This window comes from Melanotaenia boesemani, chromosome 1 (genome assembly GCF_017639745.1).
Source record: "Melanotaenia boesemani isolate fMelBoe1 chromosome 1, fMelBoe1.pri, whole genome shotgun sequence".
NCBI lineage: Eukaryota > Metazoa > Chordata > Actinopteri > Atheriniformes > Melanotaeniidae > Melanotaenia > Melanotaenia boesemani.
This window is the reverse complement of record NC_055682.1, coordinates 31229102-31373280: the sequence shown is the minus strand read 5'-3', so window position 1 is coordinate 31373280 and position 144179 is coordinate 31229102. Positions and strand designations below refer to the sequence as shown.

The following is a 144179-nucleotide window of genomic DNA, read 5'->3' as shown; positions in this document are numbered from 1 at the left end:
AGGCCTTTATACGTTCTTGTCCATTTTATATGAAGAACCATGAGCCAACCATTCAGAGCAAGCTAGGTTGACAGTCTGGTTACAGGAAGCATCTGAACAGCCAAAACACTGGCCACATCATGTGAGCGTCGGCTCTACTCTTGTCCACAGATAGTGCAGTCAGCGGCAGACAACACAAATATAAACACATTAGGTTTAATGAGATTGTGACCAGTACTCTGACTCCATCAAATCTAATACATTTATCCAGATGGTTGCCATGGTGTTATTGCTCCTACAGGGAGTGGGGGGCTGGGACAAAGTGTGCTGCTGAGGAAACAGACTTATTTAACTGAAAAGCTGCATGCAAGTATATGGGTCTGTGTTGAGTGAGAGAACATGCCTGCATACAGGGTAACAGGGCTTTAATGTTGATTATGATGGTTGTTATTTCCAGGTGGTATAAGGAGAGGGAGTGTGTGTTTATGTTTACATGTCAACAGAGGAGTAGGGGGTTGCAGTGTGTATAAATTCATGCCACACACATTATGTCAGTGCAGCCATGTGTCACATCTAACATATGCTTCCCAGCCTTTGGAGGGAAGCTGAGCTGTGGTGCGCAATGTAACTCTCCATGAGATGATCCAGGAGGACAACATGAAGATTGGTCCTCTGGGCCTCAGGGAGCAGCTACAGCCTGGAGAGGGATGGAGATCTCATCCTGTTCTCACTGTCTCATCTTGTCTGCTCACTGTCTGTGTAGGCAGATGACCAGACATGAAGATGACCCTTTGCTCTAACTGTACCGTAGATAAAGATGCATCTAATAAGTTGTACATATTTTGCATTTGTATTCTGTACACTGAGATGTATGTTCGCTTGCCAACATAATCTACAGTTTTTACAATTTCAGAAGACAAAGAAAAAGCCTGTGTCCACATTGCAAATAGGCTGTTGGCTTTTTCATGATGTGCTATGTAATTCATAACAAGGGGCAAAACCATTGCCACCAGTCATAGGATTAAGATAAACCTCCTTAACTTTATTAAAGATACATTCTCCTTATCTGTAATTTTAAATGGAACGTTTACTAAATGTAAGCTGGCATTATTTCTAAATGATCTTACCTTGTGTTTCAATGTTGTCTGAGTTTTTAGCTTCCTCAGTTTCAGAGTGGCATGGTAGAAGCATTATTTCAGTGTTATTTATGCAATCATTTTGAAAAAAGACGTACTTCACAGAATAACAATGACCTGAGCATATTATTAACGTAACACTTAATAGATTTAGAGAAATATTTAAACATTTTTGAATAACCTTGTCAAAGCTCAAACCTTAAGTGGATTGAGAATCTGTGATATGATTTAAAGATTGTTGTACACCAGCAGATCCAGTCCAGCTGGAAACAAGGTTCCCGCGGGGTCTTAAAAAGTCTTAAAAGTCCTGAATTTGCAAATATGCATTTAATACCTTAAAAAGTCATAAATTAAACAGTTTTGTTCTTAAATTTTATAAGGTATGTCTTAAATTATGTCAACCTAAAACGCTGTATTGCATTAAAATGTGTTGGGGAAATGTACGAACTGCAAAGTGACAGAAGTGAAGTCATTTTCTCCGGTTCCAGCCCGACCTTTATATAGAAATTAGGAACCAGTTATCACTGGCTTTGCAGGGAGAAATGATTGGGGAACATTTAGCCCAACACACACGAAGCCTTGATTTTCACGAGAAAGAAAGTTGGCTGACAGTGACTTGAATTTTGTGGATTCGGTGAGTAAAATGGGAAAGAGCAAATGTAATATTACATGGCTGGACAAAGGGTCATTCTCAGCCTGGTTGAGAACCCATTCGAAGCTCGGTGAAAAAACATCATCAAACTGAGGATTGAGGCTTTGAAGTCACATGAGCCATCAGCATATCGCCGCCTTTAAGGCGAAATAGCAAACTCCCTCTGTGTTTATGTCTGGGCCGTCAGGTATATGTACCTCGCAGAAATCATGTCACAGTGTGACAAGTTCAGCAGCAACATCGACTAAAGTCGACCCCCGCACAACGTTTGGCTGTACCTTAACCCTGAGAGCCGAAGTGCTATGGACATTAAACACTGTTACCAAACACGTCGTACAAAACCAACGATGGAGTTGCAGAACACAGCCTAGTTTGGCTTAACAGTTCATAATAACACTGAATTAATTTCTCGAGTGAACAACGGACCCTTCATCCTGATGTTGGACAAGAGTTTGAACCCGACCATGAAAACCAGGCGGTTAGATCTCCACGTTCGTTTCTGGGATGAGGGACGGGCTTGTGGGACACTCATCAGCACAGGACCTGCTGACCAATATCAAAGAACTAAACTATTTTTATATTATTTACTCTCTTATTATAACTATTATTATTATTATTATTGATGTTGCTTAACAACATACAGGCTTAATAACCTGAATATAAATGTCAACAACCTTAAAATTAGTACTGCTGAATTATGTATTCTTGAACTCTGGAGCAGGTAACTTACCAATTACAGCATTACTGTGTTAATATGGCACATGTGGTGATGACTAAATCATTTATGAAAGCTTGCTGTGAAGTCACGCTGCAAATTCCAAACTTCATTGCTGAGAAATTTTCCATAAATGACTGAAATGCAGTGGCAAAAAACTCTCCGGACAGAAAAAAAGTTACTTGTTAAATGTCCTGATTAAACTGTTTTATTCATTCGCCACATGTTCTTAAAGTTCAGATCTAAGAAAACATGGTGACGCTAATAAGCCTGTAAAGAACAGTGAAGCCATTTTAAGCCGTAATATGACTTAGAAATGAAAACAATGACAGTAGATTCAGCCTGTTCAGCTGTGCGCATTCCCGTGATGTGCACGGCTTTATCAGCCTAACACCTCAGTGAAAGAAATACTCCCGTTGCTCCTCAATGGAGAGCGAGTGTTTCACCTCCTGGTAGAGTTAAAGAAAAAAAAAAAAACCTTTGTGTGTGATTTTCAGGTGGTAGATGACTGTATGCAGTGCTGGCAGAAGTCTGTTCACCTGTGTGTGCACACTGGTCTGTGTGCGGTCAACGGCCAAACTCCAAGAGCGTGATACAGAGAGCAGCTGACATACTTCAGACTGTTTTTTTTTAATAAAAGAACTCAGTATAAACCTTCTATCTAGATTGAGACTATAAATAAAACACTGTAGTTTTCAACATTGGCTCAGTCAAGTCCATTATTCCTGTAAATTATTAGTCAGTTGCTGCTTGTCGCTGCCTGAGTTCTATAGGCTGTGCTTGCATTGTAATAATCAGTCACTGCTGATGTAAATATATGCATTTTCTTAAATTCTAGGAGGCATTCATTTTTGCCAATGTGGCAGTGAGATGGGCATGAAATTCTGTGCCAAGTTGTCTTTAAAAAGTCTTAAATCTTAAGTTGTAAAAACCTGTAGGAACCCCGTGGAAAGAACAGTTTGAACTTGAATAATGGGCAAAGATTCCAGTGGCCAGATGTCTAGATTTCCCAGCCATGCAGCTGTAACTTGCAAAAATAACAACAACAACAAAAATGAGGACTCTGCAAAGTCCGCCCCCACAAGATCAGAGGTGTTGTTAGACACAGGGCTCTACTGAGGCACAGCCACCCCCCACCATTTTCTATCTACTTCCCTTTGCTAAGCATGTTGCCACCGCTGCTTACAAAGAACTGCTGAATCTGACACAAAATAATATAAATAAAAATTATAATATGATTAAAGAAATAAAGTTTGTGAAAAATATATAATCCTCCTTGTGTGTGCTGTTTTCTACCAAATGTGAAAAACACAAATTGATCATTTATCATCTCATTAGATGTATAAAATAATATAGACTCAAGTTTAAAAAGAATACTAGCATATGAGGTTGTTGTGGTAAATGCAGTCACATAATGTCCTTTTGATCTCACTCTCGCACCTGGATGTTGGGGCCTCTTTTGAAAAGCCAGCCCAATGAAAGCCAGATGTCCAGAGTCCACTCGTTTTTATTTTGATGTACAGAAGATCATAAGTGATTCTTGGAATTTTTTTCTAAGAAATATGTTAAAAAGAAATGGTGTTGGATTTTTTTCTCTGGTGATAACTTTCTGATAATAATTAATCTGTTGTCCCTACATGAACCCTAACATGCCTTCACTCTGAGACACCTGCTGCTGATACCAGCTCAATCTGTGCTAGTTCAGCTAGTTGAAGCAGCTGCTCCTTGTCTCTTTATTTATTTTTTTTTTCTTTATTCTTTTTATTTTTCTTTTCTTGGGAAAAAAGATTATTTTTTCCTTCCTCTTGTGCCTGTTCGATCAGGCACAGGAGGCAAATGCCCCAGTATAAGAGGTGTACTTGATGTATATTTTATTATAGGAGGCCCTCAAATGTTGCAAATGTAGCCTCAGCAGATCTCAGGCGAATAGACACAAAGCTTTTGCTGCTGTACTGTGCAAACATTACTGTTCGAGTTGTTCTGGTATTAGTCTGCACTAGTCTGCCTCTCAAAACTTGGAGAGCAACACCCAAATCTGTGTGCAGTTACACATCTCTAATCCTGTAATTACTGGTCCATCAGTGCCTAGTAAAACCATAATTGGAAACAGCTGTCTATTTGTTTTGTCTTTTCCACTCCCAATCTGCACCATGACCAATCTGACATTTGCAAATGCATTTCTGGACATCCAATATAGTTTATGTTTTAACAAGTGGGGACAAGCTTGGTCCAAATTACATTTGCCTGCAACTTCAAGCCAGGGAAAGGGGTGAGCACCATCAAGTACAGCAGCTTCATCTCAGATATCCCATGATTCCACAGAGCAGTGTTTGACTAAGTAGCAGTCAAACAATGGCTCCAACTGTGTAATGAGCCAAACAGGAGAAGTGGCTGAAAATAGATGGAATTGATGAGAACAACAAATAAACACATGGATGTGCTTAAATGGAAATATAAATTTGCCAAAAACAAACTGACAGGAAAGAAGGAAAAGGGCAGAGGGAGACCGGAGCTTCATTTATGCAAACATTTCCCAGCGGCAGCTGCATTCTAGGTAAAAATAAACACACTAGCACAAAGATGCTCTACTTTTTTACTGGTAATGTCAATGCTATGGAGCAGAAAAAGAAATTTAGCTTAGCTAGCTTTGACAGTAAATCAACCTTTTTACACACAACCACAACCACACAAAATGAAGGTTTTACTGCATACAGCCCAATACTCTTTTTCTCTAATACTAAAAGGTAGCTACTCTGTGGTTTTCTTGTATCACTACAAAAGTTAAGAGTGGTAATGCTTTTTGTACACAGACATGTCATCTCCTTTCATAAACTAGGCTTCCTCTTTTTTTAGCGAGACGTGCAAATAATTTGAATCACTTTTGGGTAAAAACACATGGAAATAACAAATAACCACTTATATTTTCGGACCTCATCCCCAGAGCAAGGGTAAGTGTTGACTACTCCAGATCGGATGCATCTCGCAGCTGAACCTTTATTTCCATTCTGTTTTTCTTGTGAAGGTCAATGTTTGTTTCCTTCCCTCCACCCCCTCTGTATACATTACATTTCAGAGTATTGCTTCATTCTCATCTAATGACTTGTTGGCTCCACTGTCTGATTTGCAAAAAATAAAAGCAGACATGACAGAGTAAATAACTTCCAATTCAGCTCAGGAGTAGAAAACACACAGCAGATAAATAACAAACAGAAAAGCAGGCAGTGCTATCAAGAGATGCAATCATGATGCAATAAAGCTGCACAACAACAGAAAACATGATTAAGGTTGTCTTACAATAAAAAAGATGCAGCTATTTTATTTATTTTTAAATTCTGTTTTCATAAAATTGCATTTTGTCGAGGGCTGCACATGATTATAAAAGTAATGTTATCCCCTACAAGTAGTACAGTGTTCTACTGGTGAATTACATTAAATAAGAAAGATGAAGCAGATTTGTTCTTGTGCTTTTCTTAATCATATACCTCTGTTCACTAATAAGTTTAACCCTAGTATAAATTTATGATAACTTAAATTTAATTTTAGCAAAATGGGACAAACAGGCTTGGTAATTAAAATAAATTTGAGGCAGATATTAGACATCTCAGTTGGTTTTCTCACTGTGAAATAATCCCACTATTAAGAGTGAGTTTGCAGTTGAATAAGGACTTTAAAAATAATTGGATAAATGCTTTGCCTTCCTTGGTAAGTCACGATTTTTAAATTATTGAGAAGAAGAAAAAGAAAATTCACCCTTTGAAGTTACATTTTTCAGCTCCTGACAAAGATAGATTTGTTTCCATGTGATGTACAGCATTGATGAGAGATGTCAATTGATGAGAGATATTGCTTATCTCGGATTCAATAAAGAGATCATGCTATAGAGTTTGCAAGCTTTCTTCACAGTCTTTGATACCTTTAGCCAGCGTTGCCTCTGGGCTCATATTTGAAATGCCACAAAAGCTGTAACAACACAGGATAATTTAATAGGTTTCTGACTGCCAATCCCCGGGAGCCATCACTAGACAGGAAAAAAAGGCAGCAATTCCAATGTGCGCTTGGCTCTCTTCCTTGACTAGACTGCAACTAGCACTGATAGGAATGATGGTTTTTATATGTATCTCTTTCTGAGTGGCGGCAGATGTTCGGCATTCTCCAGCAGCGTCCTGATCCGGGGGGAAATCAGGAAAAACTACGCACTATAAAATTAAACCACTGACACTTCACCGGCCCTGAAACCAAATAAGGCCCGCAGCATCAGCAAGCTGGAGCAAATCCATCATTTCTCATTTTTAGAGGGTTCCATCTGTGCTAACTTTCATTAACACCGGCTGTATCTGTGCTGAGTTGCTTTATAATAGATAAACACAGCACTATTTATTCACCAGGTCCCATTGTGTCTGATAACACACAGAAACAAAGCGGGTTCAGAAGGACATCATGTAAGCAGTTTAAAAATGAAAAAAATATTGGATTTCATTGTGCAATAATTATTTACACTGACATGTGCCACAATGAATTAGTCTCTGTCCTACCAAAGAAGCAACCATGTTCCAAATGAATGTTCCAGTTTAAATCAGATATTTCAGCCTCTGGATGAGACAGACGTCAGAGGCAATTTTCCGAATGACTCAACTAAGTTTTATTGAGAGCCCACTTCTCATGAATGATTTGTTGCATTGGCACTTTACCACATGCAGTTAGATGTGAAGGTTTTAGGCACTGATGAATAGGAATGTTTTGAAAAGTAAATACATGAATAATATTCAACATTTAACCCTAGACAAAGTGGAGTCATTTGGAGTTTTTGAGGATGCCTGACAGGTACATGTGGGCAGTTTTTCTTTTCCAGATCACACTTGTATCAATGTCCTCTGTTTTCCAGTCTTACAGTCTGGCAGGACACAACGCAAATCTCATGGGAACATGCGGTTTTCAGGTTGCATTGGGTGGGAATGGGCAGCTAAGAATCTCAATAATAGGTAATATTTTATTTTAATGATTTCATTAAAAAGGCTGATCCGTGGTGTCGTGGTTAGCACTGATAGCAAGAGGGTCCTTGGTTCATGCCTTGGCTGGGGAGGGATTCAAACAGCAGCCTTTTCTGTGTGGAGTTTGCATGTTCTGTCTGGCCCCACCCAACACCCAGGAGGGCCAGGTCGCCCCAGACACCCACCCGCTGCGCCCACCCCAATGTCCCGGCCAAGCACCCCGGAGACCATTATATCCCCCCAAGTCACCCTCCCACCCCTTGACCAAAGGCTGATGCCTTGCAACCAGTTACATGCAGGAAGCGACCGTCAGGGTAAAAAGTAGAAGTTGCTGTGCAACACAAACAGAATTACAGTGAGATGGAAAATTTGCAAACTAAAACTGTCATCACACAGGATCTTATACACTTTGTGAGCCCATTAGTGTTTTTACTGAAATGCAAAGTTAATAATGTATATGAAAATAAAATAAATGTTTTCAAATGCCACATTTTTTATACTGAACATAATTGAAGACTGTATTCAAAATATGAGGCCTAGCATACAATGGGATGTAATTCAGTTTGTTTACCACCAAAAGTTAAATCTTCTTCACAGGGCATGTGGAAGTATTACTTGGCTGAAAATTGGTGGCGACAACACCGGTGATGCACCTTAACACTACTAAGTGATTAAAACCTGTATGGGAGTTAAAAGGGCTGACTTCTTTTGCAGAGCTGAGCCAATGGTATGAATCACTTAAAAGACCTCCTATCACTTTACCTTATGCTCTTTAATATGGCAGAATGAACTCAAGTTCCAACAATGGAGGTGAGATTGTTTACATAAAAGGGAAAAGTGTCTTTTAATAGCAATATTTAGTAGAAAACACTACAAGGCTCACTTAGCTAACTGTTGCCTATGTGGAGAGGTGGAGCAGGGAAAGAACGATGCAGTCTCAAACCACATGTTCATCATTTATGCAGCTTCATTCATACATATAGAAGAAGTGCATGCAAAAGACTTGCTGAAAGCACTATACTTTTACAGATTAACACTTAATACTAATGCAAAAAAATAAAAAATAGATTATATTTCAAATATTGTAGCAATAAACATTAATACTGAAGAACCCAGGGTCAATTCTTCAAGGCCTTTACTATAGCAGGGAAACATATTTTCAGCATTTTTAATGCTATTGACATCATAAAATATTTGCAAACCCATGCAGCTACAGCCAGAAAAGAATAAATGTCCACTATCCTCTGTCCTCTGTCCTGAATTGTACATTTAATTTAATGATAACTGGGCTAATTCAACATTCTAATTATTCAATGTCTGTGCAGCATTTTCGGAATATCCCTTTAATTCTCCTACAGAAAACTTTCTACTCACATTCACTTAAGAATGCTGTCTATAAGAACAATGCGATTTTAAAAAATGTTGCATAGTGCTGCCCTAACTTTAGGGAAACAATTTGCCATGGTATGACCTTATGAAAACACTCTAAAGTTTTCTAAATGTTAATGCATTGTTCTTAACGATCTAACCCTAGGAGAAATGCTTCCTAATAAGCTTGTCACAGACATTAAATCCTCAGGAAATAAGTGTCAGTCTGTAAAAAGAAAAATATAACAAGCCTTTTTTGCAGAAGTGTAGGAAACTAATGGTCAATGCCACTAACATTTGTTAACTCGTGCTATGTCACACTTTTGGTGCTTTTCCATTGCATGGTGCCATACAGGATGCCAGATGCAGCTTGCTAATTTTTTTCTTTTTTGGCTTTCCATTGCAGGTAGTACCATTGAAGAAGTACTGTCCTTTATTATTTTGGCTGTGCCGAGCTGATACAGAAATACTGATATCATCTCCTGTTGACTTTAATTGCTGTATAGCTGCACACATCCCAGCACACTTCCTTATTCTAGGAAGTTTTGTAAAAGCATACAATTTACAATCTAATCATGGATATGTGAGCATGCAGATCGCATATTGTGAGCTAAACCAAGGCATACATAACCATGTTAATTGACAGCAGGTCTGGATTCACAGATACATTTTTGTTTCTGCACTGATGGGGCTGAGTTATGCACTGCTCAGTTGCTATGACCGCAGACATTCAAAGTCATTTGCAATAACCACTCTGTTTTCCTCACTTATGTCACTTTGGATAAAATCATCTGCTGAATTAACGTAATCTAATAAACATGCATCAAAGTTGTGCTATGCACACCCTGTGGTGAGAAAAGTCTGATCCTGCTCACAAAGAGACAGTATATTGAGTCATATCCTAAAGTACCATGTAATCGAAAAGCATTTTAGCAACCAAAGGTGCTTTGCTAGTAGCCAGTGACACCCAGCTGATCCTGGATAACAGGATCATGCCTCAGGCATTATAGGAAGAGTAAAGATCAAAAGAGAACCAGCAATGGTCAGAGTGTTCATGCAGGTAGGCTAGTGGAACAAAGACTTTTTAATTACCCTTTTAATTGCCCCATTTAACAGTACGAATTAGCATTTTAATGATGGGTATGTAATTAGGGTGGGAAAGGCTATGAGAGCTGTAGGCTGCTAATAATGGCTCTCAGCTCAGAGATCACAGCAACAGGAGACAAGAGCAGCTGCACCTGAGCGCTACTGCACACTGCACCACTCAACCAAGGATGAACAGATGCTGCATATACACATGCATACACAGTAGTTTCCTGCACACACACACACACACACACACACACACACACACACACACACACACACACACATACACACAAACATATCACAGTCACTGAGGTGAAGAATTGGTGGAGATCCAGAAGCAGAGATAACAGGGTGACAAACATTTTCTTACACACATAACATCCTGTCAACCCTCCAAAAGGCTGAACGAATCATTACAGTGATCATTAAAACCATTAAAGTGATTATATCATCAACCACCACTGCATACTGGAACCCCAAACCTATGATTTTCTTTGTATTACAGCTATGATGGGAACAATAGTGATGCTAGCTAATGTACAGCTTACAAGACTCAAGATGCACATCTAAATAGACAAGTATATGCACACATATTCCAAGCACACTGTCTATTAGTGAAGCCATCTCACAGAGGAGAGCTTTGACAACCTTGCAATTACACCATTTACTGTAGGATCCTGTAACAGCTCACATCCTGGGATTGAAAGATGGTAAAGGATGAGGGTAATTTGGCTGGAGGCTTTCAAGCTAATTAGAAAACTAACATACCGTAGCTTTAAAATGACTATTAGGACTCATTTGGCACTTATACAACACAAAAAGAGGCATGGATGTACATCGCATTATGATGGTTAGCCATCATATCATTATGATAATATGATGGTTAAGATAAAAATCATCTATGATCAGATGTGGTATTTGAGTGGGTCCTGCATTTGTTCTAACAAAAAGCTGTGCCTGTGTTTGCATGCTTAGAAAACTCTTCACCTACACAAGCAGTAGCAGTCATATAAAAGGACAGTAGGCAGTTGTGCAGTTTTGAGGTTTTATGTATCCTGACATAAATCATCAGCTCTTTACAAAGTTTTAAAAGTAGGTGAATAGCAAACTAAAATGAACATTACATGACGTATTACACTGTATCATTATTTGGTCCACTCTTTACAATCGTAGATTTATTTATGCAAAGCACTCCTGCCACAACCTTTTGATCAGGTTTTGTCATTTTTTGTTTTTTGGTTTTTTTTTTAACATTTAGTTTTAGATTTGGGATCATTGAATAGTTTGGTAGACATTGAAGTTTATTATTAAGATAGTCAGGTCATGTGGCTGCAAAAGAAGCCCAAATCATCACCTCTCTACCACCGTGTTGAAGTATTTGTGGTGATATGCTGAGTTTGGTTTTCACTGAACACGATAATGTGTAACCAGACATCTCCACTTTGGCCTGTCTGTTCAGAGGACATTGTTCCAGAAGTCTTGTGGTTTGTTTGAATGCAGTTTTGCAAACTTAAATCATGCTCATATGACTTTTTTTCTATCAAAGCTTCAAAACAAACCATATTTGTTTTGCCTTTCTAATTTCACAGTCATGAACTTTGACATTTAACATGCTAACTGAAGCTTGAAGAGTCTGAGATGTAGCTACTGGGATAATTGCCATTCCTGTTGCTTCTGTCTGACATTGGGTTGAACTTAAAGACATCCGCTCCTGGAAGGATTGGCAGCTGTCTTGAATTTGTCCACTTGTGAGTAAACTCTCTCACTGTAGAATGATGGACCACTTCATATGGTTTCGGAAATAGCTCTCTAACCCTTTTCAGACTGATGGGCGGAAGATGATTGCTGATGTCTTTCCTCCTCTGTTTTTTTTTTTTAACACATGCCTGAATGAAGATAATCATATTTACTGATTATCATCATTGCTGATTATTATCAATTAAGTGTGCTTGACTAGCAGTACTAGGCTAAAGCACTAAAATGGACCTTTTTTAAAACACATTTTCTTTTGGCTTAATGTTCGTTCTATAAATCATTGCACATTGTAATGAATCCTTTTAAAAATGATTGTATAAAATACTGTATCAAGTCAGTTCTCAACAGGAATATAGCTTTTTCGTGACTATTTAAATAGTTTAAATCTGACTAGAAGTTGCAGCACAGGCAGTGATTCTTATTATTTGGAACATAATGGACAATAACTGCAGCAAACATTATTGTTTTAGATATTATATATTATATAAGATATTTATATTATTTTTTAGATATTAACATTCTCCCTTTTTAAACTCTGCTTATTTTTTATAACATTTAGTATGTGGAGTACACTACAGTTTGTGTAGCATGTGGTATACTAATACCATGCTGACATTTTATGACCTGTAAACCAATCCAACCTGACATATTGCCTTTATTTCTGTGATAAACCTGAATCTACAATCTGCCATTCTTTTCATAATTTGTTGTTGCATTTCCATTTTACAGGCTGCAAACTGTTGTGTTCGGCACTGAGATTATTTATCCAAAGCCTGGACGATATATGAAGGCGGATCAAGAACAGAGGACTGTCTTTGTGCAGCGTTGCTGCTGGGAGGAACAGAGGGGGTTTTTCACTGAGCTCCGGACGCCCGTCCTAATTATTTTTCCCAGAGATGAGGTCACATTCCACAAAGCCTGACCATGGAGACTGTTATTAACAAACTGCAGACAAACAAACATGATGACTAAACAGCGTCCATTTAGCAGAGCCTCATTTTTTTTCTTTTCTTGTCACAGTGATCAAGTTCATACAAACAAATGTAGAAACTCAGAGGAAAACAAATAAAAGCTCAATTTTGTATCTTAACCATGAGAGTTTTAACTTTGGAACAACAGAGCAGATTTTTCTCTCTTCCCTTGAGGCATGCAGAACTGTCTCATGATGACACAGCAGGCAATAATGCTATTAGCAGACTATTAGTGTTATTTGATGTGCGTAAAGAAAGCCTTCAGCAGATGGTTTAGTGATGGGTATTAGCCCTGTTGTCATGGTGAACTCAACGATTCTAGCAAACTGTTGGTGAAAATTATTGTCATAATAAGCCTTTCTTGTCCTAATGGATTAGTTTCCAGTGATGATAAACACTGAACACTCCAAACTTAAAACAAGGCAGGGACACTCATATTTATTTTCATGGTGCGTGGAGTATGTGGAGCCAAATGCAGGCTGACAAGGCAAACCGGTGCAGAAGTTTATTTACATGAACTGAAGACCAACACGGATGAACCAGAGGATTCATGATGGTAACATGACAATAAACTGGCAGGTGATAAATGAAACCAAGCGGTATAATACACAGAGGTGAACTAACAGGGAGCAGGTGAAGTGAAGGAACTAAATCAAGCCAGGTGAACTAATGACACAAGCAGAAAGCAAAACAGATCACACCAGGGACAATGAGACAAGAAAAACCGAACTCAACATGACAAGACTAAAAAAAATAAACCAAAAACACACAGATCATGACATTTATCTGTATTTTGATATTGAGAACACATACAGCATATAAGATTCTTAAATCATTCCTTTTCTTTATCATCTATTTCATGAAGGCTGGAAATCATAACGGAAATATTCACTCGCTCACTATGTAACCCACTGTGAAGTTAATCAACCATTTTGTGACACTGTTTAAATCCTCCTTATTTTTTTATACTGCATTTGTTGGTTAATGGCAAACCTAATCTTATGGTGTGAGACCTTTAGCTGTCACTTGTCTGTGTTATTGAGCTGAGTCTAATATCACTGTAAAGAAATGTACTGTTGTCTAAAAGACTATTAGTTCTTTCTGTGTCCATGTCTGCGCACTGATTGGGTCGCACATTCGGTTCTATACGTACTATCTCTGGAGTTGGCTGTGCCAGCCTTGTCGCCCATAAACATGTAATCACATCGTGGAAGTGTGTAAACCTGCTTCATGTCCTTAAGGTTTGCATAGCAACAATTCTCCTGCAGAGTCTCTTCTACACAAAGATTTATGTTCTGCTTTTCTTCTTCTTTTCATCTCGTATGCTGTTTATCTGAATGGAGTTTGATCCAGGTGTTTAGTCCAAATATGACCAGGGTCAATTGAAGAATTCACTTACATAGTTTATGATTCACAGGAATTTTTTATGGTCACTATAATCCTTTATATATATATATATATATATATATATATATATATATATATATATATAAAGGGCCTTGCTCAGGGGGCCTCTAGTGGTTTACCTGTGGAACTGCACCCCAGTCATCCAGACCCAAGCCAACCTCTGTAACCACTAGGCCATCACTGCCGCCCCCAAAGACTGACTCTTTCATCTACATGAAAAAGGAACATGGCACTAACCCTAAGTCCAGCTGTTTAATTGCTTGTTTACACAAATCAGCCAATCACATGGCAGCAATTCAGTGCATTTTGTCATGTAGACATGCTCAGTACTATCTGCTGAAGTTCCAATCAAACTCCAGAAAAGGGAAATTTAAGGGGATTTAAGTGACTTGGTGAGTGGAAGTGGCATGGTTGTTGATGTCAGACGGGCTGGTCTGAGTTAAAAAATGCTGATCTACTGGGATTTTTAAACACAACCAGCTCCAGGGTTTAAGGAGAATGGTCTTTATTTTTTAACCTGTCCTGCCCAGCATCGTGACAGCAGGATGATGGTCTGGTTATTGTGCTGAACAAACTTACTTTGCCAAGAGGAGCCTTTCGGATATGGGGCTCCCCTTGAATTAAATCTTAAATGTTATTCTTCATTATTATTTTAAAATGTGTTTTTGCTCATAACCGCGGGATCGGACCAGAGAAACAGCAGAAGGAAAAAGATGGATGGAGGAGAAATAGGGATAGAAAGATAGCAAAAGGGAGAACTAAACAAAAGGTAGAAAACAAACCACAGCAACTGTGGACAAATCTAAACAGAGAAACTAAACAGCTGCTATTGTAAATAAACAGTAAACATCCTAAAGGCTTCTAAGAAAACACAACAGACAATCATCAGGGGCACCTGTGAGAAGAAAACTGTAAAAACCATGAACAGCAAACAACATAACAGCAACTAGTGTATGTGTGTGTATGTCTGCATGTATGAATGTGTCTGCATGCAGGGCTGTGGGTGTGTATGTGGGTGTGTGTACTAAACATTAGAAGTGAGTTGTGTTGAGTGATTATGCAAATGCAACCGCACCCCCTCCAAAAAAATGTCTCTGAACACACCTTGAAGCAGATGGGCTACAGCAGCAGAATTTGATGTAACCAACATGAAAATATGGATCCATCCTGCCTTGTGTCATCACTTCAGGCTGGTGGTCGAGGTGTCATGTTGTGGAGGATATTTCCTTATCCCATTTTGGGCCCCTTATTATCAAAATTACATCTTACTTGAACTTTGTAGCTGACCATGTTTTTTTTGTTTACATGACAATGAGTTTACTGTCCTCCAATAGCCTGCAGTCTCCAGATCTGACACCAACAGCGGGCCTCTCGGATGTGATGAAACAGGAGATTCTCATCATGGATGTCCAGTTGACAAATCTGCAGCAACTGTGTGATGCTATCTTGTCAAGATGGAGCAAAATCTCTGAAGACTATTTTCAACAATTTGTATTTTTCAAACCCCGTATGCCATGAAGAAGGAGGGCAGTTCTGTTTTATATGTAATTGAACATTTTTTTCTTCTTTTGTTTAGAATCAGGCTGGCTTCCTCCATCAGCAAAAACAAGGTCCATTGTAGAATATAGTGAGATCAGAAGGCTCAAATGGCAACTAAATACCTGTTTGACTTAAAAAAAACATTTGTCATTAAATTACTTTTTCAAATTTTTTAATTTGTTATTAATTCTTGTTTCATTCTCATTAAGAGACATAAATAGTGTGTGTACTACTTTAAAAACAGCAGTATTGTGTTTATTTTTGTCAAATTTGATGCAAACAGTGGAGAAAAAAAGGTCTGAATACAGCTGTTGTATGTAAATACTTAGAAGAAAATAAATAAAAACAAAATGCTTATTGTGTTCATAACTATCCAAGTAAGAATCATGGGTTGGTCTCTTTGTTTACTAAACAACTATAACTATTATCTGTCTCTTAGCAGCATCTCAACTTTTATTAAAAGAAACTTACCTGAGCATACGATGCTTTTGAAAGTCAGGGCTCCACTCATATCACAATCTACTAGAAAAGACTGAAATGAGCAATTTCTAACAATAACTGTCAGATCTTACCCTCCAGAGAGCCAAGCTTTAGTTTGACTTGCGTTATAGATCTTTTCTAGCTATTTGGGGATATGAGGAACCAAAAAATAGAATTTAATGATTTATTATTACACATATTTTATTAAAAATTATGTGGATATAAGTACAATTTTTAAATAGAAAAACAATCTCTCCTGACACCACCAAATGGCAGTGTAAGTGTAACAGGTTTTGGTTACACAGAATTTAGTATTAAGGTGCAGACAACTAAGAGTTCTTTGATTTGGTGGGAAGTCATCTCTCTGTCACCTCAAGCTAAAATATCCAACTCACTGAAATAAATCCAAAATCTATGTGGCGTTCTGCTTTATCTTGCATTCACAGGTTATTTGATGGTAAAAACAAAGCAACAACACCAACTCTGTGACACAATAGCAATCCAATCTGTGGAGATAACAGTCACATCTGACATACTGGCCATATAGTGTCCTCCATCACATATTCGCTTTCATACAGACTTTTTTCTTATCAAATTTGATATTTCACAGAGAACACTCATCCACGTTCACAATAGAGGAGTAGATTCTGCTGAAGGTCACCCCGACATCTGAGCTGAATGAATGACATTTAGAGTACAATTTCATATTTTTTACCATTTCCTTTTAAAGGTGTTACGCTACATGAACAGAGTGTGCACACACACGTGTTCATAGAAACAACCGTGTGGACGGATTTTGGCTGCCACTGAGCTCCTGTCAGTACTGACCCAGTCCCAGAATCACTTCCTACTCATTCTAAACACTTCCTGGAAATTAACTCTTTGAACGTGGATCTGTAATTTATAAAGGAATCATTAGTCACACACTCACACAGAATATTTGTTTTACTGAGAATGAAATTGCTTTGTAATAGATTAGGATTTATTTTAAGCCTCTGGGCATTCAATTACACAGCATCTAAATAAACAATTACTATTTAAAAATCAATGTGTATGTTTACTAAGTTTAGAAAATGTGATTAATACTTAATTATGGAAACACGTGATTCCAGTACATTAATATATAGATTTATAACACAAAAATTCTAACAGCATTTTGTAATTTTGTCTTAAGGAAATTCCTGCTTATATAAATTTCCATCAATTCACAGTTTGCACTTTTGCTTCTGTTATTAGAAGATATTTTTTCTTAACCATGTTGCAAAAGGACATGTCTCTTTGTGCTCCCATCCAGGATAATCAAGTCATCCTTGTCCTCATGCTGCTGCATATCTCTCCTCCAGCACCCTGACCTTTATCATCTGTTAAATCTTATTTGCCTTCAGGACTTTATAGGGTTTTCCACTCGTTCATAATCTATTTGCAGTGTCCTACAGACTTTTCATTGCTATGACATTTGACAAAAAAAGAAAAAAAAACTTAATGGTAAGATATCTCAGTCCACATATTCATTTGTGGTCGACTTTTAGTGAACCACTTTGGGTGAAATGGATTGTGAGTCGTTCTGCTCCAGGGATTTTTCCGTCATTGTACAAGGAGATTACATTTTTATGCATGTGCTTATTTAAGCATTTCCCAGAAATATTTGACAAATATATATAATAAATATGATCTTTGTGGGATAGCTATTGTTAACCACCCATAAAAGATGACGTCCTGATGAATCATTAACAGTCTCTTCTTTTGGACTTTTGTGTGTTTCCTTAGATTTATTTTTCACAAATTTAATTTATGATTTAATTATGATTTTATTGTGATTTTTGCTATTTTGCTGCCTTTTACTACTTTTTAATGTTTTCTTCGCACCATCTGTAATGCTTTTTATGTTTTATGTAAAGCACTTTGACTGGGCTTGTACATGAGATGTGCAGTACAAATAAACTTTCCTTGCCTAACAAAGGGAAAGACAGATGAAAGAATAACAAGTGTACTTTGAAATTCATCACAATCATGTGTCCTTAGTCTTATATATATATATATATATATATATATATATATATATATATACAGTTCAGTTTGCTCTGATTAGTCAACTCCACAGCTTTGGAGGCATTGCTAATCACTCCACATCATCTCTGATGGTGTTCATGTTAGAATTTATAGTTACAAGCAGGGACATATGAATTGAAGAACATATTTCATGTATTAAAACATCTAAACAACTGAATTAAATTTGATATGAACTTACAGATCTGTGAAAGAGTGTTGTTTCAAAATACTGGACCTTCCTTACTGAATCAAAGTGAACTGTTTTCATATCAAACGGGAGCTCAAACTTGCAGTTAAACGAGCTAAAGAATGGATGTTGGTGGCTTGAGTCCAACTGAACATCCACAGAAAATCCTAAACTTTATTTTCAAGATGACAACATATCACTTAAAATGTCCAAAATATTTCAATAAGAGCACGCAATTGATTGGACTAAGTTTAGGTGTGCTATAAAATGTGTTTTTTTTTTGCATCCATTCTGTTTGTGTTCCATTCCCAATAAGAGGCAGTGTGTCATTTCCACAAGATTGATTGGACTGTTTACCTCTCAGTTTCAACAGTACTGTAGAAAAATATTTTACAGCTAATGATATCACGTTTTAAACCTGTTAGGAAATGCAGATGTTGATAGATATCTGAGACCAAACCAGGTGATGACAAACACCATCTTCAACCACATGATGTACCAGAAGTCTCTCAGCAGGTGATGTGGCCCAATACGATTTTTATCTCTAACATCTTGGACTCAGACTTGGATGGAGATAGAAGATAAAATTCCAAGTTTCCTTTTTGTATCATCACATCCACAAACACATGTACAGATTTCAGAGCCCTTTGGCATTGACGATAATAATAATTTCATTCTGTTTTACACACCTAAACTACTGTTAATTAAATCCAGCTGTTAAGATGGTCTGAGAGACTTACCTGTTTCTCTTAATTTTCTGTCTTCTGGCTAAAGCTTATAATTAATCCTCTCCCGTTAAATTGTTCTATTCCCAGTATAAATAAAAACAAAACCACATCTAACATCTAAAGTGACCTAAAGATTTGGGATCAACTAAAATAAGTTCAAAGCAGGCAACTCATTGAGGGAGCCTTTGCTATTTTAGTTCAATCAGCTGTTTACAAAGCAGCAGAGAAGTGTTTAGCATCAGGTGGCCATGACAAGTTTTTAAGAAAATCTCTAAAACACACACACACAACAGACAGACATAAGTTCATAGAACCACAGTGTGAATTGGATGAGCTCTATAGCCTGGAGTTGTGAGGAGCAGTAGGAGGAAGAGGAGGAGGGAGCTGGGTGCTTGGGATCTATGACATTCTTCAAGGCCAGTGTAAGATTAAAGACCAGAGCTGTTGTGCCTCTGATCATATATTCACAAAAGATACCCTGTGAAGAATGCATCTTTAAAGAGAGTCTGGAAGAAAATAAGAACACTACTTGTGAATATTTGTGGCAAACCATTATACCTGTCATATCAATGGACCATTACTGTGTAAGAAGATTAAGCCTCAGATTTTTTTTTTTTTTTTTTTTTGAGCAGAGTCCTGTAAGCAGCTGCCTCCAGAGACACCAGTTTTTCCTCTGTGATGTTTTTAAGTGTGGAAAAGTCATTGATCCTAAACTTGGATTCAACAGGAAGTTCACTCGTCTTCTGGTTTAAAAAAAAAAAAAAACATCATTCCAAAAATTTGAGCATTTTAAGCTCAAAGAGCACAGATTTATAAATAAATAAATAAAAATGAACAGCCTTGGGCACAGAGTGCAACCAAGCGCATTTATGCAGAAATGAAAAATGTCAATAGAGCTTCCTTCCATAATATTGCCTATTTCACTGGCACACAACTCTGGTCTGTGACTCATGGACATAAATTTGGTGCACACACTATTCTAAACCAAATAATGATTAATAAAACCTTCATCTTGGTATCTGCTTCACTTGCTGTGGCCTTGGGTCCTTTAATAGTCATGGCACAGCAGAAAAAGGTAATTCTGCATGTCCTTCAAATAAAATGCCTCCATAATGGATTCTCATTGGGAAATATTTATAGATATATACATATACTGCATCATAAGCTTTGCCCTTTTTATATCTTTCACAAGAGACTTAATCAAAAACTGTAGATCAGGATTACAGCCCCCAGAAAGCAACATAAAATGGCCCCACTGCTGAGAAGTAATAATATAGCAATCTTACATTTCAGGTTGCTCTTAATTCAATTGTCTCTTAACATTTCTCAGCTCTGTCAATCAATGTGCCTGCTCTTGTCTTTAAAGCAACAGAGGAGTTATCAATCCCAGCACCATTAAAACATCAATGTCTCATTTCTGTTAAATTGCAGAGGTAAGATAATTGGCATGTATGCACGCATATTAATTAACTGATAATGAGACGATAAGGCCTCCCTCTTTACCTGCAGGTGTGGATCCACTAATCAATTGGCAGTAGAAATGGGGTAAAAATGCGCTTCTTTTATCCCACTACTGAAATTAAAAACCTATTTAGCACCACGTTTTTCAACAAAGTGCTTTTCATTTATCTTCTCCAGCACATTATTCAATCACACTTTCCATTTGTATAATGGTAATATTTTCATGTAATTTCCCACTGCCTCGGAGATGGGTATTTTTGATATGGCTGTGTAAAATGGCTATTCCATTCCAGCTCCATTCACTAGCTGGTAATAAACTTACAACCTATATTTTAGATTAAATGTCTTCAGCAAATGGAGCCGGTCTCAGATGTCTAACAACACAGTGGGAAGATCGCTTCTGCTCCCTGGTGGAGGCTGAAGGAAGTGTCCTGCTTTGTGCTTGTGCCCTCTGGTGGCGAAAACAGCAAACTACTGGAGCATCTTTACAACCCAGTTTATTTGCTTTGTAAAAGAATTGCTGTCTCTGACTGTCCTGATTACTTGCAGTATCCTGATTTGCAAAGTGTGTGTTTTAGCTCTAGTTAAAAGCAACAAGATACCTGCAGCTGAAATATAAGCTGACTATCTTAAAGGGTGGCTGCTTTAGCCTGCAGCACATTTGGAAGGGTTTGAAAGAGTGTGTTGCAACTATCAGTCCTGACCAGTGGTGTGTGAATGGCTGTGAGAGAAAAAAAAAAAAAGTCAACAAAAAAAAGGTGGAGATTCAAAGTATGCCGCAGGGATGTGTGCAAAAATCTGTAAGTACATAAAGGCAGCACCGGTACAAAATCAGCACAACTCATGATTTAAAGCAGCACATTTATCATTAAGTAGTTTCTGGAACATGAACATAAGAGATGGATTTCTTCAGAAGTGGTTGTACTGGAGTCTGTGGCTGGCTAAGATGACACAGAGGTTTGATGGACAGTAGTGCAGAATCGCCTCCTCCCGCTGACAGGCCCTCCTTCACCCTCGGACAGGCCAATCTGTACACACAGCGCCACAGACACAACAGAGCTCATCTCAGTCACCACTCTACCTATTTGTCATGTCAAACAGCCTGGGAGAAGCTTGGCAGTCAAGTTACAGAGGTGACTGTATCAAAGTGACCCCGTACAACGGTCATAAATTGCTTGCTTTATGGGGAGGCACAACATCCTCATTCATTGATAGAATCAAAAGGAAAATAAAAGGAAAATTTCAGATAAGTCAAGTGTGTAATACAGATTGTGTTTCATATTTAGGGTATTTTTCTTACTTGGAGAACAGATTTAAGTTGGTGGCACTGAGGTTGAGCTCTCTGCTTCTTCATCTTTTCCTGTTTCTGTTGTTCCATCCATTTCCTCGACAGACGCCTCCTTGGTGGCAGTGGTAGCGTTCGGCCTTTCCTTTGGTTTTTCAAACGGTTCCACCACAGTGTTGCCCCTGCTTGTGTTGCAACCCATTTGGCTAAATCTCTGCAGAGTGCTGTTCAGCTGATGGCAATCCTCAGACCTTCAGGTCCTCATCACCTTAAAATTTGTGTTGTGGGCTCAGGAGGCTTTGTTCTCTATGGCAACCTTGAGACTTTCTGTTGTGTTTATTTGACCGTGTGTTGGTTTTATGTTACAGGGCTTTGTCTGCTGAATCACACTGCCTTTTTTCAATTACCCCACCAGCAATAGTAGTAGAAAATTAACCCTGAAGCATGCCAGAGCATGGTTACTGATAAACACTGAAGAGAAGCAGGTGTTAGTGACAGCCATGGTTACCAATTTTCCCACAATGGACAGATCTGCTCTGTATAATTAGCTTTTCTAGGTGCATCACCATAGCAAGGATACAAAACTATATGTAAATCAGCTCCACAGAAGGTTTTATACAGTATAACAGGTCACCTGAACGTCATCCAAACAGATTTTGTTGGTAAAATCTGTCATACTGTTACCAAAACAAAGGTTCAGAGACCTAAAGACAAAACCAAAACCATGTAAAAAACATTTTTAACAGTTGACAAATGAAAATGAACTCAACTCAACTTTATTTATATATCACGTTGTCAAGCCCATAGGATAAACCCAAAGTGCTTTACAAAATAAAAGCTATAAAATAACAAAAAACAATAAAATAAAACAAGACAAAACTATAAGATTTGAGAAATGACTAGAATAAGAGCACATTACAATAACAAAGGATAGTAAAAGCAAAGATACATAAGATTATATATCAGATCTACCAGAGGAAAGCTTTCTCAAATACATACATTTTAAGTTTGACTTTAAAACTTGAGTTTCTGTGTCCCACACACAAACCAGCAGCTGGTTCCACAAAAGAGGGGCCCTAAACCCAGACTGGAATACTTCAAACAGGGCGTTATTCTTTAAATTAACAATTGTCTTAAAAACGTTTTTTCAAGGATTTTTGTGGTAAAAGGAAAGTTAGACATATAGTGCTCCTTAGATTTAGCTGACTGTTGCTTTCTTTTCAGTACAGAAATGTGTGATTATGTAGAAAGAAAAACATTTAAAGTTAACTTATATGAAATTTACAGAAAACGGCCGGGTCAAACAGAACCTAATATTATCTCATCATGGATAAGTGAGAAACAATCCATTAAAATAAACTGGCATAGGATCATCAGGGGAGGATTTTCTCTGGAATAGCTGACCTGTCTGCTTCTCTCTACAAAGGAACAATTTGAGAACATCTGGACCCCATTCCTTCTTTTTAATAACGCCATGATAGCTTCGACACATTATAAACATTATGTTTACCTGTAGACCTCCTGCCACTCACTTATATTTGTATTCATCTGTGCACATGTTGTTATGAACTCCATTATTTCTTCTTAGAAATTAAAATAACTTGTCATTAACTTATAACATTTATAAAGTATTACTTGAAATTATCTTTAAAGTCCCAGAATACATTTAGGATGAAAACACATGGAAATACTGCTTTAGTGTCCCACACTAATTAATTCAGAGGGAACATGACGTTGGTCTTTATTTACTCATTCATTCATTTTTGTCCTGCTTCAACCAGGAAACCTTTTATTTTCTTGGGGATCGTTTGTGTGAATATTATTATAATATCAAAGACACACATGAAATCAACACTTTGTTGCTACTTTCATAATATCAATGAATAAAGAAGGACTACAAATACAGAAAATATCTGTATTTATCTGTATCTATATCCTACATTTATCAAACATTTTAAATCCACAAAAAATTAAAATCAGGGTTTTAATGGTAGGTGGCAGGTATTATAACACTAGCAGATTTCCATGTGAAACCGATTAAAACCTGATGCAGCATATTTAGAAGATGCCTGTTTAAGGCTTTGAGAAAAAAAAAATGTGGATTCCTGGTATTTAAAATTCCATTTAAAACAAAATAAATTAAATGTGCTTTTGCTCGGACAGATTGCACAGATTGATTTAGGTCCAATAAGCAATTAAAGACAATTCTTTTGTCAGTGTAAATAAAGTCACACAGACCAGACTGCATTTATAAAAGTAGACCTGCTTGGTGGGAAAAAAAAGCCCCAAACAGGCTGTGAAGTATAGTGTTGTCTTATCTCGTAGATAAGAGTAGTAGTCATCAATTCAATTATTAATTCTGGCGCACAAAGTAATGCTGCAACACAGTGAGCCAAAAGAGAAGGTGGTGGGACCAGATGCTCTACTCCACCCTGTGGCTTGGAGTGAAAAAAGTTAGTCCTGGTTCCCTACTTTTGCTCGATCATTTACAACACTTTTCAGTCGCCTCTCCAAAGCGCACTGACCGTCCAAATGACGTCTTCTGGATGAAGGACTATCGTCCTCTTCATCCACGTTATCTAATAATAAAGCACAGCGTGCCCTTTTGTGTGAAACGCCTGCTTGAACTTTGCTGTTGATCTCATGTAGACACTATAAGAGCAGGAAGGAAATTTATTAACACTTTTTATGATAACTTGTTAAAATGGACTCATTTCTAATAAAATAATTTGCCTAGACTTTACAGAGTCACATCCACAGACCTCTGAGGTGCTTGAGCCGAAGTAGTAGCAGAGTCCAGGTGTACGGGTCGAGTTGCTTTCTGTTAAAAGTGAGACGGAGATGTTGTCACGCAGGCGGCGACTTACTTTCCGCAGTAGGGGGTATGGAGACTGAGGAGTGTCTCCCTGCAGAGGAAATCAATTGTTAGTGTATATTCTTCATCAGTTTGCTCCTGTCCTCTCTTGCTGGTCAAACTTCCATCAAGAATGGTTCACTTACCCCAAAGTTTGGGGCAAACTGCTGGACAAAGTGCTGCATCTTCTTTCTATATTCTCGGTGAAAATGAATGAGACTGTCTTTCATCTCAGCTCCTGATGGTGTGATGGGGGTCAGTGTAATACCTGTGTGGTCTCCCTCATCTGTAACCAACAATAGGGTGAATGATGCTTTTTTTTAAGTAATTGTACAACATAATTATGCTGGCATTTCTTAATACAGGTAATATGAGTGTGGATAAATTATTGTGCTAACAGCATCTCAAAAGGTGTATTTGAATCATAGCAAAGCACATTACATTACATTATATACATTATATATTACATGATATATTAAATTAGCAGCTATTTGCAACTTGCAATAATGGTTGTGTGAACTGCTAGAAAAATAAAGCAGTGCATTTCATTAACTGTATATATGCCGAGTTTTTTTTATAAACATCCACATGCAAATGAATGGATAAGCCTTACCATTTAATTCTGTGGGCATAGTTTCCATAGCTTGTAAGATTAGCATGTCTTCCCAGACCTGAGAAAACAACCTTATGTTGAGAAATACAGAGCTAATCATTACAACTTAATACAGCAGTACTTTAAGCTAAATGCTACTGCTAGCATGACGACACAGTTATTGAGCAGCTTTAATGGTTATGTTTGTTATTGCAGTGTAGCATGTTAGCATGTTAGCCTTTGCAGAAAAAAAGCAACAAAACAAATGCATTTATTTAAGGGTTAAAGCAAAGTATGATGCCAAATGTTGACCTGATTTTAACACAATTAACCTGTTTAACTTTTGAAATACTTTGCCTGAAGCAGACAGTTGATTGTTTAGTTTTATAGTACCACCCATAAAAGGCTATCGAGGAACAAAGATGGGCAGAGGATCTCCATTTATTTAAAAATATTAAGTTCTTTAAAAATAATGTTCCACAATAAAAGGAGGGGATTTTTCCCTCTTTACATAATATCAGGCAAGCCACAGGGAACATCACTGCATAATGGAAAAAAGGACAAGTGTCTGTTATCTCAGATCCCAGAGATGGCGCTTCATCAAGGACCATCACTGATCAATAGTTAAACCACAGGTGCAATGGGTAAACTTTGGGAAACCTTGTCAAGCAGTACAATACAGACTAACTTTCTCAACTGTCACTTAAAACGTTCCCGTGAAACCAAAAAGAAAAAAGTGTATGTTAATCTTGTCCAGGGATGGCAGTGACTTGTCAAGGCTCAGAGGCACCGGAGAAGGACCATCACAGAGTGAAAATGTTTATTATGGTCAGATCATTAAGTATTCAGTTTTCTTCTTTTATTTATTTATTTTTAGAAATGGGCACCATGTGGACCCTAAATCAATGAAGACAGCGACTTGTTACCAAATAACAGCATTGCGATGGTGATTGTACCAGAGCCCTTAGCCAAGCTCATTTGCACTGCTGTCATAGCAGTATTACTGTAGAAAACTACAGTTAGGAGCAACATATGCAGTCTTTAACATTTTCAACAAGACAAAACCACTGCAGACATGGCGGAAGAAGAAGAAGGAGCAGTACTGTACGGGTTTGCCTGCAGTCCTGACCTGTCCCCAACGGACAAGATGTGGAGATATTGGAAAGGAAAAATGCCATGACAATCCTGTTACTGCTGCCGATGTGAAGAATGGAATATAACAACTGAAAGTGCTTCATCACTAGTCATCCTCAATGCCAGAATGCCATTTAAATGTTATAAGGAAAAATACCTTCACTGTAAAGTGGTAAAAGCCTCAACTTGCAGGCCTGATATAGAAAAATGGATGTGTATTGATAAATGAAAGGAAAGTTGAGATAAAACATCTCTGAAATATCTCTGGTTTATATTGTCTGTAGTGAAATACCAGTAAAAGTAAATGTAGGGATCACGGCATTTACTTTTTGGGGTTGTATTTAAACATCTGAACATCTGAAGCAGATCACAAGATGAACACTGCCTCTAAGAATTATAACCATTATAACCATCATTTCTAGTGGGAACATATTTTGAAATGAAAAACAAACAAATAAATAAATCACACTTACAGTCTTACTGGCATATTGCTGAGACTTGTAGCAGTCCACTATGTCATTGAGGGTTAGATTGGTGTTGGTTATCTGTGAAAGCAGACAAAGTGCAATGACTTCACAAACGATAATGTGCTTGTGATGAGGACTCAGCAGTATGCTCACAATCCAAAATACGTCAAAATCTTCTGACTTTTTATTTATTATCAAAAACATATGAAAAAGACACTTGCAAAAAACATCCCTGCATATATAATAACTTGTAGAGTGCTGGGAGCTTTCTCAGATAAATCAAAGCACACCTTTGTCGTGTTGAAAATGGTGTACAAGAGCAGCTGGTCCAGGTGACTATCTACCATGAGGGAGCTGCAGTGGACAAGGGAATACTCAAAGCAGGTCCAGATGTTCCCCCTTAGCTCATCTGAGATGCTCAGTTTGGAGCACATCTCACTCAAGCGATATGCCATCAGTTTGTAAACCTGCAAAAAAAGAAATGAAAGCTGCACTAAACCTCTCCATTGAACAGCAAAGGTAACTTTAATTTGGATGAGCTCACCTTGCAAATAAACATGAGGATGATTTTCTGAGGTCTAGTTGTAGCTGAGCTGGAACACCGATGGTCCGCATCAGCAGGAATCTCCAAACTCGCAGGTGCTGTTGAAAATAGTTGATAATTTAAAGTGTAACTAGTTTTAATTCTTGGATTTTGTTAACAATGTAGTCTTATCGCTTTGCTTCACACCTTGTGGTTGGTCAGGTTCAGGTGGGACTGCTGCTCTCTTTAGATCTTCGAGCTGCGTTGCAGACATTACCTGTGTATGGAGCAAAGGGGCATCTTAAAAACTAGTCTGTGTGGGGATTTACTGCTGTCATGGTGTTTTTATTATATAAAAATCTACAGATAAGTAACAGCGTGTTTCAGGTGAAGAGTTTTTGTGTGTTGCTGCTGACCTCTTGGCAGGCAGGTAAACGGTTGTCATTGGTTTTAATTTCCTTCCACAGCAGTGAGTCACTGGTCCAGGCCAAGCGCTCCAAAATCTTTATTTCAACTTGGTGGAGGTGTTTGGCATTAACATATGAACGATCCTTCCAAGACCACATCACCAACCCAATCACCTATCAGACCACAGGGAAAAAAAAAAAAAAACCAATCTTAAAAGTTCAGGGGGCAAAGCACGCTACTAAATCCAGGCACCCCAGTAAATTTTGATTAAAAACACACCAGTGGGAAGTGGTATGCAGCCAGTTTGAAGATCTGAAGAAGCACAGTGAAGTCACATGGTAGTTGGTTTGATGTCACGGTAATGTCCAGACAGCAGGCCACCAGACAGCTCTGGACTAGCTCTTGATTTAAAATTATCTGTAAGCATGATATAAGAATAACTGCTTTACGTCAAAGAAAAAAGGCAAGACATCATAAGACACAATATGTGATATCTTTCACTTTCATGCATACGTCATCTTGTATCCCTAGAAACAACAAAACAAATCAACAGTTCCAGCTGTGGCCACAGGAGGGCAGCACACTCACTGAGATGTCAGCTCTCCACTTTGGTTCTTTGACAATGTCCTCCAAGATCTTGTAATAGCAGATCTCAGCTTCAATGCAACACTTTTCTACCAGTTCTGTAAAGAAAAAAGAAAATGCAGGACAAAAGCTTGACCTTTATTTAATCATTAAAAAAAACTAGTGATGATGGTGGCCACCTTAACATGAAACCCTCATACTGTTCCTGGTTTATTACATAAAAACAAACCAGTAAAAGTATTATTAAATAAACCAGTCACATACCTCTTTTCATCTCATTTTCTTCCTGGGTTTCACAGTGTTGCACGAACTCTTGCAGCATACGGCGCAGTCTGATTTTAATATCCTCTGTTGGATCTTTGGGGTAAGTCCTTAATTTCCGGAGTCATTAAATGACCGTGTAAAAATATGATCAGGAAAAGGAAAGCAAAGAACAATCTGCCCTTAAAAAAAACTAAATGGATTTGTTGGTTTGAGAATGTTTAACCACTGCATATGTCTTTTAGCCAGACACCATTACAACAAGAAAAAGATAGAGCTGATAATGTACAGTAATGTAGCAGAGAGACTGATGTCTAACAAAACAGATTAAATTCAGGTCTGCTGTGATTACTGAAGATATTAACTTACTATAACACAACAAAAACAGAGAACACAACACTGTGATTTCTCTTGACCCACAAATGGCTGCTGTGTGACTGAGTGATGATGTGCTAACCTGAAAGCTGTGATTAGAAAGTCACTGGGGCTCAGCCTCTGTGTTCCCATGTGGCTCTGAGGCGTAGTTGCCATGGCAACGTTCACTCACACAGGTGTCAGCACAGGAAATGAGTGGGCACCTAAAAAAATAAAAATAAAATGAACATCAGAAACTCACATTAAAGCTACATCATTGAATCAACCACAAAAAAAAGATAAACATTTAGTGTATTTTTAACATCTATTATCTCAGTGGGACAACAGTCTAACACTTTAGCATGAACCCCGTCATAAAGAAGCCCTCGCATCGTGTGTTTAATATAAAAACAAAGTGTTATACACAGTTAAGCTAGTTAGAAAATCAAACTGGCCATTTTTGTTGTGCCATAACTTTATCCAGACATTCATATTCCTCCAAGAAACGGATGATAAGTGCAGCGACTTGTAACATCTTCATATGTGACAAACCGCTCCACTGTGACTCCAAACACCACGTCAATCACTTGCAAATAACAGACATTCCCAGCAGCCTCCTCAGAGGCCGTGAGACAATGGTACCGCTCATAGGCACCGGTCTGGAAGTGGCAAACATACCCTTTCTCAGGCTGAGACAAGTGAGCTAGCTTCGGGGTTGGCTGAACTCTCCTCACAAGGTCTAGTTTTTCTGGAAAAGTCCACCTTGAAAGTGGATTTTTTTAGTATGTTGGAGACAGAGTCAAATTCTCCTCCTCCATCAGCCATTGTGGCCGTGAAAACTTCTAACTCAAAGGTATTGATATGTGCAATCACTACAAGACGTGTTTTGCTAGTCGACCTTGGCTGTAACGGTTTTGTTCCAACCAATCAGAAGACACACAAATGCTGACGTTATTGTGGGCCAGTTAGATGGCCCTGTAAAGCAAATCTGAAATCTGATTAGTTAAAGAAAAACTCCCATTGTTAATATAGTTTAAGCTACAAAGGCCAGCACCATGGATTCTGAAGGCCCTGGACAGATTAGAGTCACGTGGCAGCACATAGAGGCTGAAATCTGATTGTAGAAAAAGCTAACATCCACATACACGTAGTGGAAGCAGTGAATGAGAAATGACTGAATTATAATTAGAATAATTAGAATTTAGGTAGTAAATGCAGGTCAGGGCTTCTGATGGTGTTTAGGCCAGCAGAGAAGGCTTTGCTGGTCCTGACGCCCCACCACCGATTATATATATATATATATATATATATATATATATATATATATATATATATTACTGAACTCTGATCCAGACATTCTGGGGGATGCAGGCAGAGGAAATGCTTTAGCCTCTCGACCTCTCACGGCCCAGCTACTTGGTGGCATCAACAAACTCACTCACTCTTTGGTAAGCTTGCAACAAGCCGTTGAGTAAAATGCACAGTAGCTGTTTCATGTTTCACCACCGTGCCTAACAACTGCTTAAAAACAGAGAACGGTATAGAGTGAAAATGAGTGCAGCAGTGTGACCAGGAATTGTGGATAAAAGAGGAAAGATCACGTCACCAGTTTGGCAGTATTTTGGATATTTTAATGGTCCCATATTATACATTTTTCAAAAATTTCATATGGGTGTCAGAGATCCAACAACACTGTGTTCAAAGTGCATTACCCCCAATTCAGCCTTGGTCCTTCATTTCAGTCAATTCAAATGTGGCTCTAGTGAGTTCTACTGAGATCCGGCTGTTTCTGCGTCTGAACCTTTAAATGTTTATGAATAGTGCCTGTCCACACCCTTCTCTGGAAGAGGATCTGGTTTTCGCTTGTGCCCGCTCAGCGATTTTAGATGGCAGACTCAACCATCCAGGGGGTGGGTCAATGACAGTATCCACTACTGGGGGCAGTGGTTATTTCCCTTCGTGAGGTCACAAAGAAAAAGATCTCAGACTCACCCATTTGAGCACACATTTGCTAAAAAGTGGAGCAAGCGAGAGAGGTGGCAGAATTTTCTCATTTTTGGGCTTCATACACAGGCTATGAGGACACATATGACTGTTAGAAAACCTTTAGAAAGTGAATTTTGTATCATATGGGACATTTAAACAACTGGACACTGCTGGAGTGCTTCGGCCATCATTTGCACTCAGCAATCGGTGAGTAGCATTTTAATGTGGATTAATTTTAACTTAAGTAGTCAATATAAACTGACCTGATAAAAGTTTATAAATGTTTTTCTTGTTATCATTATAATTATTTTCACAGATATTATTATTGTTATTATTATTATTATGTACTTACTTTCTGGTGTGACTCAACCTCGATTTATATGTTAGCATTTATTTACACTGTATTTCTGCAGGTGTTGCAGGGAAGGATAAAAGAGTCAAAAAGGCTGTTGGTGTGTGTATGAAAATGGTCGTTGCCTTCTACTTGTGGAAGAAAAAGAGGGAGCTTATTGCTAGGCCTGTCGCGATATGCAATAAGTCAATTACGTCTTCTCTGAGCATTACCTGAGACCCAGCTCCACATTATAGGCTCTACCTCTCCATTTTGCAGAAGAGATGCCACTTGTCGGTTTTTTATGGATCAAGAGCGGTGGTTACTCAGTTCTGAACCATTTGGGTGGCTAGGTAAACACTACTCCTTGACCTCCAATCTAAACTCATGTTATTTTTCATGACTTACTTTAGCTTGCTCTGACTCATACTTGGCTCCTTATATGGTTCCCAAATTATTGGGTTATTTCTACTGACTCAGCAAAGATCCCGCTTGCCAGATCATGTCATGCATCTTTAATAACTGTACCTTTTAAGCGGAAAATGTCAAATAACTCTCACGTGACATATTAGCTGTTCAGAGGAACCTGACAGATTACATCATTATATAAATAATAATACAGTTCTAACTTTTCAGTGTCTGAACTGGTTAATGCGGATGGAGTCATGCTGATCCCACCCAAAGGGGGGGGGGGGGGGGGGGGGGTCTTTAAGTTTTTCCTGGAGTTATCTACCTGGTTTCGTCAGTGTGACCAAAACCTAAGCTAAAACCGGGGTAATGCAATTTACTGAATTCAAATAAAAAAACAACAGTTACACCCGCGGGATAAAAGTAAGATTTTAAGAAGGATTTGGAAAGCTAAACCGAATTGGCTTCACTTTTTAAACCAGAAGACTTCGGAACAGCGATATGACTCAAAGCAGTGTAAAGAGACTGTGTACACGTGCAGGACGCTGACCATTAGGTAAATATAAAAGGACTTACCAGATTCCCTCGATTCACAGACCAGACAAGTTCCTGCTCTGCTGGTCGAGGAGATTAAACCACCGCGTGCAAGCTTCCTGGGTACAGTGTCCACATGTTTGCGTTCATAAGCACTGGGAAAATATGGATTTTCAGTTTCCTCCCAAGAAAACGTTACAAGAATACTGATGCCGTGGTGAAAAACAGGTCTCATTTACTTTTGTAGTTTTAAGTCGAGTCCATTAAACGCAGCTCACACAGAAAACGTGAAATACTGTCATTCTTATACGAAGAAGACAATTAAAATAATTGCCTTAAAGGCATTTATGAAGTCACCTGTTTTTGTTTTTTTTAATGGTGAAATGAATTAATGAACTGTTGACGAGTGTTTATAGCTGAAAAGCAACAAAACTAAACTAAATAAAACTTTTTTACTGTGTGCGTCAAACGCACGTGGCTAGACTGTTGTTCTTTCCGAGGAATCCTGAACGCAGCACAGGAGGCAGTTTAAAAAAACTTTATTGGTTTATAGGTGCTCGTCATAAAATTATAATATCATGAAAAGTTCATTTATTTCAGTAATTCCATTCAAAAGATGAAACCTGTATAATGTACATTCGGTCCTCACAGACTGACATATTTCAAATGTTTATTTCTTTTAATTTTGATGATTATAACTGACAACTAATGAAAATCCCAAATTTAATATCCCAGAAAATTAGAATATTACTTAAGACCGATACAAAAGAAAGGATTTCTAGAAATGCTGTCCAACTGAAAGGTATGAACATGAAAAGTATGAGCATATGCAGCACTCAATACTTAGTTGGGGCTCCTTTTGCCTGAATTACTCCAGCAATGTGGCGTGGTATGGAGTCCATCAGTCTGTGGCACTGCTCAGGTGTTATGAGAGCCCAGGTTGCTCTGATAGTGGCTTTCAGATCTTCTGCATTGTTGGGTAATTTTCTGAGATACTCAATTTCGGGGTTTCATTAGTTGTCAGTTATAATCATCAAAATTAAAAGAAATAAACATTTGAAATATGTCCGTCTGGGAGGAATGAATGTCTACATTATACAAGTTTCACTGTTTGAATGGAATTACTGAAATAAATCAACTTTTTCATAATATTCTAATTTTATGACCGCACCTGTAACAAATGATAATTAACACTGAGTACAATAACAACAAATGATCAACAATGAAACAATAAATAAATAACCAAAAAATTTAAAACATTTAAAACATACATCCATACAACATCAGCTTTATTCACGAATATTTTCAGTAACAAAGAAGGACAAGAGAGGAAACAACTGAGTATGTGACAGAGAGGATATAATAAACATTATGAAGAGGAGAGTTTTAATGCATTAAAATTTAATAAAAGTTTAAAAGCCTGACATTTTTCTTATCATTAGTAATAAGTTTGAGAGCTTTAAAGAGTGAGTTTTTTCCGATTAAGAATATGGGAATTTTAAGTGGTTTAGATTCCTTTGTTTATGAATGAAGAATTTTGCAAGCAATTTGAAAAAGTTAATCACATGTTCAAAAGGCCTTATTTTTGGGATTTTCATAGTAAAAAATATATCTTTTTCTTTTAAGGAGCAGGCCAGGTTTAGGTGCTCAAAGTGGTGACTGGAAGAGTAAAGAATATTTTCATTTTCCATCCATCCACCCGTCTTCTGCCTCTTATCCGGAGTCGGGTCGCGGGGGCAGCTGCCTAAGCAGGGAAACCCAGACTGCCTTCTTTCTGGCCACATTCACCAGCTCATCCAGGGGCATCCCGAGGTGTTCCCAGGCCAGCCGAGAGATGTAGTCCCTCCAGCATGTTCTAGGTCTTCCCCGGGGTCTCCTCCCGGTGAGATGTGCCTTGAACACCTCACCAAGGAGGTGTCTAGGAGGCATCCTTACCAGATGCCGGAGCCCCCTCATCTGGCTCCTCTCGATTCAGAGGAGCAGCAACTCTACTCTGAACTTCTCCCAGATCACCAACATTCCTACCCTACCTCTGAGGGAGAGCCCGGCCATCCTGTGGAGAAAACTAATTTCTGCTGCTTGTATTTGCTCATGAACATAGGTGATAGGTAGGAAATGTTGTACAAGGGGGTCCGGCACTCCATACTCCCGGAGAACTGGCTGAGCAAACTCCCATGCCCCCTTCAAAACCCTGAAGAATGTGCAGAGCTGATCCAGTGTTCCACGACCGGGATGAAAACCACACTGCTTCTCCTCAATATGAGGTTCAACTATCCGATGGACCCTCCTCGCCAGGACCCCTGAATAGACCTTACCAGGGAGGAGTGTGATCCCCCTGTAGTTGGAGCACACCTTCCGGCCCCTCTTTTTGAAGAGGGGGACCACCACCCCAGTCTGCAAGTCCAGGGGAGCTGTCCGCGATGTCCAGGTGATGCTGCAGAGGCGTGTCAACAAAGACAGCCCTACAGCGTCCAGAGCCTTAAGTAGTCCTGCACCACATCATTAAATCTGCTGTAGAGAGTAACATTTCTTTCAAATTTTCCTTTCAAACCTTCCAACCTTTTCCTTGCTATGCGGTAATTGGCCTGCAGAGGATGATCACCTGTGATGCCAAATGATTCAAGTTCCCAGAATGCATCCAGTTGTTTGTCAAGCTGTGCACTTTCACTGAGCTGGATGTGCATGCAGGTTGTTTCAGACATACTGGAGATTGATACTGGACCAGGCCACATGACACCCATGAGGACGCGGAGCACATTCTAGTGATGTACCCCAAACATGTTTTAAACTAAACAAAGGAAAACTAAGGTATAGTAACAGGTTGGTGTTTGGAGATTGTCCTCCTTGTCCTCCTCATTCACTGTTAAAATATAATACAATATGAAAAAAAAGTTAGTTTTGGTCTTGCCATGGGCTTTAGTAGATCCAACCGACGTGACGTGATTTGTGGAATGTTCCAAATGAGTCAGACGAAGTGTTTATACAAGAAAAATTGGGATTGATGGAGGTATAATTAAAATCAAAGATATATTTGATAATGGATGCCTTGAAACATTTTTGAAAGAAAAATTGTTTCCTGTTAAAGACAAAGAATTTATTTCTGTCCGAAATGCCATTCCTAAACCTTCAACCTATAAACACTCAATTAAATGAATTAAAAGTTGGAAGATGTAACATTACTAGCTTTAAATGCACAAAGAAGCTTATTGGGAAACCAAAGTAAGATTATGCCCAAAGGAAAATCCTTCTGGAATTCACAATTCAGGAATATTGATTTAAAATCTGGCTGAATGCCTTTCAATTCTGTATCTCTAATAAGAGAAGCGCACTTCATAATTCTACACATTTACTCCTCTAATGCCAATATCTCCAAGATAATGAATATTAACTCTGCTTGTTTATTTTGCAATACTGACCCAGAAACTATTTTACACTTGTTTTGCCATTGCTCTCATTCTGTTTGGATGTCGAGAGATTTATTTTGAATAAAAGTGGCTACTCCGTATCAATCTCCCCCAAAGACATTATTTGCAGATATAATTGCAACGATAAACTTCTAAACCACATTGTCAACATATTAATATTGTTTGGGAAATTTCATATACGTAAGTCCAGATTTAGGAAATCCTCGCTAAACATACATCTTTCTCGTTAAGCTAAATGCTTATAAAAGCCACAACTAACACAAAAGGTGTATTTAGACTTTTAGCATTTAAGAATAAGCTATCTTTTGAAGTTGAGTGACTTGAACTTACCTTTTATGTCCAGTAATGCACTTTAACTGCCAACGTTTTGTCCTCTATTTATTATTTTATTCTTATACGATTATTTGTACACCTTTCCTCCTGACTTGCTGTCATCTCTGTTTACAATAAAATTTCGTAATAAAAAAAAAAAAAGAAATAGAGAAATGTCTTAGGGTAACAGGACTGAGTGAAAACCTAGGAACATAACTAAAATGTGTATTTAAAAATATTTTATAAATTTGTTTTTAAAAAATATGTGTAAAGCATAAATGGGATATTAATCACACAACAATGCATTCAAGGTAATTTTTGTTAGTCCTTCCAATTATATTTCTTAAATTTGCTTATAGATAATTTCCAGGACACTTTGCTTATTACAAAAATGTAGTTATTTTAATGCACATTTATACATATAATTTCCTGGGGATGGAAAAAGCCACTGTTCTTATAAACACAAATATTTAATTAAACCTGTATTGATTATTTATGTAGGACATGCAGTATTATAAAAGCTACACTAAGGCATGAAAGACATTTTAATGTTGAGTATTAACTAAAACTTTTTCCTTAAATGTTATTGAAAATAAGGTCAAGAAAAACTAATGAATGAATTTGTGATGATCAGCCACACTACATGTAGTTACGGGTCTATAAGGTTTCTATAATCTCAACTCAGAGAGGAGGATACTATTACCTTCCTCAGCTTCAGTCCGCCTGAGAACTGCCCCCCAAACAACTTTACTGTTATTTGACAAAGCAAAATGCAAAGGCACATGTAATTAATAGTCAGAAGAATATGTTTAATAAAAATAATTAAACCTCAATTTCCTCTATAGAACTTCATAGAAAGTAATCCAATAAATTACAAATGACTTTAAGACGCATTTTCCTGCACTAGATGAATTTTTTTTGACTATACAGACCACAACTTGCAAATATTACAACTGTCCAGTGGGGGGAGGGGGGGGGGGGACAAAAACAAAACAAAACAAAACAAAAAAAACAATCTGATCAAGGTGACATTTAGGATACCATCAAGCTTAAACTAAAGAATACAAAACTCATGTGCTAGTTTTGTCATCTTTGTGATTACATGTGTGAACAATGAAAGAAAACCTCCCTGTACAGCAGTAGTGTTTTGTATCTTGCCCCTTGCATATTGGTCTCTGATCATTTTGTGTCAACTCTGATTCAGCACTGTGTCTTTAAAGCCAACAGTGCTTCAGGAAGTTTTGTACAGTACAACCAAAAGGAAAGAAAGAAAAATAAACACAAAATGAAAAAGTCCCATTGTACGTTTCTTTTCTTCTCCGTTTGTGTCCTAATGAGCCTCGGCATAGTCATCAATCCATCGACCAATCGCAAAAAGTCAGTGGATCAATCGTCTACAACTGATGTAGCAGTGGCTGGGTGTTTGCATAAGGGCACTACAAGTTAAAAGAGAGCAGAGGTGCAGATATACAAAATGACAGTGGCATGTTTAAGTTCATTGCTCAGACATAGAAAAATACCGTACTGTTAGTAATAATTATAATAATAATAAAAAAGAAAAGCCATTGCATTGCAAGCAAACCCATGACGAGGTCTATATAGGACAGGCATACAAGAAAACCACTTTAAAGCAACATTAGAAAACACATCTTCAATCTTTGTGTTCAGACAAATTGCTCATGGTTAAACCCACCATAGAGAGATGCTACAGCTACATTTAGGAACAGTTTATTTAGCGGGCCCTTGGACCAAACATAAACCTCACCTTGGAAATAATTGTCAAACAGTCCACTGTGTAACAGCAGTCCAAGAGTGTGCACTGTTGTGTCAGAGAACGTTACAAAAAGGTACTTCGGCTCGAGTGAACTCCAGTGTTTGCATGTTACACCTGAAAAATGGACATGTGCAGGGATGCTAAAACAGACGGCAAGCAGAAATGTTAGTGGCTGAATGAGAGGGTGAGGTACAAATAAGGGCACTTCTACATCTAGTTTGTCAGCAGAACAGTCGCAGATGAAGTGAAATAAAATGAGATAATGCTGCAAAAATCCCAGCAAAACCAGCTGAATTGATCAAGTCCTCCCTGAAGCAAACCGGCACTAAGTTTAATACAAAGAGACAATGAAAGTTATTACAATCTTAGCCATGATTTGATCCAGTTTGTGCTTGTCGCACATATATTCTGTAAGAATACAAGGTTGTCATGCGTTGTGTAATTTCAAGAAGTTTCATTTCATCCAAATTTCTGAGACATGTCTGAATGTAAAGAACACTTGCAATGCGGCTTTTACAAGTCACGGCTTGTGAGGCCCCTTCAATACACAACATTCAGACCGGAAAGTTCTGGAAGCAGTAGATACCAGCCCAGAGAGAAAAACAACATGGTGGAAGCATTAAGAGGAGAGATTGGAGAGGGAGGAAAGAAGGCCTCTGACACAAAAACAGTCCAGTAGAAACAAGAGCATTCTGTACATGGACAGCAATAAAATACACCCGTGCACATTTGCATTTGAACAGTGAAGCCAATCAATTTGACAAAGTTCAGGTAAAGATGCAGTCGAAAATGCCAATGTAGTAATAATGTCTACACAACACTGTTAGGACCTCAAAGGGCTTTTTTTTGGCACACAGTAGAAGGTTGTTTTCTGTCACCACAGCTCAAAAAGTTTTTTATTTAGAGTCAGCAGATGTGCAAGTGAACAGGTATGCCTACTGTGGGCAGCTAAAGTGCGCCTCAAACATGCAGCGGCATGTTTGTAAGGTGACGGTGAAAATTCTGAGTTTCTAAAATCAGATGCGTGAATCATTTTAAGAAAAAATAAATAAAATAACAGCAGAGAAGTAAATCATGATCCACTCAAACGCTTAAGCTTTTTTTCCAACTGGAAAAACATTTGTACAGATTCCCCCTGACTTGACAATTTATAGGAACTTCAGGTCATCGAGTTTCCAAATTGAAGAAAAAAAAATCCAAATTAGAAGAAAAAAAAATGATGATGAATGACCTCCTGAACATGAAATGACAGTGAAAGGTTCGAGGCTGTGCGAGTTGTGCACTGGGGTGGAAACATGGCAGACAGAGAATCTACAGCTTCAGTGACATTCATAGCTGCCCAGGTTATTGCTGACATATCCAACGTACGGTCTGCAAAGTATAAGTGTCAACAAACCTGCAAAAGTACTGAATATTCACAAGTGAAACCAAAGTGTTGTCAGGTGTCAATACCCCATTAACCCCTGACAATCAAAATATATTAACAGTACAGCTCAACGAGCGTGTTGATGTGGTTTCACTTTTTTAATAAAATTAATCCCGACATAATTACAATAATGCCTTTTTCGTTGCAATTGTACATAATTGTGTGGTACAAGTTCACAGAATTCAGAAATCTACTAAAGTCTGACATGCAAAATGTCTCAAAACAAGACTGTACCTTGTGAACAAACATCTGTTTATTTCAGTTCCTTTTTAAGTCAGTTGTTACTTTTTTTATTTATTTTTTTGTTTTGTTTTTGTAGCATTTATTACACAACATCGTAGTTAGTTCTTATATTTACATGTAAAGAAATTGCAACATAAGTGCTGGAAAATCCATATATATGTGAATATATGTTTACATTTCTAGGCCATACATAAATAAATTTATAATTATATATTCATAGGATCAGTCCTCATCACTGGAGTCTGAATCGTCTGAGGATGAGCTCCCAGACTCTGATGAAGATGACTCAGCTTTCGCTGAACCTTCGTGACCACGGTTTTCCTTTTGCTCTGCAGATTCCTCCTCCTCCTCCTCCTCCTCTTCCTCTTCATCCAAAGCCTCTTCTAGTGCCTCGTTGTCCTCGTCTCCATCCTTCCCTGCCTGTGGGTACTCTGCCTCCTGTGGTGATGACTGGGAGGTGGCAGGCGGATGGGGAGGAGGGGCAGCAGGTTGAAGGGTGGAAGAGTCACTGTTTGAGCTCTGGGGCTGTGAGGCAGACACAGGAAGGTTAAGGCCTGGAGTGAGAAGCATCCCTGGGTAAAGCATACTGGAGAGTAACAAGGGGTTAAGAGACAGTGGGTGACTGGAGGCTGCAGAGGCAGCTGAAGCACTTTGTGTAGCAGTGGCAGAGGGAGCGGAGCTGGAAGTGGAGGAAGGAGTCATATTCGAGCCCTCTGTCCTTTCTCCTTTGGTGTCTGAGGTGTGAGAGGGGGCTGTAGAGGCAGATGGCTCTCCCGTTTCAGAGGTGCTGATTCCCTTTGTCTTCTCTTCAGAACCTCCAGCAGCTTCCTGAGCAGTCTTCCCCAGTAAGTTGCTCATCCCGAGGAGGTTTGGCAATCCAGCCATACCAGACAGCATCATGGGAAACATAGCAGCTAAGTTACTTGCAGCCAGGTTGCTGGCATCAGATGGCAGTCCCATCAGGCCTGCGGTGAGCTGAAGGGACTGTAAACTCTGAAGGTTTTGTTGAAAGGCCTGCAGACTGGTCAGGTCCATACCAGAGAGGAGGCCGTTAGCCAGCAGAGGGTTCAAACCCAGTGCAGAAGCTGCTGGGTTGGGGGCTGCTGCAGCTGCTGCTACCTTTGCCAGGGGATTCTTCGGTCGACGTCCTCGCCGGCTCACCTCTTCAGGAACGATGGGGCCTGTCAGGATCCGGTCAAACATGCTCTCTGGGAGGTAACCCTGAATGAAACACACAACATAAATGCAAAGTTTAACAGCAAAAGCAAAGATGGCTACTATTACAAATATCAGTGTTTCCACCCCATTTTGTTAGGGTGTAGTTCACTCATTACTAGTTCAGCTTGAAGCAGTGTGATATAAGAGCACTTCAACTAATCCTGGGATCATTAAAGGTTTCATGTTCAAGTTTGTTTCAACTATTCAGTGTTCTTTAAAAAAATAAATTGAAAAATAATTATAAACACATGGAAATGCAACACTAACACTTCTCAGTGGCACCAAAAAGAGCAGCCAACAGCATCCTAAATTAACATGGCCATCATGACCATCAAAAACCACTTCATCCTCCTTATATATGAAGATTTTGACAATTTTCCAGCCTTAAATGTAGAGGATGGCTGCAAGATGACCCATTAGATAAATACAATTAATCACTAAGTCGTGTGGCGGTGGGGGTCGCGAACTACAACGCATCTTATTTTTGGGGTCGTAGCTCAAAGAGTTTGAAAACCACTGCTTTAGATGACAGTTTCAGTTCATGAGCTTGTAACTTACCGATTGTTTTACTACATCAGCCCATTCAGGTGGGACTCCGTATTCTGGGTTTTCCTGAAGGAACCGGCACAAGTCTTTCAGAGGAGGAGCAAAGGCTCCACCAATCTACAGGAGAAAAACAGATGACATGAAACCAAGTGCACAACAAATTAAACAATTACTCAGTTCAAGCTGAGAGTTTATCACTTAACAAGCAGCTTTACTTACAGCAGAAAGTGTAAGTAAAAGAGTTTTATTTGTTTTATAGTAAGCAATAATCATCCAATAGAATAATTATTCTTTAGCCACAAAACAAAGCGCACCTTGCGTGCATTTCTCCTGTTGATGATCTGGACCCTCTCCTCTCCTGTCAGGCTGTTGACATCAATCTTGTTGGGGTTCCTGCAGCGGTGCCTTTTCTGCTTTGGCCGACCATCCTGGAAGTGGAACTGCATTTGCATCTTATTTACCCCCTGAAAAGAAAAGTGGAGGTGCTTGTTAAGAGAGTGTTTAACTGCAAGCTAAGTTCTGTAGCTGTGTTAAATGTCTACATACTTAACTGTATCTATGCATTTCAATAAATTTATCTTTTGGCATACAGAAATAACTTTTTTTTTAATAAGACAACAACATTAGCCTTTAGACAGAAATGATAAGAAAAAAAGAATAAATAAATAAACAACGCTCACTGGGATAAAGGCTCCGGTGTCTGCCACAAAGCCAGGGTGCTCTTTCAGCCATTGTTCTAGGTCTTTCCTCGTGGGAGCGTCATCTCCTGCGAGCCGGGTGCCATCTTTGAGGTTGATAACAGGGACCCTGCTTTCAGTGTCTGCAGAGACCTGAGTAGAGCTCTGGCTGCAGCTGGGCGCAGGGGCTGCAGCCAGACCCACCTGGCCAATACCCCCCCATCCCGGAGGAACCTGGAGACGGGAATCAGATGGCATTTACATTAAAGCTCATCGCAAACAAAAGATCTTATATGTGACACAAATTAAGCCTCACAGTTTGTAGATTTGTGGTTCTTTTTCTAATGACTTTGTACACAACTACTGGAATTCATGCAAATAAACATATTTTCACCTGATTGGGAACAGCAGGTACCCGATTGTTGTTTATGAAGAGCAGGTCCATTCCCTCCACGTTCTTCCTCCTCCCCCTTCGCTTCTTCACCACAGGCTGGCCGTCCAGTGCTCCATTTAGCCTCATCTGACCAGTAAGACCTGGAGTAACTAGAAGAGAAACAGCCTGTCAGTTTTCCATTACTGCATCGTGCATAAAAAAAAACAACATTTTTAGAAATATTTTACCTCTGGGAAATGTTAATAATTTTATGAACTGTTAAAAAAAATACAACAGGATAAACACAAACATTTTCTGTCTTAAATGTCTGTGTAAGCAAAGTGACAGAGCACACCAGAGGAAGATTGGTTTCCATGGTATCCTCTCCTTAGCTACCAAAACTATGCTCTGTTGCCATCTGGTGGTGGAAAAGGAACAGTATGGCCCCATTTCAGCACCCTGTGCGTACATAGATGAAGAGGTATTTGCTATATTTAAATCAACGCACCAGTCTGGAAGCTGGTCTGAGGCTTGGTGATGTCAGCCAGGCCCGTGTCCGAAGCACTCTGCAGCTCATGAAGCCGGGCCAGGTACTGCTGCTGGGCCTGGGGGCCTTCTTCAGAGTCTAGGGGCCTCTTCAGGGGTAGACCCTGTTTCTGGAAGGTCAACTTCAGACCTCCCTCCTGCTTTATACAGACACAACAGTGTGAGACAACTCAAGGAATATGACTGCAGGGAAAACATACAGAACTGTTCAAAAGGAGAAACATTTGGCTTAACTTTCTCTGAGACTTTAGTAATCACATTTGGAAACTTTTTCTTTGTCTTCTATTTAATTTAAGGATTACAAAAATGTCCCACATGGTCATTATAGCTACCTTGCTACATCTTTACAGATTTGCTGACTTGCAGGCTATGCAATGAAGTCGTGTCAAAAATAGGTTCATTGAATAACAATATTTTTTCTTGTTAGTATGACTGGGACACATGGACACACAATGGGTAGTGCTTAGCGGGACAGTGGGTAGAGTCTTCAGTTTGGGCTGTGCCTGAAAGCCATGCCAAAGAGATAGCTGTTGTCAGCATTCAGCGTCAAGTCCCAGTTTAGAGGTAACAAGCAGCAGGTGTTTGAGGATCTGAGGTGGCAAAAGCCATTAAATCTGGATCTTTATCAAAAGCATAAAAGCAAGAAATAAGTAGAAGCAAATTTGAAACCTGCCAAGTTAATAGCCATGTTGCCTAGAAGCACATTAAAGGAACACTCACAGCAGAGGTCTCCATTTCAATCAGATTACTAGAAAGACCCCTTCAGTCTAGAGAGGCTTCAAACTGAACCTTATTATATTCTCATGACTGAATGATTTGTACTCATGTAATCACAGTCTGAGAGCCCAATTCAAATTGAGTGTGTGGGAATAGAGAGAAATGCTGCTATTAAATTAATCTCTGCTCCTGCCAAGCAGTCAAAACCGCTAATCATCCCCAAAGGAAAGCAAGCCGGAGACCATATAAACATGCTGAATGTGGCAGCTAACACCGATCATGGCAGCGGAAGTGGTAGGGTCCTACGATTAGGGCGGAAGCAGAGAGAGGAAGGGAGGAAGGGAGAAATCAACATACATCGTTGAGTTTTACTGAGAACTCCTTGTTTTCTGCAACATGCTTGGTCACCTTTGACCCCTGTGGCGAGGCAGAGGGGTCCTCGCACAGGCTGTTGGCGTTGTCCAGTAGCTTGGTGGTGTAGAAGGAGGCCACAGCACCTCCAGGCTCGTAGACCCGACGTGGGCCTGGCCACTTGCCTTTGAGCACAGCCTGGCAGATGCTGTCCAGACGGTTGATGATGACACGATCCTTAAACACAGCAGCACAAAGTTTCAGCTGGATTTCTTTCCTGGTTGCAACTGTGCTACACAGTAACTCAATTGTTGGCATTATGAGAGCTAATCAAAAACATATTTATAATATTTGATGATCAAATACTTTATAGTTACCAAACCGGTTTTAGAGTTGATGCAAGACAAACTTTCCTTGTTCTGGCTTTTACAGGTGTACAGTCATTTACCTTTGGCCAGTAAGATGCAGCCAACATATACCCTCCTCCCTGGAAAGGATGAGAGATGTTGTTGGCGACGCCGTTCTCGGCCACATGGGTGTCCTGTGTTTCATCCTGTGTAGTGCTCAGCGATGCCACGCTGTCCTCGTCGAAGCCCTTTACACTAGTTGCTGCAGGCACTGAGAGCATCAGGGACAGATGTTAGAAACGCTCCTTAAACTTGAAAATTCACTAACAGAAGCACATACTCACCTTTCTTCTTCGCTTCTTCTCCCTCACTGTCACTGTCATCAGAAGAGGATGAGGAGGATGAAGAGGACGAAGAGGAGCCAGAGGAGCAAGATGATGAAGAGGAAGAGGAGCCGGAGCCGGAATGTGATGAGGAGGAAGAAGATGATGACGACGAAGAAGAGGAGCGTGATGAAGAGCTTGAGGATGAGCCATCTGAATCAGACTCTGAGCCACGCCTTGCCTCTCTGCGGCTCCTCTTGCTGGCCTTCTTGGGTTTCCTGTCTGAAGAGTTGGGCGTGAGCGGTTTGGTCCTTGCTGCCACCATCTGCCTCTCGCTGTCCCTTGCTGCTGAAACAGGCTTCTCTTCCAGCCCTGTGGGAGTGGCTGGTGCTTGTGGGGGGCTCCATCTTTGTCCCTGCCTCTCTTTATTCTCCTCCTCTGAAGCTGGTTCCACTTTGGGGACAATGCTACTGGGATCTGCGTCTCTCTGGGTAGGTGGGGGCAGTGGAGAGCTTGTCAACCCTGAGCTGGTCACCTGATACTGAGGGTGCAGGAGTGGGGTGGCTGTGCAATGCTGCTGCTGTGCAGCTTTCGTCTGGCTGTAGTTGCGCTGGGCAGCCATGAAGCTGAGCTCAGGGTCTCTCAGGATGTGGTAATCAGTGCGACTGACGCCGTGCTTTGCAGCACCAATTAGCAAGTCACGGTCATGAGTACCAGCCTCCCACCATACAGGCAAGTCAGAGCTCATCTGACACAGCGACAGGCGCTCGAAGAGCAGCGGATGCCGAAGGACTTGCTCTCTCACTTGGCGAAGTAACTCTACTCTGTAAAGGGTACGAGATGCTCGCTCCTCTGTGATGGGTTGGATGTTAAGTGATGTGTCCACTGCAGAGTCTGGAAAAAAAAAAAGAACACCCAGGTGTGAGGAAATAGAGCTTTCTCCACGTGTTCAACCCAAAGGCTTGTTTTTGCCTGGAGCTTTAACATCACACTGTTTATCTTTCTACTAATGATTAACCTTATCAGCCGTTTAGCCGAGTACTGCTGAGACAGCTTGTTTACCACGGTGCCACTGAACACTCTAAAAACAAACCCACACAGGCCAAATGAGTGTGGCACATGTTACACAAGAAAATGTTTTAATGCCTAAATAAATTTGGAGAAGCATCATTTGTAGATAATAAAAATAATAATAATAATAATAGTAATAATAATAATAGGTTTTACTTTATTAATCCTGATTGGGAACTTCAGCTCTGCGTTAACCCATCTCTAGATGTACTAGAAGCATTGGGCTGCCATGTTTCGGTGTCTGGGGGCAGTTTGGAGGTTAAATGGATGTAATACGTTTAGATGGTGTTGTTCATGCGGGCTTGTGCCTTGCCTCCCATTAAAGACTTTAGAAATGAGTGTGCACGTGTTTGTGTTTATGTGAATGAGCAAGTTGACTTCTGACCTCCCTCTTTGGATGGGAGGCGACACACCCGTCGACACATGGCGGTGAAGGCGCACAGATATTTTTGCAAACTCTCATCAGTTTTTTTGTGCAGTCGAGCCATGGCCCTGAACTTGGTCCAGTCAAAACGGCCAAGGGTTGGGTCAAAAACAACTCCAAAAGTGGAGACAACCCGGTAGAAGTCGGCCTCCTCCCGCCTGGTCCACCTGGAGAATTGGGAAATAAAAAAAATGAAAAATTATATATTTGTTTAGGCTATATTTGCATATATATATATATATATGTATATAGAGAGAGAGAGACAGAGATTTTGGACTTCTTGACTTGATTAGTTTGTATCTGTGCTCTGACCTTTGCTGGCGTTCAATCTTTGCAGCCATCTTGGGGTTTAGTGTATCGTTGAGTGTGGGGGGTAGCGGGCAGAGTGGAGCAGAAAGCATCATAGTCTGCTGGGACTGAGACTGAGACTGAGACTGAGACTGGTGGATGTGTAGAATCTGTCGGCTCTTGGTAAAGCGTTGGGACGCTGTGATGAGTCGCCTCAGTCTGGCGGTCAACACGGATGGGGAAGGCCAGTAGGAAGTCTGGCCTTCTGTCACTGGAGCTGCATCTGGGTTAAAGTTAACAAAGAATATTTAATTTCTTAAATATTTTGCAGCTTCAAACTTCAATTTTTTCCTGTAAGGGGGAAGCCTGTACCCTATAATCATAATATCATGATGATAATTCTACTGAGGATTAGACATCTAATACTCACCGCCGGCATTATCAGAGACAACCAAGTCTCCAGGAGAAGAGGCGTCGTCCTGCACGAGAGCGTAGTGTGATTTTTATGGAAATGCAACATAGAAGTAAAACCTGCACTAACATATATGTTAAACTGCAACAACATACCAAAGGCGTATTTCCTTTAAACAGTCTTCATTCGACAACAGTTCTGTTTGATTCTTGAGATCTTACCTCCATGTCGTCCTTCATAAGAGCTGGAGCAGGCTTGTACTCTGGATCATCGACATCCCTGCACACAAACACAAATGTAAGATTTTTTTCTGTTAATAGTTAAAACAATATTCAAACCAGACAGTCAGGGTAGAACAAAAGCAATATTTCTTTAAGGCTGCATTCTGTTGGTGTGTACCCACCCATCCATGAAATCGTTGCCTCTCTGCTCGGCGGCAATGGCCTTCTCATCCGGTCGTCCCACACGCTCTAAGAAGCACAGAGTAGGATCTGCACGAATTGTGTTGTACTTCTCGTAGCCTGGGTGTGTGCAGAGGGACAAGCAAACAAAGGGTAATGCATGGAAACTTGCAGATAAGGGACTAAGAAATATACACACACTGGTTTATTTCCCACGTAGTACTTGGAATTAGTGGAGACGTGCTTAAAAAAAAGTTAGATTTTACACTTAAAGTGGTCTGTAACTTAAAAATACTGGGATTGTTACCAAAAACTAAAAACAGTTTGGTTATATTTAATACCAGATCCTGGACTTTTGACAACAGATGCAGAAAAAATACAATAAATAAGTTTTCTTTCACTATAGTTACATTTTTATTTACATCTCATTTGTGGAAAACTAAGTTTCTCACCATGCTTGAAGACACCGAGCAACAGACACTTGTCAGAGATCGCATCCCACCACAGAGCCGGCAGCTCTGAATGGTCAGGATCTGGTACCCAGATCTTTATCTCACTGTGGACGAGGAGGAGGGGGAGATGCTTTGACATGATGGATAATTTGGAACAAGCGTTTATATATAATTAAATACTCCGTTTGCTAAATGCATTTTCTCATAATATATTAAACTTCTTTGTTTTGCATATAAGTTCTCTTTTAACAGAAACACTTAACAAGAAAAAAAGAAAGATTTAATTAAGACTCAATACAAAGAGAATTATTTTAAAAAATTCTCATTTGACTTTAGATGATGATTTCATTTTTAACTGGGATTTTGATTAATCGAATTCAGTAATGTTCTAAATATAGAAAACAAACAAGAAATTCATCTTTCTCCACCAGGTGGTGCTCTACATCCTTCTTATAAATTTGTTGAACATGTGTTTCTTTCCTTCAACAGGTTGATATCACATGCGAATGGACACACTCCAGCATAAAATCTGCTTTGTAAGGCTGCTATTCCACATCATTAAATAACTCCACCTTTAATCTAAGCTGCGTCACTAAATCTGCCTCATCTATCCAACTCTGTTCAGATCAAGCCTTCAACTGCAGTAACATTCAACAATCATGTGTAGAGATGCAAGTGTTATCTGGTGGTACATCTCACCGACAAAAGCTGTGATTCAGAAAATGCAGGGGGTTTGTTTGATTTAAAAAGTGTACTTCAAGTGCCTCGGAAAAAAGAAGTTGCAGAATGTGCTAATCCTTAGGGCGACATGATTTGAACAGCAAATGCAGACATCCTAATGTAGTGCCTGAGGTCAAAGCTGAGCTCACCTGGAGTCCACGCCGTCTAGCACCTTCTGGGCCTGGCTTCCTATCACCTCTTGTTTCAGGTAGTAGAGCATTCTGACCCTGAGCAGTACCCTGCACAGAGAAATGCAACTGGTCACAACAAAGCCCTGACCACACACAAACGCTGAGCGAGCAGAACCAACACACCCACCCACAGTGCACCCACACACACATACACACACACACACCTGTTAAACACAATGCAAATGAGCATACTGTGTGACAAATGAGCAATAATTTTTATATCAGACTGTACGGTTGCAGGCATAATTAAGAGTGACCCATCATTAAATCAAACACACCCTTTAATTTTTGGATGTTTTCTCAGATTTTCACCATGAACTATAAATGATTACGCCTTCTACAAAGCAGGACACGTTCATAATGCATAACACGCCATGTGCACCAAGTCTGATCAATTAACTTGGTGAATTATTGTCTCTTGGGCGGACATTATGGTATAGGCCTCACAGGGAGTCGTCACAGGGAGCTTTAAAACTGGACTCTGACGACTGAATGAACAGATGAGCGTCTCTCTCCAGCTTTCACGTGATTGCATGCTGGCAGGAGATGAAGGCTGGGATGTCGAGGCTGACAAGGTAGAGAGAGCATGACTCACAGGGGAGACATTAGCTCTGTGATGCATGATCGCACATCACAGACAGCAGCCTTTGAGCTGAGACACAGTAAAGTGGTGGGAACTGTGGTGTGCCAGGCTGCTGCTGCTGTGTGACTTGAGCATTTTCTCAAATGCAAATGCACTCTAGGCAATAACTTTTAAAAATGTAAATGGCATCTTAAATTCCTTTCTGATTTCTGCAGGGAAAATGTGCAGAGAAGATTTTCAGATAATGAACATCAACATTGACGCATCCAGCACGTTGACACATGCATTCCAGATATCCTCTGATGTAACTAAATAGTGTTAGAAATGAGCCTAAATTCCTCCTCTGAGTCACTGATAGGCCTTAGAACAACTGCTGGGCTCCGAGGTCTGTCTGTCTGTCTGTGGCATCCAGTCTGGACTTGTGGCTCTGTCAAATCAGAGCTGAACTTGCTTCCGCCTCCTCCTCCACCCTCTGTCCTCCTGTGCTGACTGGATCTGCCCAGAAGCAGCTGCTGCTGCTACTTCCTCAGCCTGTCAGCACAGCCCTTTATCACCCCCTCTTTCTAAGGCTTTGTTAGTGTGTGGTGCCTGTGAGAGGCTGCATGGGATCTCAGCTCAGTTGTATGCAGTCTTTCCAAAGCAAATAAGCCAAGTATGCCTGATATGGGTGGCATGCATAAAATCCCATGTGGTCTGCTCATCATATACTGGTGCATCAGAGAGGCACTGCTCACAGATATTACTGTCCTTCAAACAACACAAACAACATGCAAATTTTATGTATCTTTTCTAAATTGCAGGAAAAATGTAAAATGAATATTTTAAGAAATAATAGTTCAGTAAATTATTTGAGATGTATTTAATAAAACCACAAAACAAAACTGTAAAGGACTGACATGTTCACATGATCTCACATTTTAACCTGTTGCTCCTTTAGAGTTTTCCAAACTTTTTGGAAACCATCAGAGGAATTTACTACTACCCACAGTTTCCATTGCAAACCAAGAGCTGCATCCTACATTTGCAGCCCTGTTAAGGAAGCCACTGAACCCCTCCCTGCCACCCACCCCCATGCCACCAGTCACATTCCAGGTCTTCAGAGTGAAAATGCAGAAGTCAGCAAACTCTGCTTACTGCGCGTCCCCAATTGCCCGGCGTGTCACATATCAGACAATTCCTGGATTCAGCACTACTGGGCAAGGAAACAATGGAGAACTTTCTATGGAAGCTGCAGTGCTCTGCATCCACTGCCCAATGCACACAAGCCTCCCTTTTAAAAAGAAGCAGCCGTCTATTTAGCTTTATATCTCCACGGCAAATGTTTTGATAACAGCCATCTATCCCCTCCGTCTGAAAATAAGAGAGATCTATGACGGCCATTAGCTGGCCTGGAGTCTCATGAAGATTCTAATCAGCCAGCTAGTCTCGATGAGATGCACGTTCGTTAATCAATCAGCAGACTGTCAGCTTCAATAGATGTTTGAGTGCTTCTTAATTACTGTGGCTTGGCAGTGCCACAGTTAAAATTTAAGCCACGTGCAAATTGTACTTTCATTCACTTAGACTTCATTCTATTAAAAAATAAATAAATGGAGACAATCGCTGTTAAGAGAGAATAATGACCACCTGCCAGTCGCTATCACAGCTTAAAGGTTTAAACACAGACACAACGCTACATGCATTTTCAATCACAAGAGAAAAAACAATGCAGCAAACACAGTTAATCATCGTGTGCAAATACTATGTTGGTTATTACAAAACATTCAGACTCTTCAATTTACTATTTCAACTAAATCTTTAGCACTGCTGTTAACAAGAACACATGTTATCGTCTGTTTATGAAGACTGAGTTGGACAGTTAAATTATTAAAATGGTGTGTGTGTGTGTGTGTGTACGAGAACAACAACAACAACAAGCGGCATAAGGAAGCACCTACTTGTTGCAGTGGTGTTTTAAGTGCTTTTTGTAGCCGTCATCCTGAAGCATGTGCTCGGGGTTGTGTTTCCTAAGCCACTCAGCTTTGTGGATGTCAAAAGAGCTTGACTGGGTCTTCATCTTCTTACCCTTCCTGCCCCGAGGGACTGGGGCTGACAGGCCTGATTTAAAAAAACAAAACAAAAAAATAAATAAAAAAAAGGGAAAATGGAATTCAATGCTGCTAAACAGGAAACGTGATAAATTTCTAAATCCTGTTTCTCTAGGTGCCACTACTGTGGTATCAAGTTCAGTAAACACACCATAAATTCCTAAAAACTCACCCAGGTGATTCTGCAGCTCCTTCGTCTGTCCATCCTCAGCAGGGGCGATGAGATCCCACATGAAGCCCTTGATTTTGTCATCGCCACGGTAATGGACCAGGCAGTAAGCCAGCAGGGCCCTGCAGATCGACTCCACATCCCACTCAGTCAACTGCTTTTTGAAACGGCCATGGTTGAGAATATCTTTCCAACGACCCCATCTGGAACAGCAGAGAGGAGAGAAAAGATATTCTGAGACCGGAAGTAGACTTTGAACTAACTTGAAGAGCATCTGTGTGAAACAACATGTACATTGCTGATGAAACAAGCCAGATAACCTTTTTCACTGGATCCTTTTGCCAGTAAAATTTCTGTTAGGAAAATTATAATTAATGGTATTTATCTTACCCATATACAAGCAAGTTCTTCTCCACTCTGAAGCACTCTGTGCGACCGTAGCTGTTCGGACGATCATGGTTTCGTCTGAGTTTAGGTTTGGTGTCGTCACTGTCACTTTCACCTTCTGAAAGCTCTGCCAACTCGTCCTTGGTTGCGCTGAACGGTCTCGTCTGTTTTCTCACACGAGGCGTGTCGATCACCAAGCTGTTCTGTAGCGTAAGAGAAGAGGTTAAAATAAACTCATGAGAGTTTCAGGAAATTTCAGAGGCACTCACATAGATATAAAAAAAAGCTGCATTCCTACTAGATGCTCTTTAAGTCTCAAGTATCCCATTATTTGTGTGTAGAATCCACTGCAAGCACTGTGAGCACTACTTACTCTGCCATTTGCCATGTCCATATCAATGTCAGCCTTTTTGGCCCACTTGTCCCAGAAATTAGGGTCATCTAGTGCAATGTCTGTGCGGTTTCCAGATGCAACAAAACTGGCCTGAAAGCAGACATCAGAATTACATCAAGCTATAATCACATTTGCCATTCTGTCATCTGCTCCTAGTCGTAAATCAAAGAAGGCCTGTGGGTGATTAGAGGGTGTGAAACTAAGTATAAACACAACTAACAGATGAGTGATCTACTGGTTGTGACTTTTTTCCACTCATTTATTTCACCTTAGCAAAAGTGGATCCTCTGCCCTCAGACTCAATGGTAATGGTCTTTGTCCTACGCTGGAGGATCTGGTCGATGTCCTCCTCACAGAATTTGGCCCCTTCATCCTCTTCATCCATGATGGCCCCATAGGCGCCACGTCGCAGCAGATCCTCGATCTCTTTCTTAGATAACTGCTGCTGCACAGCCTGACAAGTAAAACACAACAGTTCATTTCAAAGAATATCCTAAAGTTAATGTACGACATCAAATTCCAGCATCAAGTGAAATGGTGTACTAAATGCAAACACACAGCCAGACACACATGTTGGATTATTTAAATCGTAACATCAGCAGGCCTGTATCTAACCCCAGCAGCTGTTTCGTATGCAAATATGTTCAGACCAGATGTAGAAGGCAGCTAATACTTCAACCTCCTTATAATTCAAATAATTCTCAAGGGGACTCAAAGTGCAGCTCAACATCCACCTACACACTTCTGACACACTCCCTCCCCAGCAGATTAGACTAAAAGGATCAGTTACACATCAAGAGGAAATTTTAAACAGTGACCATCATGATTTAGGGATGTTTTTTTTGGCTTGACATCTTATTGTTGTTCACTGTTCCACTGATGTAATTCAGTACTCAGAATCTGACTCACTTTTTAACAAACTGGAAAACTCAGCTGGAATAAGAACAAAAACCACCAGATTTATTACCTATTTTTCTCCAGATGAAAACACTCAAACTTCATTTGAGTGCAAAAAGTACTTTTTTTGAGCTGTGTTGTTTTAAGTGTACTCTTTTTTTAACTGCAATTTTTCACCTTCTAAGTTTTAAGTGAATTTTGTGCAACAACCTGTACTGGTGGTTCTGTCAAATCATAGCTAAAAATATTTTCTTTGCTCCTTCTCTCCATGTTAACTCAATGCTGTGAAAGAGTAATGTCTAGCCAAAGCTCAATCAAAAGGATATTTATCCCAAGAAAAGACATTATAAATATATAATAAATAACAATATTCCCATGATTAAATTATTTTATTCCCCATTTCTAATCCAGACCATCTTGGACAGTTCCAGACTCACCCCTCCCCCAGTGCTTCCTCCCAGACTGTTATCCCGGCCGCTCATGCTCTGCAACACGGCTTTGTCCAGACCCAGCTTGAGGCTGGCGCGATCGAACATTTCCCGCTCGTATGAGTTCCTGGTGATCAGTCGGTACACCTTCACTGCTTTGTTCTGACCGATCCGGTGGCAGCGAGCCTGGGCCTGTGAAGCACACACAAACTCAGCAACACATGCAAAACATAATTGCATTTGTTTCAACATCTGCACCTTGATACTAAGTCTTTCTAATGCCAACATATAAATGTCCAAACAGCTACTTTCATCTACTGTTACGTGAGGTTTTGAGTCCTACCTGCAGGTCGTTCTGTGGGTTCCAGTCAGAGTCAAAGATGATGCAGGTGTCTGCTGCCGTGAGGTTGATTCCCAGGCCGCCAGCTCTTGTGCACAGGAGGAAAACGAAGCGGTCCGAGTCGGGCTTACTGAAGCGGTCGATAGCAGCCTGTCGCAGGTTTCCACGAACACGTCCATCAATCCGCTCATACAAGTACCTGCAACATGACATACCATGGACAACACACATGAATAAAACAAGATCCATGAATATTACAATCATAACTTCAACTAAAACAAAGCAAAAATGGACTCAAAGCTCTCTCTTCTTCTTTTTTTTTACATTACATTCTCTTAACCTGAAAAACAAAACAAAACAAAACACAACAAAAAAACTCAAGGGAGTGGCTATGCTCTTTCACAATGTGTCCATTCTCATCACTTCCTACAATCCGACCTCCTGCCCTCCCTTAGGTAATCCACTTCCACTCGAGAGAAACCTCACAGAATCTCCAGCTTGTCTGATGTGGTGGAGCCCTGAGGGCTTCTGTAACCTGCCGCTGAACCCTGTCTGAGGTCTGTGCTGTACAGCTCCTCACATGGTTACAACAGTTTCAGGTTTGCTCCAGCTTCTGGCAGGAAGCCAGAGGAAAGAAAGACACTGAGACACGGGAGAAATGAAAGGGGGTAAAGAAAGAAAGACCCAAAAAGTAAGAAAGTGAAGAGGAAAAACAGAGGAGGAAGACTTGGACAGAAACATGCTAAGAGACAAGACGAGAACTTGTGATTCTTTGATAAAGCAGCTTTATGGTCATTATCAGCTGCTCCTGCGCTCGGTGGGAGGGGGAACAGCACAGCAACAGGGAAAAGGCAGATTCTGTCTTCAAAGGAAAATAAGGGATACGTCATAGCTCTTAATTTTAGCAAATAAAAAAAAGGAGAGAAATCCAAAAGATTAAAATAGCCAGTTGACGTCTTTAAGGTTTATTAGATAGTTTTTTAGGAAGTGTAGAAAAACTGTGATACGTTTGATATCTGTTTGGTCAAAGAAAACATTAATGTGACTACATGTATGAGGGTGAGTATTAGCAGTGTTTCCCTGTATGGATGTTGTATAACTGCATGCTTACTGCTCCATCTTGGTGAAATAAGTTCTATCTTCATGTCATGCAGAGGATAAACAGAGACAGAAAGTGGGTGATTAGATGAATGTAGGTGTTTTGTTAACTGTACTGTAGCGAGGTTCTGTACCTCTACTCACTAATGTTGCTACCTGCTGCTCTCACTGTGTCCATATGAGTTGCATGAGTTTAAAATCTTGTTTTCATGTGCAAAAAATGTGCTTTCTTTTCTTAACAGAGGATAGAATATGGTCAGACAGAATGACCGAACAGCAGCACTGTTATTTCTCAGTTATACTCCATTACCTTCTCTGAATGAGGTAGTCTTCCAAAATATCCAGACAGCGCACCATCTGGGAGAAGATGAGCACCTTGTGGCCTCCTGCCTTCATCTTAGGCAGCAATTTGTCAATAAGGACCAACTTCCCAGCAGACTGCACCATCGCCTGCAGGTGAAAGTCAATGGCAGTAGGACTGTGTACTTCCCTAAAGTCCTCGAGGATCTTCTCTTCTGCCCCTAACAAAGCAAAGACAATCACATCAGCACTGCAGTGTTGACATGGTTCACTTTTAATTTCGTTCATGTTTAGTTGAATATTTTTCTTTTAGCTATACATTTCAGATATGCTGTCACTTTAAAGAAACAGAGTATCATCTAACCTTTGATGAGGTAGGGGTGATTGCAGCATTTTCTGAGCTCCATCATGGTGTTGACCAGGTTGGGCATATTAGACTGGCCTGCTCCTTTAGCCAGGAAAGAGAAGTTCTTCTCAAGAATGGCCCGATAGTATTTCTTCTGGATGTTAGTGAGCTCAACCTCAATGATGGTTTCCTCTTTAGGAGCCAGCTTCTTCTCCACATCCTCTTTCAGGCGACGCAGCATCATGGGCTTCAGGATGCCCTGAAGCTTCTGCACCTGTAGGCCCCAGCAGATGACAAGACAACTATGATATCCAACAGTTGACTGTGAAGACCACTGAGTTGACATGTGCTGTGTTTGCACATGATACATTCAAAGAAGTCGTGTTGGACTTTAAAAAATGACCAAGTTGAGACTCATTCATTATATCTAAATTTATGATCAACGTTATTGTAAGAGCAGATTGTTTAAGAGTATTCAAGGTTAACTATGATGGAGCAACAGATGAGGCAATGCAGTTGCAGAGACTGAAAAGTATCACCAATAGAGGAACAAGTAGACATTGCAACATCTTTCTTCTGTAAAATAACCAGTAAAATGAAAATATGAAGAGCTACAAGACACTATAACCATGAATTTATCGGTTTGAAAATGTTGATTCCCTCCACAGTGACACTTAGAGTGATCGAGGGGTAAAAGTCTTTAATGTGTCAGTTTTTCCCTTTAAATAACAACCACATTCAGGTTTACGCCTTACCTTATCCATGGAGCTGATTTAAAAGACCTAACTCATTTTGTTGTTAAATGTGCTGCCAAAAATTACTCATTTTTCCCTCAACATCCATTCTATAGCCCAAATATTTCCATAGATCTTGTGCTTGTTTTTTTATAACCAATTTTACATTTCCAGTGCTTTTAGCCCTCTTCTCTCTCATTTCACAGCATGCATGCAGAGCCTATTGTCATTTAGTTTGTTATTTTATGCAGGAAAGGTTTAAAAAGCAATTAGGCCTGACTCAGCAAAAAAGACTGATTTTCAGCTGCTCTGCAGACACACACCACATATTCAAAGACAGTACAATCACACATTCTTATAGAGGGAGTAAGCAGCAGCTGAGGGGCCACATCAGTGGTCACACCAGTATCTGTTCATCAAATGCTAGTTGTGAGTCATTTTAAACATTCACTAACAACAAACTATGTATCCCACAATTTTAAATTGGAGCAAATTACATTACATCAGTCTACCCTTAAAGATTAGTCATGGAAAATAAGGAACATAGCTTTGTCTTTTGTATAGCATAATAAAATTTTATTAGTTTACCCTACTTGACAATGGCAGTGTACCCACTGCAACATCAAGGTTATAAGGATACATACTGTGTATCCCTGCTCTATATAAATACCATAAGGTAAATACCATTTCTATTATTTAGGTGTTTCATTGTTGGGCAAAAGAGCATTCATATTTTTTAAAGCAGAAGTTGCTTAAAAATCACAAATCACAACATTATATCCCACATTATACATTATATATATTTTTTTTAACTTAAAAATCTTGAGGTTGTGCTACAGTCAGTGCTGCATCATAACCACATTTAATTTTATTTTATTTAATGTTTATAAAATCAAACATTGTAAGGAGTCTTGTGTAACATCAGTTATAAGATTTAACTGTTTCTTAACTGCATCAGCAGCTTTTCCTAAGAACAGAATTACTCATTTCCTGCCACACAACACTTTGTACAAAGAGCAATGACAGCCTTTTTTTGTGGGGTATTGCTACTACATAGCCCAAAAATGGGAAGCATCATACTCCATTACCTATGAGCATCACTGTAGCCTATTTGGAAAAACAATACTACAAAGGTTCCTTTTACGTTGATAGAATTCTTAGTTTGAGTAAATTAATAATTAAAAAGCCATTTTTTAAAACAAACAAAAAAAAAAAAACATATTGAGGACTTGGAACAAAGAATCTGCTAAATTAAAGACAGCGATCCCACAGTTTTGTGACTTGATCAAGTTTCATGCAATAATTCTGCAAGTTTTAATAAATTTCTGGAAAATTAATTTTGAACATTCAAAATAGAAATTAAACATTGCTAACACAAATTTGCACACTTACCTGCTCCTCAGTTTTGAGGTCTCCAAACTCCTGCATGAAGGTGTTTTCAGAAGGGAAACGTGCCGGCTCCAGGAAGTGGAGGAGGCTGAAAAGCTCCTCCACAGTGTTTTGCAGAGGTGTACCGGTCAGCAGGACCTTGTGTTCCTAAAACAGCACAAGAATTCAAATTTAAAAGACAAAACAGAGTCTGCTTTCTCAATGATAAGTCAAACCTATACAGCAAGTTACATACAATGTTTTACAACTTGTTTGCTGATGATTTACGCACCAGATTCATGAGCTTGAAGCCCTCGAGCAGCTTGCAGTTCTTGTTCTTGAGACGATGGGCCTCATCGATAATCACACAGCGCCACTCTATGGCGTTGAGCTCAGGACAGCCTCCGAGGATCATTTCAAATGTGGTGATAACAGCCTGGAACCTGTAGGCACCTCGTATCACACGTCCCTTTGGACAAAGAGAGGAAGAGATGTCAACGAGGCATAAAAAAAAAAGACCAGTTTAAAAAAAGAGAAACAGTTTGTTTAAAAAGAAAACATTTTATTTGCTTAGTTGGTCAAAATGTCCTTTTATAAATTTGACTTGTAGAAAATATGTACTGTACAACTAAATAAAGAGAGAACAATGAGCATGTAAATGTTCAATAGGTAAGTATACTGAAAAGAAAATCAATTAAGAATGGACACGTTCCGGTACACAATTCTCCAGTACACCACTGGAGTTGCCCACATAGATCAGAGACTTTCAGACCTGCAGCCATTTGCCTTTCACCACAAACACATGGCTCTCTTCACTTAAATTTCACATGCAAAAAAAAACAAACAAAAAAAAAACCCCAAGGAAGCCATTTACATTATGGAAACCATCTACATTATGGCCAGAACACAAGTCCTGCATGTGAGTCCTAATGCTGTTTGTTTTGTCTGTCTGTCTGTCTGGGGAGGCCTTACATTACCCCGCCTCTCCATTTGTATCTATTGCCTTGACAACAGGCCTCGAGGGATCCTCAGTTATCAACCCCCTCCCACAGCCAGCCAGCCAACAGACTGCTGTAGAGGAGCTACTTGCTCTGATATGCCTGAGCGGCGTTGACAGAGCGCTCCCCTTGGGGAGTGCTATGACATCACAGGCTGCCTGGGAGACAGCCTGGTGGCGGCTCCGCTCTGTTCTCCTCTCCCCCACCTTAATTCCTGCTACGGTTCGCCTGAACACTAAGAGCTCCTAACTGCCTGTTGTGAAACATCACATGGCCTGCCAACCACAGAAAGCCTCTGCCCAAGGCTCACTAACTACCTCCCAACCTACTTATTGTCAGACACACACCCCTCTCCGGTTCTTATTATATGCCATCTTAGTATTACAAATCACTTACTCATTTAACTGTTCTCCCATCACAGTGAAGTCCTAGTTTTCATTAGGAAAAAAATTATTTAAATAAATAAATAAAATAATTCAGAAGACTATCAAGAGGAGCCTTAAACCCATAAAAGTCCCCTTGACAAGCAAATCTGTTCGGTACAACTCAGCAGCCAGACCATCGTTCTAGTTGCTACGATGCTGGACAGGACAAGAAAAAAAAAAAAAAAAAAAATTTGCAGCCTCTCTTTAAAGCGCTCAAGTGTGATTTATAAGGTACAGAAATGTTAAATTTGTGCGTACGAAAGCCACATAAATCCAAACCTTTCCTACAATTCCTCCTCACAGCACAAACAGAAAACTCTAATGCAGCAACTGCTGTTTGTTTCCCTCTTTCTACAGATGAGATCTGTGAAATCTGAAGTGTTCTCGCTGCATTTGCTAATAAAGTTCTGGAGATTTTCAATATCGTAATCCTATTGTTGGAAGCAGGCCCCTTGTTCTAAAACATAAAGGTGTTCACAGCAGCACTCTAATCACCTGGCTTTGAAGGGTAAAACATTTCGTGTGGCACAATGAACCAGAAGGCATCTGAATCCCCATTTCTGTAAGTAAGAAGTGGGACAAGTTGCATTTCCCCCTAGTGAATCCCAAGCCAGCCTCAAGGATTTTATCAGAGCTGAACAGCTAATCACAGTCTCCACTGGTAATTCTTTTCTTAAAACACCAATACCTGCAGCTGCTGCTTTATCTAAATGAGCAATTAGAATCAAAAATAGGGATTTGATGCAGGGCTTTAGATCTTTATTCTGGGCACCCTTGACCCTCACTTGAAAATTTACAAGACAAACTGGGAACTCAGCTCATTACCACCACTACAACATTTTTGTGTTTGTTGTTTACCTGTGCATCCCTGAAATACATCTCATACTGCTGGAGCATCTGCCTGCTGACCATACTTCCATGGTAGACGATGATGTTGAGGTGAGTCCACGTCCGGAACTCGCGCTCCCAGTTTGCAATGGTAGAGAGTGGGGCGATGATGAGAAAGGGCCCCTTGATGCCCACACGGTAGATCTCCTCCAGGAATGTGATGGACTGGATGGTCTTTCCCAGACCCATCTCGTCTGCCAGGATACAGTTGCGTCTGCCAGGTGGAAGGAAACAAAAGTTAAAACAGTGAGGACATGGTTGTGGAGCTAATAAATATGAGGAGATACATTATATATAACCTACTATCTTTTTTTTTTAAATCACCTATTAATAAGTGTAAAGGATATATCTGTGGTGTGTGCAGAATAGATGAGTGGAAGTGCCACACAAGCCACTACTATGTCTCCGTATTTATCATCACAAGAATTTTTTTGTACGTAACAGAATATGAGAACCTGTAGAAGGGCAAAGGGAGCTAAACAAAGAAAATGAAAAAGATCCCATGACACTAAAAGAATAAACAACAAACAACATCATCAGCAGTAATAACACAGGAGAGATGTGAGATACAGCATAATGCCTCTGCTGCGCGGTGTGCTCCTGCAATCCATTTATTCAGCTGTCCAGTGGGTGGGGGTATTATGTCTTGATGCTAATTGCAACGTGCAGATATTCCCACTGGCCTCTTAAGCAGCCCTCTACTTTTGATGAATCTCTCTGCGTAGGCATACACAAACTCCTGCATGCTCACACACAACTAAACCAATTCCCAATGTTAATGCAGACACACTGACACTGTACTCCAGATGTACTCTGCAGCGCTTCTTTAGTGAATGTGGGCGAAGTAAGAGCAATCACTGCTGCGGCAGCGTGCACCTTGACAGCATATCGGACTGTCCTCATAGCCCCAACAAATACAATTGCAGACTGGATGCAAAACAGGACATTTCATTCATTATTTATTACCTACAGTCTCAAAACACCCAGAAGATTAGCTTAAAATACAAGAGCTCTGTGAAATCAATCAACATGCAATGATACTTTACACTCGATGACTCCTTTTTTTTTTTAGCCAACCTTTACTGACACAAATAGGGAAAATTACAATTAAAAAAGTTGGTTGAATATTGCAAAATTAGATTAATGACATCAAAAACTCCAAAGTGAGCACAGGTGGAGTCCCTTTTTTTTTAGAAGAAACCCAGGTCAAGATCTAGCCCGTAGATTGTATTCAGAAACCATGATGACCAGTTCCCTACAGTAAAAACTTAAACATGCACAGTCCTTCAAAACTGACCTGTTGTACCAGTTGAAGAGAAGCCAGTTGACCCCCTCAAGCTGGTAGTCCCTGAGCATGTTGCCATTCCTGTACTCCCTCGACTGTTCCCTCTTCTTCCAGTGGTTGGCTGGGGGCCGCTCCTGAGTGACACAAGGAGGGTTTTTGTTATGGCAGCTTGAAACTTATTTCTACTTTTAGATTTTAGACAAACACATTTCTGTGGAGTCATAAAACATAAAAAAAATTATGAACTCTTTGCAAAATGACAAGATGTTACAGGTTATGATAACAATCAAATCTTAAAATTAACTACAGCACACGAATCATTTTACTTATTCACATATGTTTCTTGAAAAACAGCCTCCTAACAATGACATTAGAGGAAGAATCATTAAATTTAAAGCCTCAAATAAACAGAAACTATAGATGCTGCTATTTTGTTTATTTTTCTCCATGTTAAACCCGACACAAAGCTGATCTTGCATTTGGCTTGAAACATAAATGCATTTCCTAGAGTGATAAATGTAAATGTTCCATCAGTTTCAAATGGGTTAAAAACAGATAATAGTATGAATAAGAAAATAAAGTGAGAATGTAGCTCCATCTTTTCCTAAAAGCAGGATACATCTAAACCATGTGGTGTTTATACCGAAGGACTTTTATCTGAAACTTGAAGGGTACAGACTGTCTACTTGTTATACTTGTAGATTTTGTTTTTGGGTAACAGATGTTAAATCAAGAAATTATTGAGGTAGACCAGTGAGAGAATATGGCTAATGGAAAGCTGGAACACAAAGCCGTTGTGACTGAGCTCAGAGAAGTCTGGTTATTATGAACTATAAACACAGCAGAGTCTGGCGCTTGATGGAAAAAACCCTGTTTTTGCTGAATTCATCTGCTTTTACAGTCAACAACATAATTTTTGTCTTTGCTAAGAACTTAATACAGAAATAGCAACATTTGTACTCTTTTATAAGAACCACCATTAAATCGTCTTACAATTAGTCTTTTAAGCCAATTTATATAACTATGCAAGTGTGTTCTTTTGTAAAACGATTTGGTCATGCCAGCTGATTTCAACATTCATAATCTGTTCGTGACACATACATGTTTTTTTGTTTTAAAGTAGAACATCCTTATTAGCGTCTGAAAAACATCACTGAGTGAAAAACAGTGGTAAATATTGTTTACCATCCTGCGCGAGTCTGGCTTGACTGTCTGCAGCTGCTCAAACTCTTCAATCTTGCTCTGATCCACATCGTCCTTCAGCTCCCAGGTGCTGTCCTCGTATGGCAGCGAGCACCACTTCACCAGGTAGTACACCACCTCCTGCAGCAGGCAGAGGAGAACTGGAAATGACTAAAGCAAGGCTAAGCTCTGCTTTTATAATATTAACAAAAGCTTCGAGGAAGCCCATTAGGATATTTTCTAAGATTTAAAGACAACGTTTAAATGGAAAACATAGTAAAAGGAACAAAGCTACCTAAAACGAGAAGGAGGGGGGTATAAAACATGTTCAGGAGCAACAGAGGCAAACGCATGGTCTGCAACTGTATAATTACCAGAAGAAAGCAGATTTACTTTACCTCTCCTGTGTCTTTGTCCTCGCAGTATGATACCTCCAGCACTCTGTCCACCTCTACGTAGTCAGGGTTAAAAGGTTCCTCCTCCATCTGAGAGGAATAGAAAGGGAGACAGAAGGGAAAAAGACAAGAGAAAATGAGAAAATAAACGTAGGTGCCCACACACCATCTGGAGTCTCAGAAAAACATCTCTACTGCATCAGCTGAGCGGGTAAAGCGATTCAAAAATATGTACGCAGATGTGCCAGCCCACACAATGCAAACACAGAAAAAGTATTAACATCCATATACGATCATCTTACACATGTCTGCTAAACACGTTTGACATTACGTAACATACAGAAGAGAAGTAACCCCAATAAGAAAGAAAAACATGTCCATGCGGAGCGAAAACAGTCTGTTTACAGTCACGCAGACTTACATCTGCAAAGAAGAGCGCCCTCTGTGCTTGTTTTATCTTGAAGCGTTTGATCTTCTGCTGAATCCTCTTGTCCTTCTCCAGGTGTTGCTCCGTGGCCCACTCACAGTGTAGGTAGGAGCTGAAGAACACACACACACACAACAAGACATGGGCGAGAAAGCATGAATTACAATGAATCAGAGCATCCACGGCAACTGCCAGGCCAGCAGTTGTGATCACGGCCTCATTTACAGGCAAACTAAGCTGATCTCTTCTGTCGCGTCTGAATGAAAAAAATCTCAGCCGTCCCATTCATATCCAACCTTTTCATCTTTTGGCTGAGAAGTAATGAATGTGATCTGAGCTCATGACAGATTATCTGTCACGTGAAAAGAAATTATTTCTCTGGAAAGAACTACAGCTCATAAATCCTAATTTCCAAAACTCTCATATTGATAACTTGATGTGGGAATGAGTGAGTATTTTTATAAATGCTCTTTGCAGAAGAAAAATTATTCTGTAACACAATTTGATGATAACATCCACAGCAAAACTAAAAGCTGTCCCAAAGATGCCCGTTTTATTTTAATCAGTATTCCTTTGCAAAACCCTGAGGACTTTCTGTTTTAACCCAATTTAAATTTTAAAAATAATGGATAAACGTTAGAAAGACAATAGCAACAGAAACAACAGTAACAGTATTAATAGATCCGACCCTTTCTAACATGAAACCGGTGCTGTCTGTTTTTACTGCTTCACTTTCAAGATTTTTACACTTACAACCGAGAAGCTATAAGTGAACTATAAACTTACTAGTTTTTGTATTTTACAAAAAATTCCTCCACTTCAATCATCACCCCTGGAGAAACCTAAAAGGGTTGAAAAGAAAAAAATAGGATTAAACAATTTGGGGCAAAGCTTCCATGTGATCCATTTAGCATTGTGATAATAAGAAAAAACATCTAGACACATTAATTAAATTGTAAAAACAACATTAGGATTGTGAAATAGAATGTTTGAAAATATTTACCTCTTTCTTCACAATACGAGAAGACATGATCTTGTCAACAACGGCAGCATCCTCTTCACTGGGATTCTCCTAAACATGCAGTGACATAAAACATTTAAAGTCGAGCGTTGCATCATCGCCTCCACCAGTCCAAAACTGGCAAGGATGCATTTATGATAGAAAAACCTCGGGACAGAGGCTGTGTGGTGCACACACTGTTAATCCCTCAGAAAAGTTGTGATCCAAATATCTGTCAGAAGTATAATTACTGACTCCACATAACAGGCTTCCTTAGTTTGTACATCACAATGTGATGGTAAAAAGAACAGGCTGTTATGCACCTAACAGCATGGAGACCTGCTGCTGTTCTGCAGAATTTATGGACACTAACGGCACAAACTACACGTCCCTTTCTCCTAAATCAACAAATATTAACGAGACACAAATATAAACATAATTTTGAGATAAAGCTTTTCAGCTTTTCAGCAGAGGAACTTACGACAAACAGCTGAACAGCAGGTTCCTTGGATGCTGCAGCGCCGGTTTTCTTAGCTTTGACGATAACCTTGACTTCCTCATCTGAAAGCCTGGCCTCTAGCTCTTCGGCGTACTTCTTTCTCTTCACTTGGCGATTAGATCGTCTCTTCTACACGAGACAGAAGGGAAAAGTATATTAACATACAAATTGTTAACAAATGTATAAAAAGGTATTCTTAGGTACCTTATAAGTACATTTCAAAACTGATATATAAAAAGGTTGGTTACTCCCACAGGTCTTATTTATTTTACTACTGTAGTTTTATTTATATCCTGAAGAAATGAGCTATTCTGCTAAAGGACACCTGGAAGTCAAAGCTAGCTGTGTTTCTAAGCTCTAGACTCAGATCTAAAAGTTTTTAACGTGTTTTACAGAAAGAAGCCTCCTATGTGCACATAGAGGACCTGAAGCCTTTTCCATCTGAGAGAAATCCAGAGTTAATATGTAGGATTTATTTATTCTTTGGCTGGAATGAGACTTCCTAGTTACTTTACTTTATTGTTATATTAATTAGTTATTTTGGCATGAAAAGAAATAAATAAAATAGACATGTGATTTTACACATAATATTGCTGGGAAATTGATTTAAACATGATAATCGTGATAATAGCAAACTTGTGATTATTTCTTTGACAATATTTGTATCAAGAAAATTTATAAAGGTAACATCCCTAATTTTATTTAAATTAAAGAAATGGCAACGATATGTACCAACTGTGAAGAAGTCTATCGATTACCTGTCACAATGACATTTTTTATTAATTTTTTTCTTAAATTGTGAAGCAACACATGGTTACTTCACATCTGTATGTTTACAACAAACTACAATCCTGTCTCGTATATTTTTGTAATAATCACAACATAAAACACATTGTAGTGCGATAGTGATGACATAAGTTCCCACACTCAGTTGGTCATGGCCAGCATTTTAACCATGAAAAAATTGGTTATATTTTCAAAGAATCAAATAGAGCATCCACAGAAAAAATGACACTCCTTAAGTGAAGAAGAAAGATAAATAAAGAGAGCTTTAAACTTCCTGTCAAACCTTTATGATAATCATATGCGTGGGTTGCTGTATTCCGCATCATACCACAAGCCCCTCCTAATGATAATATGTAGTTAATTAGGAATAAATGCCACTGAGCCAAAGTTAATTAGGTGTGCAGTATGATATCCCTGAGGAGATATACCCTCACATCCACAAACCCAAGCTGACCAGAAGCTACAAAGTCAAACCTGCGACATGCCACAACAATAAGGCTAAAGCCCTGAGGAGACCATGCTTCTGTTCTAGCTGTTGGCCACGCTGCCACGACTTCTGCTGCAGGATCATCCTAAATGAGTCATCAACAGGGTGTGTTAATTAAGGCCAGGGGCGCTGTTAAACAAGTGTAATTATATCATAGGATATAGTCCGGAAAGAACTCAAAAGCAGGGGAGAGAGGTGGTGGAGCGTGGGAGAAGCTGGAGCCAAATGTCAGACCCCACTCAGACAGGTTTGTGTTAACATCTCTTACAGGCTGGACACACAGGAGGCGACGTGGCTCCTTCTCCATCATGTCCTATGGCACTTGTGCGATGAGGTGAAAATTGCTGCTCTCCTCCAGCAAAGCGACAGGTGACATGCATGTGAAAAACTGAGCTAGTTCACGTAGACGTGCACACGGGGACTAGCGACGCGACACAAGAAAATGAAAATGTTCAACCAATCAGCGAGGGGCTTCATTGACTGACCAATGAGAGCAGGCTATACAGCGCAGTCTGCAAACACTTTCAACATGGAAGAATAGATCACTTTAGCTGGATCTGACTTTCCCATACTTTACAATACTTCACACAAAGATGATAGAGATGTAAATAAAAAAGCAGCCGCGTGGCGCCAGGGTGAATGTGTCCGATCGTCCTGAGGTCCGCCATCAAATGACGATATTCACAAAGCTGTTTCCTACTTTATAACATCCGATAAACTCAGGGTTGACTTTTTCTCTGCAAAATCTTCTGACTCTTCATCCTTTATGTCTTGTCTGTCACGGACTGGTTGGAAAATGTCAAAATTCCCTCCAATATCATAACCAATCAAATTTTTGGGAGAAAAGCGATCAAAGAACGCGAATCGAGACACTGCTGCTGCTGTTTGTCGCGTCCCGTGTGTTCGGTTTAACCAGGGTGGCGATGAGGTTCACCTGTCGCTGGTCGCCCCCCGTGTGTTGAGCCCAATATAGTTTCACAGCTTAGCCAAATTTTCTTTAAATCGCTAGGATATATAGATTAAAATTGTATTTGGTAGCTATCGTTGATGCGAGACATCTTAAAATTTATCATTATGATATAGTGAACACCCAAAAAAATGGCTTTTTCTATCCAGAATAAGATCCAATTATAAGAGAGCAGTATTTAACTTGCTATAACATCGTTGTATGGTACTAAATATGTGATTTTAATGCCTGAATTAAAGAAAAAATATAAAGGGAAGGTCATATTTGAATTTAAAAGGCTGTGGTGGTGAGAAATATCCCTTTTTAAATTAAAACTGCAATTGAGACCGAGCACCATTCAACTTGCTTTCAATGGTAAAATTAGGTATTGCATGTGCAAGTAAAGCTGCTATTGACCTAGATAATCCTACACTGTTGTCAGTTTTCTTCATCAACACAGATAGGAATGTGCACTTGAGATTGCCACCCACTGCATGACCTTCACATGAACCAGAGTCAATCCTTCTAGACTCAAACTAAAGCTTCCTCTGTGCTCAGCAGCAGTGTGAGCACTCAGGCCGAGGACATCACTTCACTCACTCGCTCGCTAGCTGAATGATACCAGAAAATGAAGAGAGAAAAAAAGAGTCTGCTTTTTCTATTTTTTCACACTGCCTTTGTGACACCACAGACAGCAACACACACTTCACAGCTGAGTAAAATTAAAACTCAGTCAAAAACCACCTAAATTTTCAATGTTAAAGCAGAAATCACAGCTTAAAGCTCGTGTTGCTAATTTGATTAAAAGCTGCTAACATTAGTAACAAAAGCCCCAAGCATGAGAACCCCAGAGCCAATCATATCAAAGACGAGTGTTTGCAAGTGTGTGTTCTACGTAAAGGGAACTCACAGAGTCGTCCTTAGAAGTGTGTCGAGGGGGAGGATCGTCATCTGACTCCTCCTCTGAAGAATCTGGCTTTCGTTTTTTCCTTTTTCCAAACTTGATGACAATTTTCCTGAAAAAGACAAAAAAACAACATGGAGTGAGGATCAAAGCAATTAAAACTGGCTTTAAGTTTATATTATTTACATATATTTTCAATAGTTTCAATAGGTTTTATGGATTTCTAAAATACGATCTACATCAAACCTGATGACACAGACTAATGAGACTTAATAATTATTATGTAATTACAATTATTTGAGCTGATTTTGAGATGATCGCCTGTTTGAAAACTGGTGAAACTGATGAAAGGACAAAAGTCTGGTTTCCATTTTTATTACGGTAACTTAATTCACTGAAATGTGATGGCTGTTATTTTTCGTTAGTTAGGCGAGTTATTAAATTATTTGTAGGTATATAGACTAATAATAGCATAAAAATCTATGAAAAAAAATCACATTTTACTGAAGTTTCAGGATATCCTAAAGAGGCATCAAAACAGTCTAAAGATAATACTGGCTTGTTTATGTAAATCACTGAAGCCTTGCATTCAAATTAAGCTTGTATTATTTGTACCTATACATAGACTTGTTGTGCTGCCAGGCGGATCGCGCAATCTATTATGATACAATGGAGAAAAACTGTAAGAGAAAATCTACTAAAACATACTAAAAATCTACAAATAATAAAGACATAGATTTTTAATTGCCCCAGATCAACAAATGAGGGCATGTAAAAGAGCAGAAGATCAGCCAATAATGTCAGTAAAAATGAAAAAAAATCTTTCAGCAAACCAGAATAAAAACATGTTTTGGACTTACATAAATTAATAACTAAAAAATTAACATTAGGTTGATCATAATGTCAAACGCAGGTTAAAGCGGCAGCTTGTCAGAGGCAGAAACTGCTGGAAGACGTTACTTTGAAGCAAATTTACATGACAACTTTGGCAGAATTTCAACAGTTTGATAAAATTGATCAAATCTGTGCATAAATACACCTGGGCAGCTCTGCACACCATCACTTAGGGATGTATTTCCAGCAAGGCTTTACATTTTCACAGTATGCTTCTGTACAGGTGTGAGCTTCCAGTTTTTAGCTAAATTTACGAAACAACAATAGCAATGGAAATACTGTCAGGAATTCTTACATGTATTATCATAATCACATTATAAAATAACTGGAATCCATCACTCCCTCCAGTTCTACATATTCAGACCAATGTCATTTGATTCTCGACTTTTATTTAAAATTTACAGTAATTTTGCTTATTCGTTTTTAAAGATTCTAACAATGTCCACATATACTATGATAACACAAAGATAGTCTGATGATAAGCAACCAGGGGCAGAAATATCAGCAGGCAGCACAGTAAACAGACAAGCTTTTACTTTATATAAATGTTTCAGGCTCCAACTCTTCATTTCCTCTCCAGTCACTGTCACATAATATTCTGTGACCTTTCCAAAGATATTCTCTCGCCACACATTCATACATAGACCTTTTATCCTGTGCTCCTCCATTCATATGATCTCTAGCAAGCCATCAAATCTCTGCTTTAATGTGATGTTATTGGGAAAATAAAAACACTGCTTTCATGTTAACAGCAGAAAAGTCTCTTGCACTCATCCAAGCTTGCACACTTACAACAAGCCCACCCCCGCTTTCCCAAAAAGGGACATGCTCCATAGGCCACGCATACAAACACAGTATGTCTCCAGCTACGAGGATGTCTCTGTGGGGCTGGTTCATATGAGATTATATTAGAGTCTGCATGTGAACAAAGATTCCCATTCTGGCCAATCTCTGCTCCTCTTCGATCTTTCTGTTTGACAGTCAGACACCAAACAAACGTCAACAAACTGAACAAGAAAACCATCCTCCAAAGCGTGGGAACAGTAAAGAACTGACAAAACAGCAAAATACCTGTAATTTCAGTAATTGAGTGCAATGTTGTAAACAAGAAAGCATATAAATAAGATATTCAGCTCTCCTCTGACCTCCTCTAACTCCACTATCTCCTTCCATCTCTTGCGACTGTGCTGTTGAATTTTTTTCCCATTAAATTCAAAGATGGAGACTTGACACTTTCTTAGTATGCATGAAAGGTGCAAATCTAATGAGGGCAGAGTCTCACACAACAAAACAGGCTGGAAAAAGCAGCTAACATTCCCCCACATTTCTTTAGTTAAACACAACAAATCCTCTGACAAATAATCACTCGGTGGCTTATTTTAGCAGCAATGTTTACAGTAGTCAAAAAACGTATAAATTCATGCCTAACTAAGAACTAAAAAGGTGTCTAACGGGCTAAATTTGAGGGCATCTCCACAAATTCACAAAATGTTTGTAAAGTATAAAACGGATCTTCCAGCAGCACTATGACGGAGAGCCGTGCCTCCACGGGTGTCCTTGCCCCCTCTGGGTGATGTTACGTTTCACAAATCACTTTTGACAGTGACACTTTTATGGTCGCTATGCAACGTGGCTTTGGGGAGTGTATCTGTTAATGTGGGTGGTGATGTTCACATTGACATCACTTCCTCTGGCTGGCTGACCAATGTGCCAGGTCAAAGAGACACACACACACACACACAGACACACACACGAAACAACAACAACAACAAAAAACAACTTATGAAATATAAACAAACAAAAATGTACTGAAGCAGCTGAATGGGACTGAACATAATGTTCTAACATCAGCAGCAGCAGCAGCTCAGCAGCTAACAGTATACAACAGGACGGAAATATCCATCTCCTGACATGGGAAAACTTGAACTTTTGAAGGCTGGGAAATCATCATTTTAGGCAAAAATAAAAGGTACAGACAGCGATATACACCAGCTAGATGGGGTAATTAAGTCTTAAAATAAGGAAAAGTATACACTGTATACATTGTGCATGTATTTGTACATACTTCACACAGGCACAAACAGAACCACATAACCCACATCTTAGTGATGGTTACAGCCTGTTCCACCCTGCTGTGGCAGATAAACTGGACCACCCAGGGCTTTAATAACATTGGCGCTAATGTGCATGCACTCTGAGTGAATCGCTGGCCAACAAGCCGAAGAATATTAACTAAAATTCCAAAGAAAAAGCCAAGACTTTAGAAATTGAGCAGAAGCAGTCAGTTTCATTTTTTGTGGGTCAAATCCCTCTGATTAAAAAAAAAAAAAAAAAAAACATTTTTGCACAGGCAGTTTAAATGCACCATGATGAATTAGAGTATATCCAGCGATATAAGTATGTGAAAGCACCCAGCAGTCTGATGTGAGTGCAAGCACAAGTCGGCATGAAGCTCATCTCAGTGGCTTCTTCAATTTTCTAACTTTTTCTAACTTTCTTTGGCAAACTTGGTAAATTTTTGCCTTTGCTATTATTATTGACTTTTTTTGTTTAGCTTCACCATCTCTGTACATGCTGGTTGGGAGACTTTGGCTAGGTTTCTCTAGAAGCATGTTATTAACACTTTCTTTCAACAGTGCTGCTGTTGGCAATCTGAACAAGACAAGGTTGTAGAAATCAGAGGGTGACACCCAGAGCTGCAGTAGAGGAATGGAGCTAACACAGCGATAAGCTGGATCCAGACAAAGCATGCTTCTAAACAATAAGAGATTCAAGCCATACTTTCCATCTATCAACAGGGACACTGTATAATTGCTGGATGATGAATGAGCTAACCTCTCAAAATTATGTGTGGTTACTGGGTAATTATGGTGGATTCCATGGTTCCTATGGTTACCCTTGCTGGTTTTCAGACAGTTTGGATAAACAGGAATAATATAAGAAAAGCGATTTGACCCTGTATTATTAGGACACAAGTCCGATGACTTATGCACACTCAGGAGTATCTGCTGTGAGTCAAACCTTCTCACTGGAGATACATCATGATATTGAAAAGAACTTTACAAATAGAGCCCATCTAATAATCAATGATATCTGGAAAATATGAATATGAATTTAAATTTGTGTGGAATATGGTGAAACACTCAAAATGTCTTTGTTACTATTATACATACAAAAAGAAGAAGAAGAAAAAAAAAGCAAGAAGAACTGTCTATAAAATGGGATATCGGGAACATACCAGCAAACTCTTCTTGAAGTTAAGAACTCTTATGTTCTATGATTTGGCAGCGTTACAAACAGCAACAATGTTTAAAGTAAGTAAAGGAAGAATTTAAAAGTGAGAACAACTATGAAAAGCATGTGCATTACAGTGTACGTTGTAAGATTGTGGCATAAACTTAAGAACTCAAGCAACGGCCAAACACCAATCAGTTTAAGAAAAAAAAAAAAAATCAGGGAAATGGTTTCAAAATGTATCAAGAAAGTAATAATATGTGAATTTATCAATTTACTGTTGTATGTGTATGTATGTGTATGTATATGGGGGTATGTGTGAATCTGTATGTCTGTGTACGGATATGGGGTAGGACTATACAAGTTTACTTCTGCTTACTCCTTTTCAGACATGAAATGTGAAGATGTAAATATTGTAAATTAAAGAACATGTTTAAAATAAAATCAAATGAAATATGTGTATATGGGTGTAAATATGTAGAATATGTATAGTATATGTTAATATGTAGAGGTATAAGTAGGGCGGCAGATATGCATAAGAGTGTGCAACATCTCTATGTTAAAGAAATAAAATTTTATAAAAATAAATAAAATAAATATTTTTTTACTTCAACCTGCTCCTTTTTGAGCTTGATACTTAAATTTAATTTCTTTGATTATTTGGCTGTGTTTTGTTTGTTTAATTTTCTCTCTTTTTTTAAAAAAAAATCTACTCTAATAGTAGAACTTTTCTTTTGTCTGCTCAAAATAAAACAAATCAACCAAAAACTGCTCTACAAGTAACAGTAAAGGTCCAACATTTCTTTTAATCCTTACAAAGTCAGCCCCTGTGAAATTTATACTTAGTTTAGTTTTTTTTTATCTTTAGGAGAATCATGTTCAAATTAGTAGATTTCTGCTCCTTTTTGTGCCATTTAAAACAATAACTCATCAGTAAAATGTCCAATTTGATGAGGATTTAGTTTCATTCTGATGATTTTAAACATCTTTCAGTTCTCAAATCTTGTGATTTCTTTAAGCCAAGAAGAGCATGCATCCTCTTATTTAACCTGTGTGCACACAATTATTCTTAGTGATGTAACTGAGATCTGTCTATGCGCCTCTTTACCAGGCTTTCAAGCCATCTTGCATTTCTAATTAGACTACAGCTGCCCCTGATCTGACATTGCTGAGTGATCCCTGATGATCCGCTACCTCAAGCTATTCCCTGAGAGTAATGGGCTAGTTGCTGTTAGAGTCTTTTTTGGCACCAATTTCCCTATTGTGCCAAATAACCCCCATCCCTTGTCCCCCCAGTGTTGTCCTGCCCTAGTTGGCATGCCGCCACTGGGAGTGTACGAGTGAGGGTTTGATTTTAATAGAATCAAGACTGGATAGCACTTTGCAGGCCAAGACTGCATGATGGTGCTTCAACGTGTTGGAGAATGATGGCACCCTTTCAGTTGGTCTGCCTCAGAAATTCTTGTTGTAAATGACCGACTTATCCTCCATACTAATGTTAAGCGTGCTGTGTATGTGTTTGCATGTGTTTCTCATCCTGAGGGGTTTATTGACACAGTAGTGCTCATCCTTGTTGGGAAATCCCCCTTCTTATGAATGGAAGGCTATAATCTCAGTGCCACATAACTAACGGGTGGAAACAGTAGTAAAAGCTCCATCATGCCTCCTCTAAAAGACAAATACTGTATCAGCACAGTGCACATGGCCGCATGAGATTTCAGCTTTATTCAGCTTTTATTCAGCAAACATTTTAAAAACAGGCAGCACCCCCCTCACACACACACTCAAATTTGCATTATATGCAGAAGCACAAACGCATTAAAATAAATCACACACCGGCACACATGAACACGTAGACATATGCACCCTGCGAGGGATTAACTAGGAAAACAATTAAAAAACAGCTTTAGCTTTTCCTAATGAAAAAAGTGAGGGAGAAGAGATTAGACGCCAAACAGGCGAGGACTGAAATATGAACAGCTATACACTGCAGCATATATACCAGACTTAAACCTCCATTTTCTATCATGTAATTGATCTCACAAGCACCATTTTGTTTGATTTTTTCTGCTACCCTGCTGCTTCGTAATATCAGCATATTTAGAACATGCCTGCTCGAAGGCAACACTGGATACACAGCTTTGAGCGAGCTAGAGGAACTAAATTTATATTAGGAAAAAAAATGTAAAGAGGAGGGGGAGGAGAAACAAAAAAGGGAATGTGCAGCACGGTGCTTTCATCTCATGATTATATGAGGGCACTTTTCAGCAGGTAGGCTGCAGAGAAAAGCACAAGTCAGCCTGCAGAGAGCTGTGATCGGTCAAGCCTTGCCTGTACAATAAGCCTCGACTTTCCCAAGGGTGGATTGTCTTGGTTCATATTTTGATAAGTGAACTTAATCTTCAGAGCAGACAAGCCAAAATGTATAATCTACCAATGCCTTAGCTCCACTTAAGATTTTATATGTGACCTCTGCAGGCTCGGTTCTCCACAATGAAGCTTTACATATCTTTAAAAAAAATCCCAACAAAAAAACAAAACAAAGATTCAGGCCACATACTTTAACCTGACATCACTATTATGTCTTCACAATCCAAAACACATTGATCTTCCAACTAAAGCAGTGCTTCCATCTTTTGTAAAAAAAAAAAAAAGCATCAATTAGCTGTACTGCTCTGAGTATGATGGGTTAAAATGTCAGCTGTGAAATAAGCTTTGCTTTAGCACAAATTTCATATGGCTGCCAAACCTCAACATTGTAGTCAATTGTAAGAAAAGTTTCACATGAGAGTGGTTACTTTAAACTGAAAGCTTGCTGGTTCAACCCCTGACTTCCCAGTCTACAAACTGAAGCATCCTTGGGCCAAACACTGAACTATGAATGAATATAGTGCAACGTATGCCTTTTGATACCCAAATTTCCCTGAGGGCTCTCTGAAGGGATTAATAAAGTATTTCTATTCTAAATATAAAATCAGTGGATATGATGCTTCAGGACCAACTCCTTTTTAATGACCAGTGTAAACGTGCTGATGTTATAATTTGTTTAAATACAACTGGACCTCTTTGTCCATTTTTAAATATGATTAAAGTTCAGCTTACTCTGAATGACTAAAGTCAATGAAATGAGAAGGAATGTTAAACTAGTTTCTATTATAGCTGATTTTAACTTACCATATCCTGTTAGTACTAAAGAAAACATCAAATGATACATTTTTTTTAAAATGCAGCTTGATGTGTCTTTAAAAAAATCTCTCAGATCAGGAGCCCTAATTAATGCTGAAGCACATTTACAGCAGAAATAGAAAAGACAAAAGTGTAACTTCTTTTCCCATCTATGATATCGACTTTCATTTATGTTTCACATTAGCCAGGCAGTTTTTCATGTGATATGACCCATAATTTCCGTCCAAAACAGCTAGTAGAGCAAAAGAGCTAAACAGACACTAGCCAGGAATTCAGCAGAAGTGGTTCTAATAAAAAGATGCAGTAGGCAGTAATGATGGCGCTGTGCTCTTAGAGAAACAAACCCTTCAGTACACAGACAATTAGAGTTAATAGTCTTATCCTACCCTTCATTCTTTAACCCTTTAAAGCCCAAACCAAAAAAATGGGGAGAGAAGTCAATTTTTTTTAAATCTGAAGTCTTAATTTAGCCCTTTAACAAAATGTAAGAAAATATTTAACAAACATAATCTTTGTATGGGGCTGCATGGTGGTTAGCACCATGGCCTCACAACAAGGCCACTGGTTCGAGCCTTGGCTGGGGGGAGGTTCAAACAGAGGCTTTTCTGTGTGGACTTTACATGTTCTCCCTGTGTATGCGTGGGTTCTCTCAGGGTACTACGGCTTCCACCCACTGCCCAAAGACATGCATATTAGGTTAATTGGTCACTCCCTAGGAGTAAGCGTGAGTGTATGTTTGTCTTTCTATGTTGGTCCTGCGGTAGACTGGTGACCTGTCCAGGGTATACCCTGCCTCTCACCAGCTGAATCTAGGCTAGGTGCCAGCTTCCTCAAGACCCTGAGCTGAAATAAGCAGGATAGAAAATGAATTAATGAAGTTTTGTATATTCACTATGTATTACTGTACATGTCAAAATCATTGTAGTGCATTATTTTATTATTATTGTATCCACCAGGGGCCAGAATACAAGTATCAGATTTACCATAAAGTGATGCAAAAGGTCTCAGAAATGGTATGTATTAAATATGATACATACAGCATTATAGGGTTAAAGAGCCATCAGACAATACAGGGGAACACTAAGCACACACTCGACAACATGTACACATACAAGCCCAAGCTTTTTGTATACAGTCCTGCACACTCCCTCATAAGACAGAGGCTAAAATAATGACTATTGGAAGTCTAGTACCTTTGCGCCTGAGATGCATTAACATTTTATGGGGAAATCCTAGTGGTTCATTTGAACAAGACTCTTCCCTGATATGAATGGCTCACCAGAGGCTTCATGTCACCACAAAGGCAACTCATCTTGATCACCACTGTTCTCATCACATAACTATAACTGAGTATGTAGCTGTACGGAGACATACTTACAAAATGAAAACTTTCCACAGATCCCAATCTTAACAAAATTAATTCAATACATAAACACTAGATTTTCATTCAAAAATGTCAGTATTTTGTGTTTTAAGCAACAGGCAACAGTAAATCCTGAATGGGACTAAAGTACAACCTCAACACCACGACTTCACTGACTTAACTCATTTGACCCCATTTTTAGTGGTTACGTTAATGACGAAAGGTAAAGTGAACACAGAGCTAAAGTCCAAATGTGAAACACTGCAACATACCCACAGCCTTCATCCAAGTAAAATGTATAGATTTCGTGTGTAAAAGAGACCAGTAGGCTACTAATCGAAATATAAATGTCAGCTTTAAAAATTCAGCAGCAGATGCTGCCCCAACACTGTTATTTACTGTTACAACAGGTACAACCAACCCAACAGTGTCAGATTACAGCAGGTAGGCTTTGTCAAACTAAAGCGCTTCCTGCTGTCTGTCTCACATCCGCAGGTAGTCACTTCTTCATTTCAGTGCATTTACTGTAGTTTTTTATTATTATTCATAAATTTAAACCACAGCTAGCTACCTTAAGTTAAGTACAAAGGCAAGTGTTGAAAAAGGAGCGGCGTCATGAATGGACAATCTGCTGCTGGAGCTAAGACGGTGTTAATTTTGTTGTCGTTTTGTGTTTACATTGCAGCGCCATGAGCGTGATCATGTTCTGACTTCTCATGTTTCAAGGCCTAGACATGCCAGCTTTAAAAAAACACTAAGCTTAATACTGCACTTTAAGAAAAAGAATTTAATAAGTTTACTATATTTATTTTTATTAAGCTTGTTAAAGGGTAAAGACAAACTCTGTTTCTTTTAGCTCATTTCCTCAACCTAACATGATCATTAAGAGCCAAATATATATTTGTTATCTAGTCCTTATGGCTAATATTTAATACCTCTTATTTGAAAAAAGGATTTTCCTAATTGATTGTTTTTCATTTTCTCATATCAACAAATGTTCAAACTCTATTGGCAATTAAAAGTAACTGGGAGGAACAGAGAAAAAGCTACAAATGTGAACAGCAACTACAACTGTGCACTAAAGGTGTCTGAGTCACATATGCCGTTCTGGTTTTATGTAAACATGAAGCACATTTGATATAATTATAATAGCTGTGAGACTCAGCCAATAACTTGCAACATATAATGGCCTTTTGTGTGTAAACCGGTTCAGACAGAATATTAGTTGACGAGTTGTGAAATAGCTCTAAAAACTAAAAAAACTATTGTTTCACTAAATACAGGCCCAATTTAAATTTAGATCATTTTAAGACTTGAATGTTTACAAATATGCCTACACTTATAGTCACACATGGGTCCTTCAGTTGTTCCTGTATAACTGAAAGCTTGTAGCTATGATGAAAAAACTAAACTCAAACTGGTTTAAAAATATATATACAAATCTGGAAAACAAATTTGAGGTTTAGTGACTGAAAAAGGTTTTTTAAGCCTGTCAGATACAGACATTATCTGACTAGATTCCTGTAGATATAATGAAGTATAAAAGAAAGTTGAGTCATTAGAAGGATTCATATACAGGCTCTGCTGCCCGAGTCTTGATCTGGTGTTTTCTTCACATGTAGGCCAGTTATGGTTACTTGAATTACACAGTTCATTACCTTGTTACAAGGACTGCTATCTGTGACACATTTAAATGACACACTGCAGATAGATTGTCAGCTGCCCTTCAAGACTAACAAGTCTTAGATTGCATTTGATTAAATGCTGATGGTTTTATCAGCTGCTTCTCAATGGATGCTACATGATCAGGAGGGAACAGATCTGTAAATCTTCCTGTTTTTAAATTTGGTCTCCCACAGATGAATATAATACTCCAGCAGCATTAAAATAATAATCAAAACTGAGCTTGTGTTGAGACTATCAGCGGCCTTTCAATTAATCCAACAACCGAGACATTGGGGTTGCTCTGAGCTCCACCATGCAAGTAACTCCAACAACAGTGGACTGTATCACCACGAAACCTCCATCATCTCACTAATTCAGATTTCCAATTATCACACACACATTAACACATAACAAGCAAATCCATTATACCCTACAGCCTTTCTCTCTTTGAGAGGCTCATCTTATTCTTAATCAGCAGAGCTACCAGCCAGATTTTTGACCACTGTCAGTCTCCCACACTAGGTCCAAAAAGTGCAGGACTGTTCTGTGCTGGTTTAATGCCTTTTTCACCCCTAGCTGTTCAATCATACATTACCATATTTGATCATTACGCTCCTCCTTTGTCTCCATGCCTCTGCATTCACATCTGCACCAGCTGATATTTTTAATAGCTTACACTGGGTGTGGCTTATAGCTCCACACTTGCTTATAGCAGTTAAAAAGAGGGGGATGGGAGCCAGATTACGGTATCTATACATCAGCACTACTCGCCTAAACGTACTAGGCAGCACAGTCTCATGTAAATGCAGTCTTTGTTTACTCTTCCCATGTCTATGCTGATGACTGAGCTTAGTTTATTGTTACGACGTGCAGTAAATATTGAACTTTGAGCCTCGATCTTCAGAAGCACATAAGAACATGTGTGGCAGTGAATTTTTAGAAACAAAATCAAATGGTACAAAAGCAGGCTTAATAAGTCAAATACACTCCTGCTAACCCACCAAACATGCAGTTGTGCAGCATTTTAAAGAGATTTGCAGCCACTGTGCATTTGCATGATATGAAACATCTTTATGGGCTGGATATCATGTCCATAACTGTACTTTGTGTCCAACTATGAGCTAAGATATCACAATGATCTTTACTTTAAGTTGTTACTGCTAAAAAAGAATAAGTATAAAAGCAGTGTAAGAGAAAATTAATCATTCAAACAATGATCTGCAGCCCTGTCTCTGAAGGGTAGTTGTATAATGACAGGGAGTCAACCAGAGCCATATGTCACATGCTGATTTGAGTTCATGCTACAGCGATTCAGGCATGCGCTGAATTAACAGAAATAAGATCAAAGCTCTACTTAGTGGATTATTTTTTTGACAAACTGCACTGCGGTGGTTTACAGAATAGCATTAAGCTCTACATACCCAATCTTGGACTTCTGCTTCGACTTGGAGGAGGGAATGATGCAGGCCTTCCTACAAGCCTTTTCTTTGAGTCGAGCCTTGCCGTTTCCCTTGTGCTCCCGGTCGCGGTGTGCCTTGTACTGAGCCGAAGAGCTGGGGAAGCTTTCTGGGCTCATAACTCGCGGGATGTTCTTCTCCCCTCGTTGCCGGGCCTTGGCAATAGCCTCTGATATTATCCTATTGGCCTTCTCCTGTTTTTCCTGCTGAGATGACTCCATCTGTTGATGTGTCCTCCGTGGCACCCTCTTCTCTGATGAGGAGCTAGATGAGGATGAAGATGAAGAGGAAGAGGAGGAGGACGATGAGCTGCTCTTCACTGGGGGGCTGTGGACCCGCACCTGGCAACCGGGACCATTGGCGTTCTTTCGAGGCTAAAAAAAAAATAAAAGATTTTAAAAAATTGTTGTACTGATTTAAAGATTCAAACACAAACCACAGAAATTGTTCGAAACACATTTTCTGTGTTTGATAAAACACAAAAAAATGACACAAATTTCTTCTAATAACTTCTAATAATTGATGAGAAATCAGATTTCTATATACCTTCCAAAGAAAAAACAGGTAACCAGCACTGAATGTATTATGAAAAATATACAAAACAATGAAAATATCACTCATTCATTCAGAGTGATGAGACCTTCTGAAGGCTGTGTCAGACAGCAGAGCTTGTTTCTGTTCCCACCTCTGATGCTGTGGGTGGTGGGTGGATCTGGTTCACTCAGCCCGTTACTCACTTAAAACTCTCAGAACCCTACCTGACTCCGCTAGTGGATTTTTGGTAGAGGAAAAAAACAAAAACACTTTTCCATTGTAGCAGGTTACAGTGTGCCCTGCAGACATAAATAATCCAGCCTGCCTGACACATGATAATATATGAATAATAAATGGTGTGACTGCGGTTATGCCCACACAGGCGCCTTGTTGTGGGCCTTGAGCTCAGCCAAAAGGGAACCCATAAATGGATGACCTAATCTAAAAATGTGTTGCGTATGCCTACACTACCCAGGCAGGGTTGGTTGCCTCTCTTTTTTCCCCTCTTTCTCCTACCCTGCTATATAAGTAAATACAATTAGCTTAAACCTCACTGACAAAGTGGGGGATGGAAGTGAATAACTACCGATTCATTTAGAAGGAAGTTGGGGGGTGGGGGGGTTAAAATAAAAGCACACACATACACACAAGAGCTGCATTATGATTTTCACGTGTGCAACACTGCTGAGGTTATTAGGAAGAAATTTACTGGATCGTGCTGGAATGTTCTCATTCAAGTTAATGGTGTAAAAAAAGAGAGGAGGAGTTAAAAGTAATGAATAAAAGCAGAAAAACATGAGTACACATGACGGAGCAGGAGTCAAAAAAAAAAAAAAAAAAAATCAAAACAGGCTTCTATCAGCAAGAAGGACAGGAAGAGGGAGAGAGAAAAGATAAAATGCACCAAAACGGAGAGCGCTGCAGCTGTGTAATACATCTATAAATAACTGAAATTACAGCCTGCCAGCACTGCAGTGATTTCAATCTCTCTAGCAGCACACAGGCCCGGGAAAACGGCGGGGACCATTACAGCCGATGAAAAGGTAGAGTAAGCTCCATTTGGGCTGGACACCTCTCTCATATTCCTACTCCCCCCCTCCCGCCTGTTTCCACATGTAGTGAGCTCTGTGGTGACTGATGTGCTCAACTCATGGAGGGCAAACACATACACACACCACATACACTGTACACAAAGTACAGAGCAGGACAGTTTTAAGCGTAATTCAAAAAGGAGATTGAAAAAGTGATGTATGACATGAAAAGAAAGTGAGGGCGCAGGTATAAAATAAATCTAGTATGCCTTGATAAGGTCTCACACAGCACAGCAAATGAGTATGAAGGGGAGGAAAAAAAAGGAATCAGCAATGAGTTCAAGATGGCGGCAGTGCAGCATGAGCCAGTAGCAAAGGAGGTTGTTCAGTTCCTGCCGGGCCCCTCCTCCTCCCCCTCGTCCCTCCCTCCCTCCCACCTCTCAGAGCAGCTCACTTACCCTTCCTCTTGGCCTCTTCACTGTAGACATGTTTTTTTTTTTCTTTTTTTTCCCTCCTTCCGCTTTCCTCCCCCTCTCCAACCGGCTAACAAAAGCCTTGCCCTTTCGCCGTTTTTTTTTTTTTCCTCTCCCTGTTGCTCACAAACGCTCTCTCTTTCAAACACTCTTCTCTTTCCCTAGAGTCGATTTCTCTCACTCTTCCTTGAGTCTTGGTGTCCCCCCCCTCCCCTCCCTCTCTCTCTCCTCGATTGCCTCCCCTCCTCCTTCCCGGTCAGCTCTTCTCCTCAGGCGAGAACACGGGTGCTGGAACTGTTTCGTCTCCTCCTCCCCCAGCGGGCAGGGCTCAAGAGGAGCGCATGGGAGCTCGCGCTCTCTCTTTCTCTCTTCCCCACCTCGTTTGTCTCTTCACAGGGTGATGAGGGAGCAGCGCTGTTGGCGGTAGAGGAGGTGCGTGGCAGTCCAGGAAGCTGTCATTCCGCTGCTGTGTGCCGCTTCGCTTGTCGTCCGGCTTCAACCTCACTCTCTCTCTGTGCGTGTGTCAGAGTTGCCTTACCCTAACTCCTCGCTCTCCTCCCCCCTCATTGATTCCTCTTTCCGCCTGCCTCTCGTGTTCGCTCTCAGTCCTCTTTTAATTTCTTCTCCTTTCCTGCTCTTTCTGATTCTGCCGTCCCTCTTTTTGTGCCTTCCCTCGTCTTCTTCACCCGCCAGGATAAGGTAGGTTACTCCTCTTGTTACCCAGTAAAAAAGGCTTTGTGTTGTCCTTCTCGCTTGTTTGGTGGATTGTTTTTTTCCTCCTTTATCCCTCCTCCACTTATCTCTTTCCTGGTCCTCCCTCGTTGCCCTCTGCTCTGCCTGGCCGGGGCGTGTGTGGCGAGCTCGAGACTCTGGCAGTGCGGAGCGGTGGAAAATGAAAGCACAAAGCAGCAAAATGCATCAGCATGAATATTAGAGATGTCGTTAAAACCCAGACTCGTTTTTCTCTCGCTCTCTCGCTCACCCACTCTCTCTCTCTTTGTAAGGAAGTAGGCCAGCAGATGGTGCTAGCAGTTATTACATTAACTTTCACAACTTAACCCCCAAAGTACTGGATTTCTCCCACGCCACAGATTGTCAGAATCATAGCTTTTTGCGCCTTCCTGTTAGTGACTGCCTGCAATGTCCTGATTTATCCACAAAAGAATTATTTGTGTACAGATATACATAAGTTCACAAATCCTAAAAACACACTGACACACAAACAGAATAAAAAACAACAACAACAACAACAACAACAAAAAAAGCAGAATATGCCAAGACTCTGAAGCCACTGTCTACACTGATTAACTCAAGCCCTTTTATCAGGTCAAGGTTTGATTGCCTTGACATGAGTCTGAGGGAGGAAAAAAAAATCCAAGAGTGAAAGCTGGTATGTGTCCAAGACATGCAGCTCTTGCTGTGAGCCAGAGAAAAACTTGGAGCAGGAGAAGGCTTTTCAGGGAACTCCTGACACCACGATGTGGAGGCCATGTGCACTGGCTGGCACATGTCATAGGGAATAATTCTGACACACACAGCTGGCCTGAAGCCAGGTACAGTGCTCAGCACTACTGGGTCAGGCCTGAGTTACTGACAGATAACCCCAACAGACGCACACACAGAGTTTCTATTAACCATGCAAAATCAGCTAAAAGTCACCTTTCTCACCCAAACACCCTGAACACAGATATTTGTCAGCAGTCTAGCTCAGCCCATAAAAGGGTTTAGTTTTGACATCATGTCCCAAAAGTGCCACCCTGTTGACAGATCTCATACACTTCCAAAAACTAATATGCAAAATTATTGCACTTTTTAATAGATGTTCACAATTTTACAAGCACCTCATAATTATCTCCTAACTAGTTTGGTCTGACTACATTACAACATCACCTACAGTTTTGACAGCTAATCATTGTCCCCCACTGTATGGGGAATCCTACACAATAGGGTTGAATAATTTTACAAGCAACCAGTCTGAAACCCGCTATAGACTATGCATACTCCATATAATCATCTTTTGTAGTCTACACCAACATGGTTTAAATCCAAGGCCCAGTCTCAATGCAGCACTTGTGAGTTTATTCAAATATGGTGTGAAATTTGTGGGTGAGTATGTGCGATTTACAAAACAATATGGCTTTACATTGCCACTTGTGAAGGTACCTCAAATAAACTAATGTGCCAGTGGCAACTAGAATGGTGTATGGACTGCCTTATTCAAAACCCCTTTGCCAGTATTCAGGTGGGGTATGAAAACGCTACTGGAGCCCCACTCAGTAACCTCTCTATGCTTTGTGTTTTACATCTTGCCACTTTATGTCTCCTACAGAGCTAGAGATGGCTGCCTGGTGTGCAAAGCAATGGCTGTTCTTTCCAAGAGTGAGCAGCAGTTGCAGCAGCAGGCATCGGATCAACCTGCCAAGCCAGGCCTTGGAGTTTGGACTTTGAAGCAGACTGCATGCTTGCTGGGAGCAGAGTGGCAGACTGCTCTTCCAGTAAAACGTCCTTTGTCAGATAATGCCCACCAGGGTACAGTACTGGGGGATGATTCGACAGCTCACACATGCACAGTGTGATGGGTTTGAAGCAATAAAAAGGCACCAGGTCCCCCAATAGTCCCTTTTAAAATGTCTCATCTGCCACAGGTGCAAGCAATTCATTGACACATGCTGGTTTCTCCCCCAAAAGCTAGAAAAACAAGCTACAGAAAGAAACCAATTGAGCAGAAGTCCTTAGATAGTTACCATATGCAGTGGTTACTGATTTTATAAAAAAAAAAAAAGAGAGAGAGAAAAAGAATACTAACATCCAAAATAAACACCATCTTTAACGGTCAAATGGCATGAAGCCACAGCTCCCTGGCAACTAGACAGTTAATATGTAAACAAGCCTGGCAGCTCTGTGTAAGGGGGAGTGGTTTCCTTTTAGGACAGTTGAGGGAGGGGAGAGGAAAGGGAGGGGAGGGGAGGGGAGCAGAGGAAGGGGAGGGGAGAGGAGAAACAGTGCAGTGAAAGGAAGCAGGCTGGGAAAAAAAAAAGAAAAAGAGTGAGTGCATATGCAGAGAGGTAGGGTGGCTGCAGAGGCACAGGTGTCCGTCTCTGAACGCTCCATTACTTCCTCATCAAACAGTCTGTGATAATGAGGCACTGCTCTCTCGTTTTTTTTCCCTGTACCACAGAGTGTCTCAACTAACTCACCATTAGGGAAATGAGTTGTGAGAATAAGCAATGCTTTGAATGAGGCAGTCAAGATGGCTAGCACCCGCCAATGCTGCTTCAGTGTTACCCAATTGCAATTTGATGTTACCCGGTCTTGATGAGAGCATGATCCATGGCAAACTAAATGGCACAGCGTCTGATCCCCTGTACACGTTTGGTCTGTTCACTGTAAATTTAAGCTTTAAAGTCCAACAATTCAATGTTAAAAAACAACTGAATTTAGATATTCCTGCTTGCAACAGTGAATTATGCTGATGTTTATGCTGTTTGAGCTGTAAATCTAAAGAGTTTTCAAGCATTTCTATGTGAAAAGAGGTTCAAAAGTCCTCAAATAGATAAAGATCATCCTCTAAAGAACTGATTTCTGGAGGTATGTCACACTTAAAGAGGAAATTTAAACAAAGCAAGACATTCAGATGTATTAAGTTTTTCTTTCTTTCTTTTTTTTTTTTACTTGAATTAATGATCTCAAAGGCATTTTTATGAAATGCAAACACACATTGTCATGTTTCTGTTAAACAAAAAAGCTGTTCTCTTCTACAACCCTGTTACAGATTACATAAAACAAGCCACATAAACAAACCCTTATCACTCATCACCACCAACCTTGATTTAACCCATGCCTTTTTTTTTCCACACTTGAGTTTCTCAGTTCTATTTACCAAGAACAGACTTGGCCTTTGGGGTTTCTCACAGAATTAAAGACACCACAGATGCCTCGTCAAACATCAGCAAATGTCATACCTACTGATGAGTAGATTGCACTGCTTAGGTGTTTTTGTGCAGGGGAAAAAAACTGCTAATTAGGCACATGGCTAGAGGCCACACTGGAGTGTGAGGCAGCAGCAGTGTTGATTAATCAAGGGAGACAATACATAGCAATGCTTCCACAAGCAATTAAATGCAATGCCATGCATTACTGACCCCCCCCCCCCCCCCCACATAAAAAAAAAACACCAAAAACACGATTTTGAAATAAGCCCGTCAAAAATAAGGCGCTAAATAATTTTATTGCGTTAACATTTTTAACGCATTTAACGTGTGCGTGGCATGGCAAGCCCAACACGTCTGTCATTTCTCTGTTATGACGGCAGGACATTGAGAAGGAAGATCGGCCAGCTGGGTCTGTGGATGGATTTGAGTATAAAAAGAGCACCGATGGAACAAGCCATGGGCGTCACACCTGTGGAGGATGACGGTGTTTTAACACCCACATATTTTCCTGGTAAGAGGGTTCAACACCTGCATTTTTCCCACGTGTTTTAAAAGACTTTTACTGAAGTTTTTCATAAACGTGGCCAATCTGTGGTCCTTTCTGCGTCTGCGGCTCCTCCCCTCACTGTCCTGTATTCAGTGACCGGCTGTCCGTAATCAGCTGATCGGTTTTTCTGTCGCTAGTACCGTCTCTCTTGTTGAGTTTATTGTTCAGCAGATAAGGGGAAACTAGCGGTTCATGGGTTACACAGACACATATTTACCCCGATTTATTGTTTTTGGCAGGTCCCTTCTTAAAAAAAAGTAGTTGACACAGGTGGTAGAAAGGATTTATACTTCATCTATGTACATGCAAAAGTATTAATGGGGGGTTAGGCAGGGGCACTGACCAGGAGAAGGCTGGCACAAATGACATTTTTTTTAAGGTTTAGATTTTATAAAATATAAAAAAAAATAAAATAAAAGCTGATCATTACAATCATTACAACTAAAGTGGTCATCTAATGTAATAAAAAAGAACAGACAATGATGTATATTTTATCAGCAGGTGTTTTACTTTGGGTGATGCTGCTGTAGGACTTATCACTGCTGCACATTGACTTACACTTGAGTGATAAAAAGAAAAATGTGTTTTTTATCAACAGTTTTATCAAAGTTTCTTAATAAATATTGATTGTTTAACTTCAGTAATTACATCTGATGGTTTTATGACAGATATCAGCATGGAAATTGGTTGGTGAGGTGGAAAGAGATTAGTTCTTAGTTCTCTCTTAAAGAACTTACTTTAAAGAATTAAGATTAAGCTGAATAATTTCAAATGCTTCTTGTAGCTTTAAAATTGTCTCAGCAGATGACTGAACCACAGATTGCTAACTGGTCTGTGGGAAACACTGTGATCTTTTATTTAGGGTCAAGAGCTGCTAGGCTGAACATGCTAGCTAGGGAGGCCAATGGAAGTATAAACGAGCATTACTACTGCAGTCTGGCTTTGTGCACTGTGACAGGATGGTAACAAGCTCACGAGACAAACAGTGCACAGTAAATGTCAGGTCCGGGGAGGTTGAGGAGGGTGAAGATCGGACCTCATCCACTTTCTCAGTAACGCTTTCCAGCTGTTCATGAAAGTCTTAGTGTTTCTGAACAGTGTTTTAGCAGCTATAACAACTCCTCTTAATGACTAACTCACCATAAGATAGAAAACGTATTTCTGGTTTTCTGTTGTCTGGTTGATGTTTAGGTCATATAATATAATAATGCTTTACAAACTATTTGATGCTCACTTACACAACTTTAAATAGTAACTGAGGTATATATTTTTAAATGTGTCTGTATATATTGTTTTTTTTTTTGTTTGTTTGTTTGTGGAAATTTGGCCTGTCCTTTACTTGTTATCATTGATGGCGACTATATTTGGGTTAGTTAATTTGTAAAAATTCTTTACACCTATTGCATTGTGTGTGATGACTCAATAAACCAAATAATTACCAACTACTGGTGTGTAAAAGACAAACGCCTGTTTCCTTCTTTCTTTCAACGCAAACACTTTCACTGTCTTCCACATTCAGCAAGCTTTAAACTAGGTTTAATTCTGAGCCAATCACAATTATTGCACAGAATAAAGCTAACTAACTGGTTCAGCTTAGGCAAGGATGCTCTTTACCCATAAAACCCTGCTGCACCACCAAGCAACCCTGATCCATCAGGCTTTCAGAAAGCTAGCCTATAAGCTTGCTATTATGCAAAAGCCTTATAAAGGATAACTGACTTGTTCCTTTTTAAAATTAAGTTCAACACACACATATATCTCTGTTGGCAATAAAAAGAGGAGCTTGTAAGTTCAGAGAGATCCATGTGATGTGGTCCAGGTATGGCATCCTTGTTCCACTCTTCTGGAAAGGAGAGAAGTGAACACTAGGGGGTGACTGTGAGAAGGCAGTGCAGAAAATGCAGGGTAAAGAGAAGTTATGTCTCCCATCACATTCACATGTCTGAGTCCCCAGAAAAAAGTAGGATGTTTTTATCAATAAAATTATATGCAAGTCTTTCCTAAAAGGAATAAGGGCGTGAAAATAGCTCACAATAACATGACAGTTTCCCAAATGTGATAACTTGTTTTCAGTCTCTAAAGAAATAGCAAAAATAGGTAGAACCTACACATCCTGTCTGTTATCATCCTGTCTGAAATAATGCAGCCCAAAGAGGACGTTAAAACATATCAGCAGTGTAAACGGCAGCCTCTAAAACCTCGTTCTAGTCCAGTGATGGATTTGAATCTCATTTTATCGAGGAGCTCATATTGAACAAAGACCACACACAGGCAGACACAAAACACTATATAGAGAATAGCCAAGGCCTGGCTCAGTGTCAATCAGGCTCAGCAACTGAGAAGAGCAGGCAATGATTCTAACTAGGGCATCTGCCCTTCTTGCATCTTCAAGTGTCAGCTCAGAGGGCAGCCGCTCAGCAAGATTTAAGATGATATTTTAAGGGCTAGCAGTGTGTGCATGCACTAGTGAGCATAACTCACTGCGAAAGCAAGACGCCATCCAACCACACAGGAACACCTCTTACAATTAAGAGTCAAATACTAGAATTTAAGTAACAGCAATGATAAAGTGGATCATTTCCTTTAAAAAAAACCAGTAAATCAAAACGTAAACACACGTTTCTCGTATGTTCTCTGCTTAACAAAAACCTCAGTGGTGGTGTGTCAGATTCTCACACAGTAATGCTGCAAAGACCTTCAGAAAAACGGATCCTGAAAGGAAATTTGATGTTTAATAAAAACACAGAATCTATTTCTAATTAAGCATTGCTTCTGATGCAGACACAAACTCTGTACTCATCAACGGCTTTGCAGAAAACACCAGTGGTCAGATGAACAAACAGATTATAAAACCAAACAGTTTAGTGATGTGATTAGATTCATCTGATTTGAGGGTAGAACCAAAGGCAGCTGCATTAATAACATAAAAAGAAAGAAATGTCTTACTTCCTGAATATTTTTTTTATTTAATAATTAAAACATCCATGTGTTAGAAGACATGGTCATCACAAGGAGGATAATTTGATCATCTCAATGAAAGACCTTACTATCTTGTTACCAAAAAATCTCCAAATAAATCTCCTTCCTGGATAACATGGAGTCAAGATAAAGATGAGCAGCTTCGATTCTCCTTCCCCAGAGGGCAGCTTTTGCATGTTGAACAGCCTATGGGTTTTATGTACTCTGCATGTTGCCTGCAAAGCCAAACAAGGAAATGTGTTCTTCAAGGCTTTTTTTTTATTATTATTATTTTTAAATAGTGGTTCTTCAGAGTAATGATGTGCTGCTCCCTGAATCAGAGATGGCACAGCAGGTCAGACACTAGGCAGTCAAGTGAAGCTGAGCTCTGCAAAACAAGCAAGCCAGATGATGCCATTCATTAATGGAAACATTGGTGCAAACTGAAGAGTGGAGCTGAGAGGAGGTCCCTTAGGATGCACAAGAGAGCCAGACAGAGACTGAGGCAGAAGGATGGAAAGAGGGGAGGGAAGATGAGGTGGAAGGGAAATCAGTGTGGGGCTTACTGCCAGACCTTCACAACTCCTTCATTATTGAAGAAGTGCAAGGGGAGAACAGGGCCAATGCCTGCATGTAGAAGAACACACAGAGGCAATAATGTATATCTCTGCACAAGCAAGACAAGTGCAACTTCACTGCTTAGTCAACCTGCAGCCTTTAGGATTTGATGAAGCAAGATTTTTTTTCTCTTAGTTTTGATTTCCACCTACTTGTCTGCATAACAGCTGTCCAGCAAATTTCTGTTAAAAATGGAGGTTGTCACCCAGCATATCTCATTTCTCTTTTAAAATAAAGACAATACATGTCCTTAAAAGTGATTTATGTGCCAAGAATACCGTGATGTTTATTTGATATCTGAAAAAAAGAGTGAAGTTTGATTTTGGGGATGCTTACAGCTCTGCATGTTCAATCCAAGTGCAAGCAAACCATCATAAAAAAGCAGGAAATCCAGAAGTGTTGAGCTGTAAAACTAAATCAGAATGTTCCCAGACAAAACATGAAAATAAAAAAGTTCCATTAACTGACAATTCACACTGCAATATAAAACACAAATCTGGTTATAATTTATTAAATGTTGGTAATGAAATAGCTTTAAACTTTTGTAAAGGCTATTTTTATCTCTAGTCTTTAGGCTGATCTGTTTGTGTTGCTGACTTAATAATTTTTTTTTAAGAGAGGAGTTTCTAAAATTTAGCATTAACTAAAACACTACTAATATTATAGTAAAACCTTCAACAGTGCCTTCAAATGTTTACCTGATTTGGTGCATACATATATAATATATATATCGCATGTTGAGAAGAACCACTGAATTTATATCAGGTGTGATGGAGCAGGTAGACACCTAAAAACCTGTTGGATTGCAGCCCTTGAGGACTGGAGCGCAGGTCTGAGCGGAAACAGCTTTAAGAAACTGCCTGTTTATCTGTGAATGTCCCATTTTTGCTACAAGCTTCGCAATAAAATGCCACAGCTCTTCTGGTTACAAGTCCCGTGTCTGCTTTACCCTGCTTTGTAAAGTGAACTGAGTTATCTACAAAGCTAGGTGCAGCCTCAGCCCGGGAGGAATAACCTCTCCTCCTGACCTCGGTTTGGAGGCAGAAGCAGGAAAGTTTAACAGCTGTTTCTGGTGGTGATTTCACTGATAGTGGAAGCAACAGTGCACAGCAGCACAGTCACTAAACCATCAAACAAATGTGGCACTTCAGGAGCAAAAAGACCAGGTGGAAAAATGACTAAAAATAACTGCTTTTGTTGTAGTAGACATTCATGTGAGCATGGTGTTTAATTTACCTGGCGTAAAGCAGGCCCCCCACAGAGCGAGAGGCCACAGCCTGCCCAGGTTCGATCCCAGTGTCTCCCTAACCCACTTCCTCATCTACCTCCTGTACAAGGCCAGCAGAGCCCGCAGAATGTTACAAAACAAAACAAGAATGACGTGTGGAGCGCATTACGCAAACAGCATTTCACACACATCTTACACTTTGCCTATGGGAATATTTTTTTCATTGCATTTTGATGGCGTCACGTTTGGCAGAGTAATCAATTTTATTTGGCCGATCTTGTCAACTTCAAAAATCACTTACAATGCCCACCCCTAAGGCCACATTCACACTGCAGGTCTTCATGCACAAATCCGATTTTTTTAATGAAATCCAATTTTTTTTGTGTGGTCGTTCACATTATCATTCTAACGTGGCCTTCACCACGCTGAAACGTGAACGGTATGTTGCCATGAAGTTACACACATGCGGAGATGATAACACGTTACGGAGTGCATCGTATTTATGTTATAATGGATGCTTCACGTGTCTGTTTATCAATTTGGAAGTACTTGCCCACTCTGAACTGATAAAATTAGACCCAATTGATGAATGAAAGAAGGAGGCTGAGAAAAAGGAGAGTACAAATGTTAACAATGGCCTTTTGTGGAGCAGTGGCTCTTACTTCTGTACAGAGGCATGTACAGACAATGCAGCCGAGTTTGTCTGCACAGAGTCCTGCATGGGTCCATTTTTACTAACCCGCACCCGCCTGAACCCGTTAGGATGGTTTTCAAACACGACACGTGGATATCCCCCGATGTAGGATATAAAACAGGACTCGACCCGCACATTAACACATTGTAAATACAGCCCCGTCACTCCCTTCATTGGATTACTTTTCTTAATTCAATCATATATTAAAGTGATGGTGTTTTGTATATATGTTTTGTTGTCATTTTCATTTACAAAAAAAAAAAAGACAACACAGTAAATATTGTGAACAATCGAAAGTGAGCTGCACTGTGAACGTAGTCTAATAAAAGCCTAAGTAACACAGTTTAGAATAGTCTACTAGTATGACAAGAATCCACTGAGCTTTAAGAGAGCACATCAGGTACAATAAGGGGGAAAAAACTCAAGAGTGTGAGGATTTATGGTTTGAAAAGTTGGCTCAAAACGCTCCATGTCCAAAGTCCATGTATAAAAAAAAAAGGAAGATCAGGGAATGTAGTAAACCTTAAATATACAGAACACAGGAGAACTTCTTTTCCTGGAAAACAACCTAAGATGTAATTAGCTTATCATAATGACAATATAGTACAGGGATGAAAAAGATGACAGGTAGATCTGTGTTTTAAACTTACAACCAAATGTCACAAATATTTCAGGTTTGGACAAATGTTTGGACAACATAATGTATTTTAATAAACTTTAACAGTCAGTGTTTTTTTTTTGGTAGTGACTCTCCTTTCTGAAGATATTTTTTAGAAAATATAAATTACAAACCAATGTTTTATTTAAAAAAAGAAAATGAAAATCTTTGTAGATATGTTAGTTTTTCTGAAATAATCTCTATGGCATGCTTCTTAACACTCCTAGTAGTGTAAGTCAAATGATCTTTCACAGATAACTGACCCACATGGGAAGTGACACAAGTCACTGAAATAATGTACATCAAGACAAGTCACAACACAAAACTGAACTGAACTGCTAGCATAGAGAACAGGCCCTGATATGCCTGTAATTCATTATCCATGTTGAATTAACCACTGGCAATCCCAGACTATGTCTTTGTTTTCCTCTGGAATAGAGTCATGTGACAGAGGCGAGCTGAATCAGAGATGGATGTGCAGCAACTGACTAATCACGATAAGACCGTACATGACAGCGTCATCATTTCCGACAGTCTCTGATTCTGCAGACACTTGAGGTTCTGAAAACTCAAGAGTACTGTGCACCCCACAAGCATACTACTGCTAATAGTATGCCCCTTACGACAAAAAATATTTGTGTTGGTGTGAGGGTAACTTTGTCCCTTCATGTTGGAATTTTAAAATTTAGCCATATAAAATCAGGTACTGCTGTTTAGCCAGCTGTTGCTGGAATGAAGTTTGATCACTTTTCTTGTTTAATCCTGACTGTATCAACACCACACACAGGGAGGATGCCCCGGTTCTGCTGTGTGGGACGGAACAATTAAATGTTTTTAAATCAAAATCACAATTTAAGTTGTTTGCTCAGAAAATTGCAAAGTTACATCTTCAAACCTCATCACAGGCTAATTTTTCATAAATAAAACACTGAGACAAAACACAGAGGACAGAAAACAGTCCAGATCTCAGATAACATGGTAATACAATGACGGTAGATTCTTGCTCAGCTGGGTCTCTCTGATAGACACTAAGTTCTCAGCATAAGTGTTTCCTTCTTCACCTCCCTGGGAGATTTTTAAAAACCAGGATTTCTGTCAGATTTTCAGGTGGTTGAAGCCACATATTGTCTGACATGCATGCTCTGCTGGAGTGTGCGCACCTGCATGCGCACGCATGTGTCTCTGTGTGGCGTCACAGTGAAACTGCTGTGCGCAGTACAGAGATCATCTAGAGAGAAATGATGCACTGTGGTGTAAATAAGATAATTAACATCAGACTGTTTAGTTTTTTCTACAAGGACAAAGTAGAAACCTGTTCTAGAGGAAATTAAACCTTCAGGCTTCAGTGTTTTGGCCACAGGTTGCATCTTATAGTTTGTAAGTAAAGCAGTTCATACCTAAACTGTGTGTCCTTGTTAGAATATAGAGCAGTTCATATTTTGATGTCATGTGATAATCCTCCATCTCATATAGAAAATATATTTCTGCATGAACGTTGAACATAAGCTGAAATTTGGACAGAACATTCATGCCTATTTGTTTAAAGCATCTCCACCTTTAAACCTTATAATGCTTAAATTTATTCACATTCTAAACATAAGATTGTTAAAGTGGTCAGAAAATAACAAGTCAGTTGTTGACAGAAAACATCGTTTTTCTGTCCTACATTTTTGATTGACCTTGCCCTAAATGTTTTTTAGTCGAGTCACACATATTTCTACCCCTCAAAAGTGTTTTTCTAAAACCAACAAAGCAGATGAGCGCGTCGGACATGGGAACAAGCAGTATGGTGCTGCACATTACAAGGCGCCAAGAGCAAATAGATGTTTTTATAAATCAAGTTTATATATAAAGTAAATGCAGCATGTTTTGTAGTCTTTTATAGTCTTATCTACATAAACTAGTTCCAAATGAAAACTCAAACTTCTGTTTTTCACACTATGCAGTTCTGGATGCTTTACAGGCAGGATGTGTTGATATGCATTAATATTTTAGAGTTTCCCAACAAGCATAGATTAACCTTAGACTCTTATCTGTAGTTAAAAAATGAGTAAAGATAACTTAAAAAAATCTATAGGTTGTTAATGCTCATACTACTACAATAATGTTTACATGGGAGAGATGATGTGCGACTTCATTCACACTAAGAAAAATATTAAATTAGAGAGCAAAGCCATGATTTCATAATAATCTCCAAAAAGTTGTTGGGCAAAATATAATAATTATAAAAACATAAAAAGAAAATAACTACTTTGGATGTAGTTAAGTCAATTTAAACAATTTACCGCAATGCTTTCAATAATGGAGACACATACTTCAACCGCCTTGGAAAATAAAGATTTTATTCAAAACCACTGTGTTGGTATTGATGCATTACACGGTAAGTAATGACAGCTGAATAAGTAAACATATCTGTATTTGTTAAAGAACTTAACCTTTTAAATTGACCTTACAATAAAAACAACGTAATGCCGTTTACAGTAAAGCTTCCACATGCAACAGATGTAGCCATGGCAACAAGCTAATGACTACAAACTGACACAAACCTGTTTGCTGAAGTTACAAATCAGTAACCAATAAGCTGTTCAGCTGCTTTTGTGGTCAATGTACTGCACATTTACTTCAGTCAAAGTCAAACTCTGGTGCAGAAAACCATGATCTGGAACAGAGAGACAGATGCACTCCACCAAGTTCAACCTGACACACTTCCACCAACTTAAACCAGGTTCTCTTGGTATTTCCAGGTTTGATCAAAGACTTTTCTCAGACAATCCTTCGCTTTCATAAAAACTCTTCACCCACTTTGTCAGGTGTAAACACAAGGACAAAGGAGTCATTACACATTCATATCATTTCAAAGTTTGCTAGTTGCACGCCACGCTGAGCTCATTTACAAGTGGTTTTGCAGTCTTCTTCAAGCTGAGTTTCTCCAACTCAGAGGCGCTGGGGTATATGAACTTCCCTCTCTGCCAGTGAAAGGTTAACACGAGTTTAAGGAGGTTGCCTCACGTCACAAGCAAAGTCTTGCATTCCAGTCACATACACACACATCAACGCAAAAACCATCCACATTTGACCACAGGGCAAACAACCACCAACTCCTAACCTCCCCCCCAAAAAAATTCAAAGCTATTTAATCCTTTAGAGAAACCAGCAAAGAGAGCAGAAAGAAAGAAAAGCAGAAAAAAGAAGCATACTTTAAATTCAGACCTACTGTGCAGTTGAAGCTGGCAGCGTTCCCACATGCTCCTGACACACAGAGTCCAAGTACGACTCCCTCCTCCCTCTCTGCTCCCCCTCCTCCCACACCTTCTCCTCCTCCCTCTCCACTGAGCCCTCCCCTTCCGCCCACAGCAAAGACCTCCTGACTTCCTGTTTACCTCTGACCCTTAGCTGTCCCCCGCCCCCACCCTTATCTGGCTGGCCTCCAAAGGACAGGACGATCAGGCCGGATGAAACAGACAGAGCGCTTCTGAGAGCAAGAGACACACACACACACAAAGAGAGAGAGAGAGAGAGAGAGAGAGAGAGAGAGAGAGAGAGAGAGAGAGAGAGAGAGAGAGAGAGAGAGAGAGAGAGAGAGAGAGAGAGAGAGAGATGCGTATGGATGTTGGGGGAGGTGATCAGAGAAAAACGTGTGAATAAGAAAGCCTATCACCATGTGGTTAGAGAAGCAGCAGGTTTCTCAGGGCTGCAACTGTGCAAGATGTTCTTGCATTTGTGTTGGTGTATGTGTGTGCTGCATGATAGTGGTGGGGGGATGTTTGGTGTCAGGTTTCTGGACTGATTATGGTATTGCCTGGCTAATCTGGTCTGCTGGTGGGCTAGGACTTACATAATGCTTGGTTCAGGAAGCACTATGTCACACAAATTCCCACCCTTCTTCTCAGCCTGCACACATAGCTTAAGTTGTTTACTGGTGACACAACTCATAGGCCAAGGTTGGGTAGCGACAGGAAAGCAGCCAGTCGGATAATAAATCTAAACCAGTGATGCAGACAGGCAAAGGAGGCGAGGAGGCACCTGCTCAGTGTCACTGCCGGGGGGCCTCTAGTGGCTGCAGCAGCCCAGGCCATTATTATCTATCAGTGTCCATCGGGCTTCATGTCCATCTCTTTTCTATTCTATTCAGCACAACCTCTGACATACTTACATTTAAAGCCTTTGGTATGATGAAAAGTACACTGAAATACAACAGCAGGGGGAAAAAAAGACTACAGATTCATTCATTAATGCAACAAAGCTAGCAGGCCGCACATCCATGTGCAAACAATAGTGAATAGTGGGGGCATATTTACCGCAGCAGGACAAAAGGATTGAGCCTGATGTGACATCATGTGGGAAACACCTGACTCCACAAAAAAGTGAGCTGCTTCATGGCAAATGTTCAGAAATCGCTTTGCAGTATGAGACTGGTTCTGCCTTTGCATCAAACCATTGATTCACAAAGAGAAAACTTTTGGAAAACACTGAATGTGTATCAGTGGGAACAGATACAACTTTGTAAATCACATCTGAATTGGAAAAGGTTAAAATGATGTGACTCAGCAGCTGTTTCCCATCTGAGCTGGAAAACAATAACCTCACACGATCAACTGTTGTTTTACTGGATATATCAGAAAAATTAAAGTAACCCCTGAAGATGAGATCTCTCCATTTTTGCTGTGTGGATGTCCATTGCAAGTTTTGTGTGTTTGTTTGTTTTCCCTCTGAAGTTTCTTTACAGTAAGGACAACTGCTTCTTATGCTGAATTACAACTACAAGCAATGTAGCCAATCACAAGCAACCCCCCTCTGGTAAAACTAAGCAGCCTAATTTATTGGCTTCAACCCAGTCAATGGAAATTTATCTGATTCTCACTACTGTTATGCTGCGTACCTCAAAAAAAAAAAAAAAAAAAAAAAGGAATAATGTTTAGTTAGAAAACTGAAACAAGGCTAACGGCACAAACCACTAGGTTGATTTTTAAAAAAGCCTGAGTTTTCAAACTAGTTTTGAAAAGCACAGCCACAAACATACCAGTTCTTTAGCAGATCAACAGCACAGTTGTACATAAATTCCCTTACCCACCCATGTTTAACAAAGGAATCTAATGTCTGTCTGCACCAAAACCTGAAGTTAGAACTAATAACAAATTTTAAGGCATCTGAAGCGCTGTCAGCATCAAGAATGGGATACGTTTGTGTCAGCTTCAGTACACAGTCTCAGAGGCAAGTATCACGAAGAAAAGTACATAAGAGGCAAAACGACGGGAAGTGATACACTAACCAACCAGAATGACTTCAACTAATGACTATTCTGATAGTCGACTAGTCACCTTTCACATTTTTAGTCAAATCTCACATGTACTTAATCTATTTTGTAAGTTTAACATTGTTCGCTGGTCTGCTGCCATATTTTTCCCCTGGCGGACTTTACTGCACATGTGCATCGCCCAGCAGAGATAGGAAAGAAGATGGTGATGTCTCACTCTGTAGGTTTGTTTTTTTTTTGTTTTGCCAACAATGTTGATGGTTAAATTTATTGTCGACTATTTTTATTTTTATTGTTGACAATGTCAACTAATCATTGTAGTCCTACTATATACAAAGAAATAATGAAAATATTCACATTAAAAGTTTCCCAGAGACTATACATATATTTATATAAACCCAAACTACCCAAAAATCATAAAAAATAACCCAGGGGTCTCTGCCTCCGGTCCTCGTGAGCTACTGTCTTCAAGGTGTTAGATGTGTCCTACTACAATACACCTCTGCACAAGCCTGTTAATGAACCTGTGATTTGAGTCAGATGTGTTGCATCAGGGTAGAATCGGAGTAGGAGATCCCCCAACCAATGATTAACCAGCTATAGAAAATTCTTCCCCACAAACTCCCCTATTTCCAATCTTGAGTTCCTTCCCCCAGAACCAATAAATAGCGCATGAACACCTGGGGACATCTTTTGTCCACACACCAAAGAAAGCCAGAGGGAAGTACAAATATTAAATAAGCTTTTCATTATCTTTACTTAACACTTTACTTAAAATAATCAGTGCACTGTTTACTTGTTTAGCCAAACTAATCAAATCTACCTCGTCTTTGCAGGTGAGCATAGCATGAAAGATTCCTGGCTTCTGGTACCACAAATGCACATACACACACTATAAACCAATCCACTAATTAACTTAAACTGTGTAATCACCAAACATTCCTCTCAAGAAATTTAAACAGGTTCACCAATCAACCTTTGTCTTTGCAGTCATCAGTGCAAATACACTATGAAGTAACAATGGCTCGTTGTGACAGGGTGAGGAGGTGACAGGTGGCAGTAATGACACAGTAACTGTGTGTTTTGTTACAGATTTTGTTAAGAGAGATTTCTAAACAAAGAGGACTAGAAAACAAGATATTATTGTTCAGCGTTCATGCAGAAATATATTTTCTATATGAACTGCTCTATATTCTAACAAGGACACAAAGTTTAGGTATGAACTGCTTTACTTAAGAAATGTAAGATGCAACCTGTGGCCAAAACACTGAAGCCTGTTGGTTTAATTTCCTCTAGAACAGGTTTCTACTTTGTCCTTGTAGAAAAAAACTAAACAGTCTGATGTTAATTATTTTATTTACACCACAGTGCGTCATTTTTCTTCCAATGCACACAGCAGAGTTTCACCCTGATGCCACACACACACACACACACTTGCATGCACATGCAGTTGTGCCATTTCCAGCAGAGAATACATATCGGACAACATGTGGCTTCATCCACCTGAAAATCTGACAGAAATCCTGGTTTTTAAAACTCTCCCAGGGAGGTGAAGATGATGAGAACTTCATGTCCATAAGAGACACGAAGGTGAACAAGCTGAATCTACCGTCACTGTAGGAATTTCTGAATCGTATTACGGCTTAAAATGAATCCAGTGTTCTTTGTAGGTTTTACAGACGCCAACTAGTTATCTGAGATCTAAGATTTAGGGAAAATTTAGAGCGACTCCACTCAGGAAAATCATCTTCATTCACTTCATCAGGTCACGTCAGAAATACATCTAAAGTGAGTGGATTTGTAAAACTGTAGACGTTGCAGGTTTGAAACCTGAATCAGGCTCCGTTAACACTTAAATCAAGTGCGATCTTTGCGATTTGCTAATTGCAGCATCTTAAAAGTGCAATTTCAATTTAAAAACTATTAATCGTTCAGCCTTAGTAGGGACACGTATTATAAGAAATAATTAAATAAATCAGTGCTTTAAAGAATATATTTGGTTTTCTGAAGTAACTACTAAGTCAAAAACTCAAACTGTGACATTCAGTGAGCTGTTCAGATGTGCAGGGTCAAGTTAGGTCACTCTACTTAACTCTTGCCTTAATTCTTCATGACATAGATTTAAGAAGGTGTTCGAAACGTTTCTTTAGAGATCTTGCTCCATATTGGCACGATAACATCACACATTTGCTGCAGATTTGTTGGCTAAACATGGAGGACATTAAAGTAGGGCTGGGTATCATCACTAATTTCCTGAATTGATTCGATATGATTCATAACAGCTAATTTTGATTAAACCCGATTCAATTCGATATTGATTCATTTACAGCTAATTAAGTAACACCACCTACTTTTCTTGAATATTAAAGATTTTCTCAGTTAACTTTTTTTTTTTTTTTTTTATAAAAACAGTGCATTTACTTGACAATCAAAGTCAGTCCCACCGGAAAGAGGCCCCGGGGGAGACCAAGGACATGCTGGACGGACTACATCTCGCGGCTGGCCTGGGAACGCCTCGGGATCCCCCTGGATGAGATGGTGAATGTGGCTGTGGGGGGCGGCAGTCTGGGTTTCCCTACTTAGGCAGCTGCCCCCGCGACCGACCCCGGATAAGCGGCAGAAGATGGATAGATGGATCAAAGTCAGTTATCTGAGAGTAATCAGATTACTGCAATAATCTGATCTGACACATCTACATTTATTTCTGAGGTACCATACCAATACAGTGTTTCCCCAGATTCAGAGCCAGAGATGCTCTGATGAAAAAAAAAAAAAAAGAAAGAAAAAAAAAGAAATATATAAATTAATAAAAAAAAAACCCACAGGACAGAAGAGTTAAAACTTTTTAAATGTCCTGATAAAACCGTTTCATTTAATGGAGTCATTCTAAATATTCTTAAAGTTCAGATCTCAGATAACGTGTTGATATTAATAAAAACCTACAAAGATACTGGATCCATTTAATCCTACGACTGAATACAACTGTAATATGATTCAGAAATTCCTTCAGTGACTGTAGATTCAGCTTGTTCAGCTGTGCACGTTGCCATGATGATCATGACGCTATCGGCGTAACACTGGAGCAGGAGAAATACTCCATCTGCTCCCCACTGGTGCTTCCATCTTCAGCTGCCTAAGGGAATTTAGATTTAGCATTAGCTGCTAATTTGAGCGCTGCGGTCCTAGTGTTGGTTGCTAATGTGAGCGGTAATACGCAAAAGATTTTATAGGCGACTGTAATCCACACTGGTGAATGAAAACATCTGAACTTGACATTGTCTCGGCAAGAGAAGCTGATTTTGGACTGAGGAAACACAGGAAACCAGTTGTGTGTATATATCCTAAGATCTCGCTGAGCCTCGGTAAATCTCGTGAGACTAGGGTCATGTTACCAGAAATGGGAAGATTTAAAAAATCGATCTCCAATTTTAGAATCAATATTGGAGTTAGCCCTACATTAGAGTACAGTGAACTCATTCTCATGTTCAAGAAATCAGTTGGAGATTATTTAAGCTTTGTGAAATGGTGCATTATGGAAGTAGCCATCAGAAGATGGTACACTGTGGTAAAAAAGGGGTAGAGATGCAACAAGACTCAGGTATGTGATGCTCAGTTGGTACAAAGTCGCACTAAATGTGGCAAAAAAATATCCCCCACATCAATACTTCACCATCGCCATCTTGAACTGCAGATATAAGGTAGGTTTGATCCACGCTTTCATGTTGTTTATGCCAAATTCTGACCCAACTATCTAAAATGTTGCAGCTAAAAACCAGACATTTTTCTTTCCTTTATTGTCCATTATTGGAGAGCCTATGTGAATTACAGCCTCAGTTTCCTGTTCTTAGCTGACAGGAGCGGCCCCTGGTGTGGTCTTCTGCTGCTGTAGCCAATCTGCTTCAAGGTTGGACGTGTTCAGAGATGTTACTCTCCGTACCTTGGTTTTAACCAGAGGTCATTTAAGTTACTGATACCTTACTGTCATCTCCAATCAGTCTGCTCATTCTCCTCTAACCTCTGACATCAACAAAGCATTTTGGTCCAGGCAACTGCCTCACTGGATATTTTCACATGGTTGTGTGTGAAAATCCCAGTAGATAGATAGATCCATCTATCCGTCCATCATTTATACTGCTTCGTCCATTTAGGGTTGCGGGGAAGCTGGAGCCTAACCCAGCATTTAGCAGTTGAGAGGCAGGGAACACCCTGGACAGATCAGCAGTCCTTAACAGGGCTGGGCACCAACAACTATGACACATTCAAAGTCACTTAAATCCCTTTTCATCTTCACTCTGGTGCTCAGTTTGAACTTTGCTGCCATGTGAATGGCTGCTTAGCGATTTGTGTTAGCAATTTAACAAGTGTACCTAATAAACTGGCTGGTGAGTGTTATTCTGACAAGGAAACAAGACTTATATCTGGTATTCATTCATATTTTACCAGTTAAAAATAAGGAATTCCCATTACTTATTTGTCACTGTGTGAACCTTCAGTGCAGCACTGGCAACTCCACACATTATAAATACAGTAGCCAAATAAGCAGCAGTTCTTAACATCAGCTGCTAAAAACCAACAAAATAAAAGAAAAATAGATCAATGAGGAGCTAGCGTTTATGGCATCAATACATGACAGAGGAATACCAAGACCTTTTCTCAGTAGGGTTATTAACTCACCAGCAGTCACTACGTTCTTGGGCCAGTTCAACACAGGATTCACAATAAGATTATCTAAAAGAGGGATCAGTAGGCTACCAGCTTTCTATGGTCCAACTACAGACAAAAGACACGTAAGTAGGGGTGGGCAATACATTAAGTATACTTGATGTATCCAGAGATGTTTTACGTAAGCTATATGAAGTGGCTATATCGTGAACATCGAGTATAAACTATCACAGCAGCATTCTTTGTAGCGCTCTATTTCAGGAGAGATTGGAAAAAGCATGGAGACAAGGAGTATGCAGGTAGCTATTTAGCTGGTTTACGAGTGTTGAGTTAGAAGCTAAATGTGAGACATCCTTTTTAGCAGTAATACGCCTCAGAAATGACGACAATGGTGAAGAGACAGATTGTTCAGCTGTGAGTGTTTCTCTTCTGATGGACATGAAGTTTTTAGAACACCAGAGCAGGAAAACTCCTGCAGCTGCTCTTATTATTAAATAAGAGCAGATGTTATTAAAGCAGATATTTCTGTCTGATTTACAGGTGGTTGATACGTCAATTTCCAACATGCACTCTGTCTGCTGATGGGAATGTAGCTCACCTGTGTGTGCACGCAGCTTGTAGAGACATGACACAACGTAATTACATGTCAACATGAGAATAAGATAAAAAAGATCAGGCTGTTTAGTTTTTATAATTAAAGGACAGAATATAAACCTGTTCTAGAGAAGAAGGGACCTTGTAATCTGGTAAAAAAAAATAAAAAGATATTTGAATATAAAATAATTGAATGAAAAAATATTTAAGGATATTAATTGAATAATTATAGAAAATAAAAAAAGCTTGATCTTCTAGGGCTGGCAGGGGTTGATGTTGTGGGGTTGGGATGCCCCCCTAATATGTGCGTCTTAAGACACACTTTTATTCCTTGGCTTTTCAAACTGCGAGAGTTGTGTGGTCCTCTGTGTCCTTTATTTTATTTTATTTTATTTTATTTTAGTTATTTGTTTATTTTTTGTGACCTGATTTTATTTAATTTATTGTGGTACATTGATTTTGTGTGCAGCACTTTGGAAACTTTTTGTTGTTAAATGTGTTATATAAATAAAAAGTGGCTGATTGAAGTGATTAATTAAGTGGTTGGGGAAACACAGGTTTTTATTAGGTTCATGAGAGCAGGTCCCTGGTTCAGAATAAAAAGTTTGTTGAAATGAAAAATCACAATCAAGTTAAATTGTGCAGAATTGACTTAAATCCTACAGGCTTATTGTATATTGTATATTGGGATAAAGCCAAAAAATATCAGGATATTAGTTATAGGCCATATCACCCAGCCCTACAGTCAAGTATCTTTTCTATCATTCTTGAGTATGTTCTCAGCTCTCAGTCCATTTACCGTATGCTCTCTCATACTATAATAAATTACACCAAGGTTTATAAAGTAGCATAGATCTCAAAAAGTGAGGGGCTTAGCTGAGTCATCGTTGACTCCACACCCCTATAACAATCCTCTTAAATATAGCTGTTTATTGTAGGGAAGGGGAAAAAAGAAGTGTCAGTGTCTGTTATTTTGATTACAGATATTTCATAAAGAACTCAGGAAACTGTGTCACCTGTGTCTGTGAAAAAATAGTCTGTCTCTTTTAAAGGTGACAGTGATGTTTTAATCGCTTTAACTAAAATCAATATTCAACAATAATCTGTTAGGCTGTGGCATTTAACATCTTTAATGCGAGGGATATTTTTTCTGCCTCCGGTCTGAAGTGACATACACAAAATAAATGGGGTATTTCTTCACTACAAGGGCTGTATAATCGTGGTCTCAAAAGAAAGCTGAGACATGTAAGAATCAACTTTTATGTTACTGTGTCAGAGTATATTCACCAGAAACTAGAGCTAGGTTTAAAAAAATCCATTTGAATGGATTCAAATTTATTGAATCCAATATCGATTCATAAAACTTGGAGATCAATTTCTTTATACATGCTCTTTCCTGGTGATGTCACCCTACTCTCACGTGACCTACCGAGGCTTGGCGAGATCGTAGCATATATACACAACTGTTTGCCTGTGATAATGCCAAATTCACATGTTTTCATTCACCAGTGTGGCTTACATTCACCTGTAAAGTATTTTGCTGTGTATTACCCCTCACATTAGCAGCTAACGCTAAGTCCGCGGGTGCCGCCACGTTCAACAACAGGATGTGATGTCACCACACATGTGCGTACTTCTAAACAAATCCGACATGGTCATTTAAAGTCACATTTCCTCTAGAACAAATTTACAGTTTGTACCTGCATAAAAAAAGTAAACAATCTCATGATATTTATCTGATTTACATGACGGCACATCATAGCTGCTCTTTGTGTCCATGCACATGCACAAAGACACGTGCACACACACACACAGGTGATCCTATTTCCAGCGGACAGAGTGGCAATCATCGGCAGAACACGTCAACCAGCTAAAAATCGGACAGAATTATGAGAGTTTTCCAAATTCTCTCAGTGAAGATGGAAGAACTGTTGCTCTGCTGCAGTGTTACGCCGATCACTGGAACGTGCACAGCTTAACTAGCTGAATCTACAGTCGTAGGAATTTCTGAGTTGTGTTACAGCTGATGAACTGTGTTTCATTTGGATGCTAATGCTTAGTAGACCCTTTTAGCTGAGATTCTCCCCATCATTTTGGTATGCTACAAATTAGGACTGGTGCTACCTTGTGTGTGCAAAGATCTTCTGTACTGCACATATCACATGCTGTCCCCTGTATAGGGAGCTTTTGTTAAATAAAGGTTAAATCGTACTTTAGGAATAAATAATAAAAGAAATTACAATATATCTTAAAAGAGGAAACAACTGAATTATCTTGTCACCATATTCATCTCATTAATTGAACAATCTAAAGCTTGTTTATCTATTTTTCTCTTCATTAAACCCCTTACTTCACTTTATGTTCTTTCTCTAAAAAAATAAATAAATAAATACATTTTTGTTAGTTTATTTTTACAAATAAACTAAAATTTAAAGTAATGCTCCTGAATTTGTGCTGCAGCTACTCAGATCTACAGTGGACAGAACAAGTATATTTAGTGGTGAAAATAAAAGAAATCAATAAAAAAAAATCGGGATCATTATCATCACTTTACAGAACAGATCAAGGTAACCAGGCTTTGCAGTTTGTTGATATAAATATGTTTTCCAGTTTCCTGCACTAATTTGCAAACACAGTTGCTGGTATCAGTTCTAATGGAAACTCCAGCAGTGCCAAACGTTGGGATTGATATCAGGCTGGCAAAAACACTCTGAGTTCGAGTATAGACGGAGGGAGTCTTACAAATGACCCCATCTTGTTCCATAAATCTCCAAAACCAGTTTCTTCTTTGCCTTTAGGGCAAAGTTTAATTTGCACCCATATTTAGCTCAGTCAAATCCAGATTCAGATACATTAGGATAGTGATTTAAGAAAAATAAAAATTTCCTCTTAAAAATGACTGAAAAGGAAGCACAATTTAAATGTCCTAAGTTGATACCCTTGGAAATCTGCACAATAAGATCGTCGACAACTAAGCAAACTACATTTTAAATCTCTTTTCTTTCTACAGCAGGGGCACCCTGGACCACCTGGATGGACGCAGTAGAAGTCCAGCAACAACAAAAGAATTTGTATGATTAGCACCAAAGTTGAGTATGTGGGTGGCACCCATAAAAAACTTCTCAAAATCTTCTCCAGACCTCCAGAATTTGGGATTGTAGAGGATGGTATGACCTGCGTGCAGGCTTGGGAACAACCCCATAAATACTTGTGGGATCAGCTTGGGTGTGCTGTTCATGCCAGAGTGATCAACAACACAACCACATTGTCTGACTCGTGACAAATGCTGTTTGAAGAACAGGATGCCATCCCACAGCAGTGTGTGATCAAGCTGGTGACCATGAGAAGGAGGTGCCAGGCTGCTGTGGCTGCGGTTCTTCCTCGTCATATTGAGGTCCCAGTTTGGTAAAATAATATGAAATATATACTTTAACTTGGGAAGTAATAGCAGTCCAGTCATTATGCATCAGTAATGGTTTTAGAATTGTATCGTGGACATCTGAAACATAATCAAATAAACTGGGACGGACGGGTCTGGATCAACAAATAGAGCTTTAAAATAATGCATTTATTTTACATTAATGTCTTTTCTTATATTTACTAATATATCTTTGTTGTTTTGTTTGGATTAAGTTGTTATTTTTGTGGTGTTGTGGCTTAAGTTAAACAAAAAAAAGTCCCCCCCCCCCCCCGCTATAGTATTGAAAATAGTATTGAGTATTGAACACCATCCTTAGTATTGGTTTCAAGTTTGAAATTGTAGTATCGTGAACACCCTACTCTGCTATAAAGCCCGCCTCCTCCAGGCTGTGAACCTGGGGAAAACACTAATTCTCATTTGCTCTGACATGCACTGGAAGCTGGTAGGTCTTATATACACAGATATGTGCCTTTCCTAATAAAGTCCAATCAATTTAATTAAACACAGCTGGACTTCAAAAAAAGGTAAAGAATCATCTCAAGAATGATCAGAAGAAATTTAGAGCATCTGAGTTAAATATTCATGTGTCACAGCAAAGAGTCTGAATACTTAACCATGTCATATTTAACTTTTAGTTCTTTAATAAATTTGTAAAAATATCTTCAATTCTGTGTTATTCTGTCAAAATGTAGTGCTATATGTACATTAATGAGGAACAACAAAGTCTGGATACTTTCTGTACCCACTGTGTGTGTGTTTGTATATATATGTATATTGTTTTTTATTTCTAAAACAAATGTAGGAAAACTATTCAGCCTGGCCCTTGGGTGCTCATCACATCTGCAGCTGACCATTACAACCATTGGAAACCTCTAATTAGCCACATTCACTGCGGGAGAGAGAAGAGTGGGCTGCTATCCCCTGATGCCTTGCCTGTTCAGCAAACACACTATCAGCAGGCTGTTCACACATCAGTGCACATGAATAGCACAGTCAGCCTGTAAGCATCAACACAGGGCTGGATGTTGACACAGACAGGGAGAGGCACGTTCATATGGCTGTGGCTCATGGCCCCATTTCAATCAAGGACCTTTGCAGATGAGCAAATGGCCAGCATGGATGAGCTCTTGTTTAGGCAGTCCACCAGTTTTGCTGTGGCCTGCTGGGGGAGAAGTCAAGGTACTCAAAACACCAGTTGTGTTATGGCTCTGTTTTCAGAGGTGGAAGGACATAATAGGTCATGTGGCCATTAACAGGACCTTGTTAAGAGAGATTAAAATGAGTCATTCAAACTGGTTAAGTTGTAGTTATTTGTGTGTTTATAGAATATGATGAACATGAGTGTAGATACAGACCAGATGAGTTGGGAACAATAATAAATCAAAGAAGGCTCCTGAGTACCTACTATATCAGCAATGGGTCACAGAAAGCACAAGCTTAATTTTTAGACATATCTGTCTCTGTTTTGCCTTGAAAAGCTTTGTTCTTATAGTATTTTTAATAAAAATCAATTTTGGAAACACAAATATTATCCCAAAAAAAGGCTCAATGATGTGTCAAATCTCAATGTCCATTAGAAATGTGACCATGATGTAATGTCTGCTGCATTTGCTACTGGTCATGTGTCACTCATGGGCCAGGAAGCTGCATGGATGCTGCTAAGTTACCAGCCAACTGAGGTCCAGGAACCGCCTGAAGCCTGTTACAGCCAGCTAATGCATTCTCTCAACCTCCCCCTCCACTTCTATTCTCCCTCTCATGCTCGTCCTCACTGTCTCTTTCCCTCCCTTCTTTTTCTTAGCTAGCCTTCTTTTTCCATGAGCTACTGCCCTCTCCATCTCATACACCCTCCCCCTCTCTCCCCCGTTAACCACTCTTCTACACCAAGCTCTTTTCCGACTGCTTACTCTCTCACACGTGCACTCACACACAGAGACACACAGAAACTGTGGCAGCTACCACAACAGTGTGCAACCTCCCCCACACTCCAGCAAGGCAGTGTGCAAGTGCCTCTGGCTTGCCCTGACCCACATCTTGATATAGCCCTAAGTATGCTTACAGCTAAGTCCTGAAGACACTCCTGCCACTCTTAGCCTAATCAGGCCTGACCTGCTGTCAGAGCACTGGGCAGATAGACAGGCCAGGCTGGACTGACCATTATCAATTTCAGAAGGCTTTCAAACTGCCTGAGGTACCGCCTATTATCCTTCCCCCACTCAACTACTGATTGCAGGTTTCCTAGCAGAGAAGAACATGTTCTCCCAACTATAGTTAAACATTACATGAGTCACTGGTATCTGTGCTGATATACAAGGAAGAAAAAATCTGTAAATGACAGAAAATGCATTTTGCCCATTTATAAATCAGCTTTTTATACAAATGCAGCTTAAAAAATCATAAAGGTAAAGGAGAAAGTGCACAGATTGTATGAGTGTTAAGAGGGATATGAAATATAAAGCTCCCAACTATTGTATGGCTGAAAACAGATGCCTTAGAACAAATAAAATATGTTACCTTCTCATCTTTGTTTCCAGTAGCTGTCGATTTCCCATTCTCGTATCCCCTCTGCTGCCTAGAATCAATCCAAGAAACGCTGGATTCATCCTGTTGCTTGAAAGCATCCTCCAGTTGGGGAAGTAAGTCAGGTAAGAGGTCAGGAGGCTCCAGGCCTTCCAAGTCTCCATCCCGGTCTTCTGATGGTAGAAGATTGTCTCCCAAAGCCTGGTATCCATTAGTGTTGATAGCCCCGCAGTTCTGAGGCTGCTCAGAGGGCAGGTGGCTAGCACTGCTGGGATAACAACTCATTAACCCACCAAACATCTCTGATGACTTGCAGTTTCCCTGGGTTTCTCCAGAACAGCGCAGGGCTCGGAAGGGACACTCCTCTGCCTGGCTAACAGTTGTTCTAGTGTGTAGCTGACTCATAAGAGCTGTAGACTCAAACTGGCATGCTGTCACTGATAGTTCAGGCACTGTAGATGTAAGTGGTCTGGTGGTTGTGGGCCTTGATACTGAGGCTGAGGATAAAGACTGCTGACTGAGGCTGGGTATTTCTGACTCTCCAGGGTAGGAAGGGTACTGAGCTGGTTGGTAAGCATTAGTAGGGCTGACAGAGCATGTAGACAGGGAGGGAACTATTGATGATGAATGCATAGGGAATGATAGTTCAGAGTCTTGCAGTCCTGATCCAGTGAAGGCTTGACCTCTCCTAGCCATCTGGTAGCTGCCCTGCTGCTGCGTTTGTAGGCAAGTCCCACTCAGAGAGACATTCTGACTTTCCAAATAAGACTTACTTGAAATAAACCTTGAATGAAACTGTGGTTCTCTTACAGATAGTTGGCGCTGAACCTGCTGCTGAGAATGCTGTAATTGCTGCTGGCTGCTGGATTGACCTCCATGGTGAAAGGAGAAGTTCTGATGCTGCTGCAAGGAAACATTCGGTGTGTTAATTTGTTGGTGGTGGTTCAACAGCTGTTGCTGATGACTTTGCTGCTGTTGCAGCTGTCGCATTCTGCGCTGCTGCTCCTCCTGTGGATGATGGCAAGAGGGATGTTGCTGCTGTGCATGTTGTCTGGCATGAAGTTGCTGGTTGTGCAGTTGCTGATGACAAAACTGTTGTTGCTGATGCTGCTGCTGTTGAGTTAAGGGATGAAACACATTTCCATTCTGGTCTTGGTTTCCCCACATTGGACTGCCACTGTTACAGAACAGGCCATTGGATTGAGGTGCTTGACTAATGGTGACATTGTGGTATTGGCCATGTTGCTCTGCAATCATGCCACCTCCTGTGCTCTGAGGACCAGAAAATGCCTGCTCCATGGGACTCTGTGCCTTGATACCTATGTAATGACCCATCGGCTGGCTGTAACTGGGCAAAGCTTGTTGGGAAGAGATTGATTGCATCATGTCTTGATGCTTTCCTGGACCAAGTGCCTCCACTTGAAGGGGTTCAAAGTCAGCACTGAGATTAAGCTCATCCACAAGCGATGGTGCTGAAGCAAAGCCATCCTCATCCAGCCCTTCCAAACCTTCAACAAAGAGGTTGGGGTCGTCAAAAAAGTCCATGGCAAAAGCCAGAGGGTGACGGGAATCTTGGAAGCACCACTGGATCCAAACTGGTCCCAATGAGCCCACCTACAGCGCTACAGCATGCCCATTATAGTGTACCTGCAAAAAGTGGTAAGAAAAAAATTATTTAAATACAGCATTAATGAGCGAACATGAAGCAACCTTACTGAGTAACGAAATGGATAGATCATATGAGTTTTTGAAAACACCAAAACCTGTAGATTAAAATAGTCTAGGTAAGACCTCACCATACAAAATAAATAAATTTACAACTTGACATTGTATAACATAAACCATATTTTCTTTCTCCCCCCATCTGTCTTGAGAAATTTGGTCCTGTCAGTAATCCATCAGCACTGCCTTTCATGTGTGCAGCAAAGCAGCTGGAGCAAACCAACCACCAGCAGGTGCCTCTTCCTGTACCCCCACCCTCTTTCACACACACACACACACACACACACACACACACACACACACACACACACACACACACACACACACACACACACACACACACACACACACACACACACACACACACCAACCCCCCACCTCGCAACCATTGAATCTGCCTGCCCTGCCACTGCAGAATGTGTGGGAGGTGCAGACAGCTGATAGAATTTCAACAGCTAAGGACAGAGGCTGAAGAGGGCTTCTGAGCACGCGCACATACGTGTTCTGCAACCACAGACCAGCGGAAGATCACAGAAGCCTTTCCAGATCACTCACTTTCTGCTGACTTGCACATAGAAACCCAAACAGAGGTCTGCTTCATTTACCCAGCTCTAAACAGAGATACACACATTGTTCTAATTGATTAAATTATTTTTGAGGCAGCCAGGTGATTTCACGAAAAAAGTAAACTGCTGAATTTAAATCAGCATTAGCTTAACACAATTACAGCAATCTGTTGTAATGTTAAAAGCCAACTGCTTGACATTTTTCACCATTAGCAGCTCTTTAGTTTTTCAGTTCTTTACCATATGAGCTGTATTTTTACATGAACTGAGCTGACCTTCTATGCATTTCCCTTACTAACCCCCTCCTAGTACAAAGTGAGAGCCTGACTGAACCCATGTGTTAACACAGCAGGTAAATGTTGGTAGGATTTATCAGCGAGCCACATTGCGTGCCAATGACAAGTGACTGGTATACAGTTTTATAAATATAAACATATAATGGCAGGTTAAACCAGCAAGTGTTTACAAAACAGTTTTGAAACCTTTTAGCCATAACCACAGCAGTTTCAAAGTGAATTGTACCAGCAGGCAAGCAAGCTTAAGTAAAAGATATTTAAAGATATAGTACTGGGCCAAGCAGTGACATTCAACCTTAAAATTGGTGGAGAACTGAACCTCCCATTTAAAGTGGAGCCACCAAGTTCATATTAGTTTTAGTAAAGATCAACAGAATAATTTTTTAAGGACTGATATAACCAAGAGACTTTGAAGGAAAGAAAAGGCAACAGAGTAATCATCCAGTAATCCCCACCCTCACACCTTCCGATTAATAATCTTTGGCTTTCAACAGTTAATCAGCTGATTTAAAGGACATATTGTGTCGGAAACCATGTTTAGGTAGGTGACATGTCAAAGTAGCATCCACATGAGTGCCAGGATCAAACATTACCCAGCTAACTGCTCAAAACATCACTGTCTCTACTAGCCTGCATTCTTCCCATAGTCCGTTCTGCTGTCAGGTCCCTGATAAAAGACAGGTCTTGGCCTTAGAACTGCCCGATGATCTAGTTCAAAGAGTTCAGCCTAGACAGTGACTACTTTATGGACCTGATGAAAGCTATGCTAACCTTCATAATGGCCCAAAGCAGTACGCTTTTTCTGCAATTTTTGCAAAAGTATTCACTCCCCACAGGCATCAGTTAGTGCTTTCAGACACTGTTCTAGGTCTGGTCCTGGTTCCAGCTCCATTCCAGAGTTGAACCTTGGTGCTTTCTTGCAAACTGCCCCAGAATGAAACCAACTTAACCGGAACCATTGTAGGAGGACTTTACTCCACAAAAGTACATAAACAGCACGGAAATTTAGTCATGAAGTTGATGGTCAGGCTCACTTAAAACTTACAGTTTCCCAAAACAAACAAAATATGCAGAAGGCTGAGCGTAACTCCTAAGATGTTAGGATGCCAACATGAGCTCTACGCTACTCAAATTTAAACTGGTTGCCAGGCAACATAAAAATACAGCGGGATTCACGATTTCTTCGCTTCCTTTTTCTTTATTAATATTATTATTAAAACTCTTGTGTGAACATTGACAGCCAGCCAGCATATTGTTCTGCCATTGAGGAAACCTGTTGAGAGTCAACTTTTCAGGTTCTGGACCAACTTTCTTTAGGTTTTAATGCAGTGGCTGGTTCAAAATTAGGTTTGGGAACCAGCACAGAGCCCTGCCAGTTTGACAGAGCAAAATTAAGATTAAGCTGTCAGAGCTTAATCTGTAAAATCTGACAGAGCTTCCTAGTGGTCAATGAGGCAATCTCTAAAAAGAAGAAGAAAAAAAAAAAAAGGCTTGACTATTCCTATACAACCATTTCTCTTGAATACAACACCTTACGTTACAAATTACTTTATGCTAAACATACTGTATCCCACCACTTAAGAGGTGGCACTGCCGTAAGAGAATCTAGATTGTTTATATTTCAGTATTTTTAATGATAAGGCTGATCTGTATATCTGCATTTTTGGTAGAAAAAAATATATATACTCTCATACCAGATATACAAGTTCTCCTGTGTCATCCCATGCATTTACAATACAGTTATTAAGTTTCCCCAATGTAAAGGTCTGAACACTTCGACTGCATACAGAACATCAGCTTGTGTTTCTGTGTTTTTTCCTTCATGTAAACCAGTTTTTGTCCATGGGTGGTGTTGGGTTCAAAGTGTGCTGGATGTTATGTTTAACAACGGCTTATAAGCTTGACTCCCCGCTGGTCAGTCAGAACTGAAGAAGCTTTTTGAATAAGTTAAATGTTTTTAGGAGCTAAAAGGAGAAGAAGAAATAAAAGCACATGGCTCTCTACTGACAATGCTGCCTGCGTTGCAAACGTGTCTGCAATCATTCTTGTTTACATGCAATGAAGAAATAATCAGCAGCAGATGCTGCAATATGATCAGCGGATGTCGATTATCTGAAATAGACATTTAACTGGCTCCATCACTGGTCACAGTCAAAATGCAGTCAGAGATGTTTTAAGGCATATTCTTACTAGCAGCTAGACATCCTTCAAATCCTTTTAGGAGACAAGATCTCTTGAAAATACTGACTGGATTTTCTGTCAAGGTTTTCCTTTTTTGACGAAGAACATCAGTACACCTGAGCCATTACTCATTAATTAAATTTAATGGGAGGGGCAGTAATGCTACTGTCTTTTTTGTTCTTGTTTTTTTTAAGAAAGAAAACATCAACCTCTCTTTTTCAACTGGCAGTTACCGTGCTGCTTTCACTTTATCAAAATCTATGCCAAGCCTTTCCTTTTAAAAAGAGAAATCCAACTTTTCTAGGTGACCTGCTTGGCCTGTGCTAGCAAAAATACCTCTCTTTGGTTCCTTACTCGGGAACGCTTCACAGCACTTGCAGTAACAACCATAGTCAACTCAGCAAAAACATTATCTTTCCCTTCACATGGGCGCACTGTCTACTTCACTGCTTCTTTGCTGTCCGGTGGAGTGTGCAAAACAGAGGAGAGGATGCAGCATGACCTTAACCGGGACCAAACCCCTGCAGCCAAATCTAAAAAACTGCTGAATATTCTCTAAGGTGTTGCATAAAATAAAACCAAACAAAAAGCCGATACATGGAAACCACTAAGTTCCATCAATTAAGGCTGTCATCAAGACTTTTAGAAAAAGTGACCAGAGTTTTCATTCAGACACGAGACTGACACATTCAGCTGCTGTAAGAGTTATGAAATGCATGTCTGAGGCATTTCCTTTTCATGCACTTTGTTCCATTAATCTGGCGGCAACTGAACGCATCAGTGCCATGTTTGGAAAAGACCTCTAAAACATTTTTGTGCTTTTTAATCTGGTGAGGTCAAACCTAGAAACACATATTTATCACTGTCAACAGGCCTCAAGTTTGAGCTGCTGAATCACATTAACGAGCAAAAGTGGGGTCATTTGGCTTTAAATTCACCTTTTCAGAAGAATCTAGTAGATCATTTTATTAAATTAATAACACTGCTGTCTCACCTTTCCTCCGAAATGGTTTTACCTAAATAACTTTCTGCAGCATTTTGTTGTTTTAACATAGATGCTTAAACCAAATAAATTGAGAAAACTTTGCTTTACATTGTTTTATATATTTTTATTTAACATAATTCAGCAGATTTCTAAGCTTAACAGGAATTTTAAAGGCAAAACATGTTATGAAAAAATATGTAACTCTAAAAAAAAAACTCCCAAAGTTTTGTGAAGTGGAACCGCCTCTCGTTTGACAGTTGTGTTGTTACAGAAGCGCTGCTTCCAGCCGCTGCCATGCATTACACAACTACAGCATGCTTTGTACACTAATGTGAATCGTTATGCTGATATGACATGTTGTTGTGACAAATTGTGCTTATGTATTATACGTCACGTGAAAATAACACATGCATTCTTCAGAGGGAGTGTCACTTTTCCCAGAACTTGAAAAGCTCTGGAAGATTCATTTCACTTAAATCAGGTGTGCCAGAGAGGGGAAAGATCTAAAACCTGCAGGATGGAGGCCCTCGAGGATTGGAATTGGATATCCTTGAATAAAATTCTTTGCCGTGTTGGACAATGGATATTCCTATTTAATTTTTTTAAATATACAAATGACCTAACCACTTCCATCTTCCATTTTACATTCATTAATCTGTTCAGAATGTAGTAAACAATTTCACTTATTGATAACTTGAGTCTGAGCTGAGGTTAAAGTTAATCAAATAACAAATTAAGCACCACATTTCCTTTTCAGGTTCACTGTTGTACAAACAAGGCAAATATCACTGTTCCCAGCTGCTACCAAGTTCCAGTAAAAATCTCTTCTCACAGGCATGTAGCCATTCCTGTTTTCAACTGGAGGTTGCGACCTGAGCTTTACTCCATGAGGTTGAATGAAAAACAGCGTGACTTGATATAATTTTAAAACATTTATACTTTCATTTTCAATAAAATAGACATCACTTGTCTCAAAACTGTTAATATGCAAAACCAGAGGTCATGTGAAATCACTGCCAAAAAGTGTTGTGCCATCTGCCAGTAACTTAAGACAAAATAATATGCAACCAATGTGTGTGTGTGCCCACCACCCCAAAGATGTTTCCAGTGGTTCTTTAGCACAGTGGGCAACAACCCTGGTCCTCAAGGCCCACTATCCTGCAGGTTTTAGACGTTTCCCTGCTGCAACACACCTGATTCAAATTAAATGGGTCTCTGACAAGCTGTGCACGAGTCTGCTATTGAGCCATTAATTGGAGTCAGGTGTGTTGAAGCAGGGAAACATCAAAAGTCTGCAGGGCAGTGGGACTTAAGGACCGAATTTGGGGATCCCTGGCCCATGCCCTCTCTCAAAACAAGTTTGAGACATGGCTGAAGCCGGAGGTAGCGAGAGCTGGATTTAGAAGTGATCTGGTGATAAAATTTAGAAAAACTTAAGATTCTCGTAGATAACACATCTGCAGCTCAAGACTGATTCATTTATGTATATCATATTTCCCATGCGCTCAACAAATTCTCGATCAGCCTGTCAAGCCACTGCCAACTTTAAACACCTCCCAGCTGGCCCTGAGGCACAGACCCTGTTCCTCTTCCGTCGGTTTCCAGCTGTTTCCTTCATAATCGTGACGTTGCGAGCACTATCCAAGCACGTGCAACTTCTCCATATCAACAGTAACTGTGCATATAGACTTCCCCGAGGTGACGCCTTGGATTGTAATCGGCATTTCTGCGCACTTGAATCAAACGTCAGTTTGGCTGAACTGCAACATTTTATAATTCGGCTATTAACGTGCGTAAAGTTTGCCAACCTGTTTATAAAGTAAGGCGTTGCTGTGACTGGAAGCGCTTTGATTGCGAGACTTTCCGCGTTTTCATTCTTTAAGTAGCTCCACACTTCACACCGGGTTGGGTGTTTCCAAAGCTTTGATATGGATTCCTGCCATTATAAAATAGTAGACAGACCTGCTCTCTAAAGTGAGCAGCATCCTCTTTATCTTCCTGCTGAAATGGGTTAAGCTCATGTGTTTGATAAGCCAGCGAGGCGGCAACTTTAAGCGCAACTGCTCGTTAAGCCCGAACAAAACGAACACACATGGGATAATTAGCTTTAACATTTTCAACTATTAGCTTGGTTGTTGTCCGGACCGTCACACGTGGTCTGAGCCAAACCTTTACTTTGGATTCAGAAGGTGTCGTGACGCTTCTCGCTGCTGAAGAGGGGGGAGGAGGCCGGAGGTTGATGGAGAGGTCGTCAGTGATGGTGCCCGTGATAATGTAACTAACTAATTTGTTATCTCCGACTAACTTTCGTTTTCATGTCAGGGTTAACCATCGACGTATTGGTCTTGCTAGCAGTTACCGCGTCCCCAATGAGGAGCGGTTCCGACTGAACCCGACTGGTCGCTGTCAGTTCAGGACCACCACGACCAACGAGAACCACGGAGGTCTACTTTGAACCCAAGCGCATCTTAAATTTAAGCGAAAAGCGCAGGGTGTCCGACTTCGTACCGTGCTTTATATGTGGTTCTTAGGAAAAGTGTTAAGTTTGGGAACTTAGCTGTCCTCTTTCAAACGAAAAGATAACGCACTAAGCTAGTTGGTGTGTCATCATACAGCTGAGTCGACCCTGACTGACTGTCCGAAAATTGACAGCTCCAAACTTGGTTGAAACAGAAACCCTCGAGTCCAAAATTACAACAATAAAATCAGCAAAATAAGTGTTATTTCTTACCTGAAACTAGCCACAAAGCGCAACTCCGGACTTCAATGCAGGCAGGGTGTTATCGGCGAAGTTCTGGTTGTGTTGTTAGTTGTACTCCTGCTGGCGACCACGGCACAGCGGCTCTGCTGCTGCTGACGTGACTGTGATAACACTATTTGCATATTACTGACTCACTCTGTGATTGGACAAACGACAATTTGCCAAAGTGCCACGAATCAGTGTAAAATTAAAAACCAGTTGCCCCAGGGTGAATTCTTAGGGGGCTGTGTCGTCCCACCAACTTCGGAGCGGGGCTGATAAATTCATGTAAATATTTGTAAAGTCGATGTGTTCATACAGAACATAAGATGGCCGCGTCCAAGTCGCAGCCAATCAGGAGAGGTTTTACTTTCGCACATGGACCAGAGTAGCTCCTCAGTGCGAACGTGACAGGAGTGGGAGAGGCGCGCTGCTCTGCGGGTGCGTAGTGACCTCTGGTGGCCAAATAAGGTCACTCCAACTTTTTTTTTTTAACAGAATTTGTTTAAATCATGTTACAAATCTTTCCCACATAAGTTGCACTTCTAATAGTAATCAGTCCTAATACGTGATTCTTGCATAACTTCCATTTAATCTTTCAGTGAATCTGTAGCTAAATAATGCACCAATAAACCAACTTTTTACAATCATTTTATTGGTTTCCAAGTAAAGCATTTCATTGTCACATCATCTATGAAGTAAAGAGATGGTTCCATCCAAAAAAGTATTACACATTTTTAGATGCCGACAGCCCAGATGGTGTAAACCTTTCACAGCAGCTATAAGTAGATCTATCAGGTTTCAGCACCATCTACGCTATTCTAACGTGGTTAATCCTCATGAGACTCCCACAAAAATTTGCGCAGTCAAAAGTTGCATATTGGAAGTGATTGAGCCAGTTGACAATCAAACCAAATCTCCTCTTCAGATGAAGAAATTGAATGCTCACCGACATTTGAATAAAACCTTAAAACTATTATCTTAAATAAATTCTATTACCATCTTTTTGTGCTGCTTAGGTAGCAGTGAATAACAACCTGTATGAAAATACATTTTCCCCAAGGTTCAGGGTAGAAATCCTAGAGTAACCTCTGACTTGGGAGCAGAACTGACAAGGGAAGGGGGGATATAAAGAGAGAGAGAAAAAAAAAAGACATTCAGATAGCAAAAAAAAAAAAAAAAATTCCAAGCATCAATGGAGATGCATCACTTACAGTCAAACCTTAGCACGGCATTATTTACACACCTTTATTAACCACTAAAAAAAAAAGTACATAAAGCATCCAAAATTATTTAAAATCAAAATAAAATATAAGTTTACTTATATATCATCTTATTTAAAAGGAACTTTGTCAAATAGTTTACACAGTAGAGATAAATCATTCTCCAGTAAGAAATATAAAACATGTTAACTTAAGTGGGTATTCAGAGAGGGCGGGTTTGGTGATGTTTCATTCACACAGCTGTAACTGAAAACATTCCTAGTCTGACATAAACCGACCTAAATCAATTTCAACAAGTGATATTGATCATGCAGTCCACTGTACCTGCTGAATGAAGGCCGAGTTCTCCGCTTGTACATTTTACATCCTTTTGGGACTTAACAGTATCATCTAAATAAATGAAAATGGAAACCCGGAAATTAAAATGAGAATACACTCCGATTGCATTGAAGTCTAAATGAAGTAGCTGAGAAATCCATTTGTCCTTGTCGATTTACATACGATACAAACTAGCTTTCCATTGTCTAAACCTGTCAGAAGACTCCTAAAAAGCTTTTAAAGCTGAGTGATAAAGTGTAATAAAAAAGGAGGTCCCCCCTCCAACTGTTTTAGGGAACCACTTCACTTAAGTGGCTGAGGCAAGCCAGTGTTGTGTCATTCAATCCTTATGTTTCCCTCTAGTGGCCACTGCAGAAAAAGAGCAGGTTCAGCTTTGGGGAGGATTGTCCTCTTTGCTAAAGGGTTGAGTCGAGCCAGGCTTCACCCAAGATAACCCGGACACCTGCGTTCCCTTGTGGTGTTCCTCAGGCCGTCGCTAAGACAACAAAAGGAAAAAAACGTTGGCGTTATGCAACAGGAAAAAGCCAGCCAATCACAAGCCTTTAGTTTACACACTAGCTTAATCAAACCTACAAGTGCGGAGGATCCATCCATTAACAGTTTAGCTGACAGTCTGTAACTCTTTAGCTTTGTAGAACTTACTTTGTATGTAAACATCCTCTCTTTTGCTTCTTCGTGTACTGCTGGGTTCCACGGAGAAAAGCTAAAGCCAGAGGAGAGTGGAAAAGCAAGATACATCAGTTCTTGTTTTCCTTTAAAAGCGCAGTTTATTTTCTTGTGGTGGTTAGCACTGGAATGTCAAAAACAGGGACAGTTGTCCAACCTTATCGCATAGGGATCATCTATCTTGGGCTGGTCAAAAAGGTGACTGTTGCATAGTTTCACACTATCCACCACTTTGCTTTTGAACAACTGCACGTCTTTCTCATACCTGAGTGGGAGAAAAACAATCCAATGACTCTTTTTCATTCATTACCACAGTAAACAAGGACTGTCTAACAATGGGCTTTGATCAGAGCAGCAATGTTTACTTGCAGTAAAAATCTATAATGTATTTAAAAAAAAAAAGAAAAGATCTGGTCTAGATTTGTCATTTTTACCATTAGTCTCCACACAAAATGCATCATTAAAGGGTTGCTGTCACCGGCTTATTTTCTTTTTCCCATCTTTGAAAAAGTTGTAAAAGACGGTGCTACTTTTCAAACAAGGACAAAACTAGGAACTCACAGCACAGCGGCCTCTGGGTTGAGTGGCTCCGTGGTGTTTATCTTGTAAAAAACGGTGCGCGCGTACATCAGGACTTGCCAGATGTGGTTGTGATTTCGTCTAAAAGAACACAGAATAGGAAATGATATTTAGCATTTTTTCTGAGAAAACTGGAGCATGCCATCACTAGAGGTTTCTCTTATAAGACAACTGGAATGGCTCCAAGAATCAAGAATATTTATCATTTTTCCTTCTACTACAAGTTAAACTTATACTAAATTAAACACTTTATGGCTGTTTCATGTCATCCTGACTTCTTATACTGCATTTGTCATTTTCATTATGGAAGGTATTCAAAAATCACTCTGGTTGGTCCAAAAAGATTTATGTATAATTTTACCTTAAATCTTAAAAATGTTGATTCATAATACTAACTTGGTGCATTTCATCCCACTAAACATGATTTTTAAATCACTGCATTTTTGCTATAAAAGACAAAAAATAAAAAAATAAAAAATGCAAAAATCTTTTGCTTTTTAGAGCTAGAATTATTTTTATACAATATTTAAGAGATTGAGAATGTGGGCTTGAGATTTTTAGCTCCATGTTGGCGTTTACCTTTAGCCATGACCATTTCAAATTACCTCTACAAACTTTTCCAAAAGACATTCATCCCTTTGATGACATTCATTTAGAAAATTAATGCAGAGTTGAATTCTTTGAGCTAACCAGAGTGAACATGTCTATGTAGTAAGGATCAGTCAACAGATCCATTTATTGTATTGTAAATGTGTGACAAAAGCCATTTTTCCACATTTCTTAAACTTTTTTCAGCCAAGTACCCCATCGAACCATTGCAGAGATTTTTAGGTTGTGCCATCAGTGCCAAATTTATTACAAATTGTAGCTGAAAAAAACATTAAAATGTTAAATATTTTTAAATACATTTCTAATATGTTAAATGTCAATACACAACTGATGGCAAACCTTTTTTCATCACTAAAAAGCTCAAGCCTTTGTTGTGGAAGTGTATTTAACTATTATGAATTCAGTAACGTTCCTCCAGGAAAACTCGGGTGGTTTACAAACACCACAGGTGTGCTTTCTGTAAGCTGCGGTTAGAGATGCGCCAGCTTTTTGCTGCTGTTAGCTAGTTTCTCTCCACATGAACATAATGCCTTGGGTGAGTCGCAGTTTGTGGACGTAATTTCCAGAGAAACATTTTTCCCTAAATAGACAGAACTTTGCTTGCTGTACATTGTTCCTTCTTTAGCCACACGTCAAAACCATCTTACAACTCCAGCGCTGACAGGTGATGTCATTCGGCATGCATCAGAATTTATATAAAAAATAAATAATCCTTGTATTTAGGCAGTCTTAGTTTAGTTACTATGACTTTTTTTTTTCATGAACACTATTAGGGGGGAGTGTCTCAATGTTCCCCATTTGAGAAAGTGTTTTAAAACAAGTCCTTTGGAAGGAATTTCATATTAGTTTGAATAAAGTCAAACTTCAGTGAACTTTTCCTTCACAGAAATGGTTAAATAAATGGGACCCAGTGGGTTTACTTAACAAAAAATCTAGAGTAAAGAAGCCCTTCTGTCATGGAGGGAGGGGGGGCGAGTGAATCAACCATCACATCAGTATCAGACCCAGTCCAGCAAGACCACGATAAGCCACCACGTGTCATGTGAGGGCCTTTAAACGCGTCATTGATGTTCAATTGTTTGCTCGTTAGGGTTTTTCCTTTTTCCTCAAATGAATGCGACCCCCTCCACAAATATAATCTCAGTTTTAGATGAGCAGTGATACAAACATACACCACAAGTAACATACCCAATAAAGTCTGCTGTTTGCATCCCTATGAAAAACCAAACGTACCTCCATTTGGTGAAAGCTCTTCTGACATCAAGTTCTCCAGACACGGGGTCAACAAGCGGATGGAAGACTGGGTTGTCAAAAACCAATTTCTGGAATAAAGAAAAAAAAAATTATTAAATGTTTGCTTCAATTTTATGTTACATATGTTACATTTAGGACATTCTTAATGCAAATCAAATAGCTTGTAAAAACATAAATAGGTTATAAAATAAATAAATAGGTTATGTCTCAAACCTCTTCAGAGTTCTACTTTAATTCGCATTTGAAAAACTCTGAAGGCTGCAATTTATTTAATTATTAACATTTCAAGACAGCACAGTCTCCATTTCTTCACATTTGCAGAGTTGGAAAATCTAAATCTCTTTACATTTGCATGTGACAAGCAATTTTCCTGACAAATAAAGGGATTTTATGCAGGCTGGGTATCATCACTAATTTCCTGAATGGATTAACAGTCCATGTCGATTTTATTAAATCCGATTTGATATATTGATTCAATATCAGCTAATTGTGTGACACCATTTTTCTTGAAGACATTCTCAAATAAATATTTCGTTTTAATAGTGCATTTACTTGACAACCAAAATCAGTTATCTGGGAGTAATCAGATTACTTTAATAATCTGATCTGTCACATCTACTTGCACTTCTGAAATGCAAGTGGATGTGAAGATGTAAATACTGTAAAAGGAGGAACATGTATGAAAGAAAATTTGAAATAAAAAAAACTATAGCAGTGTTTGCCAGACGTCTTATAACTGGCATTAAAAAACGAGAGCACATTGCTCCGGTCTTGGCTTCCCTTCATTGGCTACCTGTTCATTTTAGAGCCGATTTTAAAATCATTTTGTTTTAAAGTGCCTCCACAGTATCTGTCAGACCTTCAACTATACACACCGTCACGTTCCCTGGGGTCAGCAGACCGGTCACTTTTACCCGTCCCCCAAGGTTGATTTTTCATTAGTTTTTATTTTGTTTTGACTTTGTTTTCAAATTCAGTTAGTTTTAATTAGTTTTCAAAGCAGATTTTCTTGTTTGTATTAGTTTTCGTTGTTTGAAAATGCTTAGTTTTAGTGTAGTTTTTATTAGTTTTAGTGTTAGGGTGTTTCTAAATTTATATTATTTATCAGGTGAAAAATTCGAAATCAGAATAAGCATTGTATAATAAAAAGATACAATTTTTTAAAAACTTCATCAGGAGGAAACATGAACAGTCAGACAAATCAAAACAGCCCAAAAGATAGCAGCCTTAAGTTAAAAAAAAAGTGTGTAGTGCTGCTTCTGAGATGGTGTGCTAGAAAAAAATCAACATAACCAACACAATCATAACATGAATCCATTCAAGAGACAATTCAGTCTAAAAGAGCTCATTCTAACTAATCATGAACCTCAACAACCTCTAGACCAGAGATTTAGTTCATTCAGATGAAACGACTCATAATTAACTACATAAAGAATTGCACTAGGGGTGCTGCAACTTTAGTACAAATCACTGCAGCTGATAAACAGTACAGAACCTCACGTTTTATTACATTCATGATAAAGTGAATGCAGTGAATATTGTAGACACTGAAGTGCACGTCTGGTAGAACACTGAGCCTGCAGCTGGTTAAGATACTGATCTATCTCAGCTGGATGCTGATGTGCTTTTCTTTTCTATGCCAAGCGTACATAACCTGCTGTGTAACACTGTAAACAAAAACAAATTTAAGCCTCTCAAATTCAGCTTTTCAAGATTTTGTCTGTGACTGTGTGTGAGAGACTCTGTGTGTGTAACTGACAGTGTGTCTGTGACTCGAGTTCCCTCCCCATGCTGCTCGGCCTGGCTTAAGCTTCTCTTTCCGGGGAGTAGAGCAGAGAGACTACCTGGTCCAGGTACTCCTGGTTAGCCTTCTTGTGCAGCTTTTCAAATGGACTTTCAGTTTATTTATTTTTTCCTTTCCACATATTGTACCACCTGTTTCTTCTGAAAGGCACTTTTATCTTTGACATCGTCACAATGAAAGAAAACCCAAATAGGACTCTGCCGCTTTCTCCCAACTTTCTCTGCAGCCGTCACGCTTGTCAGCGTGGGCGGACACGCTGTTGACGCGTGACATCACGGACCTTCAGGTGCCGTACGGCACAGACACCTGGCATAAATCCGGCAGAGTGAAGTAAGCAGATTTCATATCAACCCCAAGGGCTTATGTATGAAATAAATTTACAAAAAACAAAAACGAAGTACATTTTTGCTTTCATTTTAGTTTGTTAGTTTGAGTTTTTTTTAAACTCTCGTTTTTATTTTTATTTCAGTTAACGAAAATGTTTTTTTTAATTCTAGTTTTTGTTAACTATAATAACCTTGCTGTCCCCTCAACCAAGAGGAAATTTAAAGTGACCGAGCATTTCCTGTAGTTGGACCGAGACTGTGGAACCAGTTACCTCCACATTTTAAGGAGGCCTCTTCACTTAACACATTTTTTATTTGGCTTTTAAACACTAGTCGAAAAGTTGGTTTTTGGGATTTTCTTTATACTTTTAACTGTTTTATTGGCTGACTATGTTTTTATACTTTTACTTTTTGCTGTTGTATTGCTTTTATTTTGGCATAAAGCACTTTGTTTTAAAAGTGCTACATAAATAAAGCAGAGATGGAGCTGGAGAAACCCAAATGTGCTCACCGCCATGGACACAGAGCAGGCACATCTTTCACAATAAATAAGACAAATGGCATCAGACTGTTTACTTGTTCTAGAGAAAATATGACTTTAAAATAAATCCGACATGGTCATTTAAAGTGCATACGTGCGTGGTGACATCACTTCCTGTTGTGGAAACGTGGCAGCGCCCGCAACTGCAAAATTCTTTAAAGGGGAATTTAATCCTCACTGGTGACTGAAAACATTTGAATTTGACATAATCTCAGCAAAAGAAGCTGATTTTGGACAAAGGCAACACAGGAAAACCAGTTTGTGTACATTCCAAGATCTCGCCAAGCCTCAGTATGTCATTACGACAGCAGAGTCACATTACCAAAAAAAGAGGATAAAAAGTTTTATGAATCAATACTGGATTTATTAAATTTAAATAGATTCAAATTGCTTTAAAAAAAGAAATTATTTTTAAACATAGCCCTAGATTTTATTGGTGCATGGTTTAAAAACAAGATAAAACAAAAACCAATGCTTACCGGGCACTCTCCATCAGGATAGTTGTCTGGGATATACACAGTGAATTTAAAGACACCATCCTGGTACAAGCCATGCCTGATGAATATGACTCCAAACCACACTAAACAAAAAGATATTTAGAATTTCAGAATCTTTAAATTAATCAATTTAAGAATTAATTGTGCTGAAAAGGAGCAGTGTACAAGCATGGCAAGTTTATCACTGACTATGGAAATATTTTAAAGCAAAGTTATGTTATTCTGTACATAGTGACATGTAAAAAAATACATGAGCAGAGGAAGTGAAAACTTTCAGTGTCATACATTCTGTGTGGTAATTCTTTTATTCATTAATTATTATTATTTTATTTTATTTTTTTTAAAGCACGCAGTTGATACTTTGAGGGGATCCTGTCAAGTGGCCACATTCTTAAACAGTGTGTGTATAAAACAAATAAAAAAAGGTTCCTTACTTAATGCTGACTTGTAGGATGGCTGGACATAAATTCCAGGGAGTTTCTGCTTAATCACTAGTGTGCTGCAAGTCATATGGCAAGCAGTTAGATCAGTACATAATAAAAACTAAATTTAGAAGTTAAAGGGATATTTCAAATCCAGTTTAATACTGACTAATAGATTCAACATAAGACAGAAAACAAATCAAATACTAAAGGAATAAAAACTAAATTTTGAATTCTGATACAAGACAGTACTTACAACTCAGCCAACAGTGAGTACTCCAAGTAAAAAGGACCATAAGAGGCGTGTGTGCCATTAGCTGACTGAGCTGGAGTGCCCATTGATGCAGGTTTAGTAATGGGGGCTGCATTCTTAGGAATGGGTGGAAGCTGCTTTTTGCCAAAGGGAAGCCGGGCTGGGCTGGCTCTCTGCTCCCCGTGCCCACTCTGCTCCTCGTCAGATCTCTGTTGTTTTGAACAGGAAATATGACAAGGGTCACAAACACACACAGGGGGAAAGGGGGAAAAAAAAAGTCTTGAAAAGAGAGAGGGGTAGAGTTGCCTCTGTTGACACTCAAAACTAAACCAGGGGCCCAAGGTAGCAACCTCTCAGGTTACATTATACATCTGGTTTTCAGCTCATCAGGAAATGGAGTCTAGACATGAGATGTTGCGTTAAAAAGCAGTCATTGCACCTTAGAGATGCTGCAAAAAAGACCTATTACAATGCAATATCTATACAAGTGGACCAATTGATTTTAAGTATTAGACCAGTGGTGCCCAAGTTCAGTCCTCGTGATCTACTATTTTGGAACTTTTAGATGGAACCCTTCTCCAATACACCTGAATCAAATGTCTCAATTCCCTCATCCACATGTCATTCAGCTCTGCAGACGCCTGGTAACGAGCCATTCATTTGATTCAGGTGTGTTGGGGAAGGGTTGCATCTAAAAGTAGCAGGATAGTAGATCTTGAGGACTGGACACTGGACTCAATTAGGATTACCACGCTGCTGATGTTAGAGCAACATGCATATATATTAACTGGTGATCTTCAGCTGAAAGCCTGATTACTTGTAGCAGCAACAACTTTTAGAAATCTGCCATCATAAAGACCTAGCTGCCCTTGTCAACGGTGTATGGTTTGTTTCATTAAACTGCCAAAACGTGTTTATTGAATGGATTCCAGTTCAAGTGAACTATCATTTGAGAAATATTCAGCCGCATTTATATCATTGCAGATCAGCTGGAGCTACTGGAAGGATGGGAAGAATCTGGTCTCAGAGAACTTTTGTTTGCTTTCTGAAATGTGCAAGTGCAACTAACTTTGTGCACTAAGCTGAACATATTAAGCATGTTTATTGCATATGGGTCCAAACTATAGTTATAGTCTTTGATGCTATGTAGTCTCCAGCATCGTAGATATGAGCAGCATGCTATGTTTTAACAACTTCAAATTAAATGGATCCATCAGCCTATTAAGTTCTACACAGACTCATTAATTACAGTCAGGTGTGTTGGAGCAGGGACATATCAAAAACCTGCAGGACTGCAGCCCTTGTTGGACTGAATTGTGTCACTAGAATATGAAAGTTATGCTCACAAAGTTCGCAGCAGTAAAACAAATGTAGCCTACAACTTTCACTTCAGGCTACAGAATTTTTCCTATGACTAAGTAAAAATAATTTAAGTCACACCCATGTTTAAAGTGCATTGTTTACCTCTTTCACAAAAGTTTGCCTACCCTTGCCCTCCAATTATAGAAATACTGTAGAAAACTAACATACAGAGCCACAAATAAAACTGTCATTTTTCATAGAAACAGTGGATTCATTTAATCTATATTCATACTTTTCACACATAGCTGTACCTTCAATTTACAAAGTATGAACTTATTGCCAAAAAAAGGAGTTTGAAACATCCCTTTAAAACTTAATACCAGAGTTCCAGTTTAACTAGATTTCTGGAAAAATTAAAACATGTGGAAATAAGTGAATTATTGGAGGCTGAGAGCTTTAAACAAAAACAGGTAATCATGTGTCAAGTTAGGCAGAAAAAAAAATTTATGAGAAAAAAACATTCCAGATGCCATGGTTCTGCAAAGCTCTTTGTTGATATATGTGGTAAAGTCGAGAAAAGCCTCCCACTGACCTACAACACCCAATTATTTGCAGACTAAGCAATCACTGGTTCTGTGCTATCAAGCTTTAATATTAAATGTGGTCCCATACAATTAATCTCTCATTGTCAAATAGGCAAGAACTTTACCTTACGACTTGTGCTGGTAGACATACTCCAGAAAGGATTTGAGTTCATTACTCATAAGTTCAGTTTAGTGTCCCTCTTGCAATAGCAGGTCCAACAACAATTACCATGAGGGCCATCCGCTGCTGTGGTGGAAAGATGACACGTTAAAATAATTGCTGCAGCAGTTGAGGACATACAAAAACAACTTGACGAAAAAGTCAAAAGTCAACTCCTCAAGCCCATGCATTATGACAGAGCAATTAACTTTCAAAACGTGAGTTAAAAGTATAAATATTATAGCTGACAGTGAAAAACATTATTACTCAGGGATTAATCTTAAACCAAGGCTTGTTTAGAATACGTTAGCAACATGCTAACTTAGACGCAAGTGTTCTAGCTGCTGTATTGTTATGGATGTTTAAAATAATAAAGAATGTAATGTAGCCGGTCACCGAATAAACACAGTACAATTAATTAGCCTCTGAAAGCTGTGATATTTGTGACAGGATATCGAACTATAGTATTTTCCCTACACAGAAGAGAGACGTTGCGTTAGCAAACATTTTTGACCAGCGTTAAAGTTTTGGAGTTTTTTTTCCTAGCTGTCAGCTGGAAATCTGGGTAAGTATTTCAAGGCATACCAACACTGAAGTTGATGACAACACGGCGACGGCGTGATGTAAACTATTGATTTTTCTTGATTTCTATCATGTTATCTATAGCATTAGCTAATGTGCTACTCTTGACGTTGCTAACTTGATATACCTTTTATTTAAAGTCTCGTAGATGTGAAGACTTTGTAATGTAACTCACCTTATTTACTTGAGATCGTCTAAAATCACTTTAACAGATATGTTAACGCGTTTCCAATTAAATATTTTTGCAAAAAAACTGCTCAACTGCTCGCCCCTCCTTTATGTGTCATTGCTGGTAGCAGGCTAATGTTGGCTAACAAACAATTTGACAGAGAAACCGGAGTTCAATCTAACTTAAAAGGGGGCGTTTTTTGACGTATGAAAATGGATTTTCATTGGTCAATCGGAAAACCGTTGTTGCAGTTCATTTGCTGGTACTTCTGTCACGCGTAGAAAAATGTGTACCCTTAAAGGGAAACAACAGCCTCGGCTAACGCTGTAGATTGCTACCAATCAAATATTGAACACGTAAACCTGAGCTATTAACAAAATTGCCCTTAATATAGTTATTGACAAGATGATAATGTAGAAATTCCGAATTGCTTGATAACTACAGATAAACACTGTTACTGCAAAAATTCTTCTACTGAGGCCCACTTTACAGAAAACCAATAACGGTCCATCGCTTCATATATATATATATATATATATATATATATATATATATATAATATATATATATATATATATATATATATATATAATGTGTGTGTGTGTGTGCGTGTGTGTGTGTGTGTGTGTGTATAGTGCAGAAATACTATTTAATGCTAAATTAAGTAAAATTTTAATATTTTATTAAGTTAAGGATTCTAAATAACGATATTTCAAAGTCCTTCTTAGTGTAGACAATCTCAAACAACTGCATGAAAATGAGAACTTTTTGTAGAATCAAACATCAGAACTTAGGACACTTTAAATTAACACAAAAATACAGACTTGTTTATTGTCTCAGTTCCGGTGTACCAAACAAAGTTCCTAGAGGTTAAGATGCAACCAAGCCATGTGTCACACATTTCTTTAGTTTTGACCACGCTTCATTGGCAGTTCATTCTGTTGATTGATTGATTTCCTAACAATTGCCCCTAATTAGTTTTCTGGTGAGAGTGAGGGAAAAAAACTAATTTAATGCATGAGTGATTGCACTAATTGGGAGAAATGACATTGTCCAAGTTTCAGAGTAAATACAAATTATTGACTCTATTATTGTTATCTGATAGTATATTGTCCCAAGTACACTTCACTGACAAAGGTAATTAGTGTCCCGCTTCTTTATTGGGGCAGCCAATGACACAAGGTCAGTGTCTCTTTTTTGACATGTACAAATCAAAGACCACCCCAAAACAAATAAGTTCATGGCTGCTTTGCCCTCATCGACATTGAGGTGAACTGTCTGACCCAAACAAGGGTGCAAGTATCCACACCAGTGCGTCTGTAATGAGTTTTTTGTCTTTGCTATTGATTCTTTATCTAATCAATTATCTTGACCTTGTTTGGTCAAACAAATATGCTAATGAATGTGATTAAAGTGTGGAGATTGGATTGCTTAATTAAATATGTGACCTGTTTGAGTTGGATTTGCTTCCATTAAACAATTTGGGATCAACTGCACTTAGACACAGACATTTTTTTTACTTGCTTCTTTATTATTGTCATAATATAGAATCAAATAAGACCCTGACTTGGAGCTAATTTTTGTTTAATTCAAAATGTTTTAAATCTCTTTACTGACAGATGCTTAAACTTACTTGTCATTAAGAGTGCCCAGTTAAATAGGAAGCATCTCCCGCTGATCTTTTTATACATTATTTGCCAAGTACACCAGTGATGTAATGGGATGTTTTATTGTCTGATTGTTCCCTTCTGAAAGATTTATATATTGTGGTTTCAGAAGAAATTTCCAGACACTCACCTGCAGCTGGTGCCAGAATTCAAATTTAAGATGAAATATGTTCCCTTCTGTCGGTCCATCTCTTCAGAGAATTTTAAACCCACTGATTCAGATCTACAATTTGGTTTAAATGACAGTTAAAAATTACAATTGGCAGTCCCCAATGAAACCTGTCTTGACAGCACATAGATATAAAAAAGTGAAAACAGATGACTCCACATTCAAATAATATGTAATAACAATGTTAGTTTGAATAAAGAAAGCCAAATCTAGATTCAAATGTAATATTCATTTTAGAAATATGAACAACTAGGGAGTAAAGGTTTTTTAAAAAAAAGCATCAGCCAAAGCCTTCATATAGCAATAGTCTTTCCTTATCCCTGAGGCTATGGCCTAGCTAAAACCTCTGTGCAGCAATTATTTGCTGTAATGACTGCAGTTCAAATAAGCCTGGAGATTTTATTAAACCAAATGAGAGAATCATTGGTGTATTATCACCTTGTGATTGACAGTGACAAGTGTTGGGCAGGCTCGGATGTGAGCATGATGAAGAAGCTCTCGGCAAAGCTCTCGATAATGTTACCCCTGATAAAGTTGCCTGGAAAACCTCAGCCAACATATGGAGACGGAAAGCTCTTCGCATATTAATTCCAATTGTCAGATCCCTCCAGTGGAGGACGAGGAGGAGGAGATGGTGGGTGAGAGGGGGATCCTAGTCTGGCAGGCAGCCCTGGCTGCACCTCCATTCACTGACTAGGATTCTACGCAACTAATGAAAAAGAAATCCATTGTGCTGATCATATGCATAGATTTCACTTGATAATAATGATGGAAAAGAAATATTCATAATAAAAGTAAAGGTCACTCGCTGCTGCAGCTAAGCTTCCTAAGCTGCAACCTTTGCAAGAGGAGTTGTCAGGTTCCAGAGATAAAAAAAAAGGAAAAAGGGAGGGTTGTCAAGATTTAACCCTACAAAGGTCGAGAGGTGAGACACTTTGACCAAGCTACTGGACTGTAGCCGTTTGGTAACATGTTTATCTTTTTCCAACAGCAAACATTGTCTATTCTAAGGTGGCTCTGGTGGGGATGGTTAAAGGTCAGTCTCAAAGTTGTTATTTACATAGTCCTCTGAGGTGTGCACTATCACAGCTAGTGTATCCATTGCTCAGGGATTTGTTTAGTCTAGTTAATAAAATACTGGGAGATATGAACATCCACCTCTCCTTTCTTCAGCCCTCCTCCCTATGTAGGTCACCTGGGCTTCTTCAGCTATATGAGCGATAGAGCACAGGGGTGGAGAGAGGCATGTCTCACCTCTGAAGGACATTCACAGCATTATTATTGCCTGCTGCAACTTCCATGCTGAGCCCAGTCTTCATATGCATCATACATTGGCATTTATTAGTGCCATGCACTAAGTACAGGTCATGTTATTGAATTTGAATATCAGCTCCAAGCCACATTCACAGGCCCTGGAAATATATTATATTAAGATGAAGCAATCTCATTTAATAACACCCAAACTAATAAAAGGAGAGCAGATTGGAAATTAAATTTATGAGTATTGCTTGGCAGCAGGACTGATCCAAAGAAGCCCAGCTTGGTCTGTCATATGCAGATATTTGCTATAGCTTGCTATAAGCCCAGGTGTTGGAGAAATGTCTGACTTTTCCTCAGAGGAAACATGTTGAAGAAGCAGCAGGTATGTTTGTCTTTGTTGGAAAGTAGAGAGCTGTGCTGTTGGCCTTCTTCACCAAGGTGGACAGGAAGCATTTGACCAGGATCTTAACAACCAGCATTTATCTGAAGGTGACAAAGCATCAGTCAAAGCAGCATGTAATTTGAAGTGCTTCATTTTAATGTTCCTGTTGTATTTGTGAGCTTAAGATTGGTTTAACACACTTTGTTAAGCTGCAGGTGTTTAATGAATGGATGCAAAAGTAATCTGTTACAAAATATAATGTGGCCAGCAGTTTAGAAATCCTTTTTATTTTGTCTTAAAAATTTGAAGCATGAGCTTCTAAAATGGCATTCGTCCAACAGCAGTCATATCAGTCTGTGCCAGCAGCTCAAATTAAGAAAATGTCCCTCGTTCGCTTTACAGACTCTACTTCACGAGGGCTGTAATTTTTACCTCTTGTGTCGTTGATGGACAACACTTTGCTGGTCAGTGTTGCTGCTTTGCGTGTGCACGTGCGTGTATACATAACAGCCTTTCACCAAGACATCCGACAGGCTCGGTTCCATCTGTGTGTAAATATTGACTCCCAGTGGAGCTGTGACTGCCACTCACTGCCCAGTCTGCCTCGTGCCAGCCATTGATCGTTGCATATATCTTGCTCTGTATTTCCCAAACCTTCATCAACAGATGCAGCTGCAGAATTGATTAGCAGCAAGTCAATGACCAAATCTCTTTGGAAACATTTTTATTTATGTGTGTGTTTATGTGGATAGCTTAGAGGGCCATTAGCAGGATTACCTTTGAGGCTTGGCTGAACAACAGATGTTCAAGGACGACTCAATCAATTTGACTTACAAGAGGCTGCAGTTGCCGGAAACAAGTCATAAGTCTGGGAGGGGGTAAAGAGGGGTTAAATAAAATCGGTTTGCTGTGGTAATGAGTAGGTACAGCAGAGAAATGGACATACTTACCTCAGTGTGAGACCTGACATGTTTTCTAATCTTTATGGGTTGATAAACAGAAATATGGCCATAATAGTTGGTGGGCATTTAAAATACTGGAAGCTTTAAAACCATGCAAGTCATTCTGCAACTTAAAATTTCTACTGTAGCTCCTGCATATGTAGTATTCATCCAGGTCTAGATTTGTATGAAGTAAAAACTATTTAATGTGGTTTAATCTATGCTCAAATACTTGGCTCTTTTAGCTGTATCCCTCCTAAACTCAGTTAGTTTTGCCTTTTAATATATATCTACTTGGAGTAGCGCAATACACATTTTTCCAGTGGATTTCGGGCCAAACAGAATTGCATGGGCATAAGTAAAACCTTTTCAGCCAAGAGAAAGACCGGTTTTAATTTTAATTTGGGTGGAGCGGTGCATTCAATTATACAAGCATCTATATAGAATTCAAATTAATTTTTAATATGGGTATTTTCCATTATATTCAAATAATCTCAATTCAGCACAAAATTGATTATTTTCTACGTGGAGATCATGTTCTTTCTTTCTTTTTATTTTTTCCTTTTCCTCTCATGAATCAAATTTTGAACAAATGTGTTGCACAGACGCACGATCTTCCTCTCAAGTCCATGCTTATGCTTCCTTATCTGCAAACTTATTAAAATGAAGTCAGAACACAAAATGGTATTTAAAAAGTTTAAGTGAAACAATTTGCATTGGGAGTGTGTGAAAATGCTAATGCATTCTTTCACTAAGCCTCGCAATCACTGTCATCCATTTTCAGCTCTGATTGTTTTCCACATGGATGCCCTCATTCATTATTGCAAAATTATAAACATAAAGAATATCTCTGTATTAATATTTCTGCTTTTTGTAAAAGCTCAATCAACCATAATGTCCTAATTTTTTCTCTGTGAACCTCATTTTTTATTATCTCACTACTCAAGGAATGGATGTCCCAAAAGGGATTTATTTCATTTATCAGGATTATTGAATTAAATTAAACGAGACACTTCCCGCAAGCTGAACGGAGGTGCCTTATCCACTTAAAAGGAAGGCCTGCTCTTCACTGCTATTTAGGCAAACACATTAGGCAGCAAATGCCTTTTGTTAGTTGAGCCTAGGTTACTGCATAATTCATTTGTTCATTAAGGAAAAGCATTGAAAGTGCTTGAAGTAAGTGGAAAAGGTCATGTATTGAATGGATCTTTAATTAAGGTACTTTACAAGCACAGTTACACGACTGATGACATACGCATCTCGTTTGTTTACAAAAAGAATTAGTAGGCAGGAAAGACAAAAAGAACAAAATGATGGAAAGAAGGCAGGAGAAAAAGATTGAACACAGTTATTATTAAATGATATGAACAACTTCACATAAATGTTTGTTTATTTGAAAATGAATGGATTTTGGAAATTAGGCTTATTTGTCTAAACATTTTATCCTATGTGCAGAAATGGTGTGGCTGTTATAAAGAGGAGAAAACATCTAAAAATGAACAAGCCTGGAAAGATTTTCCAAGACGCCCTGCTGTAATACTCACATCCAGCAGCAGATGGCAGACTGTTTCCACTGATGAACACAGAGCACAACATGCTGAACTTCTGTAACCTGCTGCTACAATTCTGGCTTCCCAGACCTCGCTGCTCTCGCCTGTGAAATGCATTCCCATTAAAAAAAGGCATTTTTAAAGCCAACACCAGTGCTATAACAATCATCTCCCCAAAGCCAAGCCTTCACACAAACACACACACACACACACACACACACCCAGGAGTGCGGCACTGCCACACAGGCAGACATGTGGCGGTTGCCACAAACAAATGCCCTGCCCTCTCCTCCCCATTCCTCTTTCCTGAGCCTCCACATGGTTACAGGCCAGCCTGCCATGGCCAATTACACCCACAGCCTAGTGTGTGAGGTCTCTTGGAGACCCCAATCACCACTAACAAGATCAAGGCAAACTCTCTTATCACATCACACACACTACAAACATACACCTGCCCATGTGTGTGCAAACTGTCTGTCCCCTCTCTTTCCCCAGCCTCTCCCCCTCTTTTCCTCTCTCTGGCACACTCTGAAATTATAACACGTTTTGAGTGGCTGTGGAAAGTGTATAGCTTTTTTAAGAGCAACAAAAATAACAGGGTGACAATCATGCTGTCACGTGGCTGCCTCCTCTCAGTGTATGTCAGAGTTCAAGCATTTGTTGGTAGACACACACAGAAATACACAAATACAATGGTTGTATTTTTATGCAGGAGACTTAGGCCTGCCCATTTGTAGTATGTCTCAGTTTAAGAGATGCTTAAAAATAATTTTACCTTTTACAATTTTACCAATTTGTGCTATCAGCTGTTCTTTAAAGGACTCTGTTACTCTTTTTCAAACAGGACAGGTATCCAATTTTTGTTGTCCAAATCAGTCACTGTTGATTACAAGGGCATACATTTCACCCATCTTATCAGACCTGGCAGATGTGGACAGGTTGGATGGCTGACAGAAAGAGAAATTCTACCTCTGTACCCTGATACAGACATCAATACCCATGAGGACAAGTGTCATGCGACTAGCATCCTGAACAGAGGTTCACATGCCTGCTGTAATAGGCAACCTCAGTGAGAGCCCATGCTTCATGTCCTCACACCAAGCTCTGATGTGGCAGCTTGCTAAATAATTTGTGCTTCTTTACCAGGGTCATTGGATAGAGAATCTGGTCTTTGAATAATTAATTGAGACACAATCTAAGCAGCCGACTTCTGTTTCCCCTTCATTTCAGGCAGATTGTCTGCTGCTGTCCCCTTCATTCATACTGACTTGCTGTCTAATTCATCTGGATTAAAACCTCCATCATAATAATGCTGTAGACAGGCTGGTGTTAAGATGATCCTGTCCTGAGCGCGACCCACATGATCTCAAAAAAGAAAACCACACACAGCCGCAGAATCTATTTTCATTTTGTGGATAAAAATAAAACAACAGAATATTACCACCACGTCTTTGTTTAGTTCCATAATTGCTTTTCATTATTCAGGGCACAGTTGATACCCACTGTGTAGGTTGAAAGAGGCACAGTTGTTGGGGTAGGCTGGATATGAAATCTTTTATTGATACAGCTGTGTCTCAGATTTGATTCTTATAAATACTGAGAGGTATAAATGGAGCCTGATTGTCTGTTGGTCTGTGAATATTAATAGCACCATTCAGGCTACTGGATGGCCTCATGGTAGCTTAAGGGGTGGTGGTGAAACAAGCTTGTTACTGAGAGATTCCCCATTCAGGGGAATTAACTGGTAGCCGAATCTGGGAAAGGTAAATTTGGAGTAACTTTGGAAAAAGTTTTACATTTGTGGAAATAAGTTTTCTTTTAGGTAAGAATAAAGGTTGAAGATCAAAATGGTAACAAAGTCTGTAAGGTAAAAATGAGGTTTTCTAAATGGTAAGTTATCCTGGCTCCACCTGTTTTATTTATGTCAATAACAACTATCTGGTTTTGTCTCTACTCAGCAGTTAACATATATATTACTTCCTTTATTTGTTTGCTTGTTTTTCAAAGAATTAAATAAATATATAAACACATGATGTAGTAAAGATACATGATGAGTTCAAACCATCCACTGCACCATGGGAAAAAGCAAGTTTTTTTCTTATTGCTTAGAAAGAAAATCAAGAGTAATTCAGAAAGTTGAATCTCTACCACATCATCAGCATCCCCTCCATCGTATGAGAAGAGGTCTTTTTTTAACATTCTCAGCAGAGTGAGGGAATATGTCTCTACCCATGACAAGAGAAGTTACCTGTTCACCATTAAAAACGTATTTATTGACTTTTCAGTAGGATTGTGTCTGAGGTAATAGCACATAATTTCAACGGCTTTAAGTCATTATTAGACCACACACTCATCATAAATATTTTTTTTTTTACCCTTTTAGCTACTCAAACAGAAAAGAACAAATAATTTAGAAAAAAAATTTGCCTGGAAGACATTTGCAAGTATAATGAGCAAAATGAATTACAAAGTATTCAGTATACAAATGAAACAGGCTCTGCCATTACAAAAATAAACTTTTATTATCACTGGTAGAGAAAAGTATTTACTATTTTAACTAATTGATGCAATATATTTCTTACATTTTAACTTTTATGTTGCTTAAGTAATAACTGAATTTAAAATAATATTTTTCTTTGACATTTGTCAAGTACAAAGTAGCAAAGAATGAAAATACTCAAGAACCTCAGATTGAAATTTGAAGTTGGACTCAGATTATTTGTGTCCTGGACACAAATCAAAGTGAAATATTTCCTGCGGACATTCAGTATTTTTCCCAAAATTGTTGAGTCATTTCTTTTTCATTTACAACCACAGAAATCTCTTTAAGGAAGGCAGTGATGTTGTCAGTAATGTGCATTTTCTGTACTGATTACTAAAATCACTCATTGTCTCCAGGCAGCAATGCTTGGATAAATACTGTAGACAAGTAGGCAACTTTGTTTAAAAGCCCTAAGTGCTTAAACATAAAGCATGAGTGACCCAAGTGGGAATCACACTTCCAAATCTGGCAGTTTTACCGACCTGTGAGAGATATCATCACTGGGAAACTGGACACCAATAGGCAGATCTGTGTCAGTGAGGCTTAGCTTCAAATTTTGTGTCCACAGAACCAAGACTGAATCTTGTGTTTGCATTCCTTAAATACTTTCCCATCACTGCAAATCCAACTCACACTTAGCTGTCCTTGTGCTCATCACCGATAGTGTGTTAAAATCCTCACACTGATTTACTATTATATTTTGTCCTTTTTGGCTCTTTTTGAGTAGACGAAGTGTGTGACCAGGTCCGGAAGCACTAGATAATGCCCCAACATGGTTGTCAGGGTCTGTGTCCTTTCAGTCAAGGCATGAGAGATAGGGCTATAAGTATGAGGCGTGTGGTAAAAAGGACAGAAAGAGACAGAGCTCTTTAAAAAAAATACACCAAGACAGGAAGAATGACACTTAGCCCTTAATCATCTCTATGTCTGCAGGGATCCCCTGTACTTTTGTGTCTATTGCAGATAATGGTCTTTCCTTACTTGACAGCATGTCTTTGCCGAGCCGGAGTTCTGTTTAAGTGTATCAGGGTGACAAAGCGCTGCTAGATTCAGTGGTGTCACAGCTCATCATGTAGTGACATTGCTGACAGCTGTGGGGTAAAGACAGTGAGGCTGTTGAATGAAGTTAGAATAGATTCAAGTGCAGTACACCCAACTTCCATAACAATGCCCTCCCTCGGGATTGTGCTGCAATATGCAATCCAATAACACCAGCTGGAACCACTGGATGACAGGAAGGGGAAGTAAAGGAAATCTGCAAGTGCAAACCAAAATGCTGCCTCAGTTATTGGAGCACATGGGTAACTAAATTTCAGGAGAAAAACCAGAGGCAAAAAGAGTACAAGAATGACAATGTTGTTTGTGGGTTAGAGCTCTCACGCGCTATAGTGGCTGGCAGGCTGTCCAAATGTACTGGCTCCTTCCAAAGGAAAAAAAACTGGGAGAAAAGTCTCAGCTATCAGAAATAACCACACCATCTTGAATCTGTCTAGTCCCATCACATTTCGTCTAAGAGCCTGTCAGAGGAGACAAGTCCGTGCCAGGTCATCTGCTAGTTTTAAGGGACTTCCTGTTTATTGAGAATAGTACAGACAAATTGTATAATGACAAATGGTGGGCCAAACATTGTGGGGGCGTGCTGTCTCTGGACCTCAAACTCAGTTGCAACTAATTTAGCCTTAACCCCAAAACAAGCAGAACAACATGACAATGACCAGGCTTTGTCTGTTTCCATGCAAAAATGTTCTCTGAGGTTTGGCTAGATGGGAAGAGAACTATGCCTGTAGCTATCTATTTTCTGCTGGGCTGTGATCAGTTTTTAGCATGATCACATTTAACATGACCAGTGAATGCGCTTTTTTTCCTCCACATTTTTACATGTAGGTCACGTACAAACCCAAGCTGAGGACAACTTTTTTGGTTTAGGACTGTGATGTGAGACCTTGCTTCCAGCATGTTCCTGTGTTTGTGCTTCTATTTAAAGCTGGATTAGATTATTGTCATCCTTTATTAAAGGTTAAGATTAAATTAAATCTAAAAGAGAAATATTCTGAGTCATCCTTCTATTTAGACGTAATCTATTAAATGAAAAAGTGTGTGCTGTGTACTGTTCTGCTGATATTTAAAATGCATCCTAAATTCAAATAAATGGCTTAGCAATAAACTGTTATAGATATACTAATGATATCAATCCTAAAGTGCTTTGTAACTTCTGTCTCAAATAAGATGAGATGCTATATGAAGTGGTTTGTCCTTTAAAAAAGAAAATAAAATAAAAAGTTCTTATTAGATTCTCTTATTATGAACTTATTTTGTTGAGTTGGTGCTTTGAGACTGTGGTATCACTTTTTTTTATCAACACATTTGGGAACTGATGGAGACTGTTAACCAAAATTTTAAAGAGGATTTCTTTTTATTTCTACTTAAAAATGCTAATCTTATAAAATCATAAAGGTTTAAGGGATTTAATATGCACTGCATCCTGTTTTTATCTTTTTTTTTTATTTTTGTACTGTATATGTAGTACAATTCTAGGTCTAACCCTAAATTAAAATGTCCACACATTACTACAAACTACAGCCTGAATACAGATTTTTCATTGTTTGAACACTTGGCTTCTCATTGCTTACTATTCATTATCAAGAAGTGTATTAAGATCTGACCATTTCTCAGCATTTATAGTGAAAAATTAGGCTACTCACCCGGCAGGTCTCAATGCTCAATTTTGATTTTTTGCTGAGATCTGATTTTTTCCCATGTTTGTTCACATTATAATTTAAATGTGGCTGCCATCAGGCTCCAGTATGAACAGTCTAGAGCCCTGAGGCAACCTACATGTGCAATGCTGTTTGTGGTGGTAAATACAAATGCTACATTTAGCATTTGTGTGCCAATTTCAAAAAGTTGTTGTGCAGCTGAAGCCGACAAGATTGTGATATAATATTGTTCCATCCATTGTTTACATTCGACACTGCTGCACTCTGCCTTCTGCAGAATTGTGATGTCTGTCTCACGTCAGTGATGTAAAAATTGGATGAATGTGACATGACTGTTCAGGTCACATAGGAAAAAATCAGATACGTAACCAGTACCACTTCTGAAAGTGGCATTGGTCGGATTTGTGCTGTTCAGACTGTCATATATAAAATCAGATATGGCTAGCAAAAAAGTTTGTTTGAGCAACTTTGGACAGCATAGTGAACTGATGCTGATTGTTAAATATAATCCTCATGGTCCAAACTAACAGTTTAAGCAGTTCCAAGGAGAACAAAACATAACTAAAGTAAAAAAAAACAACTCTGAACTACTAATTGTGTTTTACTATTTAGTTTTTTTTTAAAAAGATTAAGCCAACAAATATTTTTTACTAATAAGTATGCATTTTTATTAAATATGGTTACTGTCTAGTAATACCAACTTTGGTTTACCCCCTATATGCATGAACACGCAGTAATGTTTGTGAAAAGAAACCTATCTATACTTACTATTGTAATCATGTGATGGCTTTCCCATCCTCCACGGCTGCTTTTTATAAATTTCTGTTTTCTTCTGTGGTGTATGGCGGTGCTTTTAATGAGATATAGCTAATTTCCAAAGACCTCATAAAAAAGAAAAGAAAAAAAACAAAACCAAACAAAAAAACAGCCATCTTCAGCAGCTTTGTGTGTTTAAATGGTACAGTATAACATTGGTGCTGACCGTGTGCTTAGATTTGGCTGTTAAACTGTGTTGCTGAACTCTAATGATTGCTAATGGTAATCTGTTTCATCCCCTGACCATTAGCAGGCTGTGAACACTCCCTAATACCAGTCCAGGCCTCATTTTCCAGGTCTCTGATCGCACCAAGCAGTGGGAAACTAATTCGCTCAATGAAATGGGGCTCGGATTTACTGAGGCAGAGATTTAATACATCACAGAAAATTAGGTTGATTTTAATAAATTAAGCATCCCACTACATAGTCCACATATGCTTATGGGGGAGGAAGGGCTGTTTTGCTGGTGGGGGGACCTGTTATTTTAACATGTATATTAAAGGATGGTGATGAGTTGCAAAAGAGAAGCTGGGTGGGCTCCTACCAAGATCAGGACTCTAAGACCTTCCTAGTTCCTCAGTGACTTTGGAGTGCTTTGCAAAGAGGAGCAATTAAAGCCCTTGCTTTATCTTCGGTCTTCCCATTGGACTGCATGGACCTCCAGATCTAAATGATCTATATTTAAAGTGTCCTGGACCTCCCAAAAAGCCACCGGCCCTTCCATTGGCACACAGCAACTTGTCACACAATGCCTGAGTAAATAAAATATGAGTTAGTACATTTTCACCATGTAGCGCAGGGTGTATTTTACTTTTATGGCAACATATTTTGCTCATGATGGAGGGTGAGTGTGAGAGAAGTTGAAATGCCTCCATAAATCATTCCCTGCGTTCTACCTCAAAAATAGTGCTCACATGATAAATGCTAGTTTACTGGAAGCATTTTAACTCTGAACAATGAATCTGTGTGTATGTGTGTGTGTGTGTGCGTGTGACAAATCTGGAAGCATTTTATGGTCAGCCACAGAGGCCTCTGTGATTGGACAAGCTATGTCACTCCTGGTCTTAAAAGACTTTGCACAACAAGCGAGGGCATCTGCGAGTCATCCTGACATTTGTGGGATAAAAAAATTCCACAGGATACACCACATAGTTCAGCTCCATCCAAACGACCTCTATCTGCAGCCGCTTGCTGACTCATGATTCAACTCAGTATATTGTGATTGTGGTCCATAACCAATACGTCTGAGTTTTCTGGAGCTTTACACCTACTAATCTGGAAATGGATTTGTCATTGTTCAAAGAAGTTAGTACAGGAACTTATTACTGTGTGTCTGATTGTGAGTCAAGCTGCAGCTTCTCTAATGTGAACTTCATACTTGTTTTCTCTGCATTCTGTCTACAGTGTAGCTCTATATAATAAAATTCTGTATTTCAACAATTAGAAGGTGATTTTTAAAATGGGAGTTTAATCATCTAAAGTTCATTATAACAAAAAATTCCAAGATTTCAGAGAAATCTTTGCTTCCAGACACGAGGTGTAAACCAATACTGAACAGTCCTGTTTACGGGCTCCGATGCCACACTGCATTAAAGGAGATACCTTATGTCCTTTCTGCTCATGCTGACACAATTTTCTGAGGTCTTCATGAAATGTCTGTGACATGCTCTGCTCAAACCACAGAAATATACTATCACAGCTTAATTTTTAACCTTAAATTCAGAGATCTTTTCATTTAATCTGAATGGAGATAGAGAAGACAATTCTATACTCAACAAAAGTGAGAGGTAGAAATCCAAATGAAAAGAAATGAAATGAAATGAAAAATACTTTATTAATCCCTTTGCAGGGAAAAAATGTGAACACCTTTCTGAGTGACACATTTTCAGACAAATGCATCCCCAAAAATGTGACCTTTTTTCTTAGCTTTTGATTTTGTCACGTTCAAAGGCTCTCAGGATCAAGAAAGTTTGTTTTTTCACCAATTTTTTATAACGTGCACATAGCATAAATGTCTGTATGAGTGCAGGGACAATTTATTGATGAAGAGGTCTGAAATTCCAACTAATTTAAATCTCAAATTTTATTTTATTGTTATTAATGGAATGGAGTCATGTTTTTTGCAAAAATTGTAAAAGATTAATATTTCCCAAGGAACAAGGATACCTTAATGGATACAAGGTTTAAAAATGACTTAAATGACCCATCCATTAAACTTTCAGTATTAATTATCTCATATATTGTCAGGGTCAGACACTGTCCCATGTCAAAGGATATGCGGTAAATTTGGTTGCCAGAAAGTCAAAACATTAATCATTTACTCACAATTACTTTTACAGAAATATGAGTGAGACCCACGTTTTTACCTGCAATGTTTCTAATTGCTGTTAAATCTCTTGTAAATGTGGAATCTGCACAGTGTCAGAGTAAATGCAGAACACCAAATATGTCAGTGTTGTGGAAGGATGCTTTTGATGAATAATACAAATAATCATTGTGTTTTCGTTACATCACTGCAGTAAAAAAAAAAAACAAAAAAAAAAAAACAGCTGCAAAACAGCTAAAATTTATTTAAATTTATGCTAGATATATAGATGTCTTACAGAATGAAGTAGTATAACAATAACACTATAATAGTGTAGCTAGTATAACAGTCGCCTTTTTCCCATCTATGCATATTTAAAGAGGTTAAATTTTGTCATTTCTTTTCCATACAGATTTAAAAGAAATATCACAGGAGTAATACAATTTGTTTACATACTTTCTCTTCTTGGTGAATGTTTTGAGGCTTGTTTTAAACTCTGTGAAAGACACGCAGAGCTCCCAGAACTCTTCATATCACCACATTGCTCCTTCTGTATTTCACAAACCCATTCCAAACAACCCCCCTCCTCCCCATTCCAGATAAATATGAAACCAAAAAGAGAAATTCATGCTTGAAGCAAGGAACTAATCTCCCTCCTGCCTGTTTCACTCCTCTGTGTTTAATTGATAGAAATTGCATGCATCAAAGAAAACGCACACTGAGATTTAATGGGCATAAAATGGACATTAGCATTTTAAAGAGGCGGATTAACACATTAATCCAGGCAATTTTCATCCAGCACTTCCAATGAGATCGTCACAGCGCGCAGGCTCCTAATGGGGCTTAACTGGCTTTCCTCTTCACTGCTGCTCTCAGGGATAACACCAAAACTTTTAGTTTTTGGAAAAGGGGGGAACCGAAGGGGCTTAATTTGTGTGACGGCTCTTTCAGAGTCCACATGACAAATTACACAAGTTGCAACAGTGCCATGGGTGTACTGTGTGCTTTTGCAGAGCAGAAACACTTTAAAGATGAGAGTTTTATTTTGGGAGAATGCCTAAAATCAAAGGAGCTGTTGTTGGAAGAACATCACGGATGTGACTTTTCATCCATGCTGAACATATGTGGATTTGCTCAGAGGGTCACATTGGATTGCTGTACATACAATAGAACCAAGTATATTACTGTGCCACAATATGGTCTTGCTTTACGATCAAAGGATATCCGATATGCCCATCGTCCAGCCAGATGAAACTAATTTGGGCTCATTTTCAGTGAATCACATCTACAG

At 39.3% G+C, this 144179-nt stretch overlaps 3 protein-coding genes and 1 long non-coding RNA gene across 9 annotated transcripts; 1 reads left to right on the top strand and 3 right to left on the bottom strand.

Moving 5' to 3' along the window:
* Window positions 1-24214: 24214 nt before the first annotated feature.
* On the bottom strand, window positions 24215-32386 carry LOC121631018 (retinoblastoma-like protein 2). The gene is made up of 14 exons (XM_041971666.1): window positions 32269-32386; window positions 29071-29191; window positions 28617-28723; window positions 28356-28450; window positions 28047-28184; window positions 27776-27940; window positions 27567-27636; window positions 27381-27478; window positions 27127-27303; window positions 26843-26914; window positions 25257-25314; window positions 24790-24929; window positions 24552-24695; window positions 24215-24441 (listed from the first exon to the last, which is right to left on the bottom strand). Exons 2-14 carry the CDS (start codon window positions 29142-29144, stop codon window positions 24244-24246), a joined length of 1536 nt encoding a protein of 511 aa, XP_041827600.1. The 5' UTR covers window positions 29145-29191; window positions 32269-32386; the 3' UTR covers window positions 24215-24243.
* A 6856-nt stretch (window positions 32387-39242) lies between these two features.
* chd9 (chromodomain helicase DNA binding protein 9) lies at window positions 39243-117321 on the bottom strand. Of its 5 annotated transcripts, none has more exons than XM_041970089.1 (39): window positions 117221-117321; window positions 108734-110386; window positions 79580-79989; window positions 67823-67928; window positions 64676-64822; window positions 64198-64266; window positions 63981-64036; window positions 63189-63306; window positions 62771-62857; window positions 62376-62513; window positions 61203-61324; window positions 59876-60119; window positions 57887-58063; window positions 57619-57762; window positions 55511-55766; window positions 55157-55367; window positions 53752-53947; window positions 53418-53600; window positions 52352-52537; window positions 52063-52173; window positions 51693-51892; window positions 51306-51505; window positions 50984-51143; window positions 48422-48511; window positions 47553-47656; window positions 47103-47220; window positions 46921-46978; window positions 46718-46766; window positions 46312-46570; window positions 45961-46166; window positions 44526-45398; window positions 44283-44452; window positions 43841-44071; window positions 42729-42906; window positions 42242-42390; window positions 41851-42081; window positions 41485-41634; window positions 41183-41287; window positions 39243-40627 (listed from the first exon to the last, which is right to left on the bottom strand). In XM_041970089.1, exons 2-39 carry the CDS (start codon window positions 110282-110284, stop codon window positions 39629-39631), a joined length of 9042 nt encoding a protein of 3013 aa, XP_041826023.1. In that variant the 5' UTR covers window positions 110285-110386; window positions 117221-117321; the 3' UTR covers window positions 39243-39628. The 5 variants fall into 5 exon arrangements, with proteins under 5 accessions (XP_041826023.1, XP_041826106.1, XP_041826192.1 ...); XM_041970172.1 differs by having other exon boundaries at window positions 42729-42903; XM_041970258.1 differs by having other exon boundaries at window positions 43892-44071.
* LOC121631881 lies at window positions 81998-84501 on the top strand. Its single transcript, XR_006008834.1, has 2 exons — window positions 81998-82352; window positions 83983-84501. It is a non-coding gene; the product is annotated as an uncharacterized LOC121631881 (long non-coding RNA).
* A 546-nt stretch (window positions 117322-117867) lies between the features above and the next one.
* LOC121631442 (akt interacting protein) lies at window positions 117868-128691 on the bottom strand. Of its 2 annotated transcripts, none has more exons than XM_041972385.1 (10): window positions 128546-128691; window positions 127754-127875; window positions 125746-125951; window positions 125502-125566; window positions 125050-125150; window positions 121879-121967; window positions 120019-120117; window positions 119615-119722; window positions 119434-119494; window positions 117868-119266 (listed from the first exon to the last, which is right to left on the bottom strand). In XM_041972385.1, exons 2-10 carry the CDS (start codon window positions 127799-127801, stop codon window positions 119159-119161), a joined length of 885 nt encoding a protein of 294 aa, XP_041828319.1. In that variant the 5' UTR covers window positions 127802-127875; window positions 128546-128691; the 3' UTR covers window positions 117868-119158. The 2 variants fall into 2 exon arrangements, with proteins under 2 accessions (XP_041828319.1, XP_041828413.1); XM_041972479.1 differs by having other exon boundaries at window positions 127754-127872.
* Between the last annotated feature and the right edge of the window lie 15488 nt (window positions 128692-144179).

Coding starts and splice junctions, on each gene's coding strand:
- LOC121631018 (XM_041971666.1), bottom strand. CDS start 29,144: ATGGCAACTACGCCTCAGAGCCACATGGGAACACAGAGGCTGAGCCCC. Junction 28,724..29,070: donor TTTCTAATCACAGCTTTCAG/GTTAGCACATCA, acceptor CCGGAAATTAAG/GACTTACCCCAAAGATCCAA. Junction 28,451..28,616: donor AGAAAATGAGATGAAAAGAG/GTATGTGACTGG, acceptor TTTTCTTTACAG/AACTGGTAGAAAAGTGTTGC.
- chd9 (XM_041970089.1), bottom strand. CDS start 110,284: ATGGACTTTTTTGACGACCCCAACCTCTTTGTTGAAGGTTTGGAAGGG. Junction 63,307..63,980: donor TTTGTAAAATACAAAAACTA/GTAAGTTTATAG, acceptor TGTGTTCTTCAG/CTCCTACCTACACTGTGAGT. Junction 53,948..55,156: donor GACTACCTCATTCAGAGAAG/GTAATGGAGTAT, acceptor GTCATGTTGCAG/GTACTTGTATGAGCGGATTG.
- LOC121631442 (XM_041972385.1), bottom strand. CDS start 127,801: ATGAACTCAAATCCTTTCTGGAGTATGTCTACCAGCACAAGTCGTAAG. Junction 125,567..125,745: donor TACTCACTGTTGGCTGAGTT/GTAAGTACTGTC, acceptor TATGACTTGCAG/CACACTAGTGATTAAGCAGA. Junction 121,968..125,049: donor ATCCTGATGGAGAGTGCCCG/GTAAGCATTGGT, acceptor TCTTTATTCCAG/AAATTGGTTTTTGACAACCC.